Below are 141,001 nucleotides of genomic sequence, written 5' to 3'. Positions count from 1 at the left end.
GAGATCAAAATTTATTCCCAGGATGAGGCCTGCGGGCCCGGCTGAGGCCCTCAGAGATTTTTAAGGGCCTAATTAAGAAAACAGGATGAAAATGGCGAAATAAGAGGGCAATTTACTTCTTGCAGAATGGGGAGATCAAATCAACTTATGAGCAATTAATGTGCACAAGGAGAGAATAAAGGGACGGCGGGATGTGGAAGAGGGGCCTCATTTTAATGACATGCTCTGGTGTTGGCATAGAGGATTACTCTGAAGGTCAGATGGAGATTGAAACGACCTTGCAGGTTCTTAACCCTCCTTCCAATTAACAGAACCAACTCAGAAATGCAAAAGAGCCCGGCTCGGAGCGCTGTCATCCCTTTATGTGCTGCAAAAATAAAATTATAAAGGGGAGAGGGAGGATGAGAGGGGCTTTCCTTGGGTTCCATGGACCAGAGGAGCTGGAGGGGAGGCTCTTAATTACAGCCTGTGAGGCAGCCACGGAAAAATCAGGAAAAATTGGGGGAAAATGAGGAAAAAATCAGGAAAAATCCAGAGAAAAATCAAGAAAAATTGGGGGGAAAAATCGGGAAAAATCCAGAGAAAAATCGGGAAAAATCCAGATAAAATCAGGAAAGATCCAGAGAAAAATCCAGAGATTGAAACGACCTTGCAGGTTCTTAACTCTCCTTCCAATTAACAGAACCAACTCAGAAATGCAAAAGAGCCCTGTCAGCCCTTTATATGCTGGAGGGAAGGGGGAAAAAAATAAAATTATAAAGGGGAGAGGGAGGAGGAGAGGGGCTTTCCTTGGGTTCCATGGACCAGAGGAGGCTCGTAATTACAGCCTGTGAGGCAGATCAGGAAAAATCAGGAAAAATTGGGGAAAAATCAGGAAAAATTCGGGGGGAAATCTGGAAAAAATCAGGAAAAATCCAGATAAAATCAGGAAAGATCCAGAGAGATCGAGGAGTTGGAAAGATGAGTTCAACTCTCCTTTTAGGACTGGGCCAAACTGGAGGGCTGTAGACCTTACGATGATGGGAAAGGGGGGATAATTTAGAGGGGAATGGGATGGAGGAGATGGGTTTTGGGTTCCATGGACCAGAGGAGGCTCTTAATTACAGCCCGTGAGGCAGCCACAGAAAAATCAGGAAAAATCAGGAAAAATTGGGGAAAAATCAGGAAAAATTCGGGGGGAAATCTGGAAAAAATCAGGAAAAATCCAGAGAGAAGGGAGAGGGGGAGAGATGGAGGGGCTGGGGGATGAGTCAGGTCTGCGGGCTGCATGTTGGGATGGACTGGGACCAACTGGGAGGGAGTGGGATGGACTGGGAATGAGACTACGATGGATTGGGAGGGACTGGGATGGACTTTGAGGGATTGGGAAGCACTGGGACGGACTGGGAGGGATTGGGATGGACTGGGATGGATTGGGATGGACTGGGACAGACTGGGAGGCACTGGGATGGACTGGAACTGGGATGAACTGGGAGGGATTGGGACGGATTGGGATGGACTGGGAGGGACTGGGATGGGTTGGGATGGACTGGGAGGCACTGGGCCAGACTGGGAGGGATTGGGATGGACTGGAAGGGACTGGGATGGACTGGGAGGGATTGGGATGGACTGGGATGGACTGGGAGGCACTGGGCCAGACTGGGAGAGACTGGGACGGACTGGGAGGCATTGGGATGGATTGGGATAGACTGGGAGGGACTGGGACAGACGGACAGAGCCGAGGGATGGGCACAGCACGGCAGGGTCCTGCTGCCACCCTGCCCCTGGCATTTTCCCAATTTCGGGGCGGCTCCCTCGGGAAGGAGCGGGGATGGGGACCCCGGGAAGGGCACAGGGGACCCGGGAGGGGCTGGGGGGACCCCGGGAGGGGCAGCGGGGCCGGGGGGCTCGGGATGCCCGGCGAGGCTGCAGCGGGGCTGAGCAGCCACAAGAGAGAGCCCGAAGGTTGCGGAGCAGCCGGGGCCGGGCTCGGGAACGGGAACGGGAACGGGAAAGGCGATCCCGGCACCTGGACACCGGGATTTGGCATCTCTGCCCCTAAATCCATCCATCCACAGGTGAGACCGCACCTGCAGAGCTGCCCCAGCCCGGGCTCCCACCTGGAGCTCACCCGGAGGAGGAACCGGGGATGCTCCAGGGCTGGAGCCCCTCTGGAGCCAGGGGGGACACGGGGATGCTCACCTGGATGGAAGAAGGATCCAGGGACACCTGGGATGCTCACCTGGATGGGAGAGGGATCCAGGGACACCTGGGATGCTCACCTGGACATGAGAGGGATCCAGGGACACCTGGGGATGCTCACCTGGATGGGAGAGGGATCCAGGGACACCTGGGATGCTCACCTGGATGGGAGAGGGATCCAGGGACACCTGGGGATGCTCACCTGGATGGGAGAGGGATCCAGGGACACCTGGGGGGGCTCACCTGGACATGAGAGGGATCCAGGGACACCTGGGGATGCTCACCTGGACATGAGAGGGATCCAGGGACACCTGGGATGCTCACCTGGATGGGAGAAGGATCCAGGGACACCTGGGGGGGCTCACCTGGATAGGAGAGGGATCCAGGGACACCTGGGATGCTCACCTGGATGGGAGAGGGATCCAGGGACACCTGGGGATGCTCACCTGGACATGAGAGGGATCCAGGGACACCTGGGGATGCTCACCTGGACATGAGAGGGATCCAGGGACACCTGGGGATGCTCACCTGGATGGGAGAGGGATCCAGGGACACCTGGGTTGGAACTGGATGAGTTTTAAGGTCACTTCCAACCCAAACCCTTTTGGGATTCTGTGTGGGAAGTGCCCCCTGCAAACCCCAGCTCTCCCTGGTAACGGATGCTGGAATTTGCTGGGAGTTTTTCCTGTGGGGCTGGGAAAATAAAGAGAGTTTCTAACACCTCAGGAGCCATTTCAGCAACACCAAACCCGAGAGAAGGGGATGGATTTTGCAGGTGCCTTGGCTCCCAGAAAGCAGAGCAAGGAAATCTCTGCAATAAAAATTTATTTATTTATTTTTGCAATAAAGAGGGGAGAGGCTGCAAAACCTCTGATGCCTGTCCAGAAACTGATTCCAAAGAGAAGGGGCTGCGTGGGTGAGTCTGGCTAGGGAGGGTCTGTTTGGCCCTGCTGCTTTTCCATCAGCAGCTTTTGAGGGATTGGGGAGCCCTTGGGATTTTTTTTTTTGGGCAGCCCTGAATCCCAGATCTGGGATTTTTCTCCCAGCTGGGTGACCCTGGAAATGCGAGATTCCTCATCTCACTGCGCCCCAAATCCTGGCCATCAGCTCCCTCTGTCTGAATCCCAATCCTGGGATTTTCCTCCCAGTTCAGAACATGGAATTCCTCATCTCACTGCACCCCAAATCTTTGACCTCAACTCCCTCTACCTGAATCCCCATCCTGGGATTTTCCTCCACCTGAAAATATGGAATTCCTTATCCCACTGCGCCCCAAATCCTGGCTATCAGCTCCCTCTGCCTGAATCCCCATCCTGAGATTTTCCTGACATTTGGGAATCTGGAATTCCTCATCCCACTGCACCCCAAATCCTGGCTATCAGCTCCTGCTGCCTTGGAGCCGCTCTGAATCCCAATCCAGGATTTTCCTCTCATCTGGAAATCTGGAATTCCTCAACCTAAACCCCTTCAGGCTGCGCCCCAAATCCTGGCTATCAGCTCCCTTTGCCCTGGAGCCACCCTGAATCCCAGTTCTGGGATTTTCCTCCCAGTTCAGAATATGGAATTCCTCATCCCACTGCACCCCAACTCCTGGCCATCAGCTCCCTCTGCCTGAATCCTCATCCTGGCATTTTCCTGCCATCTGGGAATGTGGAATTCCTCATCTCACTGCACCCCAAATCCTGGCTATCATCTCCCTCTGTCTGAATCCCCATTCTGGGATTTTCCTCCCAGCTGGGTGACCCTGGATTTATGGAATTCCTCATCCCACTGCACCCCAAATCCTGGCCATCAGCTCCCTCTGCCTGAATCCCCATCCTGGCATTTTCCTGCCATTGGGAATGTGGAATTCCTCATCCCACTGCACCCCAAATCCTGGCCATCAGCTCCCTCTGCCAGAATCCCAGTTCTGGCATTTTCCTGCCATTGGGAATGTGGAATTCCTCATCTCACTGCACCCCAAATCCTGGCTATCATCTCCCTCTGTCTGAATCCCCATTCTGGGATTTTCCTCCCAGATGGGTGACCCTGGATTTATGGAATTCCTCATCCCACTGCACCCCAAATCCTGGCCATCAGCTCCCTCTGCCTGAATCCCCATCCTGGCATTTTCCTGCCATCTGGGAATGTGGAATTCCCACCCCAGCCCCTCCAGGGCCCTGCTCTGTTTGTCCATCTCCCACACCACCCTGGAGCTCTTTTCCCCTCTTCCCCCTTTAATCAGCTCCCAGTTTTCATTTCGTGCCTTTCTCTCTCTCCTTTTTTTCTTTTTTTTTCTTTTTTTTTTTTTCTGAGGGGGCAGTGAAATTTATACAATATTTAAGCAGCATAGTGGAGTCCTGGAAGATATTATTAATGTAAAAGGGACAGGCTGGAAATGCACTTGAACCTGGTTACAATTAGAGGGTGATTTTTCTAAAGGTCAATGAATTCAGATAATATCCACAGGGGGGAAAAGAAATTTAATACCTTTTTAGTGAATTAATTAATTATAATATTATATCAGCTTGGGGTTCTTTTCCAGAATGATTAAGGGAACGATCTGTCTTAGGAGAGGCTGGGGGGAAGTCAGGGAGAGAAGGAGAGACTGACAGAGAGAGGGGGGAGGCTTTAATGGCAGAATAATGGAGCTTTTTCTTCCCTTTCAAAACTTCCTGGGTTTGCAGGACACGATCCCACCCTGCTGGGTGCGGATCCCTCCCTTCCAGCCTCTCCAAGGGCTCCTGCAGGGAATATTCTGAGTTTTCCTCTCCTTTCTGGAGGGATTATTCTGAGTTTTCACCTCCCTTTTGGAGGGATTATTCTGAGTTTTCCTCTCCTCCTTTCTGGAGGGAATATTCTGAGTTTTCACCTCCCTTTTGGAGAGATAATTCTGAATTTTCATCTCCCTTCTGGAGGGATTATTCTGAGTTTTCACCTCCATTTTGGAGAGAGAATTCTGAGTTTTCACCTCCCTTCTGGAGCAATTGTTCTGATTTTTTCTCTTCCTTTTGGAGAGATAATTTTGAGTTTTCACCTCCTTTCTGGAGGGATTATTCTGAGTTTTCACTTGTCTTCTGGATGGATAATTCTGAGTTTTCACCTTCCCAAAGCTCCTCAGCATCTCCAAGACTGGACATAGTGCCAACCTCCAAAGCAATTCCACCCCTGGTGCCACCAATGGGGTTGTGGCCAGCTGGGAGGGCACAGAGATTCTGGAGGGATTATTCTGAGTTTTCCTCTCCTTCTTTCTGGAGGGATTATTCTGAGATTTCACCTCCCTTTTGGAGGGATTATTCTGAGTTTTCACCTCCCTTTTGAAGAGAATTCTGAGTTTTCACCTCCCGTCTGGAGCGATTATTCTGAGTTTTTCTCTCCCTTTTGGAGAGATAATTTTGAGTTTTCACTGCCTTTCTGGAGGGATTATTCTGAGTTTTCACCTTCCCAAAGCTCCTCAGCATCTCCAAGGCTGGATGTGGTGCCAACCTCCAAAGCAATCCCACCCCTGGTGCCACCAATGGGGTTGTGGCCAGCTGGGATGGCACAGAGATTCTGGAGGAATATTCTGAGTTTTCACCTCCATTCTGGAGGAATATTCTGAGTTTCACCTCCATTCTGGAGGGATTATTCTGAGTTTTCACCTCCCTTTTGGAGGGAATATTCTGAGTTTTCCTCTCCTTCTTTCTGGGGGATTATTCTGAGTTTCAACCTCCATTTTGGAGAGATAATTCTGAGTTTTCACCTCCCTTCTGGAGGGATTATTCTGAGTTTTCACCTCCCTCCTGCAGGGATTATTCTGAGTTTTCCTCTCCCTTCTGAAGGGATTATTCTGAGTTTTCACCTCCATTCTGGAGGGATTATTCTGAATTTTCACCTTCCCAAAGCTCCTCAGCATCTCCAAGACTGGACATAGTGCCAACCTCCAAAGCAATTCCACCCCTGGTGCCACCAATGGGGTTGTGGCCAGCTGGGAGGGCACAGAGATTCTGGAGGGAATATTCTGAATTTTCACCTCCCTTTTGGAGCAATTATTGTGTGTTTTCACCTCCATTCTGGAGGGATTATTCTGAGTTTTCACCTCCCTTCTGAAGGGATTATTCTGAGTTTTCACCTCCATTCTGGATGGATTATTCTGAGTTTTCCCCTTCATTCTGGAGGGATTATTCTGAATTTTCGCTCCTCAGCATCTCCAAGGCTGGACGTGGTGCCAACCTCCAAAGCAATCCCAGCCCTGGTGCCACCAGCCCGGTGCCCAGAGGGGTTGTGGCCACCTGGGAGGGCACAGAGTCCCCAAAAGCCACCAAAATCCGCGGCCTGGCTTTGCTGCAGCCTGGGCAGCCCCGAGCCCTCAGCGCTGTTGGTTTATCTGCAGCCCAGGCTGAGGCTGGAATTTACACTCCCTGCTAATCCAGGGAAATTAATTACAGCCTTGTACATTAAAAATTAACATAACCTTTCTGGATAGATGTTCTATGGCACAGGAGAGGGCCGGAGACCCCCAGAGCTCCTGCAATTGGAGCTGCTTTGCCTCTCACCCTTCCCCTGCCCTGGTTTTTAGGATGTGGACGTTGGAACTCGTTCATCACCAGCCTGGAGCTGGTGAAGTTCCAGGGGTTTGGGATTGTCTGTGCTGCTGGCAGAGCTTGCAGGGAAGGGGAAACTGGGGGGTCTCCTCTTGCCTGCCTTGGGGGGTTAAAGCAGCACTTTATTTTAATTTATTTTATTTTACTTTACTTTATTTTACATTTTATTTTATTTTATTTTTATTTTTATTTTTATTTTTATTTTACTTTACTTTATTTTATTTTATTTTATTAAAATAAAATTTTATTAAAAAGCTTTATTAAATTAATTATTAAATTATTTTCATATACTTTAAAATATATAAAATATATACTTTTATGCCATATACTTTTATACAGTATACTTTTATAAAATGTACACTTTTTATACTTTTAATATATTTCAAAATACTTTATTAAATTGAATATTAAAATACTTTATTGAAATAATATTTTATGTTATTTTACTTGATTTTACTTTCATTTTATTTTATTTTGCTTTAATTTAATTTAATTTTTTTATTTTGCTTTATTTTTATTTTACTTTCATTTTCATTTTATTTTACTTTATTTTTATTTTATTTCACTATTTTATTTTATTTTTATTTTGCTTTATTTTTATTTTATTTTTAATTCTATTTTAATTCTATTTAATTTAATTTAATTTAATTTAATTTTATTTTATTTTATTTTATTTTATTTTATTTTATTTTATTTTATTTTAATGTGGGAATTCCAGCCCATTCCCACCATTCTGCTGAGCTGCAGGGACCCCAGTGCAGAAAGGGGGATGATGGAGGGTTTGGGGTGCTGCTCTCAGTAAGAAGTGGGAACCCCCAGAGCAGTGAGATGAACCTTCATCCCTGAGCCTTCATCCCTGTCTTCATCCCTGAGCCTTCATCCCTGAGCCTTCATCCTTGAGCCTTCATCCCTGAGCCTTCATCCCTGAGCCTTCATCCCTGAGCCTTCATCCCTGAGCCTTCATCCCTGAGCCTTCATCCCTGAGCCTTCATCCCTGAGCCTTCATCCCTGAGCCTTCATCCCTGAGCCTTCATCCCTGAGCCTTCATCCTTGAGCCTTCATCCCTCAATTTTCATCCCTCAGTCTTCATCCCTGAACCTTCATCCCTGAGCCTTCATCCCTGAGCCTTCATCCCTCAATTTTCATCCCTGAGCCTTCATCCCTCAATTTTCATCCCTCAGTCTTCACCCCTGAGCCTTCATCCTTGAGCCTTCATCCCCAAGCCTTCCTCCCTCAATTTTCATCCCTCAGTCTTCATCCCTGAGCCTTCATCCCTCAGCCTTAATCCCTCAATTTTCATCCCTCTCTTCATCCCTGACCTTTCATCCCTCCTCCCTGAGCCTTCATCCCTCCTCCTCTTCCAAGAGCACAGAGAACTTCCCAGCCCTTTGGCTGCACCTCCTCTCCCCTCCTTCCCCATTTCTCCTCAAACCTCCCCATTTTTCACCAAACCAACCCTTCCCTCCCCCTCCAACCCTCAGCCTTCATCCCTCAGCCTCCATCCCTCCTCCTCCTCCAAGAGGATTTGAGAACTTCCCTCTGAATTTCTGCTCAAACCCCCCCGTTTTTCACCAAACCAACCCTTTCATCCCCCTTCCCTCCCCCTCCAACCCTCAGCCTTCATCCCTCATTCTTCATCCCTCAGCCTTCATCCCTCATTCTTCATCCTTCATCCCTCCTCCTCCTCCTCCAAGAGGATTTGAGAACTTCCCTCTGAATTTCTGCTCAAACCCCCCCGTTTTTCACCAAACCAACCCTTTCATCCCCCTTCCCTCCCCCTGCAGCCCCTCCACCTCCCTCAGACTGCCGGCAGAGCGCCAGCCCCGCTCCCATTGTGCTATCTTTGGGTCCTAAATTAAAATTTATGACATCTTGAAATGAGCAGTGAGGGTAATTTTGCTTCTGAGCGAAGATGCTAATGAGTCCCCTTAATGGCGTGAATAAGGAGTTGACGGGTCGTGTGTCACTCGTGCTGGTGGTGTAATGGCCGCGGTAAGTGGCTGTAATTACACCCTGTCTCGCTCTATTTTGGCAGCCGTGGTGGGAGAGCAGCGCCTCAGCCGCGGCCAAGGCAGGGGGAGGGAGAAAGGGAAAACGGGGAGAGAAAATCCCGGTTCCTCACGGGCGTTCTCTGCGCTCCCCCGGCTCCTCATCCCCTCCAAAGCCCCTCCTGGCTGGGCCAGGTTTGGCTCCTGTAGGATGGGTGATGGTTGAGGATGCTCTGCTCCATCCAGGGTAGGAGGGAAAATAAGGAAAATTAGGAAAAAAAGGACAAAAAAAAAAAATCCTGGTTCCTCCTGGGCATCCTCTGTGCTCCTCATTCAGACTCCTCATCCCCTCCTGTGGGACTGAGCATTGGCTTGGCCAGGTTTGGCTCCTATAGGATGGGTGATGGTTGAGGATGAGCTGCTCCATCCAGGGTAGGAGGGAAAATAAGGAAAATTAGGAAAAAAAGGAAAAAAAAAAATCCTGGTTCCTCCTGGGCATCCTCTGTGCTCCTCATCCAGGCTCCTCATCCCCTCCTGTGGGATTTTAGAGCATTGGCTTGGCCAGGTTTGGCTCCTATAGGATGGATGATGGTTGAGGATGAGCTGCTCCATCCAGGGTAGGAGGGAAAAGGGAAAATAATGAGGAAAATGAGGAAAATGAGGAAAAGAAATCCCAGTTCCTCCTGGGTGTTCCCTGTGGTGCCCAGGCCCCTCATCCCCTCCTGTGGGACTCCAGAGTGGTGACTGTGCCAGATTCCAGGTGGGATGGTCGTGGCTGTTTGATGCTCAGCTGCTCCATCCAAGGCAGGGGAGAGGGAAAAAAAGGAAAACAGGGAAAAAAATCCCGGTTCCTCATGGGCGTTCTCTGCGCTCCCCGGCTCCTCATCCCTCCAAGCCCTCCTGGCTGGGCCAGGTTTGGCTCCTATAGGATGGGTGATGGTTGAGGATGAGCTGCTCCACCCAGGGTAGGAGGGAAAATAAGGAAAATTAGGAAAAAAAAGGAAAAAAAAATCCTGGTTCCTCCTGGGCATCCTCTGTGCTCCTCATCCCAGGCTCCTCATCCCCTCCTGTGGGATTTTAGAGCATTGGCGTGGCCAGGTTTGGCTCCTGTAGGATGGGTGATGGTTGAGGATGAGCTGCTCCATCCAGGGTAGGAGGGAAAAGGGAAAATGAGGAAAATGAGGAAAATAAGAAATCCCAGTTCCTCCCGGGTGTTCCCTGTGGTGCCCAAGCTCTTCATCCCCCTCCTGTGAGGCTTTGGAGCAGTGGCTGTGCCAGATTCCAGGTGGGATGGTTGTGGCTGTTTGATGCTCAGCTGCTCCATCCAAGGCAGGGGAGAGGAAAAAGGAAAATTAAGAAAAAAATATCCGGTTCCTCCTGGGCATCCTCTGTGCTCCTCATCCAGACTCCTCATCCCCTCCTGTGGGATTTTGGAGCAGTGGTTTTGCCAGGTTTGGCTCCTATAGGATGGATGATGGTTGACGATGCTCTGCTCCATCCAGGGTAGGAGGGAAAAGGGAAAATAAGGAAAATTAGGAAAAAAAGGAAAAAAAAATCCTGGCTCCTCCTGGGCATCGTCTGTGCTCCCCAGACTCCTCATCCCCTCCTGTGGGATTCCAGAGTGGTGGCTGTGCCAGATTCCAGGTGGGATGGTCGTGGCTGTTTGATGCTCAGCTGCTCCATCCAAGGCAGGGGAGAGGGGAAAAGGGAAAATTAAGAAAAAAATATCCGAGTTCCTTCTGGGCATCCTCTGTGCTCCCCAGGCTTCTCATCCCCTCTGGAGCGGTGGCTTTGCCAGGTTTGACTCTTGTAGGATGGGTAATGGTTGAGGATGAGCTGCTCCATCCGGGGCAGGGAGAAAAAGGGAAATGGGAATAAAAATCCCAGTTCCTCCTGGGCATCCTCTGTGCTCCTCATCCAGACTCCTCATCCCTTCCTGTGGGACTTTGGAGCAGTGGTTTAGCCAGGTTTGGCTCCAGTAGGACCCTGGATATATTGCCTTCATTACAAGGCCATATCTAAATTAACTTTCTGACCCAACAGGCTGATGCCACGGAGTTTATTTTGCTTTTCTGAACCTGTCACCTTCACTTATTTCTGCTGCAACGTGGATCCTTCTGCCCAATAATGTCTGATCACATCTGTCTCTATTATAACATCTAAACTCTCAGTTTATTCTCTACAATCACATTACTGCACCATGAATCCCTTTTTCATCTTATCCAACGCAGTTTCTTACTCACTTCAGGCATATTCTTACTTACAACTATAGAAAGATAAATGTATGATTTCTCTGTCATGTCTGTGTGATTTCAATGAAATAATTTCAATGATTTCTCTGTCATGTCTGTGCGATTTCAATGTCTGTGTACCTTCCTTCACACCAATTTAAACTTCTTCCAAGGCTGCAAAACAAACTCTCTCAAAAAACATTCTTCACATGTGAAGATTTCTGCCTCACAGGATGCTCCACACCCCTCTGGCACATCCCTTGATATTCCCTTGATTTTTTCCTTGATTTTCCCCTCGATATCCCTTCAATTTTCCCTCAATTTTCCCCTCAATTTCCCCTTGATAATCCCTTGATCTTCCCCTGATTTTCCCCTCGATTTCCTCTTGATTTCCCCTTGATATTCCCTTCATTTTCCCCTGATTTTCCCTTCGATATCCCTTCAGTTTTCCCTCAATTTTCCCTCTATTTTCCCCTCAATTTCCCCTTGATATTCCCTTGATTTTCCCCTGATTTTCCCCTCGATTTCCCCTTGATTTTTGCCTTGATTTCCCCCTCGATATCCCTTCAATTTTCCCTCAATTTTCCCTCTATTTCCCCTTGATTTCCCCTTGATTTCCCTTTGATTTTTTCCTTGATTTTCCCCTCTATATCCCTTCAAATTTCCCTCAATTTTCCCCTTGATTTTCCCTCAATTTTCCCCTCGATTTCCACTTGAATTTCCCCTTGATTTTCCCCTCGATTTCCTCCTGATTTCCCCTTGATATTCCCTTGATTTTCGCTTGATTTTCCCCTCGATATCCCTTCAGTTTTCCCTCAATTTTCCCTCTATTTTCCCCTCGATTTCCCCTCGATTTTCCCTTGATTTTTTCCTTGATTTTCCCCTTGACATTCCCTTGATTTTTCCCCTTGATTTCCCCTTGATATTCCCCTGATTTTCCCCTCGATTTCCTCTTGATTTTCCCTTGATTTTTGCCTTGATTTCCCCCTCGATATCCCTTCAATTTTCCCTCATATTTCCCTCTATTTCCCCTTGATTTCCCCTTGATTTTCCCTTGATTTTTCCTTGATTTTTCCCTTGATATTCCCTTGATTTTCCCCTCATTTTCCTCTTGATTTTCCCCTGATTTTCCCCTCGATTTCCTCTTGATTTTCCCTTCTATATCCCTTCAAATTTCCCTCAATTCTCCCCTTGATTTCCCCTCAATATTCCCCTTGATTTCCCCTCGATTTCCCCTTGATTTCCTCTTGATTTCCCCTTGATTTTTTCCTTGATTTTCCCTTGATTTTCCCCTCGATTTCCCCTTGATTTTTTCCTTGATTTTCCCCTCGATATCCCTTCAATTTTCCCTCAATTTTCCCTCGATTTTCCCACGATTTTCCCCTTGGATTTTTTCCCGAGGACCCTCCCATCACCTGGGCACACCAACACCTCCATGCCAGCCCTGCCCCGTGCCCAGGTGCCCGCAGAGCCAGCCCAGGTGTGTGACAGGACACACGTGGCAGCTTGGAAGGGACAATATCAATAAAGTTCGGCATTTCTGTTCCCAGGCCCGCCGGGATCGTGACCATTGAAATATTGAAGTACTCGCATATAAACGGCGCTTTCAAGTATTTTTGACAAGGGTACTAATTAAATCTTAATTGACACTGCACTAATTAGCTTCTTAATTACATGGAACCACATAATTAGCAGCACACTCTGTGCTAATTGTTAATTAGGAAAACCAGGCTTCCCCCCCCCATCCCTCCCCTCCTGTTGTCGTTTTTAACTAAAGAGGCTCTGGTGGGAGGAGGAGGAGGATGAGGAGGGGTTTGTGCTGCCAGCACGTGGCGCGGGGATGGTTTTGGGCTCCAGGTGGGATTCGGGATGGGGATGGGATGCAGGCACACCTGTGAGAGAGATGGGAGCTCCCCTTGGTGATGAAAAATCCCAAAATCTGCTCCAGCATCTCCCTCCCCACCCCACCGTACCCATCCTCACAGGGGAACAAGCCTGGACTTTTCCAGCTCTCTCCCTCTCTGTTTCTTTTTAATGTATTTTTTTATAAATTTTTTTAATTGTGCAGTTTTCCAGGGAATTTTAAAAAATAAAAAAGTGGCCCAACACCTGCTGCAGAGCCTGACTCTCCCAAGAGCCTGGAGGAATGGGATGTGCAGCTGGGATTGCAGCCCCGTGTTTGTGGGGAAAGAAAATATCTGTATTTTCATCAGGGGGAAAAGAGGAGGGAAAGGAAAGGGGAGAGGAAAAAAAAAAAAAGAAGAAGAAGAGGTGAGAAAATTGTGCTCATTTGACAAATCTTTCTAATTAGGGGCCAATTATGTCCTCAGATTCCTAATTGGGATTCCGGCAGGTTTTCAGGCTTGTAGGGTAATTACAGGCTCGTAATTCTATTAAGATGGAAATTTGGGAGAAATACCTTATCATAACATTTAGATTTTGCCATCTGTGTTGACGGGGCTGCAGCTCGGGTGGGAAGGGGCTGCTTCCCTGCCAGGGTGAGCCTGATCCTGATCCTTGTCCTGGTCCTGATCCCAATCCTCATCCTGGTCCTGATCCTCATCCTGATCCTCATCATGATCTTCATCGTGATCTTCATCCTGATCCTGATCCTCATCCTGATCCTCATCACGATCTTCATCCTGATCCTCATCCTGGTCCTGATCCTCATCCCAATCCTCATCCTGGTCCTGATCCTCATCCTGATCCTCATCGTGATCTTCATCCTGATCCTGATCCTTGTTCTGGTCCTGATCCATGTCCTGATCCTCATCATGATCTTCATCCTGATCCTGATCCTGGTCCTCATCAAGATCCTTGTCCTGATCCTCGTTCTGATCCTCGTTCGGATCCTCATCCTCATCCTCATCCTCATTCTCATCCTCATCCTTGTGCTGATCCTCATCCTGATCCTCATCATGATCTTCATCCTGATCCTGATCCTGATCCTGATCCTCATCAAGATCCATGTCCTGATCCTCGTTCGGATCCTTATCCTGATCCTCATTCTGGTCTTGATCCTCATCCTCATCCTCATCCTTGTGCTGATCCTTGTCCTGATCCTCATCATGATCTTCATTCTGATTCTTGTCCTGGTCCTGATCCTCAGCCAGATCCTCATCCCAATCCTCATCCTGGTCCCAATCCTCATCCCAGTCTTCATCCTGATCCTCATAGTGATCTTCATCCTGATCCTGATCCTCATTCCAATTCCAAGCCTCATCTTCATTTCATCCTGATCCTCATCCCAATCCTGATCCTCATCCTTATTTCATCCTGATCCTCATCCCATCCTGATCCTGATCCCAATCCCAATCCTGATCCTCATCCTCATCCCAATCCTGATCCTGATCCTCATCCTCATTTCATCCTGATCCTCATCCTCATTCCATCCCGATCCTGATCCCAATCCTGCTCCTGATCCTCATCCCACTCCTCAGCCAGTGCCGTTGGCCCCCATGGGCAGAGGGGAAAACGGGGATGGGGGACCTGAGCCTGGTCCCAGATCTGCTGTGTCCCCAGCATGCTGGGACCCTGGATCCAGGGGGACATTCCCGGGATCCTGCAGGGTTGGACACCCCCAGGTCCATCCCTGCCCCCTCCATCCCAACTCCAATCCCAGTCCTGTGGTGTTTCCAGCCGGGAATATCCAACAGTGAATTTAAAAGGAAGGAAGAAACAGCTCCCTCATCTTCCTCAGCTTTCCCTTGTCACCTGTGCTTGTCCCATGCCTGGATGTGTTGGGACACTCCTGTCCCCATTCCCCCCATGAACAACTCTACAATTTGGGGTTCCCCAAACCCCTAAAGCTCATTTTTATTTTTATTCCCCAACTCTTGGCTAATGAAACCAGCTGTGGGTAATTATTTTAATCTGCATTCCTGGGCGGGAATGCGGCTTCTCCTTCTGGATCCGCAAATTTAGAATTTTAAAAAAAAGGGAAAAGAATTAAAAAAAAAAAAAAAAAAGGAGCAAAACCCTTTTTTTCCATGAGAGTCTGGCTGCCTTTGATCTTTTGTGTGAAGCCTCTTATCAGGAGCAGAGTAGGTTTACACTGGAAGATACAGGGATAATACTGCACGGAGATAAGCTGCAGCCCCAGCTCTCCTTTGTGTGGCAAATTAGGACTGGCAAAATGTTTACTGGGAGAGCCTGGCAGAGAAGGAGTCCCCAGCTCAGCTGAGAGGAAAAGAATAAATTTAAATTTAATATTAAATTAATATTTATTATTAATATATTTATTTAATATGAATAATAATAATAATTGCTTTTCGCAGGGTAATTAAAGAGTGGGGGCTCAGCCCCATGATGGGGTGGGAGCAAAGGGTTGGTTTGTTGGATTTTTGGGGTTGGATGGGACTGCCAGGACCCCACACAGGAAATTCCCTGATCCAGATGTTCAGATATTCAACCACTGGATTATTTTATTGGGATGAGAGTGGAAATGGCAGCACTGGGGTTAAAGGAGTGACCCTGGGATGCTTTTGTCACAAATTTCTGTTCTTGGGGTGTCACAAATTTCAGCTTTGGGGCGTCACAAATTTCAGCTTTGGGGCGTCACAAATTTCAGCTTTGGGGTGGATCAGAAATCAGAGCATCCCAGAGGCTCAGGAGCATCATTTGGAGGTGAGGGAGAAGATCTGGATGGGGAAAATTGCTGGGAAACTCCTTGGATTTTTGGGGAAGGATGGGACTGGTCCCTGCCACACCCACACAGGAAATTCCCTGATCCAGAGGTGTCAGATATTCAACCACTGGATTATTTTATCGGGATAAGCCTGGAAATGTCAGCACTGGGGTTAAAGGAATGACCCTGGGGTGCTTTTGGGGGTCACAAATTCCAGTTTTGGGGTGGACCAGGAGCCAGAACATCCCAGAGGCTCAAGAGCATCATTCAGAAGGGAGCAAAGAGACCAAGATGGGGAAAAACCACTGGGAAAACTCTGCTGGATTTCTCCTCCTGAAGGAATCCCCCAACTCTTACAGGTGCCAGGAGGAATTTCCCAACTTTTCCAGCCCCCCAGACACCCCTTGGCTGCTGGGCAAGGACATTTCTCCCTCCCAGGGCCCATCCCTGGAGCAGCCCCCACCTAATCTCTCTCCTATTAATCCAGCTTTTTTATTATTATTATTATTGTTATTATTATTAAACATCTCTCTTCTCCCAAATCATCTCGGAGCCGCGGCGAGGTCCCCGGTAATAGCTCCATAAATTTCAGCCATAAAAAGTAATGGAGGGAGACAAATGAGATAATTAGGAATAAATCTTGGCGAGGTCTCTATTCATCAACATCCCCCAGAACTGGCCAATATTCCAAATCATTAGCAAAGCCCGTAATTAACAAAGAGCCGAGGCTTCCAGCGTTAATAAAGCTCGCTCAAGTCGAGATTATCAGGTAGCAGCTGACGAATCAGCCCTGGTAATATTATGGCCTTTGTTAAGGATCTTCTTGCTTTTTTTTTTAAAGCTAAAAACCCCGTGTCTTTTTTTATTTTCCCCCCCTCTCTTCTGCTAAATTTTAATTAGATTTTTTTTTTTTTTTTTTTTTGCATCTGTAGAGGGCAAGGGAGGGGACAAAGGGACGGGGATTTTTATTTTTTCTTTTATACTTTTTATGATGGCAAAAGAAGAACCTGATAGGTTGTTTTTTTTTATTAAATTTTATATTTTTTTCCCCTCCATTTCTCACTACTTTTATTCATTCCTCCACATTCCACTGCAGGGAGTTCTCCAGGCTGGTACCAATTAAGAGCCAACTTTTATTGATTCTTTCCCCTAAAAACCTCAGGGTTTTTTTGGAATATTTGAGGTGCCAGCTCAGCTCTGTGAACCTGCCACCCCCAGCACCTCGTTTGGGCTAAAAGCAGAAGGAATCAGCCAAAAACCAAGTGCAGGGATTATTTTCCCACCCTGAATTAGGAATTTTGAGGGTTTCTGAGGAGTTTTTCTGTCCCTTACCCACCTGGACAATGTGGGCACCACAAACTCAACCCCCCCATGTCCCTCATCCTCCCCAGCTGGCACGGAGTGTTCAGATAATTAAAATTTAACTCATTTAATTAAAAATGAAGCACTTAAAAATAACTTTTAAATTGTTTTAGAGCTGCAAGGCTGCTCAACCCACTTCAAACCCCAGGGAACCTCAGTTTGGGGGGTCTCTCTGCCCCAATTTCAGCCTCTTTAAACTCTCTTAAAATAATTAATTTTATTATAAGCTAAAAACTGCTTTAAATCAAGCTGGATGAAATCTTTGCTCGTGCCAGGGGTGTCTCCAGACGAGGTGCAGCCCCTTGGCTCTTCTGGAATGAAAATGTGACCCTCGTGTCTTCATTTTCCTTGATGCTTTTTCTTGATTTCTCCTCGATTTTCCCTTGATTTTCCCCTTTGATTTCCCCTCAGTTTTCCCCTCGAATTTTCTCTCAATTTTTCCCTCGATTTTCCCTCTATTTTTCCTTGATTTTCCCCTTGATTTCCCCTCGGATTTCACCTCAGATTTTCCCTTGATTTCCCCTCAATTTTCCCTCCATTTTCTCTTGATTTCCCCTCAATTTTCCCTCGATTTGCCCTTAGTTTTTCCTCGATTTTTTCCTTGATTTTCCCCTTGACATTCCCCTTGATTTTTCCCTTGATTTCCCCTCGGATTTCCCCTCGGATTTTCCCTTGATTTCCTCTCAATTTTCCCCTCAATTTTCCCTCGATCTCCCCTTGAAATTCCCTTGATTTTCCCCTTGGATTTCCCCTTGATTTTCCCTTTATTTTTTTCCCCTCGATTTCCCCTTGATTTTCCCGTGATTTCCCCTTGACTTTTTCCTCGATTTTTCCTTGATTTCTCCTCAATTTTCCCCTCAATTTTCCCCTCGGTTTCCCTTCGATTTTCCCTCAATTTCCCCTCGATTTCCCCTTTACATTCCCCTTGATTTTTCCTTTGACTTCCCCTCGATTTTCCCTCGATTTTCCCCTTCATTTTCCCTCGATTTTTTTTTCCTTGATTTTCCCCTGATTTTTCCCTCGATTATTTTTCCCCCTTGATTATTCCGAGGACCCTTCCATCACCTGCTCCCAGTCCGCGAGCTCTGGTGGCACTGGTGGGACTGGTCCCGGCTTCACTAGAGGGCAGCATCCAGCCTGGAATGAACCGGGAATGCACCTGGAATTCGGGAATTATTCGGGAATTATTCGGGAATTTTTGGGGAATTATTCGGGAATTATTCGGGAATTTTTTGGGATTTTTTTGGGAATTTTTTGGGAATGATTCGGGAATGATTCGGGAATTATTTGGGAATTCGGGATCTGCCCCGGGAGTTTGGGATTTGGGGCGGATCTGGGGAGATTTGGGTTCCTGCAGGAGCCGCTTGATCCCAAAATCGGGGTGGGATTTGGGGAATTTGGGTTCCTGCAGGAATTTGGGTTCCCAAAATCTGGGTGGGATTTGGAGAATTTGGGTTCCTGCAGAAATTTGGGTTCCTGCAGGAGCTGCTTGTTCCCAAAATCTGGGTGGATTTTGGGAGAGATTTGGGAAATTTGGGTTCCTGCAGGAATTTAGGTTGGATCTTCCCACCTGGCACAGGGCATGACCAGGGAGGTTTGGGAAGCTCCAAAAGGGAAAAAAAGTGGTTGAGAAAAGCACAAATATTGATTTTTCTACACTCACCCAGTGGCATTTCAAATATAAATATAAATATAAATATAAATATAAATATAAATATAAATATAAATATAAATATAAATATAAATATAAATATAAATGTAAATGTAAATATAAATATAAATATAAATATAAATATAAATATAAATATAAATATAAATATAAATATAAATATAAATATAAATATAAATATAAATATAAAATCGATCAAATATATACACATCTTATATGTATCATACATATAATATATATATGTATAATATATACATAAATATATATTAAATATATTAAATATGTATAAATAGGTATGTGTATATACAAAATATATTTAAAAGATCTATAAAATACATATGCATGTGTATAATGTGTGTATATATAATATCACTGGGTGACCATAGAAAAATTGATATTTGTGCAAAATATATATATATGAGCCTATCTATATATAAATGTAAATACATATTTAATTTTTAATATATTATACATGTAAATATTTAATAATGATAGTATATTTATAGATCATAATATATTTTAATATAATTCTATTATATATTTTAATATATTTATTTTTATATCCTTTTATATCATATATTTTAGAGAATATATTTCAATATAATGTTTTATAGAATCTACTTTACCTTACCATTTTTATTTTAATTAAAATACATTATAGATATAAATTATTAAAATATTAAATATAAATACATTAAAATATATTTTGCTTTGAAATGTGTGATTTTCAAATATCATATTCTGGTGTAATGTTTTAATATGATATTGAAATATGATATTTTTAAAAAATCTATTAAATATTTTTACCATATCATTTTTCACCCCATAACTCAGTTTAACCCACGCAGGGCTAAATCCAGCACCGAATTTTCCTCTCCTCCAAAAATTCCCCTGAATTCCTTTCAAACATTGGCACCTCCAGCTCTCAGATATTCCTGAATTCCAGCCCCTCTCTGGTTTCCAAAAGAAAACAACCGGGCAGGAAATCATTATTTGGGTTTGGGAGGCTCCTCTTCCTGAGGGGCTGCCTGGAAAAATCACTGGAAAAGCTGGAAAAGCCTCTGGAAAAGATGGAAAATGTGGAAAAGGCTATGGAAAAGGTGGAAAGGCTCTGGAAAATGTGGAAAAGGGATTGGAAAAGCTGGAAAAGGTGGGAAACCTGTGGAAAAGGTGGGAAAGCCTCTGGAAAAGGAGGAAAACATTTGGAAAAGGTGGGAAAGGCTTTGAAAAAGATGGAAATGGCTCTGAAATAGGTGGAAAAAACTCTGGAAAAGGTGGAAAAGATGGAAAAGCTCCTGGAAAAGATGGAATATGTGGAAAAGGCTTTGGAAAAGGTGGAAAGGCTCTGGAAAATGTGGAAACAGGATTGGAGAAGCTGGAAAAGGTGGGAAAACCTCTGGAAAAACTGGACAAGACTCTGGGGAAGGTGGGAAAGGCTTTGGAAAAGTTGGAAAAGCCTCTGGAAAAGCTGGAAAGGCTCTGGAGAAGGTGGGAAAGGCTTTGGAAAAGGTGGAAAAACTGGAAAAGCTCGGGAAAATATATAAAAGGCTCTGGAAAAGCACTTTCTGGATTTCTTGTCCAGAGGATGCTCCACGTTCCTGGCAGGTTCTGGAAAGGCTCAGGAAAAGCTGGAAAGTCTCTGGAAAAGGCTTTGGAAAAGGTGGAAAGCCTCTGGAAAAGATGGAAAGGCTTTGGAGAAGCTGGAAAGGTTCTGGAAAAGCTGGAAAGGCTCTGGAAAAGGTAGAAAAGGCTCAGGAAAAGCTGGAGAAGGGTTTGGAAAAGCTGGAATATGTCTGGAAAAGCGCTGGGTTTTCCATGCAGAGGATGCTCACGTTTCTGGCAGGTTCTGGAAAGGCTGAGGAAAGGCTCAGGAAAAGCTCTGGAAAAGGCAGAAAAGGCTCAGGAAAAGCTGGAGAAGGGTTTGGAAAAGCTGGAATATGTCTGGAAAAGCGCTGGGTTTTCCGTGCAGAGGATGCTCACGTTTCTGGCAGATTCTGGAAAGGCTCAGGAAAAGCTTTGGAAAAGGTAGAAAAGGCTCAGGAAAAGCTGGAGAAGGGTTTGGAAAAGCTGGAAAAGGCTCTGGAAAAGCGCTGGATTTTCCATGCAGAGGATGCTCACGTTCTGGAAAGGCTGGGAAAGGCTCAGGAAAAGCTCTGGAAAAGGCAGAAAAGGCTCAGGAAAAGCTGGAGAAGGGTTTGGAAAAGCTGGAATATGTCTGGAAAAGCACTGGGGTTTCCGTGCAGAGGATGCTCATGTTTCTGGCAGGTTCTGGAAAGGCTCAGGAAAAGCTTTGGAAAAGGTAGAAAAGCTCAGGAAAAGCTGGAGAAGGGTTTGGAAAAGCTGGAAAAGGCTCTGGAGAAGCCAGAAGGGCTCTGGAGAAGCTGGAATGTCTCTGGAAAAGCCCTGGATTTTCCATGCAGAGGATGCTCACGTTTCTGGCAGATTCTGGAAAGGCTCAGGAAAAGCTCTGGAAATGGCAGAAAAGGCTCAGGAAAAGCTGGAGAAGGGTTTGGAAAAGCTGGAATATGTCTGGAAAAGCGCTGGGTTTTCCGTGCAGAGGATGCTCACGTTTCTGGCAGGGCCAGGAGGGGCTGTGGGACGCGGGCAGTGGGAAAAGTGACGCTGCTGGGGCTGGGGAGGGCTGAGAGCAGCGGAGGAGCCGGCGGCCCCCAAACGTTAATTCCTTCCAGCTGCTGTCAGGCTGGCAGGTTCTCAAAGGAAGTTTAATAGACTGCAGTCGTCTCCCCTCGGCCCCGTCCCCCCATCCTGCCAGAATCTGGGATTACATGAGCTGCTCTGCCTTCCAAAAAACCCAGGTTTATTTTATTTTATTTTATTTTATTATTTTGTTCCCCCCCCCTTTGGCTCTGGGAGTGTTTTCTTTTCTGTGTGAGTGTGCGCGCACGCACGTGTGCTGTCTTCCAGCTGAAGCTGCCCCTTGGATTGCAGGGATTTTGGGGGAATTTTGGGGTGGCACAGAGCAGGAGTGGGGGTTGGAATGAGGAGGAGGAGGAGGGTGAGGAGGAGGAAGAGGAGGAAGAGGAGGAAAAGGCTCCCTGGGCCTCCTTGCTGGAGCGCTCCCCAGCCCCGCCGTGTGAACGGGGAAGGAAACAGGATGGAGAAAGTATTTGGAGTGGAAAATAAAAATGCTCTCCTGCTTTATTGATCGTGATTGAGGACAGAAATAGCCCAGGCTGCTGACAGCCCTCCCCACCGAGGCAGCAGCCAAACGTGGGGCTCATCCAGGGAAAAACCGGGAGGGGTCTGGGGAGCTCAGGGCAGGTTTGGATCTCAGGGGCTCCTGCAGGATTTCCAAACCTCCCCTTGTCCCTTTTCCAGGGGCTGAGCAGCCCCTGGAATCCATCAGCAATTAAACAACGAGCTCCCATCATTAAGATTCCCATTCCCTCCAATGTCCCAGGAATGATCAATCCCCAGCAAGGATGGTAGGAAAAGGAAACCCCTGTGCCCAGCTGGCATCGGGCACTGCCCACCCCAGGGAGCACTGGGGGCACCCTGAACCAAAATACTGATTTAGGTGACTTAAAAATCATGAATTTTAATGGATTTTAGCCAATTTCATTGAATTGTTTCACTTAAAACATCAAACTCAGGGGCAGCCAGGTTGGGGAAGGTGGGCAGGGAAACCCAGGGTGCCCAGGAAAGCCCAGCAGGATCAACACAGTGTGGGCACGGTGCTCCAACTCTGAGAAAACCATAAAAACCAAGTGCTGGCAGGAGAATAATTAGTTAAAACCAAGCACATCTGTTGTTAATTAATTCCCAGGCAGGAGGGTTTAACTCTTGCCCTGCCCAGCGTTTTGCAACCTGCACGGCCCGTGCCAACTTGCGTCCAGGGGAAGGGTTGAAATCAGGGTTTAAAGTTTTCAAGTTTGCTCTGGTTCATCATTCCCTGCTCTGGGTCACCAATCCCTGCTCTGATCCATCATTCCCACATCCCAGGACCACCCCAGGGAATTCCAGGAGCTCCTGGGGTGTGAGCAGAGCAGCCAGCACTGCCCAGGGCAGGGAATGCACCTCAGATTTGGGGTGGGGGCTGAAATAAATTTGTCTTTGCCCCTTCCAACCTCCAGCCCTGAGGAGCAAGGTGGGAACAACTCTCTGAGGTGGGGTTTGCAGAGGGCAGAGATCTGGGCAGCCCTGTGCTGATTATTGCTCTTTTATTTGCATTTTCTCCAAGGCAGCCGTCGCGGAAGCACGAACATCTCACCCATGGAGGAAAACACACCAGGATCCCATCCCTGCTCTGGATGGGGACCTGCTCCTTTGGGAGCAGCACTGAAGGGCTGAGGAGGAGCAGAAGGGGGGCTCAGGGTATGTGTGACCCCCACCCCACCCAGCCAGCCCTCAGAACCCTCCTGCACTGGGGGAATCTGTTCCCCATTAAGCGGCTGCGGCTGGTGGGAGCAGCCCTGGCAGCTCCACGCTCCCTAATTAGCAGCAGACACGAGGCCAGGCTGGGGAAGGCCAGAACCTCCGTGCCAAGGATGCAAAGGGTTTGGAGCAGAGCCCGTGGAACAGCTCTGAGCGACCCTGCCAGTGCCACATGGGGCCCTGATCCCGTTTGTGCCAGGCTGGGCAGGGATGTGCATCCCACCCCTCACGGCTTCACCCCAAACCCAGCACCCCCAGCCCTCCCGGCGGGGTGTGGGGTGGAGGAAGGCTGCCCGCACCATCCTCTGTGCCTCCTCCGTGCACTTGCACCACGCTGGGCTCTTGCTCACCACTAAAAATAGGATTCCCGGCTGAGCTACAGTGCTGGAGGGCAGCGAGCCCAGATCCCCAGGCAGCCACTGTCACTGTGACCAACTGACCCATTTGGCCCCGGTTTTTGAGTGATTTTCCCTCCTCGTTCAGCCTCAGCCCAGGCAGCAGCTGAGCTGGGCCAGCTGGGCCCTTCCAAGGGCAGCGAGACCCCAGAGTGGGGTTGTGGTCCCTCGCATGGGTGGGGGTCCCAGCCAGGGCAGGAGTGGCCAAAACCACCCCAATTCCAAGGGCAGCAAACTCACCAGCCCCAGCCCTTCCATAGGAATTTGCATAATTTATTTTCTCCTTTGGGTAATTCGTGCTCTGGGGCTGGTGAAGCAGGTGACATCCCAGGGATGGTGGGACAAGAGCCAGGGTTTGTCCCAGGGGGGGCCAGGACACTCCAGGACCTCAACCTGCTGTTCCCTGGAGCCAAGGACACAAAGTCCTCTTGCATTTTCCTTCCCAGCCAACAGGAGCACCCTGGGGGCTTTCACTGACCTGTCCCATGTCCCCAAAGCCAGCTGGGAGCAGGATGGGCTGCAGGGACAGGGGACACGGAGCCTCTGTCTCCAGGGAGTGCCCTGCAGAGCACGTGCTGGGCCAGCTGCCAGTCAGAAATGAAGAAAGACCTTTATTTACAGTAAAAAGGAACCAAAAAAAATCTATAAAATACTGTGACACTTCCCTTCCCGTCTCTCCCCACCACCTGTCCCTGGGATGGTGGCATGGGGACAGCAATGCTGGGGTCATCTGGCACCAATTGAGCCACCATGCCTGGGACACATTGGGGACACAAGGGGGACACACAGAGCTCAATGACAGGAAAAGTTTCTTCCAGGAGGGGCTCAGGCTGTGGGTATTGCACTTGGCAGCCAGGCTGGGCACAGAGGGCAGGGGGCTGACAGGATGTGTCCCCCAGTTTGGGACCCCACAGTGGGCTGGTCCCAGTCCCCAGGGGTCACCCAGCCTTGGTGGTGTCCCTGCTCTGTGCCACCCCCTGTAACCCCCTTGGAGCACTGTCCTGGGGTGGTGGCAGTGGGATGGGCTGTCCCCAGTGTCAGGCTCTGCAGGACAGGCTGTCCCCAAGGCTGGGCCCTAGGGTGGCTCTGCAGGACAGGCTGTCCCCAAGGCCGGGCCTCAGGGTGGCTCTGCGGGACTGTGTGTCCCCAAGGCTGGGCCCTGGGATGACTGGGATGGGCTGTCCCCAAGGCTGGGGTGGTTCTGCAGGACGGGCTGTCCCCAGGGTGGTTCTGCAGGATGGATTGTCCCCAGTGCTGGGCTGGCTCTGTGGGATGGGCTGTCCTCAGTGCTGGGGTGGCTCTGCAGGACAGGCTGTCCCCAAGGCCAGGCCCCAGGGTGGCTCTCTGGGACTGGCTGTCCCCAAGGCCAGAACCTGGGATGGCTCTGCAGGATGGCTGTCCCCAATGCTGGGCTGGCTCTGTGAATGGCTGTCCCCAATGCTGGGTGGCTCTGTGTGACAGTCACTCCTGCTCTCGGCTCAGGTGGCAGGAGGCTCCCACAGCCCCCCAGTGCTGGCAGAGGTAGCGCAGGCCAGGACACCACCAGAGTTCCCGTGGCCCTCTGGGTTCAGCCTGCCCCGGGCAGGACACGCTCCAAGGACGAGGATTCCAGCAGGGGATTCACTTTCCTCCTCCTCCTCTTCCTCCTCCTCTTCCTCAGCAAGGCCTCCTGAGGGCCCGGCCGGAGCCTGACCCACCATGGGAGATCTGGGGGGTCCTGGCGCAGCTCCCCCCGCCCAGAGGGGCCCTCAGGAGGAGAAGCAGAGCCCGCAGCACTCCATGCAGATCTCCAGGCAGTCGGCAGACTCGCAGCAGGCGTCGATGATGCCGCAGTCCATGTCGCAGGGCAGGTCGCAGTCCGCGCACTCGCCCGAGTTGCAGCAGCAGCAGCAGATGCAGGAGTCCTCCGAGGTGCAGGAGCCGCACGTGGCACAGTCCAGCACGATGTTGCACAGGGTCAGGAACTCGCAGAACAGGCAGGAGAGGATGCAGTGCACGCAGCAATCTGGGGAGGAACGCAGGGTGAGACAAGGCCGGGCTGGGGGAGCACCCGAGGGTGGAAATGCTCCCTCAGGAATTCATGGAAGGGAGCGGAAAAGGGGTCGGGAGAGAGTCTCCCTCAACATCCAGCCCTCAAGAGAGACCAATTTTGGAGGACAGGAGATGGCCAGGAGGATCCAGGGGTCCTGCTGAGCTCAGAGGATGCCACCAAGAGATCCCAAGGGATGAGGGACCCAAGGGCTCAGAGGAGGCCACCAAGAGATCCATAGGGATGAGGGACCCAAGGGCTTGGAGAATGCCACCAAGAGATCCCCAGGGATGAGGAGCTTGGAGGGTGCCACCAAGAGATCCCAAGGGATGAGGGGCCCGAGAGCTGGGAAAGTGCCACCAAGAGATCCCAATGGATGAGGACCCCAGGGCCTTAGAGTACGCCACCCAAGAGATCCCAAGGGATGAGGGGCCTGAGGACTTGGAAGATGCCACCCAAGAGATCCATAGAGATGATGAGTCCAGGGCTTGGAGGGTGCCACCAAGAGATCCCAAGGGATGAGGGGCTTGGAGGATTCCACCCAGAGATCTCAAGGGATGAGGGTCCAAGGACTTGGAAGATGCCACCCAAGAGATCCCAAAGGATGATGAGCCCAGGGCTAGGACGATGCCACCCAAGAGATCCCAAGGGATAAGGGGCCTGAAGAGTTGGAAGATCCCACCCAAGAGATCCACAGGGATGAGGAGCCCAGGACTCAGAGGGTGCCACCAAGAGATCCCAAGGGATGAGGAACCCAAGGAGAACATCTGGAAAGAGCCCTCAGGGTTCAGCAGTACCTTCCTGCGCCTCAATGGGGATGTGGGAGGAGGGTGACTTGGAGCTGCCCTTGCTCTTCTTGCTGCCCTGGCTGTTGATGGAGTGGTGTGGCTGCAGCTTTCGGGGTGGTTTCTGCGTGCTGGGCACAGCCCGGCAGATCCCGTTCCCCGCGTCCCCGTTGGGCAGCAGCTGCGTGCAGGGACCAGGGGACTGCAGGGGTGGCCCCACCTGGGGCTGGCCTGGAAGGGAAAAGCAGAATGTTACCGCCCCTGCCCTCTCCACAGGGAGAAATGTGTGCCCAGACCCCGGGGAAACGGGAATCTGGTCCCCAGATGGACATGGGGTGAGCTGGAGGGTGGATGGTCCAAGGGGATGGGTGGCACAGACATATTTTATGAAAAATATTTTCCTTAGGATTTTTTCTTCTGAGAAGCTGAGAAACCTCAGGAACAAAATGTAAACAATGGTTATCTGCTGCTGTGGGATGCAACAGGTGCATCTTTGATTAATCTCTTTTAATTAATGGCCAATCACAGCCCAGTTGTCTCAGACTCTGGTCGATCACAAGATTTTATTATAATTCCTTCCTTTTTATTCCTTGCAAGCCTTCTGATGGAATCCTTTCTTCTATTCTTTTAGTATAGTTTTACTATATAATTTTTTAATATAATATATATAATAAAACAATAAATTCTTTAATATAATATATATAATAAAACAATCAATTCTTTTAATATAATATATATAATAAAATAATGAATAAAATAAAAATAAAATTTTAATATAATATATATCATAAAATAATAAATCTGAAACATGGAGTCAAGATTCTCATCTCTTCCCTCATCCTGGGATCCCTGCAAACACCACCAGAGCCGGTCTCAAGCTATGTCAGGGTAGGTATAGGTTGGATATTAGGAAAAAGTTTTTTACCCAAAGAATAATAAAATATTGGAATACTCTTCCCAGGGAGGTGGTGGAATCACCATCTCAGGATGTGCTTAAAAAAAGACTGGACGTGGTACTTGGTGCTATAGGTGAGGTGTTGGGGCAGAGGTTGGACTCGATGATCTGAGAGGTCTCTTCCAGCCTCATTATTCTGTGATTCTGTGAGGGAGATGGAACAGGAGATGTGGAAAAGGCAGCTGGAAGGAAGGAGACAAAGGCTGCTGAGAGAGGAAGGGATGGAAAACCACCAAGAAATGCAGATTTGTCATGAAGGATGGGCTGAAACTCTTCAGAGGACCTGAAGGAGGAGATGTCCCTGCAGGGCCAGGAGGGATGAAGCCACCAAGAGCTCCTGAGTGTCCCCAGAGCCACAGGAGCTGAGGAACCACAGCAGAGCCAGCCTGCTCCTCTCCCCAGCCCTGCAGGAACCGGCCGCTTCCTTGAGGTCTCTGCAACCTCTGGCTGAACTCCTCTGCAGGAGGAGGAAAATAACTCAGTTCTGTGGCTGTGCCTCCCTCCAGCCTCTCCTGCTGCAGCCCAGCGTCCTGCCAGAGCCACAGGGGCGGCTCAGCCCTCGCTCCTGCCCACGCTGCCTCCTCATCCTCACCTGGGGGAGCACTGGGAACCAGCACAAGGTTCCAGCAGCCATCATCCTCCTCAGCAAGGCCACAAATAAAATAAAATAAAATAAAATAAAATAAAATAAAATAAAATAAAATAAAATAAAATAAAATAAACAAAACAAACAAACTAAACTAAAATATAAAAATTTAAATATAAAATATAAAAAATAAAAAATAAAAAATAAAATATAAAATATAAATATAAAATATAAAATAGAAAATAGAAAATAGAAAATAGAAAATGAAATAAAATAATAAAATAAAATAATTTAAAAAATAAGAATAAAAAATAAAATAATGAAATGAAACAATAAAATAAAATAATAAAATAAAAATAAAAATAAAAATAAAAATAAAAATAAAAATAAAAATAAAAATAAAAATAAAAATAAATAAAAAATAAAAATAAATAAAATAAAACCCTGTCTGGTGGTGCTCCGGCCAAACTTTGCTTTTCCTCTCCCAGGGCAGTAAACAAGGGATGATTCAGGGCAGAGGCTCGAGGGCAAAGGCACCTCCTGGCACCAGGGAACAGGAGCTGCTTTCTGTGCAGGGCACAGGCGGCCCCTGTCCTGCAGCCACCAAAATAAAACAGATGGAAGGTGAAAATAAAGTGGGCGGAAGGTGAAAATAAAATAGATGGAAGGTGAAAGACGCAAGGGGATGGTCCCAGTGCTTGGTCTGACCAGGCTGAGCTGGGCTTGGGCTGCACAGGGAGGTGAAAGTGGAGCTTGGTGTTTGACATCCACTGGGAAAGGAATTTCAAATAACCAGAGGTGAGCGGGAAGAGTGGGCTGAGAGAGAGCAGAGAGCGGGGAGACACAAAACAGGTCTTGGATAAAACTGGGATTGTCTCCCCTTCCTAAAAACCTCATGTGTGACCGTGTTCACAGGGGTCTTATGTTGAGGGAAGAGACGAGGATCTGACTCCCTGTTTCAGAAGGCTTGATTTATTATTTTATGATATATATTACATTAAAACTGTACTAAAAGAATAGAAGAAAAGGTTTCATCAGAAGGCTGGCTAAGAATAGAAAAGAATGATCACAAAGGTTTGTGGCTCGGGCTCTGTGTCTGAGCCAGCTGACTGTGATTGGCCATTAATTAGAAACAACCACGTGAGGCCAATCACAGATTGCTGTTGCATTCCACAGCAGCAGAAAATCATTGCTTACATTTTGTTCCTGAGGCCTCTCAGCTTCTCAGGAGGAAAAATCCCAAGGAAAGGATTTTCCATAAAAGATGTCTGCGACACTCATGGAGTGTTCACTCATTATGTGCCCTCACCCTGCGCCCTCTCCTGCCTCGTGTGTGGCACCGAGGTGCCCCGGGCTGTGCCAGGAAGGGGCTGAGCCTGCAGGGACCCAGCAGCAGCAGCAGCAGCAGCAGCTCAGCAGGCTGGGACAGCAGCTGGGTTCTCTGGGACTGCAGCAGCATGCACTTGGCGCTCCCCATTTCGCTGCATTCCTCAGATTAAACTGTTTGTAAATCAAAATCACGCTCTGGCTCCGGCCAGGGGCAGCCAAAGGCAGCCAGGAATCCCCCCTCAAGGTTAGGGAAAATAGTTCCCATTTTTTTTTAGGACAGCCTTTAAGAAACAAGGCCAAAGCTCTGCTAGAAGAGGCACCTTCAGCTCCCCAGTCATGCAGGAGTGGGGGACCAGGCCTGGAAAAGAGGATTTTGGGGGAAACTGCCTGTCTGCAGCTCTTCAATAACCAAAAACCTGCTGGATGTTTGTAACCTGTAACCTGAACCCCACAACTTTGGGTTTCCCATGGAGGTGATGCTCTGGATGCCCCCAGGCTGTCCCAGGGCAGCATCACCAGGGTCCCTGAGCCACTGCCAGGGCTTGGAATGTTGTGGCCACCTGGGTTTGCTGTTCCTGCCTGAAGCTCAACACACAGCATGCCAAGTCTGCAATCCCAGTGTCCCAAAATGCTGCAAAACTGGATTTGAGCACAGAGCTGAGCCTCAAAGGGGCCAATCCTGGCACTGGTGGGCAAGGACATCACCCTGCACCCTCCAGCCTTTTCTGCCTGGTTCCTCCTGAGCTTGCACGAGCCAGGCTGGCACAGGAATGCTCCCATCCCATGGGACAGCCTAAATGTGATCCCCAGGGCTTGCCAAAATGGGAATAACCCCAAAAACCAATGGTGACCCCCCAGGAGCAGCACAGCGAGCAGTGGGGAGAGCAGAGGTGACACTGCTCACCAGGAGGAGGGTGCCCCAATCCCCCCCAGCCCTGGGGGGCTGGGCTGGGCTGGGGAGGGGGCCGTGCAGGGCTGAGCTGTGACTCAGGCGTGCAGAATGTCTGTGGGCAGCCGGCCCAGCTCGCAGATGCTGCGCGAGGGCTCGGCCGCGGGAACCGGGAGCTCTGCTGGGCTCTCCCTGTGAGCTCTGCTCCCCTCACTGAGCTCTGCTCTCCTCACTGAGCTCTGCTCTCCCTGTGAGCTCTGCTCTCCTTGTGAGCTCTGCTCCCCTCACTGAGCTCTGCTCCCCTCACTGAGCTCTGCTCCCCTCACTGAGCTCTGCTCTCCTCACTGAGCTCTGCTCTCCTCACTGAGCTCTGCTCTCCTCACTGAGCTCTGCTCTCCCTGTGAGCTCTGCTCTCCTCACTGAGCTCTGCTCTCCTCACTGAGCTCTGCTCTCCCTGTGAGCTCTGCTCTCCTCACTGAGCTCTGCTCTCCCTGTGAGCTCTGCTCCCCTCACTGAGCTCTGCTCTCCTCACTGAGCTCTGCTCTCCCTGTGAGCTCTGCTCTCCTCACTGAGCTCTGCTCTCCTCACTGAGCTCTGCTCTCCTCATTGAGCTCTGCTCCCCTCACTGAGCTCTGCTCCCCTCACTGAGCTCTGCTCTCCTCACTGAGCTCTGCTCCCCTCACTGAGCTCTGCTCCCCTCACTGAGCTCTGCTCTCCCTGTGAGCTCTGCTCTCCTCACTGAGCTCTGCTCTCCCTGTGAGCTCTGCTCTCCTCCTGAGTTGCCTGCATTGTCACTCTCTCCCTTCCCTGGCCTGCTCTCCTGAGGGGTCTGCCTTCCCAGGCCTGCCTCATCCCTCTCCCCTTCCCCCTTGGAAAGGGACTGGAACTTCCATCCATCTTCCTCCACCATTTAAGGAAGGGACTGGAAGCTTCCATCACTTTCTACCCCTTGAAGGGGAGGAGCTTCATCCACTTTCTAACCACACCCTTGGACAGGGACTAGGGAGCTTCCATCCACTCTACACCCTTTGAAAAGGAACTGGGAAGCTTCCATCCACTTTCCACCCCTTGGAAATGGAGCTTCCATCCAATTCCTGCCCGTTGAAAAGGGACTGGGGAGCTTCCACCCACTTGGGATTTTGGGGGATGCTCCTTTCCCAGGCAGGCTGACCCCCCTTCCCACCACAGCCCCCCAGAGAACCCCAACCCTTCCCAAGCAGCTCCAGCTGCTCCGGGAGCCACCCCAGATGCCGCCCTTCCCTTGCACCTCTCCAGGTGACTCAGGCTCGGTTCAGGCTTTGATGTGGAGAGGATCAAAGCGAGGAGGAGCCGGGTTCCCACCTCTGCCCTGCTTTGTGATGAGTCCCGAGGGCAACACTCACATGTCACAGCTTCAGGAGCGCCGCAGAGCTCGGCCCGGGGGCTTTTTGTCAGCACTGCCGGGGGTTTGTCACCTTCCAGGGCTTTCGGGGGTTTGTCACCTTCCAGGGCTTTCGGGGGTTTGTCACCTTCCAGGGCTTTCTCCTTCTTCAGGGATTTGTCACCTTCCAGGGCTTTCTCCTTTTTTGGCACTGCAGGGCGAGCGGGGGACCGGGGACCCCTCGGGGCAGGGAGGGAGGGCTCAGGCACCTCTGCAAGAGAAACGGGGTTAGAGCTGAAAACGGGGTTAGAGCCGAGCCCCTGGGTCAGACAAACTCCCAAACACTGCCCACAGATTGGGGCAGGAGGTTTGGGCTCCCCTGTGTCACACGCTGCAGGATGTCACCAAGGACAGCAAGGGAACACAAGGATGACCTGAGGGATGACTGAGGATGCCAGCAAGGATGAACCAAGGGATGAACCAAGGGATGTCACCAGGATGTACCAGGGGGAACCCCAGGATGTCACAAGGTGAACTCAGTGCTACCAAGGGATGAACCAGGATGAACAAAGGATGAACCCAGGATGAATGAGGGATGACCAAGGGATGACCCAAGGGAACCAAGGGAGGAAGCCAAGGGATGAACCCCAGGCATGTCACCAAGGGGTGAACCCAGGGATGCCACCCAAGGATGAATCCAAGGGATGAACCCAGGGATGAACCCAAAGGATGAACCCAGGGATGAACCTGAGGGATGTCACCAAGGAATGTCACCAAGGGATGTCACCAAGGGATGAACCCAAGGGATGAATCCGAGGGATGTCACCAAGGAGTGAACCCAGGGATGCCACCCAAGGATGAATCCAAGGGATGAACCCAAGAGATGAGCCCAAGGGATGAACCCAAGGTGACAGAGATGAGACCAAGGGATGAACCCAGGATGATCAAGGGATGAACCAGGAGGAACCAAGGGATGACCCCAGGATGTCACCAAGGGTGACAGGTGCCAGGATGAACCCAGGGATGAACCCAAGATGAACCAGGATGAACTGGGATGTCACCAAGGATGAACCCAGGGATGAACCCAAGGGATGAACAGGGATGATCAGTGTTCACCAGGGATGAACCCTAGGGATGCAGCCAAGAGATGAACCCAAGGGATGCCACCAAGGGATGCACCCAAGGGATGCCAGGATGCCACCTGAGGGATGCCACCCAGGGTTTGGGCAGCCCGGGACGGGCACCAGGGCTGCACCACCCCCCAGCTGCTCCCCCCGCTGCAGCACCATCCCAAAATGCCTCCCAAGCTCTCACATTCCTTCTCCAGAAAGCCAAGGGATCTGGTTACACTCGGCAGCCAGCGCTGGGTTTTTCATCCCCCTTCCCATGAAAGAGGCACTGTCTGCCCTGCCGGGGCTGGCTGCCACCTCCCTCATCCTCTGCACTCTGGGGCAGCACCAACCCCTGCAGGAGCCCTCCGTGGGGCAGCAAAACCCTGCAAGGAGCTGAGTTATCCCCCAACGGGAGAAATCCCTGTGCCAAACACCCCCGGGCAGAAAGGCAGGAGGGGGCAGGACCACCTTTAGTGCTGCTGAATTCCCACGGGGAATTTGGGGTGCCAGGGGTGCCCAGGGCTGTGCCACACTGCCCCAGCCCCCCCTGCCCACCCAGCCCTCTGCCCATCCCTCAGAATAGCAAAGTCTTGCACAACAGGGGCTGGAACACACTTTATATAAAACTAAATTATAGGCTGGGCAGAAGGAGGGAGAGCACAGAGCCATAATTGCCCTGGCTGGAACAGGAGCCCTGCAAGCAGCCAGGGAGGGCAGGGGAGGGGGAAAAGAGGCCTGGGATGGTTCATTATCCTCCCTAAAACCAGAGTCCCACACACCAGAGCTGAGGGGGAAAGAGGGCAATTACAGATAATTAAATATCAATGTTATTAAAAGGAGAAAACGAGGGAGGGTTCCAGCTGCACCCCGGCATCAGCAGGAGCAGGATTCCACCTGATGGATGAGGGTGGGAAATGGATCACGAGGAAATGGATCATGTGGGAAATGGATCAGTGGATCACGACTGTGGGAAATGGATCACGAGGATGATTTCCCTGGCCAGGAAGGGGCTGGGGGTGCAGGAGTTTTGGGGAAAAGCAAGAGGTGTCCCATGCCAAGGATGCCAGAGATGAGGAGCTCTGAGTGGAGGCAGAGCTGAAGCTCCCACAGAGCTCCCCGAGCTCTGGTTCCTGCTGTGGGATGTGCTGAGTGTGTTCAGCGCTTAAAACCCCTCAGGAAACAGCCCCATCACCCCCAGATCCCCTTTCCTGAGGGAAAAAGGGCTGGAAAATCAGGAGCAGCAGCAGGAGAAGGGGCAGGCACAGGGAGAGCTCAGCAGATCCCTGTCCCTGCCCCTCTGTGCTGCCTCCAGAGCATCCCCTGGCCCCTCTGTGTCACAGACATCTTTTATGGAAAATCCTTTCCTTGGGATTGTTTCTCCTGAGAAGCTGAGAGGCCTCAGGAACAAAATGCACACAATGGTTATCTGCTGCTGTGGAATGCAACAGGTGCATCTGGGATTGGTCTCATGTGGTTGTTTCTAATTAATGGCCAATCAATTAATGGCTCGGACTCTCTGTCCGAGCCACAAACCTTTGTTATCATTCTTTGCTATTCTATTCTTTGCTATTCTATTCTTCATCCTTCTGATGAAATCCTTTCTTCTATTCTTTTAGTATAGTTTTAATGTAATATATATAATAATAAATCATGCCTTCTGAAACATAGAGTCAGATCCTCGTCTCTTCCTTCAACCTGAGACCCCTGTGGGCACTGTCACACCTCTGTGCCCGTTCCTGGGGACAAGGCCAGGCTGGGTGGATCCACAGCGATATCCAGGCTGTGCTCCAGCTGGGATGGAGCCCAGGCTCGTCCCTGCTGTGCCCACTCCACGCTTGTAATTACCCTGCACAAGCGCTCACACACAACCACAGGCAGGCAGGGAGGAAGGTGGCAATTAAATTAACTCCCCCGGGAACAAGCTGGCCAGGAGAGGGACAGAAATAGCCAGGAATGGAGTTTGGGTGAGCTGATCCTTCACACAGCCTCACATCCCACGGGCTGGATGTGGGGATGGGGCTGAGCCCCAGCTGCCCCTGGAATGGGGTGGGGAAGGACCCAGGGAGGGCTGGGAGAAGGTGGGAATGTGTGGGGTCAGCACAGAGCCCACAGCTCCCTGTCCACTGGGATCCATGGGGGAATGTTCAGGGAAAAGGAGAGGGAATGATCAGGGAAAGGCAGAGGGAATGGGAAGCGCAGGGGGAATGTTCAGGAAAATGAAAAGGGAATATTCAGGGAAATGCAGGGGGAATGGGAAATGCAGGGGGAATGCCAAGGGAAAAGGAGAGGGAATGATCAGGGAAGGGCAGAGGGAATGGGAAATGCAGAGGAAATGTTCAGGAAAATGAAGAGGGAATATTCAGGGAATGCCCAGGGAAAAGGAGAGGGAATATTCAGGGAAATGCAGAGGGAATGCTCTGGGAAGAGCACAGGGAATGCCTTGGGAAATGCAGAGTCAATGCAGAGAGAATGCCCTGGGAAGGGCACAGGGAATGCCTTGGGAAATGCCCTGGGAATGTTCTGGGAAATGCAGAGGCAATGCCCAGGGAAATGCAGAGAGAATGCCCTGGGAAGTGCAGGGGAAATGCTCTGGGAGGGGCACAAGGAATGTCCTGGGAAGTGCAGAGAATGCCCAGGGAAATGCCCTGGGAATGCTCTGGGAAATTCAGAGGCAATGCCCAGGGAAATGCAGAGAATGCCCAGGGAAATGCAGAGGACATGCAGAGAGAATAACCTGGGAAATGCAGAGAATGCCCAGGGAAATGTAGAAGCAATGCCCTGGGAAATGCACAGACAATGCCCTGGGAAATGCACAGACAATGCCCTGGGAAATGCACAGGCAATGCTCTGGGAAATGCAGAGGGAATGCAGAGAGGATATCCTGGGAAATGCAGAGAATGCCCAGGGAAGGGCACAGGGAATGCCCAGGGAAATGTAGAAGCAATGCCCTGGGGAATTCAGAGGCAATGCCCTGGGAAATGCCCTGGAAAATGCACAGACAATGCCCTGGGAAATGCACAGACAATGCCCTGGGAAATGCAGGAGCAATGCCCTGGGAAATGCAGAGGCAATTCCCTGGGAAATGCTGCAGCAGCAGCTCCCCAACGCCCCCAAGCAGGGGCAGCAGCTCTGCAGGCACAGGAGGAGCTGAGCAGAGCCTTCCATCACTGGCACAGCTCATCCCACAGCTCTGTCTCCTTTAAATTCCCCAATCCCTGCCCTGCTGATCCCCCCGGACCCCTCCTCCCTGCTGCCCCCAGAACAGGACCAGCTTTGACCCAAATCCATCAGATTTAAACCCAACTGTGAGCCTGGGCCAAGCCCTGAGGCCAGCCAGCCCTTGGGATGGGACATCTCTCACTTCTCCCCAAAATTCCTGCACCTCAAACCCTTCCTGGGCAGGGCAAATCCTGCTCAGAGCCTGGGACGAGCAGCACAAGGGAGATGTGGGAGAGCAGCCCAGAGCTCTGGATTTTGGGAGCAGAGGTAACGAGGCATTCCAAAAACAATAACTTCAATAAATCACAGCACTGCCCCAAGGTACCAGAGATCAGCAAAGTGATAAATGTGGGGCTGATTTCTCCTGCCAAGCCCAGGACATGCACATGGAGCCGATTTTCCGATTATTCTCCCCGATCCCAAAGTCCAAATCCATCGGTCATGGGAGTCCTGAGACATCAGGGAGCCCCAAAATCCATCAGGAGGGTGGGAAAACAGCACAGGAGAGAGGAGAGGTGCAAATAACTGGAAGTTCATGGCTGGAAATGCGAAATTCCTGCAAATTCCCAAGTTCCAACATCCCTCTGGGGGATGCAGGAGCTTCTGTGGAAAAGATCTTTGTGCTCCCAGTGGGAATTCCTGATGGGCTGAGCTCAGCAATCCCAAAGAGCTGGACAAACAAAAGGCAGGAGCCACGGCACAGCAAAATCTGTGGGTTCCCTTCTCCCTTCCTGCGCTGCCCACACCCCCAGAGGCAAAGCTGGAGCTGTGCTTTGGGGTGCAAACTCAAATTCAATCCCAGTCTGGGGGTTTTCCTGTTGTTTTCCCATTGTTTTCCCCCATTCTCTGTCCCCACAGTGTGTTTGGGATGGTTTCTGTTGGTTTGGGATGGTTTCTGTTGGTTTGGGATGGTTTCTGTTGGTTTGGGATGGTTTCTGTTGGTTTTGGGATGGGGATTCATGCTGAGGATGAGGAAAGGAACCTGCTCCTTCCCAGCTTTGTGTCCTGGGAAGTTTTGCTGTCTCTTCAAAATTCCTCCTTCCCTTGCAGCTCCACACTGGAATGGTGCCTTCATACCAATAAAATGTAAATATATTTACATTAAATCAGTTTTTGCTGCATAAGGAATAATTCCTCCCAAATTGCTGCCCAAGATCCAGCCCAGCTTTGCTTCCCACCTGGAAACCCTTTGGCCTCACCTGGGCAAAGCTTTGGATAAACAGCAACAGTGAGGAATGCAGTCCAAAAAACCAAGTGGTTTCTGTGAGAAGTGACTTCCTAAATGCACAAAAAGCAAAACAAAGCACACAAAAAAAAAATACCCACAAAAACCCCAAATAGCTCAGCAAGGCTGGGAGTTGTTGTTATTTGTTATTTATAGGATTTGGGTGGGAAGGGAGGGAGGGATTTTGGGGCCAGACAGGCCAGGACCAGCCAGGTCCATCCATTCCATCCCTGCTGGAGTTTGGCCTGGGTGACAAAACCCCAATTCCAGGTTGGTGTCCCCACAAACCCCATCCCTGCAAGGTCCTCGTGGCACCAACCAGCTCCTGCCAAACCAAATTAATGAGAGAAACGTTCCTACAAGGGGTTTCAGGAAGGACAAAACATCAATTCCCTGCAAGAAGCACCTCTGACACTGCAGCAATTTGGGAGGAATTATTCCTTATGCAGCAAAAATCAATTTAATGTAAATAAATTTACATTTTACAGGTATTAGGGCACCATTCCAGTGTGGAGCTGCAAGGGAAGGAGGAATTTTTAAGCCTGGAGTGGAAAACAGGGAGAACAAAACTTCCCAAAGCTGGGAAGGAGCAGGTTCCTTTCCTCATCTCCCAGCACCAATCCTCATTCCCAAAACCAACACAAACCATCCCAAACCAACATAAACCATCCCAAAACCAGCATAAACCATCCCAAACACGCAGTGGGGACAGAGAATGGGGGAAAACAATGGGAAAACAACAGGAAAAAGCCCCAGACTGGGACTGAATTTGAGTTTGGACCCCAAAGCACAGCTCCAGCTTTGCCTCTTCCCACACTGCAGCAATTTGGGAGGAATTATTCCTTTTGCACAAAAATCAATTTAATGTAAATATATTTACATTTTGTTGGTATTAGGGCACCATTCCAGCGTGGAGCTGCAGGGGAAGGAGGAATTTTTAAGCCTGGAGTGGAAATCAGGGAGAACAAAACTTCACAAAGCTGGGAAGGAGCAGGTTCCTTTCCTCATCTCCCAGCAAGAATCCTCACCCCAAAACCAAAATAAACCATCCCAAAACCAACAAAAACCATCCCAAACACACAGGGAATGGGGGAAAACAATGGGAAAACAACGACTGGGATTGAATTTGAATTTGAGGAGCACCTGGGGCAGGATAACGCCCCCCCAAAAAATGGAAAATCTGGGAAATCAAGGGAGGAAATCCTGGGTGTCCCTAAGGAAAAGCAATTATCCCTGGAGCCTGGAAAGCAGCAGAGGTGAGGCCTCATCAGATCCAGGGAGATTCTGGGAATTACAGAGCAGGGAGAAATGAAAGAAAAAAAGAAACCAGCACAGGTCCTGCCAGGGGAAAAAAAAAAAAATTGTTTCTTGCCCAATTTAAGTCCTTTAAAAAATAAAAGTTAATTGAGGAGGGGATGAAGGGGAGCTGCTCAATAATCTGCATTTCTCCAGCACAGATTGAAACCAGGGCCCAGCACACCTTCCCTGAGCTCCAGGGATTTTCCTTTAAAATCTGCTTTAATTATGGGGAAACTGAGGCAGGAAAATGGGATTTTCCCCCCCCCAAAAAAAAAACCTGTGGAGATGGAGCACAGAATTCTCTGCAGGCTGGGGTTTCTTCTATGCGCAGATCCCAAAAATTCCCCATTTTTTGGGGCACGGGAAGGGATTTTGGGGCTTTCCTGGTGCCCATCCCAAAGGAGGGAAACTCCAGGCATGGAAAAATCTGGGAAAAATCACCAGAAGTGCAGCAAACACCCCGAGGAGGGTTTGGGTTTCTGCAGCTTTCCAAGGAAATTCAATCAGGATTTGGAGCAGCAGCAGGGGCAGCACAGCCCCAAGGCCCAGCTTTGTTTTGCTCAAACCCAGAAACTTCGAAATAAGCCAGAAATCTGCTTTTTCTTCTTTTTTTTTTTTTTCTCCTCATGTTTCATTTCTTTTTCTTGGTAAGTTTCGCATTGCTCAAAGAACAAACACCAGCGGAGCGTTTTCGGGAGCTGACAAGAAAAAAAACTTGGAAAGAAAAACCAGAAATGTTGCAAAAACTTCTTTCTGTGGGGTAAAAAAAATACATTTTTGTTCCTTTCAGGGCTTTTTTCGGGAGGGGCTCTTTGCACTCTGTGTGCAACTCTGCAATCCTGCATTTAAATCAGTGCTGAGACAAGGAAAAAAACCCATTTATTTTGATTTTGGAAGGGTTTTTTCTTGGTTCTGAGTGAGGTGGCCTCGATTTCTGCTGAGAATTCCCTGCTTGGGGCAGCCCAGGGCTGTTTTGGGGCTGAATTTTTCATGTTTGGGGCTGAAAGTTTTGTGTTTGGGGCTGAATATTTATTTGGTGTTTGGGGCTGTATATTTCAGGTTTGGGGCCGAATATTTCATGTCTGGGTCCGAATATTTCACATTTGGCGTTGAATTTTTCATGTTTGGGGCCAAATATTTCATGTCTGGGGCCGAATATTTCACATTTGGTGTTGAATTTTTCATGTTTGGGGCCAAATATTTGTGTTTGGGGCTGAATATTTATTTGGTGTTTGGGGCCAAATATTTCATGTTTGGGGCCAAATATTTCATGTTTGGGGCCAAGTATTTCATGTTTGGGGCTGAATATTTCATGTTTGGGGCTGAATATTTATTTTGTGTTTGGGGCTGAATATTTCAGGTTTGGGGCCGAATATTTCACATTTGGCGTTGAATTTTTCATGTTTGGGGCCAAATATTTCGTGTTTGGGGCCGAATATTTCATGTTTGGGGTTGAATTTTTCATGTTTGGGGCTGAATGTTTCACGTTTGGGGCTGAATATTTCATGTTTGGGGCTGAATATTTCATGTTTGGGGCTGAATATTTCGTGTTTGGGGCTGAATATTTCACATTTGGGGCCGAATATTTCATGTTTGGGGCCGAATATTTCATGTTTGGGGCTGAATGTTTCAAATTTGGGGTTGAATTTTTCATGTTTAGGGCCGAATATTTCACATTTGGGGCTGAATTTTTTATGTTTGGGGCTGAATATTTCACATTTGGGGTTGAATTTTTCATGTTTGGGGCCAAATATTTCATGTTTGGGGTTGAATTTTTCATGTTCGGGGCTGAATATTTTGTGTTTGGGGGTGGGCAAGTCTCCTCCTACACCTCAGGGCAAAATCCTTGGGGAACAGACAGAAAAAAATAAGGAAATGAAAGGAAATGTGTGTGTGCCAAAGCCTGAGCTGGGACAGCTGGGACACAGGCAGGGATTGGGGACATGGATGGGGACACGAGGGTGGCAAATGTCCCCTCCGGGAAGGGAAAAGGGAGGTGGGAATGAGCAAATTTGGCTCATTTCAAACCCAGGTTTTGCTTCTGGAGGTGGATTTGTCTTCATCTTCACATGGAGAACGAGGAGGAGATGGAGAAGGAGAAGGAGAGAGGAGATGAGAGGAGATGGAGAGGATGAAGGAGATGGAGATGGAGAGAGGGGAGATAGAGGAGATGAGTGAGATGGAGATGAGAGGAGATGGAGATGGAATGAGAGGAGAGGAGAGAGAGGAAAGGAGAAGGAGAAGGAGAAGGAGAAGGAGAAGGAGAAGGAGAAGGAGAAGGAGATGGAGATGGAGATGGAGAAGGAGATGGAGATGGAGATGGAGATGGAGAAGGAGGAGAAGGAGAAAAAAGGAGAAAGAGAAGAAGGAGGAAGAGGAGGAGGAAGAAGGAGAAGGAGACAGAGAAGAAGGAGAAGGAGGAGAAGGAGAAGAAGGAGGAAGAGGAAGAAGAGGAGGAGGAAGAAGAGGAAAGATCCTCTCTTGCTTCCCACTGTCCCCGCTCCTCCTCCCTGAAGGAAGAATCATCTCACCAGGCAAAAAACTCTTTGTTTTTTCTCCTGTTTTCTGCTAATTCCTCTAAAAAAAATAATCACCAGGACAGACAGACAGACAGACAGACAGACTCTTCTCTCCCAAACTACCTGTGGCTATTTCAGGCCGTGCCCCCGTCCCTGCTGGGTGGGAGGAGCTGTGGTGGCACCCAGCCCATCTCTGGAGACGCCAGGGAATGAAATTTCGGGATAAAACCTCCATGGCTGGTTTGTAAAACTTGGGAAAGGGAATGCAGGGGAGAATTCCCAGGCTCTGAGCTGCGTGACAGAGCTGCTGGCTCCGGCCCAGGGCAGCAGGGCTGTGCTCCTGAGTGTCACAGGGACGGACGGACAGACAGACAGACAGACAGACAGCCCGGGACACGCTCGTCCCCAAAACCACACGGGGAGGGAGGAGGGAGAGTCAGGATTTGGGATGGGGAGCACAGAGCTGGGTCTGAGGAGGAGCACGGTGGGATGAAGGCTCTGGAGGAGGAGCACGGTGGGATGAAGGCTCTGGAGGAGGAACGGGGTGGGATGAAGGCTCTGGAGGAGGAGCAGGGTGGGATGAAGGCTCTGGAGGAGGAGCAGGGTGGGATGAAGGCTCTGGAGGAGGAGCAGGGTGGGATGAAGGCTCTGGAGGAGGAGCAGGTGGGATGAAGGCTCTGAGGAGGAGCAGGGTGGGATGAAGGACTCTGGGAGGCTGCAGGTTGGATAGCTCTGGAGGAGAGGGTGGATGAAGGCTTAGGAGGAGGGGGTTGGGATGAAGGTCTGGAGGAAGACGATGGATAAGTTGAGAGGACAGGGTGGGATGTAGGCTCTGGAGAGGACACGTTGGGTAAGGCTCTGGATGGCTGAAAGTTGGGATGAAGGGAAGCTTGGGCCGGCTCTGCTCAGTTCACACTCAGCTCTGGGGCAGGTGAGGAAGAGGAGGAGGGGGTTTGGGATGGTTTGGGATGGAGGCGAGGCCACTTCAACGTGGGAAAATGGAACTGGGCACTGATGGATGTGCCTTAAACTCGGAACAACAAATTGGGCACTCATGGATGCCCCTGAAATATTGGAAAACTGAACTGGGCACTGATGGATGTCCCTTAAATTTGGGAACACCAAATTGGGCACTCACAGATGCCCCTCCAAGATGGGAACACTGAATTGGGCACTCATGGATGCCCCAGAAATTTGGGAACACCAAACTGGGCACTCAGGGATGGCCCTCCAAGATGGGAAAACTAAACTGGGCACTGATGGATGTCCCTTAAATTTGGGAACAACAAACTGGGCACTCACAGATGCCTCTTAAAATTTGGAAGACCAAACTGGGCACTCACAGATGCCCCTCCAAGATGGGAACACTGAATTGGGCACTGATGGATGTCCCTGAAATTTTGGAACAACAAATTGGGCACTCAGGGATGCCCCTGAAATATAGGAAAACTGAACTGGCCACTGATGGATGTCCCTTAAATTTGGGAACAACAAACTGGACACTCGGGGATGCCCTTCCAACAGGGACAAGAAGTCCCAACAGGGACACATCAAACTGGGCACACACAGATGCCCCTCCAAGATGGGAAAACCAAACTGGGCACCGATGGATCAACTTAAATTGGAGCATCACTACAGATGCCCTCCAAGATGGGAAACCAAATTGGGCACTCATGGATGTCCCTAAATTTGGAACACCAAACTGGGCACTCATGGGGCCCCTCAAATGGGAAAACCAAACTGGGCACCAATGAATGTCCCTGAAATTTGGGAACACACACCAACTGCCTCAAGATGGGAAACCAAACTGGCACTCATGGGTGTCCCTTAAATTTGGGAACACCAAACTGGGCACTCTCTGATGTCCCCAGTGAGGTCCCATTGCTCCTGCTGATGCCACCAGCACCCCTGGGAGCTGAACCTCTCTCTACCCACCCACAGCTCTGGTGTGGCCACAGGAAAGGCAGAAAAGCTCCAAAATCATCTCCCCCAAAGCATTTCACAGATTTTGAAGCCGTATTTTGAACCCAGCTGCTGGTACAGGAGCTCAGCAGAGCTGGGGCTGGGGACAAACCCCTTGCAAAAATCTCTTTGCGTTCCCAGCTCATCATTTCCCACCTGGAAAAGGAAGGAAATGCAGGGAAATCAGCCCCAGGGAATGCAGCTGCTGCATTGGGAATGAGTTTGGAGCAGAGCTCGTCCAGCTGCAGGGGGAACAGAGCAGGAGGGTGAATTCTCCAGAGCCAGCAGGGGCTGGTCCAGCTGTGCTGATCCCGCTCTGCTCACCAAATTTTGGGGATTTTGGGAGCTGTTCCCAGGCTGGATTCGGCCCTTTTTGTGTCTGACCTGACAGAGCACGGTGTGCTGCTGCAGCCTCATGCTCAGGGGGGGTTTTAGTCCCTCCCTGGGGTTTTTAATGCAGTTTTTAGTGCAGTTTTAATGCAGTTTTTAGTACAGTTTTAATGCAGTTTTTCATGCATGTGAAGCCTGGCAGGGCCAGAGGGGCTCTGGGGGGCTCAGCTGTGAGGATTCCCCCAGATTTGCACCCATTTCTGATGGCTGTAACGCGCCCAGAGCAGCCCCCATCCCTCGGGGGGTTTCACTCACATCCCCCTCCCCGGGCCTGGCACCGGGACAGAAACTGAGGCAGAGTTTGGGATTGAAATCCCGGCGGGGCCCGGCAGCTGCTGAGCTCACACACAAACACAGCACGGGAAACACGGCCGGGGCACAACTGCACGCTCACATGTTCACAATCCTGCAAAAACACACACAGACACCCACCAGAGCACGGCCAGGGGCACAAACACACACTCACATGTTCACAATCGTGCATAAACACACACTCACATGTTCACAATCGTGCACAAACACACACCCAAATGTTCACAATCACACACAAACACACACCCAAATGTTCACAATCACACACAAACACACACCAAACACGGCCAGGGCACAAACACACACTCACATGTTCACAATCACACACAAACACACACCCAAACACAGCCAGGGGCACAAACACACACACACACATGTTCACAATCACACACAAACACATCCAAACACGGCCAGGGGCACAAACACACACTCACATGTTCACAATCACACACAAACACACACCCAAACACGGCCAGGGGCACAAACACACACCCACATGTTCACAATCACACACAAACACACCCAAACTCACACCCAAACACGACCAGGGCACCAGCACAGCCTCACATGTTCACAATCACACACAAACACACACCCAAACACAGCCAGGGGCACAAACACACACTCACATGTTCACAATCACACACAAACACAGCCAGGGGCACAAACACACACACACACATGTTCACAATCACACACAAACACACACACCAAACACGACCAGGGCACCAGCACAGCCTCACATGTTCACAATCACACACAAACACACACACACTCAAATGTTCACAATCGTGCATAAACACACACTCAGATGTTCACAATCACCCCCAAATACTGCCGGGGCACCAACACACACCCAGATGTTCACAATCACACACAAACACCCCCAAACTCACACCCAAACACTGCCAAGGGCACAAACACACACTCAAATATTCACAATTGTGCACAAACACACACTCAGATGTTCACAATCACACACAAACACCCCCAAACTCACACCCAAACACTGCCGGGGGCACCAGCACACGCTCAGATGTTCACAGTGCTGCACAAACACACACTCAGATGTTCACAATCGTGCACGCTCCCCGTGGCCAGCAGAGCATCCCCACAGCCCCAAAGTGCAGCCAATCCCCCATAAACGCACCCTGGGAGCCCCTGCACACACCCTGCCCGTGATCCCAAACCTTCCCTGTGATCCCAAAACCTTCCCCTGGATCCCAAAACCTTCTCCATGATTCCAAAATCTTTCCCGGGATCCCACAGCCTTCCCTGGTATCCCAAAACTTTGCATGGGATCCAAAACCTTGCATGCAATCCCAAAACCTTCCCTGCAACCCCAGAGCCTTGCAAGCGATCCCAAAAACTTTGCAAAGGATCCCAGAACCTTGCAAGCGATCCCAAAACCTTCCCTGTGATCCCAAAAATTTCCCCAGGTACACACAGCCTTCCCTGGGATCCCACAACCTTCCCCGTGATCCCCAGACCTTGTATGCGATCCCAAAATCTTCCCTGAGATCTCAAAACTTCCTGGATCCACACCTTTCCTGTGATCCCAAAATCTTCCCTGTGATCTCAAAAACTTCCCTGGGATCCCACAGCCTTTTCCTGTGATCCCAAAACCTTCCCTGAGATCTCAAAACCTTCTCCAGGATCCCACAGCCTTCCTCGCGATGCTAAAACCTCGCATGGGACCCCAAAACTTTTCCCTGGGACTCCAAAAACCTTCCCGCGTTCCCAAAACCTTCTCCGTGGTCCCAAAACCTTTCCCCGGATCCCAAAACTTTGCATGGGATCCTACAGCTTTCCCTGGGATCCCACAGCTTTGCACGGGATCCCCAAACTTTGCAAGCGATCCCAAAACCTTCCCTGGGATCCCAAAACATTCTCTAGAATCCCAAAACTTTGCAAGCGATCCCAAAACCTTCTCCGGGATCCCAAAACCTTCGCGGTGAGCACACAGCGCTCACTCCCCTCCAGCCACTCCCCCCTCTTTGTGTCCCCCCTTTGTCCCCCCATATCCCCCCTTTGTCCCCCGTACCTGGCGGCGGCCCCGGTTCGGTTCGGGCCCGCTCCGGGCGCTCGGGCCGGGGGCTGCCGGGCCGGGACATGGCTGCGGGAGGGTCGGCGGGGCTCGGAGCGGGGCCCGGCCCGTCCCGGTGCGCTCCCGGTGCTCGGTCCCGCTCACCTGGGGCCCCGCGGGGCTCCGCGCCCGCCCCCGCGCCCGCCCCGCATCCCCCGGCCCCGCCGCTGGGCTGGGCTCCGCTCCGGGGCTTTGTCCGCGCCAGCCCCTTCCAAAAATAAAATTAAAAAAAAAAATAAAAAAGAAAAAAAATCGAATTAAATTAAAAAAAAAATGAGGTTGGGAGCGCGGACCCGCGGCCAAGCCGCGCTCCGGGAGCTGCTGCCGGAGGCTGGAGCGGAGCCGGGAGCGGGGAGAGGCGGAGGAGGCTCCAGGGCCGGCCTCGGGTTTGGGATTGCACAGCTGGGCTGAGCCCTCGGCTGGGGCTGAGGGAAACGGCGGGGGGAGAGCGGGGCTGAGCCGGGTTTGGACCCTTGGGTGGGTGGTGGACCCCTCAGATGGGTGGTGGAGCCCCTTGGGTGGGTGTTGGAGCCCCCCCCAAGTGGGTGTTAGGACCCCCAGGTGGGTATCACAACCCTGGGTGGACATTTAGAATCCCTTGGGTGGGTGTTTTGACCCCCAGATAGGTGTTGGAGCCCTCCTGGGTGGGTGTTGGAACCCCTTGGGTGAGTATTGGGATCCCTTGGGTGGGCGTTGGAGCCCCCTGGGTTGGTGTTGGGACCCCTTTGGTGGCTGTTTCGACCCCTTGGGTGGGTGTTGGAGCCCCCCAGATGAGTGTTAGAGCCCCTTGGGTGGATGTCTGGACCCCCTTGGGTGGGTATTTGGAGCCCCCCAGGTGTGTGCTCAGCCCGTCCACTTTCCCCCAGGCACGAAACCCAAGCGAGACCTTTATTCCCTGACTCCTTGGCGTGCCCAGGGAACTCCTCTGCTTCCCCCACCCCTCCCTGCCTCAGTTTCCCCAGCTGGAAAATGAGGTTTGGCTCCCTGGGGCGATGCTGGGATGGGAGGTGACGGCGTCACAGTGTCACAGTGTCACTGGGAACACCGAGCAGCTCGGGCTGGAGCAGCAGCAGCAGCAGATCCCAACCCAGCCTGGAATTCACTTTTCGCCCCGGGGCCGTGTCCCCGCAGGGCCCCACGAGGATTTGTCCCCGTGCCGAGCGTCACGAGGAGCCGTGGGATGTTTGCGGAGCTGTTTTCGATCCCACTGCTGCTTTTTCCAGGCCTCATCCTGCACTGCGAATCCCTCAGTGATCACACCCAGCACTCTCAGGGTCCCAGTGAATCCCACAGTGATCACACCCAGCCTCAGTCTGTGCTCTCAGGGTCCCACGAATCCCTCAATGATCACACCAGGCCTCATCCTGCACTGTGAATCCCTCAGTGATCACACCAGGCCTCATCCTGCGCTCCCAGTGAATCCCTCTGCAATCACACCCGGCCTCATCCCGCGCTCCCCCCGGTCCGGCTGTGCTCCGAGGAAGGCTCTGGCTGTGGGATCTGGCCGGCTTTGTGCAAACAAGGCCGTTCCTGTAGGTGTGTGACTGCACTGACCCACATTCACAAACCCTGGCACCCCGCGCCGCTCCCGGCTCCGCCGCCGCCAAAATAAACCCAAAATAAACCCAGCCCAGCTCTCGCAGCTCCCGGTGCTCCTCGGGGGGAGCAGGGGCTGGGCTCCACCTCCCCTGGATCTACACCCCCAAAACGCCTGGATCTACATCCCCAAACCCCTGGATCTACATCCCAAAATCTCTGGATCTGCATCCCCAAGCTCCTCTGGATTTGTGCCCCAAACCTCCCAGATCTGTGCCCCAAACCTCCCTGGATCTACACCCCAAAACCCCCAGGCCCGCTCCCAAAACCCCCAGATCTGCACTCCATAATGCCCAAATCTACACCCCAAAACCCCAGATCCACACCCCAAACCCCCAGATCTGCATTCCATAGCGCCCAGATCTACACCCCAAAACCTCTGGATCTGTGCACCCAAAACTCTCCAGATCTGCATCCTAAACCCCCCTGATTTACACCCCAAAAACCCCAAGATCTGCACCCCAAAATCCCAGATCTGCACCCCAAACCCCCCTGACTTACACCCCAAAAACCCCAAGATCTGCCCCCCAAATCCCCCGATCTACATCCCCAAAATCCCAAGATCTTCACCCCAAACACTTCAGATCTGCACCCCAAACTCCCCTGATTTACACCCCCAAAATCCCAGATCTGCACCCCAAACCCTGTGGGTTCCCCATGCCCCAGACTGGAGGCGTTGGGAGATTTAAACCTCCCTGACCTTCCTGTCTCCGGCGAGGATTTAGCACTAAAACCTCGACTTTTCTGTTCAAAGAAGGTTTTGCAACATTCCCGGCATCCATCCCTGGGCAGAGGCTTGGAAAATAAAATAAATAAACAAGAGAAAAACGCGTGTGATCCTGGAAAACAAGGAATGAAAGAGTGTGGCGGGATGGGGCTGGGACAGAGCCGGGCTGTGTTTTTTTGGGGTCTGAGCCATCACCCCCTGATTTGTGGAGCAGAATTTCCCTGTCCCTGTGCACACACAAAGTCTCTAAACAAAATAAGCTCCTCAAGGCTCTTCTGCTCTGCCTGCCTGCCTGGGTCTGCAGTGAATGACCCCAGTGTTTTACATGTGCTGCTGAGAAGATTTTGATGAGTCACGAGCTATTTCTGTAAATAATTAAAAAAAAAAAAGAAGGAAATGGACATTCAATATTAAAAAAAAAATGGGGCCCCATGAACGTTCATCTTCAGAAGATGAAAAAAATTAAAAACTTCCCCAAAACTTCGCTCTGTGCGGAAACCCGGGAAGGAGCACAGAGCGAAGTTTTGGGGAAGTTTTTAATTTTTCTGCACCCCAAAACCTCCAGATCCGCACCCCATCACCCCCAGATCTGCTCCCCAAAACCCCCAGATCCACACCCCAAAATCCCCAGATCTGCACTCCACAATGCCCGGGATGAGCAGAGGTTTTTGGAGAGGTTGGGGTGGCAGAAGTGGGAGCTGACGCCCATCCAGGTGTCCAATCCCATCCAGGGCCTGCTCCCACCTTTTCCTGGGCTTTTCCTTCCCACAATTTTTCCTCTCCTCATTTTCTGAGCCCCCAAAGCAGGGGGGTTCACAGTAATCCCACTGGGATGAGTGGCCCGAGTGTTTTGGGGTCCCTTCAGCCCTGATCCCAGCCACAGAGACCCCCAAAACACCAGGGAAATCTTGGAGCAGGAACCCTTTGGAAATTTTCCTTCCTGATATTCCAATTTCTTAGTGCTCATTTAGGTAAAAACCAAACCCAAAACCCCCAAAGTTCTCCCTCCTTTTTTTTGGTTCTTTTGAGGTCTTTGGGAGCTTTGCTGGCTCTGGGTTATCCAAGGCAGTGACTTCCCCCAGTTGTGCTTCAGGGGTGACCAAAAATCCCAAAGATTTGGGGTAAAACATCGGGGTGGGCAAAAATCCCAAAGATTCGGGGTAGGTAAAGCATCGGGGTGGGTAAAAATCCCAAAGATTTGGGGTAAAACATCGGGGTGAGCAAAAATCCCAAATATTTGGGGTAAAGCATCAGGGTGAGCAAAAATCCCAAAGATTTGGGGTAAAGCATCAGAGTGTGCAAAAATCTAAGATTTGGGGTAAAGGATTGGGGTGTGCAAAAATCCCAAATATTATTTAGGGTAAAGGATTGGGGTGTGCAAAAATCCCAAAGATTTGGGGTAAAGCATCAGGGTGGGTAAAAATCTCAAAGATTTGGTGTAAAGCATAGAGGGGGGGTAAAATTCCCAAAGATTTGGGGCAAAGGATTGGGGTGAGCAAAAATCCCAAATATTTAGGGTAAAACATTGGGGTGAGCAAAAATCCCAAAGATTTGGGGTAAAGGATCAGAGTGTGCAAAAATCTAAGATTTGGGGTAAAGGATTGGGGTGTGCAAAAATCCCAAAGATTTGGGGTAAAGGATTGGGGTGTGCAAAAATCCCAAATATTTAGGGTAAAACATTGGGGTGAGCAAAAATCCCAAAGATTTGGGGTAAAACATTGGGGTGAGCAAAAATCCCAAAGATTTGGGGTGTGCAAAAATCCCAAAGATTTGGGGTAAAGCATCAGGGTGGGTAAAAATCTCAAAGATTTGGTGTAAAGGATTGGGGGGGGTAAAACTCCCAAAGATTTGGGGTGAGCAAAAATCCCAAAGATTTGGGGTGAAGGATTAAGCAAAGCGAGGCCCAGCAGCAGCACGATAGGTAATTTCTTTTATTGCATTTTATAATGCCATTGTCCATACAGATTACATGCAGCTAGACCTACTGTACAAGGGTTTACCGTCTGCCCACGCAGACACACGGAGAGCTCGGAGTACAAATACACAGCCGGGATTTTCCTTTTATACAGCACGAGGAGCCTCGGGGTCGCTTTTTACACACCCGCCCTCCCCGGGACCTCACCCCACCTGCCCAGCATCGCCTTCCCACCCAGCGCCGCGAAAACCGGGGAAAAAACGGGGAAAAATAAGAAAAAAGTGGGAAAAATTAGGAATAAAATAGGAAAAAAAGAAGGGGGGAAAAAGGGAAAAAATTGGAATAAAATAGGAATAAAAGAGGAAAAAATAGGAAAAAATAGGAAAAAAACCAGGAATAAAATAGGAAAAAAAGAGGAAAAAATAAGAAAAAATTGGGAAAAATTAGGAATAAAATAGGAAAAAAAGAGGGGGAAAAAAGGAAAAAAAAAGGGAAAAAATTGGAATAAAAGAGGAATAAAAGAGGAAAAAATTAGGAAAAAATAGGAAAAAATAGGAATAAAATAGGAAAAAAGAGGAAAAAATAGGAAAAAAATAGGAAAAAAGAGAAAAAAGAGGAAAAATAGGGAAAACATAGGAAAAAAAGGAAAGAAGAGGAAAAAATAGGAAAAATAGGAAAAAATAGGAAAAAATAGGAAAAAATAGGAAAAAATAGGAAAAAAATAGGAAAAAATAGGAAAAAATAGGAAAAAAATAGGAAAAAATAGGAAAAAAATAGGAAAAAAACCCAAAAAAATAGGAAAAAAGAAGAAAAAATAGGAAAAAAATAGGAAAAAATAGGAAGAAAAGAGGAAAAAATTAAGAAAAAAAGGTGGTGGCAATGCTGGCGCTTCCCAGATGTCCCCAGGGGAGATGTCCCCAATCTGTCGCAGCTCCAGCCCTCCCAGCCCAGCCCCTGGCTCTGGAATGTCCCGACCTTCCCCAACGCTTCCAGGATAAAAACCGAGACCCAGGGAGATGCTGCGGGGCACTGAGGTTGGCCAGGGGTGTAAACAAAGCAAAGAAAACCCTTTGGTTTGGTGCAGGTTCAGCAGCTCCTCCTTCCCTCCCAGCGCTGGGTTCTGACCCCCCCGTCCCCAGGTGTGGGGAGAAGAAATCATTGAGGAATTAATAAAATAAAATAAAAAAAAAAACACAATAAAACAAAGACAAAACCATGGAAAATGAATAATTCCTTCCGTGGGAGATACCAGAAAAATGCCTTTAGGTCCAGGGAGGTGCCCTCAGCTGCCCCCAAGGGTGGAGAGAAACAGAAAATAAATCACAAAAATACAGAATAACCCCCCCCTAAAAAAAAAAAAAAAAAAAGAACAATTTGTGTTGGTAGGTTGACAGCCAGAATATCTCTATCTCAATATATACAGACACACAATTCCGTTTGGTCCTTGATCCTCCCTCCCTCCCTCCCTCCCCAGCAGCGTTTTGAGGTAAAACTCGCAGAATTCCGGAAAATTCCAACCAAAAATGAAGCAGAGGGGTGGGAAGGGAGGAGGCAGCGAGGCAGGAGGGGACTCTCAGTACCTGGGCTCAGGTGGAGCCTGCAGAGCTGGCCGGGCTGGGTGGGGGTAAGAGAAGAAATTCAATTTACCCCTGAGTATCAAACCAGGCACGTTTCCCTTTGGAATCGTGGAATTCCCAGGGTGGGGCGGAAAAAAAGCATCACCTGGAGCCACTGGGCTTTTCCAAACCTGTGCATTGTGTTTTAAGGAAAAAAAAAAAAAAATCCTCTTTTATATGGATAGATTTATTTTTTTATATATAATATATAGGGAGTGCTTTTGGATGGGGCTGAGGAGCGTCGGGAATTGTCAGAGCAAAGGGGAAGGAGCCCCTGGGTTTGGGGGGGATTTGGGCTGAATCCATGGGGATCTGCAGGCCTTGGGATGCATTTTGGGGGTGTTTGTACCTCTGGAAAAATTAAAAAAAAATAAAAATCACACCCCAAGGAGGTGAAAAAAAAAAAAAAGAGAGAGGAGGAAGGTGAAGGAAAAGAGTGAGAAATGGGAAAAAAGGGGAGCAGCTACAGAACCCCCCCAAAAATCAGCTGAACAGCCGGCAAAGAGGGATAAAAATTCCCAAAATCCCAAAAGGCTGGATGGGGACAGAGGTTCCCTGCGGAGGGTATTGAGGGGTGGCCCAGCATCCCAAAGTCTGGAAGGTCCTTCCTGCTCCTTCCCGGGAATAAAGCAGCAAAAGGTGAGAAAAACCCCCATGGCAGCTGTAAACTTGTCCAAACGGTGATTTAAATTAAAGAGTGGGGGAAAAATGAAGAAAAAAGGGGAAAAAATGAAGAAAAAAGGGGAAAAAATGGGGGAAAAAAAGGAAAGGAAAGTAGGAAGAAAAATAGAGGGAAAAGGAAAAAAATAGGGAGAAGAAAAAAAGAAGAAAAAAGAAGAAAAAAGAAGAAAAAAGAAGAAAAAAGAAGAAAAAAGAAGAAAAAAGAAGAAAAAAGAGAAAGAAGAAAAAGAAAGAAAAAAGAAGAAAAAAGAGAAAAAAGAGAAAAGGAAATGGAAAGAGCAAAGAGGGGGAAACAGGAATAAAGATGAGGGCAAAAAGAAAAGAGGAAAATAAGGGGAATAAAGGAAAAATAGAAAAGGAATAAAAGACAAAGGGGGAATAAGGGGAATAAAGAAAAAGGAAGAAAAAAGGAGAAGAGAAAAGGGAGAGAAAAAAGGAAAAGAAACCTAAATAAAAAAGAGCAAAAGAGGAAAAAGTAAAGTAGATGGGGGAAATGCCTCGCAGCTCCTTGGGCAGGAATGGGATGGAATGGGATGGAATGGGATGGGCACAGCAAAAGGGGCTCTTTGGTGCCCCCCAGCCCGGGCAGGGTCTTTGGTGCCCGGCAGAGCTCGGGAAGGGGCCGGGCACGGGGAATGCACCGGGAATGAACCGGGAATGGGCTGGGAATGAACCGGGAGTGAGCCGGGGATGAGCCGGGAGTGAGCTGGGAATGAACCGGGGATGAGCCGGGAATGAACCGGGAGTGAGCTGGGAATGAGCCGGGGATGAGCCGGGAACGGTCCGAGGATGCTCGGGAAGGAAAGCCTGTCCCGGAGCCGGGGATGCTCCGGGAATGAGCCTGGAATGAGCCTGGAATGAGCCGGGAACACTCCGGGAATGAGCCGGGAACGCTCCGGGAATGAGCCGGGAACGCTCCGGGAAGGAAGGAAGGAGCGAAGGAAGCGCAGTCGCGGCGCTCGCACGGCAGCCGCGGGCACGGGTGACACCTAGAGGGGTGTCGGGGGGAACGGGGAAACGCCGGGATCCGGGCACGGGAGAGACCCCCGGGCACCGCCCCAGCGAGTGGGACACACAGGGGGACACACAGGGACACCCCAGTCCCTGCAGCCGGCTGGGCATGGAGGATGCGCCGGGCAAGGAAAAGGATGAGGGGGAAAGGAAAAGGATGAGGGGAAAAGGATGAAGGGAAAAGGAAAAGGATGAAAGGAAAAGGATGAGGGGAAAAGGAAAAGGATGAGGGGAAAAGGAAAAGGATGAAAGGAAAAGGATGAAGGGGAAAGGAAAAGGATGAGGGGAAAAGGAAAAGGATGAAGGGAAAAGGAAAAGGATGAAAGGAAAAGGATGAGGGGAAAAGGAAAAGGATGAAGGGAAAAGGAAAAGGAAAAGGATGAAAGGAGAAGGATGAGGGGAAAAGGAAAAGGATGAGGGGAAAAGGAAAAGGATGAAGGGAAAAGGAAAAGGATGAAGGGGAAAGGAAAAGGATGAGGGATGTCCAGGCTCACCCCACAGCTCCAGGAGCCCCTCGGGGGGATGTCCTGGTTTGAAAACCAAGTGAGGAATTTTTGGGACGCTCTGGTCACAGCATTTGGGTGCTGTTTGACCACAGCATCCCAAAAAACCCTCACTTCCTCTTCAAACCAGGACAGGGGGTGACAGAGGTGGCACACGGGGACAGGCTCCGGGTGTGGCACTTCCAGCCCCAAACGCGGCTCCCGTGATGCCAACGGTGACACAACCCCCAGGAATGTCACATCCCAGGAAAACGGGACAAAGAGGGATGGAGGAGACCTTGGGGTCACTTTGGAGAGCCCAGAAAACCCAGAGCAGCTCCAGGTCCATCACAGCAGATCCTGCTGGGTGCCAGGACAGCCAGAGCCAGCCTGGCTGTGCCAGGGAAGGGGAGGATTCCAGGGAAGGGGAGAATTCCAGGGAAAGGGAGGATTCCAGGGAAAGGTGAGGATTCCAAGGAAGGGGATGCTCCCCAAAGCCACCACGGGACACTGGGAATGCCACACTGCCTCCCTGGCACTGGGTGCCCACATCACCACCCCAGAAAGAAAGAGCAGGGAGAAGAGGGGCGTTTGGTTGTGTTGTTCTCGTTATTATTAATTTTTTCGTGGTTTTTGTTTTTTTTTTTTTTGGCATGAATACCATCTGTTCACCTGAACTACGGACCTTCTGTCTCTAAGAAATCTTTTGGTATCTTCCCATCTGGACGCAAACAAAAGGATGAGGAAAAGAAAAGATGAAAAGCAGAATTTCCTCCCCCCACACCCCACCAGCAGCAGCAGGATTTGGCCACCACAGGGATCCTCCAGGGCCACCTTTGGTGACCCCCAGGTCCCCTGCAGGTGCTCAGCTGTGGGGATGGTGCCCCTTTGCTCCCCTGGCCCAGCTTTGGGGGTGCAATGGGGGGCACTGGGAGTGCCTGGAGTGACGTGGGAGCAGTGGCCATCCCTGCTGGCTGCGAGGTGGCAGCACTGTGGCTGATGGCCAGCAGGAAGGAGGGAGCTGTGACCGTGCTGCCAGCACTGCTGGGGATGGTCAGCACTGATGGTCAGTGCTGCTGGGAATGGTCAGTGCTGCTGGGAATGGTCAGCAGTGATGGTCAGTGCTGCTGGGAATGGTCAGTGCTCCTGGGGATGGTCAGCAGTGATGGTCAGCACTGACAGGGTGGTCAGCATTGCTGGGAATGGTCAGCAGTGATGGTCAGTGCTGCTGGGGTGGTCAGCATTGCTGGGAATGGTCAGTGCTGCTGGGAATGGTCAGCAGTGATGGTCAGTGCTCCTGGGGATGGTCAGCACTGCTGGGAATGGTCAGCAGTGATGGGAATGGTCAGCACTGATGGTCAGAACTGCTGGGGATGGTCAGCACTGATGGTCAGTGCTCCTGGGGACGGTCAGTACTGCTGGTCAGCACTGATGGGAATGGTCAGCAGTGATGGGAATGGTCAGCACTGATGGTCAGAACTGCTGGGGATGGTCAGCACTGATGGGAATGGTCAGCACTGCTGGTCAGCACTGATGGTCAGTGCTCCTGGGGATGGTCAGCACTGACAGGGTGGTCAGCAGTGATGGGAATGGTCAGCACTGCTGGTCAGCACTATTGGGGTGGTCAGCACTGATGGGAATGGTCAGCACTGATAGGAATGGTCAGCACTATTGGGGTGGTCAGCAATGATGGGAATGGTCAGCACTGCTGGTCAGCACTGCTGGTCAGCACTATTGGGGTGGTCAGCACGGCTGTGGCCAGCAGCCCCCCTCCAGCTGGGGCTCAGGGAGGGTGGCCAAGCCTGGAGGCTGCTCTGCTTGCCCCGCAGAGGTGACAAAGGGACACGGTCCCAGCACCGCGCTGCTCGGTGTCCATCCCAGCTCCGTGCCAAACCCCACACCCTGCACGGGACTCAGCCCCGTTTCTGCTGTTTCTTCCCCCAAAGCTGGGTGGAGGCAGCACGTGGGCAGGGTCCACGATCCCTCCGTAGTGCAAAGCCCACTGGGGGACACAGAGGTGACAGCAGGGCCCTGCCACGGCTCCCCAGGGCTCAGGGGACAGAGGTGCCTTCCGTGCAGGAAGGAAGGAAGGAGGGACCATTCTGGACAGGAACAACCAACCCACCATCCTCATCCACCAGTCACTAACCAAGGCAGGAGGGCAGGAAAAGTCCAGCTCTTGGGGTTTTGCTTCCATGTCGTGGTGGGGCCAGTCTGTCCCCAGGCAGTGGCAGCGTGAGGGACACGCCAGCAGCAACAGGTCGGTGCCATTGTCATTGTCATCGTCCCAAGGAAAACCCTTTTGCTTTGTGGAAGTGCCTTGAAAGAACCAGGACAGCGCCAAGGTCACCTTGGGGAGGTGGGAGCGTGGCGTGGTCTCCGTCCAGGAGGGTGGGAAGGGTCTGCCCCGGGCTGGGGGAGGAGGAAGGAGTCCTTAGGACAAGTCCTCCACCGGCAGCTCCTCCTCCAGGTCCCTGTCGTCGGCGATCGTCACATTCTGGTTGGTGGTGGCCATCAGTGACACGGGTCTGCTGTCCTCCTCGGCCTCAGCTGGCTCCTCCTTCACGTGCACGGGGTGGCTGTGGGGAACAGGAGCCTTCAGCCTCGGGATGTGGATGCCACAACCCAAAACTCCCCAGATTTTTGGTTCAGAACCTCCCTCACCCTGGGAGCAGAAGCCAAAACCCTCCTAAACTCTGAGAGCCGCCCACAATCAGCTCCTGGTGGCTGCGGGGAGGGGGAGCCTTCAGCCTCAGGGAGCTGATCTCATAACCCACAACTCCCTGAAATTCTTGGTCCAGAACCTCCCTCACCCTGGGGATGGGAGCCCAAACCCCCTTTGCTCTGAGAGCTGCCCACAAGCAGCTCCTGGTGGCTTTGGGGAAGGGGAGCCTTCAGCCTCAGGGAGCTGATCCCATCACCCAAAACTCCCTGAATTATTTGATACAGAACACCCTTGCCTTGGGGATAGGAGCCAAAACCCCCTTTGCTCTGCTGGGAATGGGAGCTCACAAGCATCTCCTGGTGGCTGTGGGGAGGAGGAGCCTTCAGCCTCAGGGATTGTGTCCTACCACCCAAAACTCCCCAAAGTTTTTGGTCCAGAACCTCCCTCACCCTGGGAGCAGAAGCCAAAACCCTCCTAACTCTGAGAGCTGCCCACAAGCAGCTCCTGGTGGCTTTGGGAAGAGGGAACCTTCAGCCTTAGGGAGCTGATCTCAAAACCAAAAACTCTCTGAGTTTTTTGGTCCAGAACCCCCTTGCCTTGGGGACGGGAGCCCAAACCCCCTTACCCTGTGGGGACGGGAGCCCAAACCCCCTCACCCTGGTGCCAGGAGCCCAAACCCCCTCACCCTGTGGGGACGGGAGCCCAAAGCCCCTCACCCTGTGGGGACAGGAGCCCAAACCCCCTCACCCTGTGGGGACGGGAGCCCAAACCCCCTCACCCTGTGGGGACGGGAGCCCAAACCCCCTCACCCTGTGGGGACAGGAGCCCAAACCCCCTCACCCTGTGGGGACGGGAGCCCAAACCCCCTCACCCTGTGGGGACAGGAGCCCAAACCCCCTCACCCTGTGGGGACAGGAGCCCAAACCCCCCCACCCTGGTGCCGGGGGCTGCCAGTGCCCCACGTGCCAGCCTCCCTGGGCACCCCCGTGCCCGGGCAGGGCCAGGCTGACCTGTACTGCTGCGGGGACAGGCGGGGGCTGTTGCTGCCGTTGCTGTTGACCTGCTCCACGGTGCTGCTGACGTCGTCGTGGCCCACGTGCAGCATGGCACTGGCCGAGCTGGTGTTGATCATGGTGGGGCTGTTGAGCAGGGGGAAGCTGCTCTCTGCCAGTGCAGCCTGGGACAGGGAGCATAAGGGATGTGGAATTTAGGTTGGAAGGGTCTTAAATCACATCTCATCCCACCCCCTGTTGTGGGCAGGGACACCTTCCACTGTCCCAGGTTGTTCCAGCCTGGCCTTGGACACTGCCAGGGATGGAGTCTGTGCCAGGGCCTGCCTGCCCTCACAGGGAATGATCTCTTCCATACATCAAACCTAAATTTCCCCTCTTTCAACTTGAACCCAATCCCTTGCCCCTCATTTCCTGATGAGATGCAAGACCCCAGTGGAGAACAGGGCTGTGGAGGGTTGAGAGTGTCCCCATGTCCTTGTCGGGGCCAGGGCTGGGTCCTTACCTGGTAACTTGCATTAAGTGCTCCATAACCGAGTCCTGAAATCATATTTTTGACTAAGGTGGGACTCCTGCAGGAAACAGAGAGAAAACAGAGGGATGATGCAGGGCTGAGCATTCCCAGCCTGGGCACGGGGCTGGTGGCAGCTCTGGGGCTGTGTCCCACGGGGGAAGGAGCACCCACCCTGTCATCTTTGGTGGCCTTCTCTTTTGGTACTCGTGCTCGTCCACGGTCCACACGGCGCCCTTGACGTTCTCCACGCGCACGAAGCACTTGTGCAGGCTCAGGTTGTGGCGCACGGCGTTCTGCGGGCACACGGGCACGGCCTCAGCGCCACAGCCTTGCCAGCCTCCCCCTGCCCAGCCCCACACCTCCCGGGGGCGTCCTGCCCCCCAAAACCCCGCTGGGTGCTCCCTGACCCCACTGGCACCGCGTGGTCACGACCTGGCTTGGAGGATGCTGAGGAAGGTGGGGACAGGGTGGGACAAGGGACAGCAGCTCCACTGCAGCTCTGGTGATGCTCAGCAAAGCCAGCTCCTCTTTCCTTTCCTTTTTCTTTCTCCCCCCTCCACCCCTCCCCTGTCGTTTTGGTCCTTTCCCTCCCTTTCTTCTTTACATCGACCATCTTTACATTTCTAAATGTAAAATAAAGAGACACACACGTAGGCAGACAGCGCAGCCCCGAGAGATACCAGCTCCCTTTTCCCCTTCCAACTCCCTGCCATTTGCTACTGCCCCTATTTCATTACCAATTTTAATTTGCCTCTAATTAAATCCTGTGTATTTTTCCGACTCACTTGCTAATCCATGAGGGAGGCAGGAGGCTGGAGTGGAATCTCTCCGAGCTATAATTACAAAGGGCCTAATCACGCCGGGGCTCTGCCTTTGAATAAATTTCCTTGCATTAAGGTTCTCAGATTCTCTGCCTTGCAAATGAGAATGACCCCAATTTCAGGAAGTTGGCCTCGGAGGGGTTTTTTTTTCTCTCCTTTTTTTTTTTTTATTTCGAGTCCTGATTCGTGATGAGAGACTAATTCGTTACGCTAAAACATTAACAGCAATTTAAAAGGTCGAACGGGGGCTGTATAAACAAAGGAGCCTGGCCAGCACAACAAGGCAAAAGGAGACACAAGGACTGAGCACCCCCCGTGCCTTCGAGTGCCAGAGTGCCCAGAACTCAGCAATGGCACCAGCATCGCCCCTTTGGATTGGAATTTGAGGAGAAAACAAAGCTGGGATCGTCCCTTGTCATCCATTTGTCCGTCCATCCCTTCATGGATCCATCCATGGATCCATCCATGGATCCATCCATGGATCCATCTATCCATGGATTCACATCCATCCATCCATCCTCCTCATCCATCCATCCATCCATCCATCCCTTCATGGATCCATCCATGGATCCATCCATCCGTGGATCCATCCATGGATCCATCCATCCGTGGATCCATCCATGGATCCATCTATCCATGGATTCACATCCATCCATCCATCCATCCATCCATCCATCCATGGATCCATCCATCCATCCATGGATCCATCTATCCATGGATTCCCATCCATCCATGGATCCATCTATCCATGGATTCCCATCCATCCATCCATCCATCTATCCATGGATTCACATCTATCCATCCATCCATCCATGGATCCATCCACCCACCCAGCAGGGACAGGCTCCTCTCCCCCTTTGGGGACACTTTGTGAGCATCTCCCAGGGTCCCTGGGGAGGGAGCTCCAGGCCCAGCCAGGGCTGCCTGATGGGATTTTGGGGGAACCCCTGGGTCACCCCTGATTCAGCTCCTCAGGGGACACTTGGTGTGGCTGAGGCCAGGCCCTGTGTCCCAGCCTTGTGCCACTGCCACCCAAAGGGACGTGCTCCATTTGGGCCATGCCCTGGCACAGGGCTGTGGCACCCCTTGGCACACATGGCATCACCCAGAGGGACACCCCTGGAATTCCAAGAGGGACCTCAGGGAGCAGGACAAGCCCTCGTCCCCCACTCTGTGCTCACCCCAGGACCGTCCTGTCACTGTCACTGTCCCTGTGAGCACACTCAGGATTGTCCCTCCCTGCCAGGCAGGGTCCTGCCCACACTCCCTCCTTCCTTTTGCCCAAACAAATCCCTGGATTTGCCAATCTCCAGCAAACTGCAGCCAGGAGTGTGGCAAAGCCAGAACCCCCCCTGCCCAGTGTCCCCTTTTTGCCCTGGTGACACCCCCTGCTCTGAGGCACGGTGAGGATGGGCCTGGGAAGGCTCAGGGGGGGATAAAATAAAATAAATTATAAAATAAAATAAATTATAAAATAAAATAAAATAAAATAAAAATAAATAAAAAATAAAGTAAAATAAAATAAAATATAAAATAAAAGAAAAGAAATAAAGTAAAATAAAATAAAATATAAAAGAAAAGAAATAAAGTAAAATAAATTAAATAAAATAAATGAAATAAAATAAAATAAAATAAAATAAAATAACTAAAATAAAATTAAATAAAATAACTAAAATAAAATAAATGAAATAAAGTGAAATAAAGTAAAATAAATAAAATAACATAAAATAAAATGAAATAAAGTAAAATAAAATAAAATAAAATAAATAAAATAAAATAAAATAAAATAAAATAAAATAAAATAAAATAAAATAAAATAAAATGTGATCCGGCACCCCTGGAGCCTGGCATGCCCCATCCCTGTGCTGCTCCCAGGTCACACAGGAGGTGCCAGGCCAGCCCCTGGTTTGGGGACAGAGGGGACGTGTCCCCTGCCTCAGCCTGAGGCGGTTTTGTGTTTCCAGGCAGTGTTTGCTCAGAGCCAGGCCCAGCTGCTCTGTTTGCTTCTCATCTCTCTCCTCTAATGATGTTTGCTCTGCACCCTCCGCCCGCTCCCTGGGCCCTGCTGGGGTCTCCCCGTGGCTTCCCCACCTTGGTCCCCAGCACTCCTGTCCCATCCCAGGGGGCAGCTGCAGGAAAGGAGGGAAAAACCCCAGAAAAGTGGTTTTCAAGGAGAGGAAATATGTTATTTTTTCCAGAAGAAGCCTGGCCTTGGGCACTGCAAGTTGTGAAGGGAATTGTCCTTCCTCCCCCCAAGCTCTTTTTAATCCCTTTTTGGGGGCAGAACAGCAAAAAATAAAGAATAAAAAAAAGAGAAGCAGAAAACTGAGGGATGCCCTTCTCCAGCTCTGCCCTTGTTAACACAGGTTATGTGGAAACTGCAAAAGAAACTCAAAATATTTATTCCCTTCAGCAACAAAAAGGCAGGAAAAAGGCAATTTCACCTCATTGCAGAGGGGGAAACTGAGGCTCTGGGGGCAGTGATGCCACAGAGGGCTCTGCCCCATTGCTGCCACCCTGTCCCCATTCCAGGGCTTTGCCAAAATCCCTGGTTTCCACCCAAAAGCTTCCCATGGAAGCAAAGCCTGGCTCTGCAGCAGCGACACACGGGGGCCCTGAGCTCCTGGAGAATGGATTCCTCCTCCTCAAGCCTCTCCAAAAGCTCCATCTCACTTGCACCTTGCTGATTTTAATTATTTTTATTTAAACTAGCAGGTTTCCCTGTGCCACTTCACTCCTTGCTGCCCTGAGCAGGAGGGAGCTGAAGCTGCCTCTCAGTAAATATGGGCAGCAGGAAACAATAAATAAATAAATCTCCCCTCCTGGTTGAGGCAAGAAGTGAATCACAGAATCACAGAACTGCTCCTTCCACACCCCCTGCTCCCCTCAGGTGGCTTTTCTCAGCTTTAATTTCTAAAAAAAAACAAAGAGGGAGCAGCCCCAGCACTCGTGTGCTGCCCCAAAATTCACTCCAGCGGTGAATTCACCCCAAAATTCACGCCAATTTTGGGGAGAATTCACTCCCCAAACCAGCAGTGTCACCTGCCCCCAGGTTATCATTAACCTCATTTGCTGTTTCCAGTCTCTCTCTCCCTCCTGCCTCTGCCCTTGTTCTCCACAGAAAATCCCTGGATTTCACCACACAGCCCTTTGCTGTACCCACTGCAGGGATGATGCATCCCCACAGCCCAGCGAGGCGTTTTGGGGGGCAAAAAAAAGGAGGATTTGGTCCTAAAATAATTTATTACAGCATTTTAGAGCTGGGCAATGAATTCCTTTTAGCACAGGAGCATCTCCTGCAGCAGCCAGGCCTGAGTGGGACGGGGTGAGGAAAGGGGGGAATGGGGTGAGCCCGGGGTGGGTTGAGATGAAGTCTGAGTGGGATGGGGTGAGCCTGAGGGAAATGGGGTGAGCCCAGGGTGGATTGGGGAGAGCCCAGGGTGGGTTGGGGAGAGCCCAAGGTGGGTTGGGGTGAGCCCAGAGTGGGTTGAGGTGAGGTTTGGGTGGGTTGGGGTGAGCCAGGATAGGATGGAGTGAGCCTGGGCTGAGATGGGGTGTGCTCAGAATGGGTTGGGGTGAGCCTGGGGGAAATGGGGTGAGCCCAGGCTGGGCTGGGGAGAAACCAGGGTGGGCTGAGGTGAAGCCTGAGTGGGCTGGGGTGAGCCCAAGGTGGGATGGGCTGAGCCAGGATAGGATGGAGTGAGCCTGAGCTGGGATGGGGTGAGCCTGGAGTTAATGGGGTGAGCCTGGGATTAATGGGGTGAGCCCACACTGGGCTGGGGAGAAGCCAGGGTGGGCTGGGGTGAGCCCAGGGTGGGCTGGGGTGAAGTTTAGGTAGGTTGGGGTGAGCCCAAGGTAGGATGGGGTGAGCCAGCATAGGATGGAGTGAGCCTGGGCTGAGATGGGCTGAGCCCAGAGAGGGTTGGGGTGAGCCTGGGGTTAATGGGGTGAGCCTGGGGTTAATGGGGTGAGCCCAGGCTGGGTCAGGGAGAGCCCAGGGTGCCAGGCAGAGCTGCTCTCACCTTCCAGGTGGCCGTGTTCCTCCGGAAGTAGGCGAACATCCGCGTGAACCAGTTATAGATTTCATTCAACGTTAGCTGCCTGTCGGGGGTCTCCAGGATGGCCTGGGCAGCCAGAGAGGGGACAAGGCTGTCACTTGTGGGGTTGGACACCCATCCCAAGGGGTTCAGCAGGTGGGGAGGGGGCTGAGGGAGGGCTTTGGGGTGCAGAGCGGGTCCCTGTGGCTCTCACCTGCCGGATGAGCGAGGCGTACGTGAAGGGCGGCCGGACGTCGGCGTTTTTGTAAAACTCGTGGTTCTGTGCAAGCTCTGCAAGGACACAACAAACAGAGGGGAGGGTTGGAGTGAAGGGACCCTCTGAGCCCCTCAGGAGGGCGCTGAGCCCCAGCCCAGAGCTCACCTGAAGAGATTGGGGTGCAGAACTTGTCCGAGTTCCTCCTGCGGATGGGCCCCACGTTGTGTAAAGTGGAAGAGCTGATGACGGAGGGGCCCTGCCGCAGGGGGGTGATGGGCGCCGTGGCCGAGGTGGGGGGATGAGGTAAACCGTCAGGAAACGTGTCAGAAGTGCTCTTGGAGAGGCTGGCGCTGGAGACCAGGTTCAGCTGCACGGACAGGCAGGGAGGGAAGGGGTTGGGAAGGCTGGGAGAGCATCGGGAACGGCGGCGGCGGTGCCAGAGGAGGTGGGGAGGGGATGGCAGGGGGGGCTTGGTGGGCTTGGAAAGGGTGGGATGGACCCAGGGGATGGGGATGGACCCATGGGACTGGGATCAATCTGTGGGATTGGGGTGAATTCGTGGGATGGGGATGGACCCATGGGATGGGAATTAACTCATGGGATGGGGATGAATTTGTGGGATGGGAATTAACCCATGGGATGGGGATGAATTTTTGGGATGGGGATGAATCTGTGGGATGGGAATTAACCCATGGGATGGGGATGAATTTTTGGGATGGGGGTGAATTCGTGGCATGGGAATTAACCCATGGGATAGGGGTGAATTTGTGGGATGGGGGTGCAAGAGTGGGATGGGATAAACCTGTGGAATGGGGGTGACTCCCTGGGATGGGAATTAACCCATGGGACAGGGATGAACCCATGGGATGAAACCATGGGATGGGGATGAATTTATGCAATGTGGATGAATTCATGGGATGGGAATTAACCCATGGGACGGGGATGAACCCATGGAATGAGGATGAACCCATGGGATGGGGATGAACCCATGGGATGGGGATGAACCCATGGGATGGGGATGAACCCATGGAATGAGGATGAACCCACGGAATGAGGATGAACCCATGGGATGGGGATGAATTAATGGGAAGGGGATGAACCCATGGGATGGGGATGCACCCACTCCATGTCAGAGCTGGTGGAGCAGCTGCATTTCCCAGAGGGTGGCCAGGGCACATCCATCCCCCAGAGCCCAGCCAGGTGAGCGTGCACAGGGCAGGGAGGGGACAGCAGCCATCGGGGAGGGGACAAAGAGGGCAGGAAGGGACTCACGCTTACAGGCTGGCTGAAAGGCTTTGGCTCTGAAGGTCTCATGTGGAGATGGGCCATCATTGCTTGGAGGCGCTCGCTCTCCTTGGCCAGCTGGGGGAGGCAGGAAGCAGGACAGGGATGGTCACACAGTGCCAAAGTCACCATGGAGGAGCTGCCATGAGCCCCCCAAACCTGATCTGGACATGCAGCAACCCCCAGGGTGTCCCCCAGGTGCCACCTCCCGAGAGCCCCAGTGGGGCTGAGGCCTGTGGGGGCTGCTGCAGCCACCATGGAGGGCACAGGGGCCACTCCAGCTCTGTGTGTGCACTGGGGAAAGATCCACAGAGCCATTCCCAGAGCCCCCAAGCTGCCACCCACCAGCAGGGCCACCCACAGCAGCCCTGGGTGCTCTTGTCCCCGTGCCTGTGTCACTGTCCTGTCCCCTCTGCAGCTCCCTGTCCATCGGTCCATCCATCCCCCAGCCTTCCCACATCGCTGTAATTGCTCTCCCTGCCTGTTTACTCCCTGCACTGAGCAGAGGCTGAAATATTCACTGTGGCACCAGGAGAGATTTTGAGCCGGGCGCAGGCGATGGGATCTGACACCCCACTCCCCTCCCGTCACCTTCCCTTTCCACGGGGACCCCTCAAGCTCAGGGGGAGTCCCCACGCTCCAGCCAGGCCCCCTGGCAGAGCTGGGCGAGGAAGGGGTTAAAAGCAGGAGTTTGCAGCAAGTTTGGAGCAGCTCGGTGCTTTCTGTGCCGCGGCGCTCATTAGAGCTGACAGCTCTCCCCTCGTGATGCAGCCGGCACAGCGGGAGCTCCGCGCTCCAAACTTTCTAATTGGTGGCTCCGTGGCAGGTTCCTCTCTGCACACACAGCTCTGCTCTCGCCCTTCAGCTTCCTTTTTTTTTTTTCCTTTCTATATTATTATTATTTTTTCCCTCCTCCCTTTTTCCTTTCCCTCCCCTCTTTAAGCCCCAGTAATTGCTTTCAAGCTTTGGCGAGGCGTGGGGAGCGGGATGGATGGCAGGGATGGCCTGGGAGGACACAACCTCCACTGCCACCCAGGTCTGGCTGTGTCCCCCCATCCCACATGACCCTGTCAGGACCCTAATTCTGGGTGGGGGGGGTCCCAAGGGTGCTGCAGATCTTGTCGTGATGTGACCCCTGTGGTGTCACACACACCACGCTGAGCCCCTGCCACCCCAAGCATTGTCCCACCATGGGGGTGACCCCCATGCCCCATCCCACAACCCCTAATTCTGGGTGGGGGGGTCCCAAAGGTGCTGCAGATCTTGTCCTGCTGTGTCCTGTCACCAGTGTGACCCCTGTGCTGTCACACACAGCCGCTCCTACCAGTCCAAGCATTGTCCCACCATGGGGGTGACCCACCTGCCCCATCCCATTTATCCAAGCCCCCCATTTTCTCCCCCCCTTTTCCCTGTAAGGACCCTAATTCAATGTGGGGGGGTCCCAACGTGCTGCACATCTTGTCCTGCTGTCAGTGTGACCCCTGTGTTGTCACACACAGCCACCCCTGCCAGCCCAAGCATTGTCCCACCATGGGGGTGACCCCCCTGCCCCATCCCATTTTCCAAGCCCCCCATTTTCTCCCCCTTTTTCCCTCCCTCCCTTCTCCATTAACAGAATTATTTCAGAGCATGCTGGGGGCTCAGAGAGGCTGGCAAAGGCACTATTTAAAGAATTGCCTGGCCAAAAATAGCAGCCCAAAGTTGGGCTCCAAAGACCACAAAAAATAAGTGGCCTGGTTTTCAAGCAGCCCCGTGGCTCCCAGGGAGGTGGCACAGCCCATGTGGGGACAAACCCTCCCATTTTCCACATCTGTGGCATCTCCTGTTACCCACAGGAACACTTTGGGATGAGACAGGAACGAGTTTGAGGGCTTGAATTTCACCTGGATGCAGGGAAAGTGTTTGGGAAGAGTGTTTAAAACAAGTCCCCACTTGGGTGGTTACAATCCCCAACCCTGTCACCCTCTCCTGAGGGGAGCACAGGGTGACAGAGAGGTGGCACAGCTCATGTGGGGACAAACCCTCCCATTTTCCACATCTGTGGCATCTCCTTTTACCCACAGGAACACTTTGGGATGAGAGGGGAACGAGTTTGAGGGCTTGATTTCCACCTGGATGCAGGATTCCTATCTGGGAAGGGTGTTAAAAACAAGCTACAGTCCCCAATGCTGTCACCCTGTACTGAGGGGAGCATAGGGTGACAGAGAGGTGGCACAGCCCATGTGGGGACAAACCCTCCCATTTTCCACATCTGTTACCCAAAGGACACTTTGGGATGAGAGGAAAATGAGTTTTAGGGCTTGAATTTCACCTGGAGGCAGGATTCCTCTTTGGGAAGGGTGTTAAAAACAAGTTATAGTCCCTAACCCTGTCACCCTCTCCTGAGGGGAGCACAGGGTGACAGAGAGGTGGCTTTTTGTCCCTGTTTCCATGGGGACACCCACCTGTATCTCCAGCTGCTGTACCACTTGCATCTGGACTCGACACTGGGCCGTGCTCCGGTCATCAAGTGCATGTTCTGTGTTGAGGTGTCTGTGAGGAGAACACGGAGGTTTGGCTGGGCCTGGGCATGCCCAACGCTCAGCCCCCTCTGCTGGGGCCACACCTGGGATCGGCCCTGACCTGCAAATGGCTCAGGGATGCTCCAAAGCGGGGAAACTGAGGCACGGAGGTGACTGAGCAAAGCAGGCTGTGGCAGCAGCCCAACCAAACCCGGGCTGGAGGATGCTCAGCCCGACCCCAGGCAGCCCCAGGGGGTGCAGGAGCAGCCTCGGGCACAGGGGAAGGCCCGTGGAGGTTCCTGGAGCAGGCAGGAGGTGCCAGCAGGACCTGAGGAGCAGGTTCCCATGGCAGGGTGCCTTCCACGCTCTGAGGAAAGCCCTGAGGGCACGAGGTGCCATTTCCAGGCTGCTCCCCTTCCTGCCTCGTGTTTATGAGGTGCTTTCTTTAGGAAGCACCAGCACCTTTGGTCCTCGCTGCCCTCCCTCCTCCTCCTCAGGGAGGGGAAGGCTCCTGGTGACAGAGTGACAGAGCCAGGGACAACCTGGCATCACCTCACCCCCAAACCCACCAAAGCAGCAGCCTGGGGACACAGCCAGCCCTGGGGATGTCACAAGGCCAGGTCCTGTCCTTGCTGGGGTGGGCACAAACCTGGGGGGGGCTCACTGGAGGAGCAGGATGGTTTGGAGAGGGATTCTGGAGAAATGCCACCCTGGGAACACCCCAAAAGGTGATGCTGGGGGGTCCCAGGGGCCGTGTGCCAGATGTTCCCCAGGATTAAAGCTGAGACACCCCAGAGAAGGCGCCTCAGCCTCCCAGGCTGGCTCTGGAGCACAGAGGAGTCTCACCCTGCTGCCTGTGGGAGCCTCCCAGCCCCAGCGTGCACAGACACGTCAGGGAGCCAGGCCCTGCTGCCAAACCCATCCCTGAGCAAAGCCCCCAGAGCCCCAGCCCTGCCCCTCTGCCTGCCTGGCACTGCCAGGGCACGGCTGCTTCTGCAGGGCAACAAAGCCAGGTGGGGATGGAGCCAATTCCCACTGACCCCAACCCAGCACAGCTCCAAGGCCTCGCTGCCCCTCCAGCTCAGCACAGCTGCCCATGGAGGGGATGCCCAGGGGATGCCCATGGGATACCCAGACTCAAGGCAGGCTCCAGCTCCAGTTGGGCTCGGCCTTTGGGAGCTGCAAATTTTCTGTCTGTCTGTCCCACATCCCAGAACGTGCCCATGTTGGCAAGGAGGGGACAGAAACCCCTTCCCAGTGCTGCTGGGAGGCTGCCCAGGTGCCCATGGTGGCAAAGAGGGACGGAGCCCCTTCCCTCGTGCCCATGTTGGCAAGGAGGGGACCCTGCCTGGCACAGCACAGCTCTGCCAGCCCCCTGACCCAGCTCTGGGCATTCCCTGCCAACTCCAGCTCCAGCTCCCAACCCGGAGCTTGCTCATCTGGCCCGTGCCACTGGAACATGCCCTGCCAGGCAGGAGGAGATGCCTTATCTGGGTTCACCCCATGACTCAGAGGCACAGGAAGGAGGACACAGGAGGCTGAATCATCCTTCACTCATCCCCCGGCTGCCTTCACACCTCCTCATCCTCCTGGGCAAGGCCTCTGCTGGCTTGGCACAGTCCAAGGGATGTTCCCACCCAGAGCCAGCCCTCAGAGGGTGGCACAGGACAGAGGGTGAGTGTGGAAAGCCCCAAATCCTGCCCGCTGCAGAGCGCGGTGCTCGGCGAGGAGCAGACAGCCGGGGAGGCGGGGGAAGGAGCCCCGTCAGCTCCTTCTGATGTCTTTGCTAAAAATCCCGGCTACAAAGAGATCTAATTGCAAATGAACTAATTAAGTAAACCTCTGACGAAGCGTGAAAACAATTTGTTTGACCCTGACGCTAGCAGAGGGCTCTCAGACAGCAGAGTTAATCAGTCAGCGCCGGAGCCCACAAGCGGTGTCAGCGGTGCCATCTGCCATCTGCTGCCTCCCCCCGTGTCCCCAGCAGGGCTGCCAGCCCCCCTCGCCTGCTGCCGGGCTCTGGCCTCCTCCACATCATTCACTCATCCCATGGCTTGGCTTGGAAGGGCTCATAAAGCTCATCCCACTGCACCTTTGCCACGGGCAGGGTCACCTTCCACTCCCAGCCAGCCCGGCCTTGGATATTTCCAAGGATGGGGCAACACCAGCAGCAATTCCTGCTGGGTTTTCTCCTTCTCCATGAGGTCACCTAGCTCAGGGTACACACTTTGGGATGCCTGGATCAACTCCCAAGATCTTCCCCTCCATGGAATGGAGGAATGCAGGGACAGAATCATCCTCTTTGGGATGCCTGATCTGACTTCTCCTCCTCCATGAGCACACCTAGCTCAGGGTGCACATTTTAGGATGCCTGTTCTCCTGTTTTCTCCTTTTCCATGTGGTCACCTAGCTCAGTATACACACTCTGGGATGCATGGATCAACTCCCAAGACCTTCCCCTCCATCAATTCCATCCCTGATGGAATGCAGGGACAGAATCATCCTCTTTGGGATGCCTGGTCTCCTGTTTTCTCCTTCTCCACGAGGTCACCCAGCTCAGGGTGCACATTTTATGATGCATGGATCAACTCCCAAGATCTTCCCCTCCACCAGGTGCATTTTATCCCAGCTGGGACAGAAAAACCTGCCCCAAAAGGTGACACTTACTTGACAAACTGCCCCAAGTCCTCACAGAGGGTTTCGCAGCCAGGCCACTTGCACTCTCCGTGGCCGTAGAGCGGGTGGGAGCCGGGGGTCTCTTCGTGGGAAGAGCTGCACAAGAGGGAAAGGGGCCTTCAGGTGGGGCAGCTGGGATGCTCCAGCATTCCCAGGGCACCCATGGGACACCCCACAGTGACAGCTCCCTGTCCTCTGTGGGTGCAGCAAAACAGTGCCAGGCCTTTTTTATGGGGTGGGCAGAACCCCCCATCCCTCCCAGCCCTGTGGGTGATGGATGCCAGCCCCTTCCACCTGCCCAGGAATAAAAACACAAAGTGCCAGGGCCCGACCCGGCTCTACCTGTCCCTTCTGGGCGTGTGCATGGTGCTCTGTCCATTGGGCAGAGGGTGGTGGGAAATGGGAGGCGAGACCTTGGCGGCCGAAAACGAGGTAGAGTTGGAGGTGTTGGTGGTGAGGTCAAGACCTTCCTGCTTAATGCTGTCCTCCACGGGCTGGGTGGCCGTGACCTCCTTCCAGAGCTGCTGGAGGTCTGAGGGACAAACAGCTGAGGCACAGGAGAGAGTGAGCAATGTCAGCAGGGACGTGAGACAGCACCCAGCGCTTCCTTCCTGCTCCCTGACTCCCCAAATCTCACCCAGCACTGGGCGAGCATCACCTGGAGCTGGGCACAGCAAGGGGAGGCTGCAGAGCCCCACTGGGAAACACAGATCAAGGCACCTGCAGCACTCACAGAGCTGTTCTCAGAAGGGAGAAGAGCCTGATTTCCCAAATCCTGGCACCCTCCTGCCAGAGGAAGAGACAACCTAAATCCTGACACTCCTCTGCTAGAGGAAAAGGTGTCCCAAATCCTGGCATCCTTCTGCCAGAGGAAGAGGTACCCCAAATCCCAACACTCCTCTGGCAGAGGAAGAGATGTCCCAAATCCTGTCCCAAAACCTGACACTCCTCTACCAGAGGAAGAGAGGTACCCCAAATCCTGACAATCCTCTGCCAGAGGAAAAGGTGTCCCAAATCCTGGCACCCCCTTGCCAGGGTACCTCAAATTCTGACACTCCTCTGCCAGAGGAAGAGGTACCCCAAATCCTGTCCCAAATCCTGGCACACCCCTGCCAGAGGAAAACGTACCCCAAATCTTGCCATTCCTGTGCTAGAGAAGAGGTGCCCCAACCCTGCACCCCTCCGGAACCCACACCCCAACCCCGCACATCTCCAACTACTGACACCACCACCCCCCAAACTTTGGGGGCACCACAAAACCCAACACCAGCGCCCCCTCCCCAGATCTGGGCAAGCTCCAGCCCAGGGACCCCCCCAGGCCGTGGTGCTTACCTTGGGGCAGGCTCTGCAGGGGCACCGTGCCCTGCCCCGGTGGGAGGCTCACCAGGCCCTGGCGCTGCAGGTTTAACAGGTGCTGCTGCTGGAGCTGCTGCATCTGCAGGAGCTGCTGCTGGAAGGCCAGCTGCTTGTTCCCCAACGGCTGCTGAGACAAAAGGAGGGACAAATCCGAGCTTTATTCGCGGCCTGGCAGGGCAGGAGGGGGTTGGAGGTGGCGGCGAGGGGCGCTGGCAGCGAGGGGTGGCAGCGCTGGGGACGCCGAGCCCGGCCGTGCCTCCATCCTGCTGCGGGGCCTGCTCGGCTCAGAGGCTTTGATCTATCGGAAGAGGAGGGGAAGGAAAGGGAAAAGGGGAAGGGAAAAATAAAGCGCTGGAAGGAAAGGGAGAGAGAGGAGCTGGGGGTTTGCTCGGAGGAACGCACAAAGCTCGGCTGGGGGGTCCCCAAGGGGGGAGGCTCAGCTGTGGGGTTGGTGTAAAAAAAGGGGGGGGGGCACAGCAGGCAACAGGCACAGAACCCTCCTGTAAGGCAGAAATTTAGCCCTGCTTGTCAAAAATGACTGTTATGAGCCCTTTCTTGGTGAGGGGCTGGAACTGGTGCAGGGAAGGGGGCGCCCGGTGCCAGTGCTGGTGTCCCCACCCCGGCCACAGCCACCCCCTAAGGAGGTGACCCTCCCTCACCCCCCAGAGCTGGCCAGGCTCTGACCAGCAGCGCTGGCCCTAAACTAGTTAGGCAGGATGGGTCCCTGGGGAGGCGCCGAGAAATCCATGAGAATTAAGTGAAGGGGAGAGAATTCAATTAGGGCTGGGGACAGGCAGCTGCTAATCCGAGCTGGCCGGGAGAGGGGAGCTGCCCCGGGGCTGCCCGGCCTCATTAGTGGGGCAGGCGGCTCCGTGACCCCGTGAACCCCCCCAAACCCCCCTGCCTGGGCAGACGGTGCCGGCGGGGAGCCAGGCTGGGGCACGTCCCCCCCTCGCTGCACTCTGCACCCCCCAAAGCAGCATTTCCATGTCCGTGCTCTGACTGAGCAGCACAGAGAGCTCTGCAGGCAGGATTGGCCTTGTTTTGTGAGCACCAGGGGATTCAGGCCCCCCAGGCACTGGGAATTCCAGGGAACTGGTGATCCCTGAGGCTGCATCAGCAGGGAGCAGCAGCCAGACTCTGTGGCAATCCCTGACTGAATTTGGGGCCATTCCAGTCCCTGAGTTTGGGGCCATCCCAATCCCTGAGTGAGTTTGGGGCCATCCCAGTCCCTGACTGAATTTGGGGCCATCCCAGTCCCTGAGTGAGTTTGGGGCCATCCCAATCCCTGAGTGAGTTTGGGGCCATCCCAATCCCTGAGTGAGTTTGGGGCCATCCCAGTCCCTGAGTGAGTTTGGGGCCATCCCAGTCCCTGAGTTTGGGGCCATCCCAGTCCCTGAGTGAGTTTGGGGTCACACCCAGGGTCTCACTGCATGCAGGTGGATCCCTGTGGATGTTGTTGATGCTCAGCCTGGGATTTGTGAATCCAAGGCTGAGCCAAACCCCTCTCTGCAGCATCAGGCACCACCACCAGTCCTGTCTAGGGCACAGACTGAGTTTAATCCCAGTTTCTCAGCCTCAGGGAGATGTGTGGGCTCTCCCTGTCCTCTCCACCTCTTGGCCACGGTGGAATTGCCTCCCCAGAGTCAGACCTGGATCCTCCCTGGCTCTGTCTCAGCCCTGCACCTCTGAGGCTTAAAGATCAAGGCACAAATCAAAGCAATTCCTGCTCAGTGAAGAGAAATCCCCGACTGCTGAGCCACGAGGGCTGCAGGCCATGGGATCAGCAGGATGGAGGGAAGAGGGCAGGGCCAGGCTGCAGCCTGTGAGCTTTAACAGCTTCTCTGTGCCCCCAGGGTGTCCCCTCCTGGCGAGGGGAGCTCTGCCACCGTGCGGGATGGACACACTGTGCTTGTCTTGCTTAGGAACAGCAGCTGGGAGGGAAAAGGATGGGATGGGACAGCGCAGGATTCTCCTCCTCTTCCCGGCTCCACCACCGCCCTCCCCGAGGGCCCCGGGGCAAGCCCGAGCTCTGCTCCAGCACAGCCTCATCCACGTCACTTCCAGGCTGAGCTGCTGCGAGGGGATGAGGTCAGGAGGATCCCTGGGCACGCTGCCTGCATCCCACAGCCCAGCCAGGCTCTCCTGACCTGGCCTGGCTGGATTCAGACCCCTGAGCCACTCCTGGCTCTGGCAGGGACGCTGTTGAACCTGGTGATGTGAAGGTTGAACCTTCACGTGCCTCAAATTCACATCCCTCCAGCTTCCACAGAGCAGGAACAGGAGGAGCAGCCCCAGGAACACAGATCCAAGCCAAACCAAGGGCTGATCCAAGGGGAAGCCAATCTGCCACCCCTAGGGAACACCACAGACCCCTAAAGCCCTGAGCGATGGGTGAAGGGATGCAGAGCCACCCACCAGCCCATGGACTCCAAGCCAAGCTTTCCCTGGAGAAACCAGGCTGGGGAGAGCCTGGGTGACAGCCCCAGCACTCCCAAACACCTCACACTCTGCTGATCCTCACTACTCCCATTTCCCATTGGAAAAGTCATTCCTAGAGGAGCTGGGGCCAAATCCTGGGCTTGGCTCCCCCAGCTCATTCCCAGCTCATCCCCAGCCCTTTCCCAGCACATTTCTGGCTTGGGGCTGAGGGTCTGCAGCATCCCTGAGGTTTGGTTCCCCCAGCTCATTCCCAGCCCATTCCCAGCCCTTTCCTAGTTCATTCCCAGCCCTTTCTCAGTGCATTTCTGGCTTGGGGCTGAGGGTCTGCAGCATCACCAGGCTTGGTTCCCCCAGCTCATTCCCAGCCCTTTCCCAGCCCTTTTCCAACACATTCCTGGCGTGGGGCTGGGGGTCTGCAGCATCACTGAGGTTTGGCTCCCCCAGCTCATTCCCAGCCCATTCCCAGCTCATTCCCAGCCCATTCCCAGCTCATTCCCGGTTTGGGGCTGGGGGTCTGCAGCATCACCAGGCTTGGTTCCCCCAGCTCATTCCCAGCCCATTCCCAGCTCATCCCCAGCTCATTCAAATCCAAGTCTTAGCTCTCCCAGCCCATTCCTGGCGTGGGGCTGGGGGTCTGCAGCACCACTGAGGTTTGGCTCCCCCAGCTCATTCCCAGCCATTCGAATCCAAGGCCTGTCTCTCCCAGCCCTTTCCCAGCTCATTCCCAGCCCATTCCCGGCGTGGGGTGGGGGTCTGCAGCATCCCCGTGCATTAGCCGCAGCTGAGCGGGTGCAGCCAGCGGGGCAGGAGGCGCCGTCACTTTGATTTATGAGCACATCAGGAGGAGTTTGCGCCGTGACACGCGGGACTGACAGCAGCACTTCATTAAGCTGACACCGGGGTTAGGAGGCAGCAGCTCCCCCTCCCCGCCCTGCCTGCCTCAGCACAGGGACAACCCCTGCCCTCGGCAGCTCTGGGGACACACTGGGAGCTTCCCGGGGGATTTGGGGGTCTCTGCACCCCGTGGCTCCTCCAAGCATCCTGGGAGGAGCAGGATGGGAGACATGAGCTCAGCTCCTTGTTCATCCCACACTCCAGGATGCTGCTGGAGCCTGAGGGGTGGCCCTCACACCCCAGCACAGGAAAATGCTGTAGGAAGGGCTGGGATGTGCCACAGCTCAGCCCCATCCTGGTGGGATGCATGGATTCATGGATCAGCTGCCTTGCTGTGGCCCTTCCTCATGGCCCCAGCGTGGCACAGCACCCATGGACACGGAGCATCCTTAGGGACAGGATGCTGCTGACAGGCTCTTTCCACACGTTTCATTCCTCTTGTCTGTCCTTCCCTTCTCTGGGGCACTCCCCAGGGAATATCAGAGCTGCTCCTCTTGGAGATTCTGCCCCTGCTCTTGGGGAGAATAGAGCTGTTCCTCCCAGAGATTCTGCCCCTGATCGTGATGAGACCAGAGCTGTTCCTCCCAGAGATTCTGCCCCTGCTCCCAGGGATATCAGAGCTGTTCCTCCTGGAAATTCTGCCCCTGCTCTTGGGGAGAATAGAGCTGTTCCTCCCAGAGATTCTGCCCCTGATCGTGATGAGACCAGAGCTGCTCCCCTCAAGAGATTCTGCCCTTGCTTCTGGGGAGAATAGAGCTGTTCCTCCCAGAGATTCTGCCCCTGATCGTGATGAGACCAGAGCTGCTCCCCTCAGAGATTCTGCCCCTGCTCCTGGGACATCAGAGCTGTTCCTCCCAGAGATTCTGCCCCTGCTCCCAGGGACATCAGAGCTGTTCCTCCTGGAAATTCTGCCCCTGCTCCTGGGGATATCAGAGCTGCTCCTCCCAGAGATTCTGCCCCTGATCGTGGTGAGACCAGAGCTGCTCCCCTCAGAGATTCTGCCCCTGCTCCTGGGGATATCAGAGCTGCTCTCCCTGGAGATGCTGCCCCTGCTCCCAGCTCCTTCCTGGTGTCTCTCCCACCTGCAGATCCCACTCTGAGCTGCTGACTCACAGAGAGGAGCCCCTGGAATCAGGCAGAGGGCAAGCAGAAGGTGTTTGGTTTACAAATCCTGCAGCAGGACCGGAATTAAATCCAGCCATGGGTTTCCAGGGAAGATCCAAGGGCGGCTCTGTGGAGGCCTCCCAGACACTCCAGCTCTTCCCTGAGTGTCAGGGATGCCACAGCATCACCATTCCCAGCAGGCAAACATCAACACAGACTTTAGGAACACCACCCACCCAAATTTTTGGGGTGAAACCAAAGCTTATCCAAGGATTTTGAGGAAGGGAAACACTGACATGCCCTTGCTGAGATCCCCTCAGTGCTTTTCCCAGCAGGAAAGCTGGACACACACCCCTCCAGCAGCATCCAACACCCCTTCCCCCCACGCTACACCCTTTCTTGTTGGATAAATTTCCCATCTCCTCTGTACCATTTAATTAAAAGTTAACACGAGCTTTTTAAAGCAGAGCCCGCTAAGCAAGCGCTTTGTTAGAGCTTAATTATATCCCTGCTCGGTGCTGCAAGAGAACATCACCAGGGCCAGCAGGAAAGTCCTTGAGGAAGCTCACATTTACACCTCCCCCATTTCCCCGAGCACCAGCAGCTCCTGGAGATGGTTCTGATAACCCTGACCTGGAAATTCACAGTGAGAGCCTGGAGAAGGGGACCCTGAGCCACTGCAGCCCCCCTGATGCCAGCGTGGCTTTGCCAATTGTGCCACCCCAACACACAGCCTGGGCCTTAAATCTTCTCTCCCTGCCAAAAAATTGAGTTTCAAGTGCTGGGTGTGCACCAGGGTGCTGGATTTTGGGAGGAGTGATGGCCACAAAGAGCCCCAGTGTTGCAGGGACGTGGAGGGAGTGGCTCAGGAACAGGTCTCTTGTCACTTGGAGCCCATGGAAGGACACTCAGGGGAGGGGCAGCAACGCCAGAGGTGAATTCTGCAAGATTGCAGAATTCTCCATGTGAAATTGCAGAATTCTCCACAGCAAAAAACCCCATGTGAAGCATTTTGGCAAGAGAGAGGGGCAAGTAAAAAAAAAAGAGGAAGAACAGCAACTCCCAGTGACTGGACTGGGAGACATCAGAGCAGCACGTCCCATGTCCCATTGCCATGGGCTCCCTGGGGGTTGCCCCACACCTTATTCTGTGCTGGTGCCCTCCAGGTGAGCTCACCTCTTTGGGTTGCTGCTTTCCGGCTTGCTGCTGGGTCAGCAGCTGCAGGTGAAGCTGCTCCTGCTGCTTCTTGTAGTATTCCTGCAGCTGGGGAGGGGAGAGAGCAACGGGATCAGCAGGGGAACCTGCCTGTGCCCACCTCACCACCCCGTGCCACCTCACCATCCTGTGCCCACCTCACCACCCCGTGCCACCTCACCATCCTGTGCCCACCTCACCACCCTGTGCCACCTCACCACCCTGTGCCACCTCACCATCCCGTGCCCACCTCACCACCCCGTGCCCACCTCACCACCCCGTGCCACCTCACCACCCCGTGCCCACCTCACCACCCCGTGCCCACCTCACCACCCTGTGCCACCTCACCACCCCGTGCCCACCTCACCACCCTGTGCCACCTCACCACCCTGTGCCCACCTCACCACCCCGTGCCCACCTCACCACCCCGTGCCACCTCACCACCCTGTGCCACCTCACCATCCTGTGCCACCTCACCACCCTGTGCCACCTCACCACCCCGTGCCCACCTCACCACCCCGTGCCCACCTCACCATCCCGTGCCCACCTCACCATCCTGTGCCCACCTCACCATCCTGTGCCACCTCACCATCCTGTGCCACCTCACCACCCCGTGCCCACCTCACCACCCGTGCCCTACCTCACACCTGCACACTCCTGTGCCACCTCACCACCTGTGCCATCTCACCACTCCTGTGCCCACCTCACCACCCGTGCCACCTCACCACCCGTGCCCACCTCACCACCCGTGCCCACCTCACCACCCGTGCCCACCTCACCATCCCGTGCCCACCTCACCACCGTGCCCACCTCACCACCCTGTGCCCCTCCACCACCCCGTGCCACCTCACCACCTGTGCCACCTCACCATCCTGTCCCACCTCACCACCCCATGCCCACCTCACCACCTGTGCCACCTCACCATCCTGTGCCACCTCACACTCCTGTGCCCACCTCACCACCTGTGCCACCTCACCATCCTGTGCCCACCTCACCACCCTGTGCCCACCTCACCATCCTGTGCCCACCTCACCACCCTGTGCCCACCTCACCATCCTGTGCCACCTCACCACCCCGTGCCCACCTCACCACCCCAGTGCCAAGGCTTTGCCACAGCCACTCCAGCTCCTGGCACTGTCACCAGGGCTCCCTGTGTCACCCGGTGCAGGGCAGGAGGGAAAGCAGCAGAGGAACCCTGGGCATGCATTGCCAAGGGCTCTGGGTGCCCATGGCCCCTGAACCCCCCCTCAAACACCCCCCAATGCCCACCCTGATGTTTATTTTAATGCCAAGCTCGACAGAAAAGCAGGCTGGGGTGTTCTGGCACATCACAGAGCACCTCAGGGTGGGGAAACCTCAGTTTTGGTGTGGTGGGACCCCAAAACACCCCTGACAAGTGCTGTGAGAGTCCCAGCTGGGGAGGACCAGGAGCAGCCACAACCCCTGGCCTGTGAGAGCTGGGGGCAGTCAAAACAGCCCCTCAAATCAGAGCAGAGCTGTTTAAACCCCCCTGGATCCCCAGGGAGCCACCAGAGAGGGTCCCAGTGCCCACAGGCAGCGCTGGGACCTGCCAGCATCGCCACCAGCTCCCACCCTGGCCCCTGAATAAACTGTGGGTGATGGATTTGCTGCGTGCAGGGAGGGGGAGGAAGGCACGGGGAGGTCAGTGAGACCCCCCCAGCCCCTTCAGGGGCTCAGGAATGTCCCTGGGGGTGCTGGGATGCCTTTATCAGCCCCAGGGCTGTTTGTGTCTGAGAACAGGTTTGGAGGGGCTGGGTGTTTACCCCCGAGCCAGCCCGAGCCAGGGAGCTGCAGAGTGGCCGGGCTGGGAGCAGGAACATTGGGTCAGGGGTGAGAGGTGTGATGTTTGGTTTGCTGCCGGTGGAGAATGTGAGCTATTCCGGCCTGGGTTGTTTAATTTGCAGTCAAACGTGTTTCTTTATCCGGCTCCAAAGAGGCTTGTGGAAGGACCCACCCAGGGTAGTGTTTACCCTTTGTTCTTTCCCCGGGGCCAACCTTGAATCCTTATCGGGCTGTTTGGAGTAAACAGGTACTGGAGGCAGGAGGAAGGGTGTGGAGGATGCTTGTGGGGTTTCTCCCTCTCTCCCTCCTTCCCGCTGCCGGGAGCTGTTTACCCAAGCAGACAGATTTTGTTTCAGAGTGGAAATCTGCTTTTTTTTTTTCCTTCTCCTCCTTTTTCTTCCCTCCCCATCTGACTAAAATCTCTGGAAAGGCCGAGCAGGGCCATGAGAAACAAAGCTCAGCTCTGGAGCTGGACACAGGCACCCAGCAGTGGCCACGGGGGCTCTGCTTGGGGCACACTGAACCAAGGGCAGCCACCCTGACCCCGGCTTCTCCCAGGAGCTGGGCAGCTCCAAATCAGCCCTTGAGCAGGAATTTTGCAGGTTTTGAGACCCTGGCTCAGGATGGCAGCACTGTCAGCACCTGCAGCTCTTTCCATCCCTGGATGTGCTGGGAATCCTAAAGGAAAGGTGTGGAAAGCAGAAGGAGGAAAGGACCCATTTTTGTGCCTCCAACCAACCCCAGCATTCCCAGAGCCCGGTGGGAATTGCCTGGCTGGATTCAGTGTTACCTGTTGCAGCATTATTGCCTGCTGCTGCTGCAGGAGGGCCTGGAGCTGGGGTGGGGACAGGATCTGCTGCATCTGCTGCGGCGTGATCATCTGTGGGGACATCATGGCCACGGACACGGGGACCTGTGACAGCAAGGACACGTCACCACTCCCAACCCCGACCTCCCCAAACACCAACAGTGCCTCTCCCAGAGCATCCTCCATGTCCCCCATGTCTCTGTCACCTCTGGATGTCCCATGGTGCTGCTGGCACCAAAGGAAGCTTCCTGAACCACGAGAGCTCTGAACAGGCTGAGAGCTCTTCTTTAAATGCAATTTAGCTGGGGGAACTGGGCATCAAACCACAGCTCCCTCCCCTGCTGGGAGCACGGGAAGGGTGGAGGGAAACGCCAGGGAAGTGGGAAGATACTGATCACCCAAATAACTCTGCAGAGCAGAGCACTGAGGAAGAGGTTACGGGGTTCTCCAGGCACTTCAAAGCTTTACCTCCAGCTGACACCAGTAACTCCTGTAATTCCTGTGCCAAGAGGAGGGAGGGCCGAGGGAACCTGCCAGCCCCTGCCTTTGGTTATCAAAACACGGCTCCACACCCCGGGCAAAGCTGCTGGGAAGGTGTCAGTGATGGATCCCAGCCCTGCTGGGTCCTGCCCAGGTGGAGCAATGCCCGGATGGAGCCATCAGGAGCTGCCTTGTCCTGGCCTCCCACCAATCCCACCAGCCCAAAGCCCTTCCCGAGGCTCTGGGCAGGGTTAGGGCTTCGTTGTAATTGAATGACCCTCCTGGATGCCTCATATTCTTGGGAAAGCAAATAAGAATTGCTGGTCAGGAGCCACCAGCAGCCACGAGCTCTTCCAGGGGATCCCAGGAAGAAGCAGCAGCTCCTTGGCATGTGGGATGGGGCAGAGCACGAGCCAGGATCCAGCTGCATGCCAAGGAGCCAGTTCTGACCCAAACTAAACAGCTCCTCAGGATCTCAGGACCTCAAAGAGCAGAGAAACCCAGCAAAATCCCATGGAGAGCCTGGTTCCTGCCAGCCCTCCCAGTGATGCCAGCCTGGAGCCCTTGCAGCCACTCCAGCAGGGATGGCACCACAGGGTGGCCCCGTGCAGTCCCTCCCATCTGTGATGGGTGTCCAGGTGACCTTCAAGGGAGATTGCAAAGCCTTATCTATTTACTCAGGCATTCTGCTGCAGGGAGGCGTCGGGCACGGGCGAGCTCTGTTTGTCACCAGCGTTTCCCCCTCCAGCCGAGCTATCAATTAACTCCTCTGACTTCCACCCAAGGGCTGGAGCTCAGCACCCTGCAAGGCTCCACACCCACCAGAGAGCCCTGAGCACCAGCACCCAGTGCAGAGCTGCTGTTTGGGCACCCAGGTGCTCGCAGCCAGCTGTGCCAAGCTCTCTGGAGGGGTGGAAGCATGAGCTGAAGAGGCACAGAGGTAGAAGAGAGCCTGGAGCACATGAGAGCCAGATGCTCCGCCAGCGTGCAAGCCTGCCGGGGTGAGCTGAGAATTTCCCTCTGTCAATTCATCAACTCCAGCACCCACCAGAGAGCCCAAGCACCAGCACCCAGTGCAGAGCTGCTGTCTGGGCACCCAGGTGCTCACAGCCAGCTGTGCCAAGCCCCGGGTGAACATCTGGGAAGCTGGCAAGGAGAGCGAGATGCGCGCCCAGGAGCGCCGCTAATTTCCCTCTGCCAATTCATCAGCCAGCAACGTGCTCGGAATGAGAGCCCCTAATTAATTGCTCCTCCACATCCCCCCCCAGGCCCGGGCGGGCTCCCCGCCCCCTCCCGCGGCCCCTCGAACACGTTTGCTGGCATTTTCAAATCGGAGGCATCCTAATTACCGGAGAGTTATAACACCTTCCATTTCTCGCCCAGCGGACTGACACCCTGTCAAGAGCAAAGAGAATTGCCAGAGGTTTTGACAACACTAATTGCCCCTATAATCTAAAAACACAAAGGAGAGGCGATTAGTCGAGAGGGCCCCAGCTCTCGATCCGACACGAGGTTTTCACAATGTTACAAGAAAACAAAAGTGACGCTTTTTAGAGTTTGATGGCTGCTAACAAAAGCAGAATTATATTTTCATACAACCTTTGTCTGCATTAAATGGCTTTTTTTTTTTCCTTCCCCCCCGCTCGGATGCGGAGCTGACACGGAGAAATGGTGGCGGATCCGTGTGGGGGTGAGGTGGGGATGGGGTGAACTTGAGAGGGGCATCTGAGCTCTGCTGCTTCCTTGGCTGCTGTGAAGAATTTCCCCACAGCGTGGAAAACGTTCCTCTCCCAGTTAAGGTTTCCAGGGAAAGCAGCAACTTTTAGTAAAAGAGGAAATTCCCACTTACTGTCGGTTTTGCTCCCATTCATCCCACGCCTCAGTGCTGGGAATGTTCCAGCACTGCCTTGACCCCAGTGTGGGCCAGCAAACCCCAGTGCTGGGGGGTTTCTGTCCCAAGCTCTGGTGACACTGCCAGCTGCCTCTGGTGGGGACAGGGAAAGCTGCTGCTCTGGCAAAACAAGATGGGAATGGAAATGGGGATGGAAATGTCCATCCCAACCTGGCCAAAAGCCCCACAGGGATGGGACACCCCTTCACCTGCACCCATGGCCCTCAGTGACAAGATTCCCTGTGGCAGGATGTGAGTCCAGCCTGGCATCCCTGGATATAACAGTGGGATTTGGGCAGCAACTGCCTCAAAAACTGGGATACATGAGAGCTGAAGGGTGCCAGGCAGAGCAGCACAGGGGCTGTGAGAGGTGAGTGCCACCCAGCTGAGGGGTGAGTGCCACCCAGCTGCCACCAGCCCAGGACACCAGAGCAGCACAGGGGCTGTGAAGGGTGAGTGCCACCCAGCTGAGGGGTGAGTGCCACCCAGCTGCCACCAGCCCAGGACAGCACAGCAGCACAGGGGCTGTGAGGGGTGAGTGCCACCCAGATGAGGGGTGAGTGCCACCCAGCTGCCACCAGCCCAGGACACCAGAGCAGCACAGGGGCTGTGAGGGGTGAGTGCCACCCAGCTGCCACCATCCCAGGACAGCAGAGCAGCACAGGGGCTGTGAGGGGTGAGTGCCACCCAGATAAGGGGTGAGTGCCACCCAGCTGCCACCATCCCAGGACACCAGAGCAGCACAGGGGCTGTGAGAGGTGAGTGCCACCCAGATGAGGGGTGAGTGCCACCCAGCTGCCCCCACCCCCAGGCACAGGAGCAGCACAGGGGCTGTGAGAGGTGAGTGCCACCCAGCTGAGGGGTGAGTGCCACCCAGCTGCCACCAGCCCAGGACACCAGAGCAGCACAGGGGCTGTGAGGGGTGAGTGCCACCCAGATGAGGGGTGAGTGCCACCCAGCTGCCACCAGCCCAGGACACCAGAGCAGCACAGGGGCTGTGAGGGGTGAGTGCCACCCAGATGAGGGGTGAGTGCCACCCAGCTGCCCCCACCCCCAGGCACAGGAGCAGCCAGGAAATGTCCCTGCAGCCAGCACATCCCTGGGGAAGCAGGTCCCGGCAGCAGCAGCAGTGGCTGGGGACCAGCCCGACGCGTCACGAGCTGGCATCTGCCAGACACCGAGTCAGGAAGGGTTTGACTCACGCCTTGGCCGGCTGCCACCCCGCAGAAAGTGCTTACTAACAGCTCTGGCTGCTCCCAGAAACAGCCGGCGCTGCTCGGGCCGGCCAGCAGCATCTCCAGGGGCTGCTTTTCCAGGCGGGCCCGGCTGGAATCCCCGTGCCAGAGGCAGTGGGTGGAAAAGCAGGCAGGTATTCCAGGGAATATTCCCTCCCTGAGCCAAAGCCAGCTGAGGGAAGCAGGACTTGGCCGTGTGGAACGAGGCAGGATGGGGAGCGAGGCTGTTGAGAAATTTTTCCTGGATTTTTTTGGGTTGTTTTTACGGGAAGCGGGTTGAACTCGCAGGCACAAGGCAGAGCGGGGGAAGCCACAGCCCGGCAGCCTTGGCTTGCAGTGCCACGGTGCTGTCATCAGAGGGACAGTGCCCTCCTGACCCTGGGGACAGCTGCCTTGGCACGGCCTGGGGACATCCATCAGCATCCAAACATCCCTGCTCTGCTGTCACCCGGGCTGGGAGGTCACTGCAGGAGCCACCGTGTCCCCAAGGGCCAACGCATCACTGCCACTACGGGAAGGGGCAGCTCCTGCTCCACGCCTCAACCACACAGCCCAGACCTCGGCCCCCCATCCCTGCTGGCTCTGGGATCACAGGGATGAGCACCCCTCTCTCTCTCCTGGTTTTCCACAGAGCTCAGGGATGCACATCCCTGCTCTGATCCAATCTTGGGGTTTAACTCCCAGTTAGAAACAGCAGGGAACATGTTTGTGCTGTTTTTTCTAATTTTAACCACTCTTTTCAAATCCAAACCAAACAGAAACAAATTGAGGAGACTGGGAACAGAAGGGAGGGAACAACCACCAAAAGCAGCTTCAAGTTGTGCTGTTTTAAGGGCAGGGGATGAGCAAATCCCACCCCAGAGCACCCAATTCTCACAGGACCAGAGCAACCCAACCTTCCTGGCACATCCTGGCCTCCCTTCCTGCACTCAGCATCCCTGGGTGAGCTCCAAGATCCAGCTGGCTCAGACAGTCTGGGAGTGCTCCCAGTGCCAGGCAGTGATGCCACTGACACTGAGGTGACCCCAGCCATGGCTTATAAACCCTGACGGGTGGCACAGGGCCACCCAAACGCTGCTGTGCCACCGCCAGACCTCACCAGGCTGGCATGAGACAATGCACTGAAATCTGCCCAGGGTCAGAGGAGAAATGAAGCTCAGCCCCACGTGCCAGGCTGGGTTTTGAGGCTGTGGGTGGTTTTAGGAGCAATTTTAGGAACACTCTGAACAGCCCCAGCACCAAGTGAGTGCCCTGGGTGGGGTGGCAGCAGGGTGAGCAGGTGGGGGGACACCAGCGAGGAGGACACCAGGCCCTGATGTTCAGCTTCCTGTGAAGAAAAGGAGGAATCAATGCCCGGCATGTTCAGCCCAATGCGTATCCTCGTTAGAGCATCCTCATTAGCACATCCTCGTTAGCGCAGCCTTCCTGCTGGGGAGGCCCCAATCACACCTGGCTGGGCTCCAGTCCCCGCTTGGGGACAGTGGCAGCACAAGTGACAGCACGGAGCCCCCTCCTCAGCCAGCCCTGTCCCCCAGCACCACCAGGGCAGGGTCCCTACATCCCCTCCGTGAGCACGGGCTGCTGGCACAGCTCTCACACCGATGATTCTACAGGGATTAAAGTGACTTTGCTCCTCTGTGAACCCAAAACGCCAATCCCAGAGCGGGATGGTGGCAGTGGCACCGGGCTGGCAGAGCTGGGGGCTTTGGGATGGAGCAGGGACAGACAGGGATGCTCCAAGTTCAAATGGAAAAACCTCGGTGCGAGCCCAGACGGACGGACAGGCTGCTGCTGCTGCTGGATTTTTTTTTTTTTCCCAGAGAGGGAACGCAGAAGGGCTGGTATTGATCTGTCTTCATTACCCATTTCACTCAAGTTTCAAATCAACAAAATACACTTTTCCGCTCTGCTGCCCTCCCCGCTGCAGCAGACAAAAGAAAAGCAATTTCCCGCAGTTTGCTCCAAACTCCTCTCTCCTCCCTTCCCCGGGTGCCCTCCAGCCCCTCTCTCTTCCCAGCCACTTGATCCCAGCAGAGGCAGCTCTGAGGGCACTCAAAGAGGGCACCCCATCATTCCCAGGTGCCTCCAAGCCAGCACTGGGGTGCTGCTTTTCCAGCACCTTCTGGGTTTTCCTGGATCCCAGGGGGATCTGCTGCTCCCACCATCCCAGGATGACAATGCCCTGCAACACCAAAAGCTCCCAAAAGCAACATTTTGTCAGTGCCCACCAAGTTTTCAAGAGTTTTAAAGTTGTAAAGAAATAAACTTAGTTTTAAATGTTTTAGAACACCCAGAGATGGGGTTTTGGTTTTTTTTTTCCCCTTTCCTGCAGCTGTAACTGGAGCGACAACATGAGACTGTCCACACACACCTCATGGCATCTGTGGGAAGAGGGTCCCTACTCCAAAACAAACCCCAATCCAAGATGCTGCTGAGCCCAGCAGCTCCCTGCTTGTTTTTAAGCTCAGGCTGTCAGGAATGTCATTAATCCTGCTGGCTTGGTGCCCCAAAACTGTCCCGTCCCCATCAGCGGGGTGACAAGGAGAGTGCATAGTGTGGGCAAGCACGGGGGTCTCCCTGCCAGCACTGGGACCCTCCTGCTCATTCCCCCAGGACTGGGGGCCAGGAACCATCTGGCACAGAGCTGAGGGGAGACAAAATTCCCCATGCATGTGGAAATCCCTTCCCAAACTTGTGGGGCTGCCCATCCACAGGCAGCAACCCCAAGGACACCCCAATTCTCAAACATCCCCACCCTGCTTCGCTTCCTGCTGCCTCCAAGCCAAGGAGGGCTGTGCTGGGACCCAGCCTTCCTCCTCCTCCTCCTCCTCCTCTTGCAGCCGTCCTGGCCAGTCTCATCCACACCACGGTGCCTTAGATAAACTTCCTTTCAAAGGAGTCTGCTTAATCCCCTATCTCCCCTCGGTCAGATCCCGCTCCAGCTGCCGGCGGGGCCGCGGGGGGAGGCACTGCCGGGCGCTGCTGAGTTATGAGCTATTTCTGACTCACGTCTACAACTTTCACAAGTCCTTTTTGCAACACGGAGAGAGAAAAAAGGGAGGAGGGGAGGGAGGGAGGGAGAAGAAGGAGATCCAGTTTGCTCCGGCGAAAGCCGCTGGCCAGATGGGCAGCAGGGAGGGGAGGCTGGGGAGCAGCGCGGGATGTTCGGCTGCATCCAGCCGGGAATAGCAGGGAGAGCAAGGAGGGATAAGGAGCAGCAGCAGGAGGAGGAGGAGGAGGAGTGCAGGGACACACACCCACGGAGGGGAGCGAGGCGCCGGTTACCGGAATCTGACTTCACCCTCGCCGCCTTTGTCCTCTGCAGACATTTTCCATGCAGTGACTGCATTTCCTTCCTGCCGGCACCGCTGGAAAAAGCCGCCTGTTTGTGCCGTAGGAGCCCTGACTAATTCCCACTGCTCCCACCCAGCTGCTGTTTCCCAGCCCGGGGGGTTCTGGGCTCTCCTGACCCCTTGGCAGCTCTGGGATTTGCTGCTGGATGGCTCAGCCATGCCCTGGCACAGAGGATCCAGGGATTGCCCATCCCAGCCTGGCTCCTGCTGCCACCCGGCTCAGCCTGGCACAGGCAGGACCTCCAGCTCCGAGAGCGCTTGTGCTAATTACTTTCCTTTGTTAATTAAACCCACGTGGCTCTAATAAGGTAACCTGCTGTTCTCCGATAAATTTAATTAGCCTGAAGGGAGAGCCCCTCCGCACAGCTATTTAAATTGTCACTTCCCATCGCCTGGGCCTTGCTTCTCCCTGCCTCTCCCTCTCTCCAGATTTCACCCCTCTCCTGCCCATTTTCTGCCCTTTTCCTCTGGCAGAGAAGGGGAGCAAAGGGAGGTGCCCCATCCCTACAGGAGCAGGATGTGCCGACCCAAAGCCCATTTTCCTGCCAGTGCCACAAATCCCCATATCCCAGCTGGGCCTCTGTCCCATCCTGGAGGACCTGCCCTGGCTCCAGCCCAAAAGATTGTTCCCTTTTCCAGCCCTGTGCCACCCTCACAGCACCCAGCATCAATCCTGGGATGCTCCAACCCTGGGAAACTCTGTCTCCAAAACACTGCCCCAAAAAGTGGTGACACACAGTGACCTCCCCTCCCCAGCCATTCCCACACACAGATAAACCTCCCAAGAAACTTCTGGAGGTTCCCAGAGGATTAAACTCCTGGAGTGCTCCAGCCATGAGGTGACAGGGGTTTGTGCTGTCCCCAGGAGGGGGTGACAGGGGACATTGGGGCTCACCTGCACCGCTGGCTGCTTGCCCTCGTTGCTGCTGGGGGAGCTGAGCCCCGTGGCCTGCTGCAGCAGGAACTGCCGAGCCACCTGCAGAGCCTGCAAGAGAGACACAGGGGTGGGCATGAGCAAGGCTCCCTCCTCCTCCTCCTCCTCCTCCTCCAGCTCTGGCTCCTTCTCCATGGATTTCCCTCACGGGATGGGTTTGATGCACAGAGAGGGCAGCGCTCCCCAGTGCTCCCTCCTGCCACACCAGTACATCCCATTAGAGACCAGCACCTTCCCAGTTCCCATGGGGAACCTCTCCCAAAAATCCCCACCAGTACATCCCATTAGAGACCAGCACCTTCCCAGTTCCCATGGGGAACCTCTCCCAAAAATCCCCACCAGTACATCCCATTAGAGACCAGCACCTTCCCAGTTCCCATGGGAAACCTCTCCCAAAAATCCCCACCAGTACATCCCATTAGAGACCAGCACCTTCCCAGTTCCCATGGGGAACCTCTCCCAAAAATCCCCACCAGTACATCCCATTAGAGACCAGCACCTTCCCAGTTCCCATGGGGACAAACAATCCTGTCCTCTCCCAAAAATCCCCACCAGTACATCCCATTAGAGACCAGCACCTTCCCAGTTCCCATGGGGACAGTCAATTCTGTCCTCTCCCAAAAACCCCCACCAGTCCATCCCATTAGAGACCAGCACCTTCCCAGTTCCAAAGGGGACAAACAATCCTGCCCTCTCCCAAAAATCCCCACCAGTACATCCCATTAGAGACCAGCACCTTCCCAGTTCCCATGGGGAACCTCTCCCAAAAATCCCCACCAGTACATCCCATTAGAGACCAGCACTCTCCCAGTTCCCAAGGGGACAAACAATCCTGTCCTCTCCCAAAAATCCCCACCAGCTCCAGCATTCCCACCTCACAAGGATCATTCCCAAACCCCAGCTCTGACACAGCCACTCAGAGATCTGTCCCCTGGTTGATTTATTTCACAGCCACCAGCACCACAGCTGTCCTCTGTGCCCAAAGCCACCGTGGGTATTTAATTTTATTAACTGGATTTTGTGGCAGAAAGTTCCAGCCAGGTTTAGGTGAAGCCAAGTGCAGGATTCCAGCCTGAATCAATTCAGGAATTTGTCTGAGTGATGGTGATCCAAGAGGTGCCCAGCAACCCACACAAGTGACCACCTTGAAACCTGATTGTTTTTAGGGGGCTTTGCCTAGAAAAAGTGATGAGTTCTTCAAGTTTTTACAGGGAATCTCACAAAAATCCCACTGGGAATCCCACAAAAATAGTGAAAAAACACTAGAAATAGGTAAAATGCACTTGTGAAAAACACAGGTAGGTACAAGAGAGCCATGCCCATCACCGTGGGCAGCTGGAGAAAATGAGAAATTAGGAAAATCCTGTGAAGACATGAGGAGAGGAGCAAGCGTGAGCTGAGAAAAAGAGCTTGGGAGCCAGGAAAAGGAGTAAAGCTCTGAGGAAAACAACCCAGTGCTCCCAGACCTGTTTGCTCCTTATTTCTGCTTTACAAGGATTCTTTTCCTTCCTTGTGGGGTTTTTTTGGGCACGTTTTTGAAAAATCTCCCTCCTTCTTTCCCCCACAAATCCACTCACAGCTCAGCACATGCCTCACCTGTTGATCCAAACCAAGGAGCACCCACAAAACCCTAACCCAGAGCCCTTCCTCAAATGGAGCGCCCATGAAAAGTCATTCCCTGCATTTTAGGTCCCATTTCAGGTCCTCCCTGTGCTCCTGTGCACAAGGGAACTCTTGGGATGAGCACAGGGTGCCCCAGCTGTGCCACATCTTTGGGTGGAAAATCCACCTGACCCACTCTGTGCTGCTGGACAGGCACTACAAGGACATGTGGAAAATGAGAGGGAATTTCCAGTTGGAGGCTGAGAGCAGAGGGTTTAACACACCCAGGTTTACTTTATAAAAAAATTACAATTTCATAGCAGGAGACTCAAACCAAACACTCCAGACACAGCACTGGGCACCCTTGGCCTGTGTTTGTCATCATCCCACGAACTAGAGAGCCCCAAGAAAATCAAAACTTGAGGGATTTTATAAGTAAATGGATCCTAATTTCCTATTCCTGTGGTGAATTTACCAGAGTTGTGTCCTAGGATTGTGCACCCAGAGCTGCCCCATGGCCACTGAGCAATAACTCCCAAACTTCCTTTATCCAAACAAGTCAAAACTCAGATCCTGGAGGACAAACACCACAAATCACCGCTGGGAATCACTGATGGAAAAATCCCATGGTCCTGATCCTGAAGCTGCCTCAGCCCCAATGTTTTCTTTTTTCTCCAGGGCATTTTATTTTCCCTGTTATTACCAGAGATAGATGTACATCGGTAATGCGAGCACAAAAACCCTGTGACAGTTATGACAGCTCAAGGTCTGATATTTTAATTACTTTTAGAAATGAAAACAGTAATTCCAGTTAAAAGCCAAGGTGGAGGAATCCACTTGATGGCAGCTCAGGCCCGAGGCTCCCACCAGGATGGGTGCTGGAGCTGCATCCCACATCCCCACAGCAAATCCCCGAGCTTTAGCTGCTTTTCCAAGTGTCTTTTAGCACAGTTTTCCATGGATTTGGCTTTTCCATGTGCAATTCCTGCCATTTTTGCAAGCACCACCTCACAGAGGAGACCCAGTGAGGGCAGGGCCCTGCCCCGGCCTAGCAAAAATCAGCGCAGCAAGGATGAAAAATAAAGGGAGAAAAGCCTCAGGAACAGAACTCCAGCACACAAAAAGTGCTGCACAAAACTTCTCCAGCACACAAAAAGTGCTGCACAGGATTTCTCCTGAAATTTCTCTTCCCAAAGTTCAAATTTCTCTTCCCAAGGCCTGGCTGGCCCGGGGTGGCGGCTCGGCCCCACCGCGCCGCCTCTCAGGGGGGAATTTAATTCACTTCCCGCTGGCTCCCTCACTTTGGTGTGCTCTGAAGCACGAAATTACAAAGATTTACAGGGAAAAAAAACCCGACATGGCCTCACAATTGCACACAGGGGCCTCTCTGGCGAGCGCCCGGAGCTGCCCCCTCCCTCCATTGCCTCTGTCCCCTCTCCATCCTGAGCTGGGCTCAGCTGCAGACAGGGATGGAACCTGCTGCAGTATCCCTCAAACAGAGATGGAACCTGCTGCAGGTCCTTTAAACAGGGATAAAACCTGCTGCAATATCCCTCAAACAGGGATGGAACCTGCTGCAGGTCCCTCAAACAGGGATGGAACCTGCTGCAGGTCCCTCAGACAGGGATAAAACCTGCTACAAGGTCCCTCAGACAGGGATGGAAACCTGGACAGAGCATGTGGAGCACCCAGGATGGAATTTCAGGAGGCAGAGCCACCTGTCAGCTGCATTTGTTGCCCAAACAAGGCTGGAGGAGCAGCCTTGATGCTAAAGATGAAGATTTCCATCAGTCAGAGCCTTTCCATGGGGCTGAGGAGGTGGGAAGCAGAAGGGAGAGTTTCTCTGTGGGAGTAGATGGGATTTTACCTCTGTGAACCAGAGGGAAAATGATTTATAAATAAAAATCAACACATATCCAGGGTGTTATCCTGGTGTTATCCATCAGCACACCAGCCAGAATTTGGAATGAATTCCTTGTGTCAAACTCCCTCTGATCACCAAATGACCAGAAAACAAAACAAAAAACAAAAAACAAACAAAAACAAATAAAAAAACCACAAACAAAACAAAAAAATCAAAAAACCGACCCAAAAAAACACCAAAAAAAACCCCAAAACCCAAAAACAAAACAAAAAAAAACCAAAAAACCCAAACCTGGCTCCAGCCCTGGAATAGGCCAGGGAGAGCTGCCTCACACCACACCTTGGATTAATGTGGGATTAATCCTCATCCTTGCCTTTTCCTCCTCAAAACCTGCCCCAGCAGAGCCTCTCCGAGGCCTAATTGGGAAGAAATGGGTCAAGAGCTCAAAAAAAAAAGTTTGGACAGCATGGAGACATCCATGGTCATTAGAAAAGGAGGAGCCACAGCCTCCCCCCAAAGAAAATCAACACAAAATAATCCCAGGACAAAGGAAAATCTTGCTTGGGGTATTTGGAAGTGCCTCAATTACCAGATATTTCACTTCATGAGGATGGAGTTTTTAATTCCAGCTGGGAAGAGCTGCCCAAAACCATCTGAGGGATTTTCCACCTGGATCAGAGCTTTATATGGTGTTTTACCTTCCAAAAAGAATAAAAACACCTGAAAATTTCCATTAAAGCAAGAACTTTGCATGGAATGAAGGAAGAAGGGGATTTTTATCTTCCCTTTTCCCTCTGATCCTTTTGGGTGGAGAGTGGAGAGAGGTTGGGAAGGGATGAAAAAAATTGGTAAAAAAAAAAAAAAGGAAGATTTTTTACACTAACCTCATAAAAATGACATCGTCACATTCCAGAATTAGAGCCATTAAAACAACACACAGGGATATTTTTAGCTGGATATTAACAGTAAATGATGCCATATTGAGGAGCACTTCCACCAGCCCAGCCCTGGCCTCGCTTAACCAGAACCAAATGGCTCCAAGAGATCCAAATGAACAAAAAATGACACAATTCCTCACAGGAAAATGAAAAAAAAAAATTCCCTTTTTACACCCAGCTCTGTGTCTGTGGCCCAGCCCCAGCTGTTCTGCCCTGTTCCAATGCTCCTGGATTTTATTCCTCTGCTCCTGACTCCTCAGTCCTCACAGGCAAGAGGTTAAACCCAGCCCCAGTAATTAAGAGGACAAGGAACACCTTCCTGACAATCCCATCCTGTGGAAAAAAAGGGGAAAAAAGGAGGGAAAATGAGGGAAATGGGGGAGAAGGGGGGAAAAGGCAGAAAAATTGGAGAAAAAGGAGGGGAAAAAGGGGAGAAAAAGGGGAAAAAATGGGAAAAAAAATAGGGGAAAAGGAGGAAAAAAGGAGGGAAAAGGAGGGAAAAAAGGAGGGAAAAGGAGGGAAAAAAAGAAAAAACTGCTCCTGCATTTGTCCTCAGTGAAATATTAAATATGAATCAGGGAAGTGAAGAGAGAGATGAGTTTCGCTTAAGTGCTCCGGCCTCGTTTTTATCTTAAATACCCTAATAATAGAGGATTACACAATATATTTGAGATGTGATCACATGTTTTATGGAATGGTATCTCTCCCAGGGCAGCAAAGTGCCTCTCCTCCCCCTCCACACCCTTCCCCAACTCCCAAAAAAGTCCCGTTTGCTCCTTCTCCAAAACAAGTCTTATTTTTGTTTATTCTTCCCTGTTTCTTTGACGTCTGTCTGCAGCAAGCTGCAATTTTTTGGGTATTTTTTGCACCATAAAACAACACCAGAGCAACTGGATTTTCCAGCTGGCTCCTTTTCCATGGATTTAGAGCTGCAAGGAGCTCCTGTGGGGTGCCAGACTCAGGGATTGTCCCCTTGCTTGTCCCAGGACATCGCTGCTCCACGAGGTTTACACAATTTGCATTATCCATGCGGAAATCTGCCGTGTCTGCAAGGATTTTTTCCATCCTTTCCCTCCATTCCCTGCACCCCAAACCTGCAGTGACCCCATCTCTCTGCACCCCATGGATTCAAACACCAGCTGCTGGCTAAAAGCTGGAATTCTTTGCAGCAATTCAGCAAAAAAACCACCCAGGAAAACCCCAAATTGTGGCTGAGCAGTGCTTTATGCCCACTCCTAAAAATCCAGAGGATCCCCCATCATAGGGATGTGCCAGCCCCATTACCCCATGTCTCTTTTACTTTCTCCTTTCCTTTTCCTTTCCCCTTTCCTTTCCTTTCCCCTTTCCTTTCCTTTCCCCTTTCCTTTCCTTTCCCCTTTCCTTTCCTTTCCCCTTTCCTTTCCTTTCCCCTTTCCTTTCCTTTCCTCTTCCTCCTTTCCTTTCCCTTTCCTTTCCCTTTCCTTTCCCTTTCCTTTCCCCTTTCCTTTCCCCTTTCCTTTCCTTTCCTTTCCCTTTCCTTTCCTTTCCTTTCCTTTCCTTTCCTTTCCTTTCTCCCTTTCCTTTCCCCTTTCCTTTCCCCTTTCCTTTCCCCTTTCCTTTCCCCTTTCCTTTCCCTTTCCTTTCCCCTTTCCTTTCCCCTTTCCTTTCCCCTTTCCTTTCCCCTTTCCTTTCCCCTTCCCTTTCCTTTCCCCTTTCCTTTCCCCTTTCCTTTCCCTTTCCTTTCCCCTTTCCTTTCCTTTCCTTTCCCCTTTCCTCTCCCCTTTCCTTTCCTTTCCTCTCCCCTTTCCTCTCCCCTTTCCTTTCCTTTCCTCTCCCCTTTCCTCTCCCCTTTCCTTTCCCCTTTCCTTTCCCTTTCCTTCCCCTTTCCTTTCCCCTTTCCTTTCCCCTTTCCTTTCCCCTTTTCCTTCCCTTTCCTTTCCCCTTTCCTTTCCCCTTTCCTTTCCCCTTTCCTTTCCCCTTTCCTTTCCCCTTTCCTTTCCCCTTTCCTTTCCCCTTTCCTTTCCCCTTTCCTTTCCCCTTTCCTTTCCCCTTTCCTTTCCCCTTTCCTTTCCCCTTTCCTTTCCCCTTTTCTTTCCCCTTTCCTTTCCCCTTTCCTTTCCCCTTTCCTTTCCCCTTTCCTTTCCCCTTTCCTTTCCCCTTTCCTTTCCCCTTTCCTTTCCCCTTTCCTTTCCTTTCCTTTCCTTTCCTTTCCTTTCCTTTCCTTTCCTTTCCTTTCCTTTCCTTTCCTTTCCTTTCCTTTCCTTTCCTTTCCTTTCCTTTCCTTTCCTTTCCTTTCCTTTCCTTTCCTTTCCTTTCCTTTCCTTCTTCCTTCTCCTTCTCCCTTTTCCTTCTCCCTTTTTCCTTCTCCTTTCCCAGGAAAAAGGGAAGGGAAGGAAAGCTGGCAGATCCCTTTGGGAGGTCCCTCCCCGTTCCCACAGCAACAGCCGGGACAGGGGAGGGGTGCCGGGCCAGGGGCTGCCCCCGGTGCCCCCGGGTGACCTCTCCCCTCGGCCAGCCCCTGCACAAAGCTGCCGGGAGCTATTGAGGCTTTTCAGCCCCGTCCTGAGCATTGAAATGCAGGGATTTAACCTCCCCGGGCTGGGGAGAGGGAGGGAGAGGAGGAGGAGGAGGGAGGAAGGGGAGGAAGGAGAGGGGATGCCCTTTCCACCCTGCTCTCCCCTTCCAGGATCTCTGGGAAGTGGCGTGGATTGGGAGGGATGGATGGATGGATGGATGGATGGATGGATGGATGGATGGATGGATGGATGGATGGAGGGATGTTGAGAGCTGGGTGACCCCACCTCAGCAATCCTTGCTCCAGGGACACCCCAAAACAAGATCCCTGAGCACCCCACAAACACCCCCATGGCCTCAACATCCCACCCACCTCCAGGCAGCACCCTTGGAGAGCAGCTTTAACCCAAAAATTCCCTGCCAAGACCTGTCTGGCCTGACACTTGTAAAAACAGCGAGGTGACAGGCACTGGAAAAGGCCAAAAATGGAATGTGGGCACAGAAATCCCCACAGACACAGAGCTTTGGGCTCACCAGGATGAAACTCCCACCCCTGCAGGCTTCCCAAGGTTTCTTGGAGGGATTTCACAAAGCTCAGTGAGAATCAGGATGGAGTGCTGCCATTGCAGGGTGAGGGAGTGAGCACACGGAGCAGCCCAGCCATCCAAAAACCCGGGAGAACGCTGGGTGCTCCCAGGGATGGAGCAAAACCTCCATCAAGCACCTAATTGTCCAAAACTCCGCTGTGGGGACATTTATTCCTGACCCCAGCTGGTGCTCAGCCTGCTCCCTGAAGCAGGAAGATGGATAATCCTCGGGATGGGTTCTCCCCCTTCCTTCCCCAGGTGCTGTCGCTGGAGGTGTCACTTGGTGTTTTTGGGAAAAAAAAAAAAATCCAAGTGACACCAAACTCTCTGCTTTAATAATCCTACATACCAGCCAGCTTCCCACCAGGAGAAACAACACAGGGGTGAACTGAAACATCAGCATGAACCAGGAGAATCCACAAGGACGAAAATCCCGATTTTCTGGAGGAGATCCCCCCTTTCACAGCCACGATTTGATCTTTTTGGCTGGGGGGGACACACGGATCTCCCGTTATCCGCTGGAATTCCAGGAGGGAGAGCAGGGAGCTCCTCAGAGGGGCACTGGCAGCAGCATTACACGCATGATTACCCTTTGGATGCGGGGAACAGGGGCTTAGCGGCGTGCGGAACGCCTGTTATCCAGGTAATGGATTTACAGCACTCCCTACTAAAGTATCAGACACAGCAATTTTTTACAGCTTTCACGCTGGAATTTATGGCTCAGGGAGGCGATCTCCGTACGAGGAGAGGGATCATTGCCTTATTTAGTAGCTGAGCAGGGAAATTGATGCTTTTTTGCCAAAGTTTGTTTGGAAAGGTAAGCTGCAGGCACGTCCTCAGGGCTGAGAGGGGACACGTGTGTGGCAGGGGCTACCCCAGGGGCACATCCAGAGCTGCTGCACACACATGTCACTGTCACACGTGTCCTGTGGGTGAGGTTCAATGTCCAGGAGTGCTGGGAATGGGAAAGCAGATCCTGGAAAACCAAAATCCGCTCAGGCAGGACCCGCTCCTGGTGTTACAGCCAAGGTTTTTGGTGACTCAGCCCCGCGGATTGATGGGGGGCAGAGCAGGCAGGAAAAAACCAGCAGGTTTGGATGGATGGGCTCTGCTTCCCAAGGAATGTAGGACAAGGACAAACCCTTAATTTTTGGGGCAGCTCAACCACAAATGGCCAAACCTGGTACAACCCAACCCCAAGCACAAATCACGGCAAAACCCGATGTCGTCCCCAAACCACATCCTTGCAGAACCCCGCTGCCTGTGCAAGCAGGGGCACCTCCACCACGAATGGCCAAACCTGATTTCTGGGGCACCTCAACCACGAATTTTTGGGGCAGCTCAACCACAAATGACCAAACCTGGTGCAACCCAACTCCGAGCACAAATCACTGCAAAACCCGATGTCATCCCCAAACCGCATCCTTGCAGAACCCCGCTGCCTGTGCAAGCGGGGCTTGAAGGAACAGGTCAGCCTGCATTACCTGCTGCTGCTGGAAGTGCAGGAGCTCCACGGGGCTCATCTCTCCGTTGGCCTCGGCTCCGGCGGCTCCGTCGCGGCCGCCGCCCCCGGGGCCGCCCCCGCTGCCGCCCCCGCCGCCGGCATCGGGCTGATTGCTCAGGCTGCTCACCCCGTTCTGCGCCGAGGGCGTGGAGCGGATCGTCTCCGAGGCAGATTCAACCATCATGACTCGCTAGCAGGACCTGGAGAGGGGAGAGAAGAGCCTGAGAACGGGGGCTGAGATCCCGGTGGGATGGGTGTCAAATTGTGTTGGGTTTTAGTTGTGTTCGGTTCGCACCCCAAAAAATAAACGTGGAGCTGCTGCAAACACGGTGCATGTCCCTAGGCAAAGCAAGTGCAACCCAGTCCTTAGGAAAATCCACGATTCCAGCTTTCCCTGAGCCTGGTGCAAGGCACTGAGCTCCAGGAATCCGTTTGTTTTCCTCAAATCCCAAAATATTTCATGGTGAGAGCACACCTGAAGCCCCAGCAAGACACAGAGCTCCAGGAATCTGTTTTCCCCAAATTTCATGGTAAGAGCACACCCGAAGCCGCAGCGAGACACAGAGAGCCTGCACCTCATATTCCACCCTGAAAATCCTAACAAAGTCACAACATTCCCTCCAAGTGCTTCATCTCCCAGCAAACCACCACTTCCCAGCTGGAAAAACCACCTGGCAGGAGGTGCCAGGCTGAGGAAACCCAGAGGAACGGCACAGCAGGGATGTGGGAACGAGAGCCCAGCAAAATCAAGACTGGAAAATCCTTCCCTTCTCCCAGTTTTTGCTCAGTGGGCTCGGGTGAGTGGCAGGTTGGTGGTTGTGAAGCTGAGGGTGCCTTTTTCTAGGAGAAACTCCTGGATTTGGGCTGGCACTGGAGGAAACGGGACCAGCACACCCAGCACTGCTCTCTGCCACATCCATCCCTGACACACTAAACCGGCAGCACAGAATCCACCCAGCAGTGAGGGTCTCTCCCTCCTTCCCAACACTTGTTTTCCTCCATGGAAAAGCAGTTTTGTTTCCACACCCCTCCATCCCACCAGCACGGGCTCAGCGCTCACCCACCGCCGCTCGCGGAGTTTGGAACAAGACGGGAACAAAACCAGAGGGATGGGATGAAAAAAACACCACCCCCCTTTCTCTTTCCACCCTCTTTTCTTCCCTATTTCCCCCCTCCACACCCCAAAAGGCAGCGAGACAAACCAGGAACAACATAATTGCTGAAATGTGGCGTGTAATAATCGCTATTCAGGGGCTGATCATTCATATTAAACAGGGAGCAGCGAGCTGCTCATTTGCATGTTGGAGATTATCTGCATTTCAAAAGTCATTTCCGCAGGGGATATGAGTGACATCCATTCCCAAGGGGAGCTCCTGGCTCCCTCCCACTGTCCCAGGGCTCTGGGGGTGACACACCGGTGGCTGTGGGACAGCTCAAGGTTAAGGGGATTATTGAGATTCGGGTTTGGTTGGAGCAGCTTCACAACGATGGGAAGCCGCTCCAACCTTAGCAGCAAAAATCTGGAATAAACCCCCTCACTTTTTCCTTAAAACTACATTATTTCCTTCCCCACTTTGAATTTCAAGGATTTCAAGTTCAGAAATAGGAAATTATTGCTGTTCCTATTCCCGTTTTCCCTCTGAAATCCACGAGGCCCCACGGGGAACGCTTCATGTCCGACCCTCAAACGGCATCACCAGGGTCAGAAACTCATCAGGATTCCAGCAGGGATTTGACTTTTACATGGAGAACAGGAATATCCAGAGTTACAACAGGAAGTATTAAAAAAGGGGAAAAAAAAAAAAAAGAAATAAAGACAGTTTTGGAAAGGATATAAAACTTTCCTGGCTTCGGGCATAAACTGGAGTTTAACTGTTGGGAATTAGGAGGAAATCTCTGCTGGTGGAGGAGCCGTGGGCTCGCTCTGGTGGTTCCAGCCCCTGCCAGAGGCGGGATGCTGGAGCAGATTCCTGCAGCCAGGGTGATTCCCGGAGCTGGGGGCACCGGGCCAGCTGAGCTCCCTCTCCAAGTCCTGTAAAACTCCACTTCCCGTTCCCAAACCCCTCTGGGATGCTGCAGTGTCTGGGATCCCAACAACGCTGCGAGGGAAGTCATAAAAGAAAGTCATCATCATAATAATGGCAATATTTCCATTCCTATAAAAAGTTTCGCAAAACCTTAAAAGAAAAAGCAAAACTAAAAACGAAGCCGGTGTCTGCGAGGTTATAAAGTGGATTTAAATTAGGAACAAGCACTTTTCCAGCCAGGACGGATCTGGGATGAGTGGGAAGAGCAGAGCTGGGCTGAGCGATGCCAGAGCACACGTGCAGCCCTGCACAGAGCCGGGGGGGATCCGCAGCATCCCCGCTGCTGCTGCTCATCCCTCGCAGTTCAAACACCAGCAGTGTTGCAGGGATTCTCCTCCTCGGCGTGCAGAGGGGCTCGGCAGGATCACACCTTCCCCCAGGCACAGCGGCAGGGACGGAGCCCAGACAGTCAGCGGGAAGATCCAACAACACCCACATCCAGAGGGAAAGGGTGGGTTTGCTTAAAAGGGGAGGGAGGAGCCCCCTCCAACGGCAACAGCAACAGAAGCTGCACAAATGGATCGTTAATTACCATTAATTACCATTTCAGACTCGCTGAACCACCGCTCCGCGTTTTTTGTTCCCCCCTTTTATCCAACCACGCACCTTCCGCAGGACAAAGGGAAGGAAACGGAGAATTACAAACGGAGCAACGAATCCCCCTGCCTTCGGCAGGACCATATGGCAACGAGGGTGTATTAATTACCGCGGCTTTTAATTAACAATTGCTTCATCTGAGCAGTAACATTTCCTTGACATCCCCCGACTCGCCGCTAACCTGCGCGGAGCACGCTCCATCCCAGCCATCAATCCCGCTTTATTGACATCCATCCCTCCCGCAAACAGGCACGATCCCAGCGTTTTCCAATTAACACCTCCGCACTCTCTAATTAGCGCAATTAACGGGCTGATGGATGCCCGGAGCTTCCCTGGGAGGGAGGGGCTGGGGATGCGGCTCCCACCGTGTGTGCCACAATTCCCATGGGAACACCATGAGTGTGCCATGCCAGGAGCCTGGCACTGCCACCGAGCCCTCCAGAAGGGAAGGATGAACTTGGAGGTGACCAAAACCACGGGCTCAAAGCAATGGATGTGGGATTTTAGGAGCAGCAAGAGCAGGTGAAGCAGTGATTTCCCCCCCTAAAAAAACTCACAAGGAATTTTGGCCCATCCAGACCTGATCCAAGCGATGCCACTGCTCCACCTGTTCCAAGGTCAGAAAATTCAGTGGCACTTCCCAGCCTCCAGGACCTGCTGGAACAGCTCAGCCACACCACGAGCTCCTCAGAAACCACTGCCCCAACACCAATTTCAGCAGCTTTCCCTATTTTTCATTATCCTCGACAGCTCCGTAATTTTGGGCTGCCCTTCGTGGGCCATGCACGGACCCAGTGTCACCTCCACCCTGCTGTCCCTGTCCTTGAGCCTCCATCCCCACCACTGTGGGTTACCCTGCCCTGAGTGTCCCCAGCCACAAACTCCAAGAGCTCCTAAACCATTACCCACGAGGGAGGGATGAGGATTTAATACCACTGGGAAAACTTTGTACGAGCTGGGGCAGCACAGGTGACACACAAACTGACACTGAGAGGTTCCAGAGGCTGTTTCCACCCTTCCCACCACATCCCAGTCCCAAAGCAGGATTTCAGAGTTATCCCAGTCCCAAAGCAGTATTTCAGAGCCTTCCTCCCTTCTCCAGCCTGGACAGGACACGGAGGGGAGCAGGCCCTGGGTACCGGAGGATCCCAAAGGAGCACAGACCCAGCAAACCCCCCAAAGCCCTCAGAAATCTGCAGGATGCTCCTCTGCACAGCTGGAAGGAGAAGAGGACTCAGGAAAGCTGGATCCAAGGCCCTGGATCTGCTCCCAGCTACAGAAAGTTGAGCAACCTGCCCGTCCTGCTCCGGCACCGCCAGGCTTTAGGAAGCGGCTGCTAATCCTAAAAGGCTTCGCTGGAAGAGAAGCAGCAGCCCAGGATTGCTCCAAGAGTGGCTTTTTACCCTTTAATTAACACATAAACACATGGAAATGTGGAAAGGGGATTAAAATAAAAGTCTGGGGGAGCTGAGAGGAATCCGGAGCATTACTGTAAATTAGAAGATATTTAAGGAACCAGGGACCGGCTAAGCCCAGGCACTGCTTTAATGGGATCTCACCTCTGGGCACTTTCATCTCCCACTTTCATCTCGCTCCCAGCAACTTCTTTGGGAAGAGCCAACCTCTGGTGCTTCACCTTCACCCCGTGGCTCTCCTCACCTGTCTCGGTGCCAGCTCAGCCCAGCTACACTCGTGGGCACCAGGGATGGGCAGGCAGTGAGGAGCCTTCGCTGAGAACCACAGCGAGGTTCTCCTGCCCCCCAAAAATGGGGGATCCTTGGATCAGAGAGCTGGAGAGCACCTGGAATTGTGAGGACTCCAATGTGGGAAACCCTGGGATGGTTCCTGTGCTCCTGGCAAGCCCCACCTGCCTCTCCAGAACCTGTCACCTCCGGAGCATCCTTTGCTCTCCAGAGCTGCCCCAAGTGCAGCCAACCCCACAGGAGATCCCACACATTCCCAGAGACACCAATACCTGCCTGGCACCTCTCCCACTCCCTTCCAAGCTTCCAGGAACACGAAACCCCTGCCAGAGTGGGTGTGGGACTGGCTGGAGGTGGCCAGGCCGGTGTTGGCACCGCGGGGCTGCTGCTCCATCCTGGAGCACGTGCCCGGCTGCCCCATCCTGCTCCATCCCTGCTTCCCTCGCTGTGCTCTTGAAAAGATTAAAAAAAAAAAGGAACCCCACTCCATCTCATTAAGAAAGTAAACACAAGAGCCGTCTAAGTGTCTAATTAAGCTTCTAATTAGTCCCTGCTTGTTACTAATGCAAATTAGATTACGCCGCTTAACTACAGCATGTCCACAACACCCTTGTTAATTGCGGCCTTTTGAAATTAAATTACTCCCTAATTAGCATATCAAAGCCATTGATTCGGAGCCAGGAAAGATGAGGGCAGGAGGAAGCCTAACGCCAAGTTTTGTTAATCAGGGACGTCTAATTAAATAGTGACGTGGAGCACGGGGCTCCCACCTCGCTGCTCCGGAGCCACCACACGTGGGGACCCGGGGACAGCCCCTCGGTGGGTGCTGGTGGTCTCTGGATCACTGCTGGGGTGATGGAGCAGCCTGTGGGCCAGCATGAAGGTTCATCACCTGTGTCCCATCAGGTGGGGATGCAGGTTTGGTATCCACATCCCACTGAGCCATGATGAAAGTTTGGTACCCATATCCCATTAGATTGGGATACAGGTTTGGTATCCATGTCCCAGTGGGTCAGGATGAAGGTTTGGTATCCATATCCCATTAGATTGGGATACAGGTTTGGTATCCATGTCCCAGTGGGTCAGGATGAAGGTTTGGTACCCATGTCCCATTAGATTGGGATGCAGATCTGGTCCCAGTGGGCCAGGATGCAGATCGACCACCTGTGTCCCATCAGGTGGGGATGCAGGTTTGGTACCTGTGTCCCACTGAGCCAGGATGAAGGTTTGGTACCCATGTCCGTTAGACTGGGATGCAGGTCTGGTATCCACATCCCAGTGGGTCAGGATGAAGGTTTGGTACCCAAACCCCATCAGGTTGGGATGCAGATCCAGAACTTGTGTCCCAATGGGTCAGGATGCAGGTCTGGTACCCCTGCCCCATCAGGTGGGGTTGTAAATCCAACAATTGTGTCCCATTAGCTCAGGATGCAGATCCAGCACCTGTGTCCCATCAGGTGGGGATGCAGGTCTGGTATCCACGTCCCAATGTGTCAAGATGAAGGTCTGGTACCAAAGCCCCATTAGGTTGGGATGCAGGTCCAATGCCTGTGTCCCATCAGGTCAGGATGCAGATCCAGAACCTGCTTCCCACCAGGCTGGGCTGCAGGTTTGGTACCCATGTCCTGGTGGGTTGGGATGCAGAACCAGAACCTGCGTCCCAATGGGTCAGGTTTGGTACCAGTGCCCCATCAGGTGTGGCTGAAGGTCCAACACCTGTGTCCCATCAGGATGGAATGCAGAACCAGTTTCTGTGTCCCAGTGGGACAGGATAAAGGTTTGGTACCTGTGTCCCATCAGTTTGGGATGAGGACCAGCACCTGTGTCCCATCATGCCATGATACAGGCCTGGCACCTGTGTCCCATCAGTCTGGGATGCAGGCCCAGTGCCCAAATCCAGCAGGATTCCCACTGGACTTCCCAAAATCCAGCAAGACCCCATGAAGCCACATCAGCCACCACAGTGCCAGGTCCAGCCCTGCATCCCCTCATTTCTCATCCCCCTAAAAACTTGCTTTCCTTCAGCCCAACACAATCCAAATGGGAATTTAAAGATCCCAAAACTCCCTTCTGTGCACATGGATCAGGGCCACCCTCTCCCCAGCCCCAAAATCCTTGGTGACCCCACAGAGGAGCAGGAGAGGCCCTCAGTGAGGACAGGCAGGGCTGGGAGAGCCTCTCACCTGTCACATCCCAAACCCACAAGAAGTGAGGGGACAGTGCAGGGCACAGGGGAGGTGACACCGGGGTCCTGACACCGAACCACCCCTTAGGGCACCGGGCTGGGGGGACACATCCCCTCACCATCCCTGAGGAGCCCTTGGATGGGGCACCCCCACCAAATCCCACATCATTCCCTCAAAGAAACCCCAAATCACCAAAACCACCTCTCTGCTCTCACCTGGGTGATCCCCCAACACCTCCAACCCCGAATTCCCACCTGGACATCAATAACAGAGCCACCAGGGAGGAGACTGCATCCAAAGGCAGAACCACTCCAAGGAGAGTGAAAGTGAAGCCTAATTTTGAAGTTATTTCAATAACTTCCTGAATGACCCAGTTCTTCCCATTTTATAACTTTTCCTAGATTTTTTTTGTGTGGTTTTTTTCTCTCTTTTTTTTTTTTTTTTTTTGTTTAAAGAGGTGGGAAGGGAAAAAAAATAAAGGGACGAAGATTGGAAAAGTTTAATAGAGGGAGAAAAAGTCTATTAAAAAAAAAAAAAATAAGGCAGGCAGCCCGTCTCAGGGGAAGAGCTGAAATATTAAAGAAAGGAAAATCGCTTCTCCGGCTGCCGAGCCAGGGCAGGAGAATGGAGCAGCTGGAAGAGAAGGAACGGGGCACTTTTAATTGAAAAAAAGGAGATTCAAATGAAATATCCAATATCCCCCGTTAAAGAAAGGAAGAAAGACGGACCTTGGCCGCCGAGAAATTGCTGAAAGCCCAAACTTTTCTTTCTCAGAAGTTATAGGAAAGAGGGATGAGAGAAAGGAAGGGAAAAAAGGGTCTTTCATCCGAGAGGAACTCGGGGGGAATGGAGGATGAGGGCGGGGAGAGACAGAGAGAGCGAGAGCAAGTTTTATTCATTTATTTTATTTTATGAGATGAGTAAAAATAATATATTTAAAATAAAAAAAAAAAAAAAAGAAGAGAGAAAAGGCCGAGTTTTATAATGTCCCAGTGTTTGGAAGCAGCGGAAGGGAGCGGAGAGGGGGGAAAGCAACTAAGAACAGAAGGGCCGGCTCCAACCACCCGCCGCACGAGCCTCTCTCCCAACGAGATTCAATTAATTGATAACAAGAGGCATCAAATTAATTTTTCAAGGATGTTAGATTTTGATGAAGGAAAAAATCTCTCTGATTTTAATCGGGGCGGCGTTTAAAAGGCATAAATGAATATCCCTTTCTAATCATCTGAGGCGCCGAGGAAGCACCAAGCGGTTAACGTGGAAATTCAAATCGTTTAATTGGGGAGGGTGGGGGAAGAGGGGAGGTGGCCATGGTGGGGGAAGGGGGCCCGGGGTTTTCTTTTTAAAGAGCTTTATGAAGAAATTATTTTTTTTTAAAAAATTATATTTCTTTCAAGCTCTCCCCCACTCCCCGTCCTTCTCCCAGCCCCGGAACGCAGCCGCACTTGGAAAAACCCATCTCAGAGCTCTTTTGCTTTTCAATAGAGACTGTTTCCCAGCACAATCTAATTAACAAAAATGATAATGAAGACGGCGGGGAAAAAATTTCAGAGGGAACAAAATAAAAAAAAAAAACCCTCAAAACTCCCAGGGAAAAAAAAATCCCAAACCCACAGGATAAAGTGAGATTCCCACCATGCTCAACTCCCATCCAACGCTCTGTGCTTCCACATGGGATGATGGTTTTAGGATTTGGGATGAGGTTTTCAGCACAATCCCCCCAAAATCCAATTTAAATAATTACCAGCAGCTCCCATTGCTGGTGTGGGACAGAGCTGTAACCAACACAGCATCACCCACACCAGTTTCCCAAAGGTTTTTCCAGCATCTCCCCGTAAATCCCAGCTCGGTTCAAGCCTCTCCCACACGCCCAGTGCCCGGCTCACACTTTTTTTGTAAAATTCACACACTGGGGACACATCCCCGTGGTGCAAATCCCAGCTGGAATTCCTGCTGCAGACACCAGAGCCCCCATCCCACCCGGAAAGCTCCGGCCAAAATCTCCTCTGTTCCCAGCCAGGATGGTCCCACACCTGCCTCCCACAGCCTGGGACACCTGAGGAAGAGGAGGCATCCTCCTCTTGGATGGAGGCTCCAGGACAGTGCTCTGTGGCAGTGAGGAAGAGCAGGGACGCAGGAAAATGTCCTGACTCCATCCCTGCGAAGGCGAAAGCTCCCGGAAAAGGGCAGCGATGGGGGAAGCTCTTAAATCAAAATAAACCCCAAACTCCAGGGGCTCCCCACTCCCCATCCCATCAGGAGAGGTTGAAAACGGCAAGGATGGAGCCAGGGAGGAAGAAATGCCCTGGAGCAGGTGAGGGACACTCTGGAATGGAGTGAGGAAAAATGCCAGGGCTCGGGCTCGGCCTCTCACATCCTACCCCAGGGAAATTTTCCAGCTGAGTTTGTGGGGAGTCAGACTGGAAGTTGCTAAAAGTCTCTCCTGGCCTTCAAATAATCCAGAGGGGAGGAAAAAACAGGCATGGTACCTATGGAGCAGGAGGGAGGAACTCGGATGCCACAAGTTTTCCCACACTCCGTCGTGTCTGCGCAAAAATTCATCCGGTAAAGGCTCTGGGTAATGCACTCCCCGATGCTTTCCACGGCAAATCCCATTCCTATGCAGGAAGAGGTCTGGTTTCCACCCAGAAATTATGCTGCTCATGAGGAGGGAGAAGGAAAAAAGCAGTGGGGGCAAGAACTGTCCTTGGGCATTTTCAAACTCCTGGTCTGAAGTCCATTTTTTCTTCGCATCCCAATTGGAGGCAGCGTGACCCGAGGCCGGCTCCGTCTCTCAGCCCTGCCAGAGCCCGGCTCCACACTTCCCAACAGCTTCCCTGATTTTATTCCTGCACAGCCTGGCTTCTCCACGGCCAGCCTCAGCATCTCCTGGTTTCTCTGGGCACCTGCCACCGCCACGGAGCAAACCCAGCCCCGCAGACGAACGCGGCTCCGGAACAACCCCGCAGATTTCTCCACTAAAATGTGGGAAGCAGCGTGTTCAGCAGGGCTGTGCTGGGATCCGGGAATGCTGCTGGGTGCCCACGGAGAGGAGTGGGTGCTGCATTTGATATCTGAGGTGTTGGGAAAAGAGCAGGAGAAGCAGGAGCATCCCTTGGCTGCGGGAAGCGCTTTTCACCAGGACCCTGTGCTGAAATCAGGAGGTCACTGTGGTGCCCTTCTTGGTGTCATCTGGATGAGCCATGTGCAGCCACCACATCCTCTTCCCAGGAATGTCTTCTTCCTAAGAATATCCTCTTTTTAGGATGTCCTCTTTTCAGGAATATCCCCCTCTGTGGCTCTTCATGGGGAATCCGGGAGGCGCCGCCCGGCCCAGCACAGATGGATCCCCAGGGATGGCAGCAAATCTCTGCCACGGCTCCAGCGCCCCTCTGGATGCCAGCCTGGCACACAGGGAAGGGCTCTGGTCCCACAGCATCGCTCCAGGGTCACACTCAGCATTCCCAGGTTGTGCTGATCCATCCAGGCTCCTGAGCATCCCCAGAGCTCAGCGACAGCGGCGTCTTCAAACGCAGCACGTCCTGCTGGACTAGGGGGAATCCATGTCCTCAATCCCTGCTTGTCCTCCTGGCAATGGCGAGATCCTGAAGCCCAATTTTAGGGTGTCCTGGCCCCCAGGTGGCTGCTGCTGCTCCAGCTCAGTGGCCAAGGAAAGCCCAGCACCTTCCCAATGCCGTTGGACACAGCACCGTGCAAATCCCAGGGATTATTCCCAGGAATCGGGCTCCCTCCACCCCTCCTAAAAATAACCATCATCCTTTAAAAATATTAAATAATGATTCACCAACTGCTGTCACCCTCCTGCAGTCCTGTGGGCACCTTGGGGTGCTGGGGCAAGGAGAGGTTCGAGGTTCCCAGTGCCCACCTGGCTCCCAACGTGTCCCCTGCCTGAGCAGGACTCACCACCAGACAACTGGAAGCTGCTGTTTTAGGGGAGATCCCAAAAACATCCCAGAGCTGAGGCCTTGGGCATGGGGGCACAGGTGAGGGTGCCCACCCAGGGCTGGGTGCCCACCCTCTGGGTGTCACCTTTGTCCCCTCTGGGTGTCACCTTTGTCCCAAGGCAGCCACAGCACAGCCCTCGAGTCCCCGCTCCTCCACAATCCGCTCACATCCTCTGCCCACATCTCCCGTGGGCACACAGAACTGTCCCCAAGCTGTCCCTGGGTGTCCCCAGAGCACTGACATCACCCACTGCAGGCCATGGTGTCACAGGGGCTGTCACACGCAGGGTACCAAGCCAGGGGATGTCTCCTGTTGTCCCCAGACCAAAAATCATCACATCGTGGTGAGGGAAGGTGACAACACCGGGATACAGAATCAGACAAACTGTGGGGGAATCAGACAACAGCTGGGGACACCAAATCCCTCAGGACATGAGCCACATCCCTGTGTCCCCCATGTCCTCCCCAGCCCCAGCACAGTCCTGCCCCCTGCCAGGAGTTTTCAACCCCCTATTATTATTCTAAACCTCCAGATAAACCCAGCAATTTGTGCTCAGTTCCCACAGCGCTTGGGAAGGACCCAGGCTGCAGTGGAAGGAGCTGTTTGTCCTCTCTGAGGGGACAGGAGTCTGTCCTTCCATCCTCTTCCCAGAGGGACGGGCACAGCCCTGTCTCCATCCCAAATTTACAGCTGGAATTCAGCAGCATCTCCTGCTCCCAATGCATCTCCTGCTCCAGCACGGTGGGGACACGAGGGAGCAGCCAGCACCGACCCTCCCAGACCCAGCAGCAACCCCCAAACCACCCCCTCACCTGCCAAACCCCTTCCCACTGCATCCCCACTCTTCCTCAGGGAGGATTTTAAACCCCCAGCCCCACAGAGCAGGGGGTCACCCCAGCATTCCTGATTCCAAGCGGTGCCGGTGTCGGAGCTGCTGGAAAACCTGTGGGATGAGGGATGAGGAGGGGTTTGGTCCATGGGCTGCTCCCACAGCTCCAAAGTCTGACCCAGATTTGGAGCCACGGCTCCACTTCCCAGGGAAAATGGAATTTGTTCAGTGGGAGCCCACCAGAACCAAGGGAAAGATTTCAAGGGATTTGGGAATGGCCCTGCCCTGTATTCTTTTATGAATTAAACCTGGGTGAAAAGGAGAAGTGGGAATAGCCCAGACAGAGCTGTGGCTGCATCCAGAGGGTCCTGAGCATCCCTCAGGATGCAGAGCCCAGCCCTGAGATCTATCCCATGGGAAAGGGCTGAGCTGGGCCCTGCAGCCCCCGGCACCTCTGGGTCTGACTTTGGGAGAGTGAAATCCCAGTTCCAGCCCAAATCCCACTGCTGTCACTTTGGGAAAAGGGGATGGAGTGAAGGTTGTGCTGAGCCACGGGAGCAGAGCTCAGCCAGAATTCCCTTCCCAGGGTTTCTCTGACTCACTCGTGCTCTGACCTCTCCCAGGATGGATTTTTGGACATTTCCCTTCACTTGTTTCTCTCGAGAGCAAATTGAGGGAGTCTCTCTTCCCCAACATGCACAAAAAGCCAAAATTACAGAGATCTGCCCCGATTCTTCCTCTCCTTCACCTCCATGGGAGAACAAGGGCTCTGCTGCCAAACCAGACCCCCTACAAACCCCGAGTGCCTTGGGGACAGAGGGACAGGAATGGGCCCTGCCAGAGAGGCAGAACTGAGGATGAGAACCCCAGAGCACGAGTTCCAAGAGGCTGAGCCAAGCTGGGAGCAATGGGATGAACAGGAGCATCACCCTCCTCCTCCTCATTCCCCAGCTTTACCCACCCAGCAGGTGACAAGAGCCCCTTTTGTGCTCCAAATTAAGAATTCTTGCTGATTTTGAGGGTTTGCTTATTAATGGAGAACATCTGTGGCAGCCTGGCTCCCCAAACCCTGCAGGGGCTGAGCACAGGGCAGGGCAGCAGGGGATGGGGATGGGGATGGGGGACCCTGTCCTGCCCACAAACCCAACCCCATCCCCATCCCAGCAGGACAAAAATCCACCCAGGAAGCTGCAGGGAAAGCAGGTTGGGGTGTAAAGGAGAAATGTAAATTTTCAGGAAATAATCCCAGAGAACGGCAAAGCGGGAGACTTTATAATCCCACCTGAATCCACCTCGCTAAAAACCCAGGGCTTTGCAGCTCTGCCCGGCCCAGCATTTTGTTCATTTCCGAAATTAACATTTCCTGCCTCAAAACTTACAGGACGCTTCTCTCCATGCCTTTATTTGCTGCTCCTCTGTTTTTAACAGGCCTGGTGATGCCGTGCTTCTCTTCCCCATCCAAGCTCAGTGAATTTCCCTCCCACTGCTGGGACAAGGGACACAGAGGGGACACAGGAGAGCTTCTTCTCCCTGTCCAGAATTGTCTCTGCCCAATATCCTGCCCAGATCAGCCCAAAACTCTGGATTCTCAACAAGGAATTTCAGCTCTGCCAGGGTATTTCCTCCACAAGTTGTGGCTCCTCCAACCCCCCTGTGCCCACCCTGAGCCCCAAAAGCTTTTCCTGAGGCTGCAGTGGGGCACTGTCCCTGCACCTGGGATGTCCCCTGCCATTCCCTACCAGGCATTCCCTTCTCCAGGAGCTGAGGAAGCCCCAGGTCCCTGCAGGCCGTGGGGTCCCCCCTGCTCCAGGAGCACAAGCTGGGGTGCCCCGTGCTGGAACCCCCATGCCAAGGGATGTGCCATGAGCCCCGTGCCACCTCCAGGAGCTCTCCCTGGGCCGTGGAGCACCAGCAGAAGGGCAAATCCCCACTCCCAAGCATGGCAGGCACCCGGGAGAGGCAGGAATGTGAATCCAAGGGGTCTCCAGATGGAAGGAACTGTTGAGAATCCGGGATCACAGCTCATCCCTGGCTCCACAGCACAACCCTGGCCTTGTATTCTGTATTTAACCTCCAATCTTGAGCCCTTTTCCACTGTTCCCTCTTTTCCAAGGCATCTTTTCCCAGTCCATGGTGATCCCATCCACATGCAGCTCCCAGACTCAGCATAAACAGCAGAGAGAAAATCACTCACCTAAAATCTACAGGTTGTGGAACAAAGCAGGGCTCGGAGAAAGCGAGGGAAGGGTTTGGGATCAGAGCTGACAGACCCCAGGGGAAGCTGGCAGTGGGATGCTCAGCCAGGAACCTGGAATGGCATTGATTTTGTGCCTTTATCAGCCCTGGAGCAGGGAAATCCTTGTGGATAAGCCCAGCTCTGGCCAAGGGCTGCTCCAAGGAGCCGATCCTGAGCCCCTGCTCCGGGTGAGCGGCTCCTCCTGGCCATGGCTCCATGTGGGAACAACGGGAGCAGCATCTCCATGAGCTGCCCAACACACCCTGACGGCACCTGAGCACAAACCCGTCCCACTGGGCCTTCCTCCTCTTCCTTTTCCTCCTCCTCCTGCTCCAGCCGGGGCCGTCCCGGTGCTCCCCAGCCCCATCTGCCCATTGCAGCTCCGGAGGATTTTTCCCAATGAGGCAGAAAAAATCACTTCCAAATCACCTCCAAATCACCCCCCACCGTGGGATTTTTTTTCCTCCTCTACCCCCTTAAATTATTTTGTGCACTTTCCCACCGTTTTTAAACGAATCTTCCATCAAACCATTTTATTACCCCGACTTCTCCCTCTGACAAACCCAGCGCGGAGCCCTGAGCAGAGCAAGGTGAGATTTCCTCCACATCCACCCTCTGCTCCTTTATCCTCCCAGGTAAAAAAAAAAAAAAACCCTGGTTTTGCTGCCAGCCTGGCTCCACAATGCAGGAGGAGGCACAGCTTCCCCAGGAACGCGCTGCCAACAGCTGCTGCCAACCTGCCAGGGCACGGAGCCGCCGCCAAGTGTCACCGGGGCTGGCAACGCCACAGCGCTCCACCCCAGAGAGAGACCTGGGCACAACAGGCTGCAAACACCGCCTGGCTTCTCCTTAAAAACCAAATAAACCCCGGGAGAAAGGATCCAGACTCACACCGGGCTCCTTTCCCTGCGCATGCCGGTGCCAACCCCGTGCCCGTGGCGCAGGAATCCCTCAATGACTTCCCTGCAGCTCCAGCACGATCCCTGAGAAATAAATCGTGGCTTTGGATCTCTCCTTGTCTCCTCTGATTCTCCTGCCTCTCCCCTCTCCCTTCTCCCTGATGCCATTCCACTTCCAAGCGCGTTTTTGTCACGGGCGGCCGGATCACCACAACACATTTCGTGCTGAGCCGTGCCAAGAGCCGTTTAAATTAGGAAAAGTTTGTAAAAAACAAAAACAAACCCTCGAGCGGCGTCTTGGCTGGATTTCATCTCCCAAACACTTGGAGAGGGGGGGGAGGAAAGAGAAAAAAAAAAAAAAAAAAAAAAAAGAAGAAAAAAGATTAGGAAGTTTTTTCAAGCTGTGCCCGGCCCCATCTTGATCTACAAGTTCTGTTTGACTTGAAAAGGTGCAGCACAAGGAGGTTTGGTAAGAGATAAAATGGGTGCAAGTCCTTGCCCTGAGCTGGCCCAGGAGCCAGTGCTGCTGGTCACAGCCCCACTCAGGGGGCTCTGGGGACACCCCAAGTGTCACCAGCTCCGTGCAGGGCCACGTCCCAGCCCCTGGGGTTGTTTCAGAGCCAGCTGCTCCCCCTGAGTTTCAATCAGGTGCACCCACGAGAATTTTTACACCTTCCGAGGCAAACACATGGAAATTCCAGGCTCGGAGTGGTTTTATTTGCTCTCTTTTTCCTTCCCTCTCGTGCTACCAGAGCTCACCCCTGTGTGGGGAGATGCCCATGGAGCAGGACCGAGCTCCCCACCCTGCAGAATCCCCCTGTCTGAGCTGCAGGAGCTGCAAGGCAGAGAGGAAGGGACAGAACCAGAGGAAGGGACAGAACCAGAGGAAGGGACAGAACCAGAGAGGAAGGGACAGAAACACAGAGGAAGGGACAGAACCAGAGAGGAAGGGACAGAAACACAGAGGAAGGGACAGAAACAGAGAGGAAGGGACAGGAAATTTCAAGTTCCCACTTGCAGAAGCGGCAGGTGACACCGAGACGGCAGCGGGGTCATTTCGGGAGCAGAGCCAAACCCCAGGGTGGCACTGGAGGAGGAGGTGGGATCCCTCCCCACACCCAAAAATGGGGAACAACCCCTGGAGACCCCAAACCCACCTTGCCAGCCCCATCCCAGCGCTCTGCTGGGCTTCAAACCCACGGGGATGAAGGGGAAATAAACCCATCACAGCCCTTCCCGAAATAAGAGAATTTCCCCAAATCCTTCATGCTCCCAGAGCCCACAGTGAGGGGGAAGGCAAGGAGCCATAAATGTGTATGAGTTATAAACCCAGGGACCTCCAGGCTTCTCCTCCCGCCTTTCCCCGGTGGGAAGAATGAGCCTGTTCCCGTTGCCCCCCACCTTGCTGCCACAAAGGCAATCCCAGCCCCACAACTCTCCCCCTCCGGCCCCGCTCCCCGCCGGACCGACAAGAAAGGAGAAAAAAAAGGATGGAAGGGGGGGTGGAAAAAAAAAAAAATATCAAAGGAGAGAAAACGCTGAAAGGCAGAGCCCCCCGGCCCCTCCCCAGCCCCACAGCGAGACACAAACATCAGCAGACTCAAAGCATCCCCCGAGCCAGCGGCGGAAAAGAAAAGCTGCCGGGCTCTCCGGGCAGCAACTTCACAACTGAGTGCACTCGCATTCCTGCCGGGTTATTAGGAGAGAAAGGCCGAGGGCCCGAGGAGATATTTTAGTGTCACTTGGTTTTATACATTGCACTGATTTTTTTTGTTGTTGTTGTTGTTGTTTTTTTCCGAATGCTCCCTGCTCTTCCCTTTCCAAATGGGATGCAAAACCTGCAGCTGCCTGGTTTCCAGGCAGGACAGCGGGGCTGCACGCGGATTTTAGAGATATTTTGGATATTATCTGTTTCTCCAGCCCCTTCCCCACTTCCCCCAGCAGCAACTTTAATCCGTTTTATTCCACCTCGCTCCGTTTGCTCAGCCTTTCCCCCCTCACCTCCTCCTTCCCTGACCCCGCTGGGCGACACATCCCGGGGTGCAGGGGATGGAGGGGGGCATTTTCCACACTGATCCCGTTCTCCTGCACTTTTCCCCCCATCAAATCCAACTTTGGTGCCACTTTGGATTTTATATTTCACCTGCCCGCGATGCTCGATCCGGCCGGGAACGGACGCACCCCATCCCCACATTGAGAATCCCGTTAAAAAAGGGGCTTTGGGATGGGGGAGATCCACAAAAAAAACCACTCCTAGCAAATAATAAATTAAAATTATACATGAAAACAAACGGGGAGCAGCTCAAAGCAGCAGCTCCCAGCGTTATTTCTGGGAGATGCCGGGAGCAGAGGGCTCCGGGATCTTCTCCACTGCCCCCAACCCCACACCACAAAGGGCAGGAGAAGCCGGAGCCTCCCAGGGCTCCACAGCCCTGACAAAGCTCCCTGCTTTGGCACAGGGAATTCTGCCCCTTCTCCCCCACATTTTCCCCTTTCCCAGTTTGATTTAAGCAACCTGAAAGAGAAAAAAAAAATTAAATAAAAAGGGGGAGAGCAGAGTAATTTTTCCAAACCTGATTATTTCCTCCACCCACCCGCTCCTGGAGCTTGTTAGATTTATTTCTGATGGACTTTAAGGTGGGGCGGCAATTAAAAAAAAAAAATTAAAATCCTTAATTTAGAGTTAAGATTCTGGAAAACCCTGAGACTTTGCTGTGTTTTAATCGAGGATATGGGGAGGCATGAAAGGGAACACATCCCTGCCGACACCCGGGACCGGGTCACGCCGCCTGCCTGAGACACATGTTGGGTTGATTTAACATCAAATCCCTGCTCTCCACGGAACGTATTCCCCGTGTAAATTTTTAACACACCAGCAGAAATTTGTAAAAGTAAATCCTCCTTCTGGTTTGGGTTAAAAACAACCCAACCTTTTCATACAGAAACTAATAACAATTTTATTGTCTGCCCCACAGCTTTACGACGCTCGCGGAGAAGTGAGGTCTTAATCCGATGGAAGTTGGGGTGGAGGGTGGGAAAAGGAAAATCTTGGGGTATCAAGGGATGGGGAGGGAAGAGCTGCCTGAAGCTGAGGAGAGATCCCAGGCAGGAATTCGGACATCAATTCCTCCAGGACTACATTAAGGGCAGCAGAAAAGAAAAAAATAATAATCTCAGCGCAAGTTTTCCGAGCGGGCACTTCCCAACCGCGACTCCCGGCAAAGTGGGGTTGGTGAATTATTCCCACTTTCTCCTCTGCACATTTTTTCATTTGTATTAAAAAGTGCACAGGACGGTGAGAGGGGGAAACACACGGCCCTTGGCATGTTAGCGTTTTAAACGGGGAAAGAGAAACCAGCATCGCTCCCGAACGGAAAAAGAAAACCCAATTACGCTCCACTTGTTCTCTCCCATCCACACCTCCGAACGCGCCTGCCAACTCAAACCAGATTTCCTACACCCAAAGAAACATCCAGAGCCATCCTCGGCACCTCCCGAAGTGCCCTTTCCTCCCGGAGAGGGGGAGAGGGCAGAGCAGACAGAGGCGCGTTTGTTTATCCCACGGAGGAGCGGGGAAGAATAGAAAAATCCCTGAACTTTGCCAGCGCCGGGAGAGCATCGCAACGACGGCGGACACCGCGCTGGGAAGGGGATGTTGCCGGAGGCTGATCCAGGGCTCCTGGTGAGCCAGCACACGCTGCCTGCCCGGGAATTTCGGAACTCCCAGAAGACGATGCTCCGTAATAAAAACTCTTCCCGAGCACGTTATCACTGCCGCTATCACCGGCAGCGTCCCCGCTGAGCCCCCGCGGCGCCGGGCATCGTGTCCTGGTTAGAGAGACCCCTCCCAAAATCCTTGGAAAAGCCTCCCCAGCCTCTCTCCCCGTCCGAACAAAGGCGCACGGAACCCCCGCAAACTTTACAAGCGGGTGAAAGGCAGGCGCGGGTGAGCCGCGGGGCAGGCGGCTGCCGTCAGCCCCTCCGGAATCCAAACCTGCGGGGCTTTCTCGGGAATATTCTCCAGCTCCATCCGAAGCCGTGCCTCGTCCTCCTCTCCCTCACCTTGCGGTCTGGGTTAGGGTTTGGACGCTGGATTTTTTCCCAGGGCGCTGCGGGAGCGACGGCCGGGCAGGCTGCAGGTTGTCGGGGACGGCGGCGGCTGCTGCTTCTCGCAGGAATTGCAAAACTTGGGGCAGACTTACGGATTTCTCTCCGAGGAGGGAATCACACACCCCCCGGGCCCAAGCGGCAGCGGGTCGAGGCTGAGTTAAAATGTGATGGAGGAGGGGGGGGGGAAAGGGGGGAAAAACCCACCGGAGCCCCTCCAGCAGCCGGAATTCAACCAAAACTGCCGGAGAGAAAGGAAAAGATGGGGAGGAAATGGGAAGCACCAACAAAGGGAGCGCTGGGGCGGCTGCAGGGCAGGGGCGGCCGGGCCCCCCCCCCCCCACAGCCCGGTGCGCTGCCCCCTCGGGGGGTGCGGGACCCCCGAAGCGGAGGCGGGTCCGGATCCGGCACCGGCAGCGCGGCTGTGCCGGCGGCAGCGCAACTTTCCCGGGCCCCGACCCCTCCTTACCGAGGGGGCTGCGACCCCCCCCTTCCCCTCCCGGTTACCGAACGCCCAAAACGCCTCGGGGGCGGCGGCGACCCCCGCGCCCGCCCGGAGCGGGGCAGCCCCGCACGCACCGGGACCCCCGCACGCACCGCGACCCCCGCGCCGCTCGGGGAGCACCGGGACCCCCCCGGGGAACGCTCGGTGCCCGCCGAGCCCCGGCTCCCCCAGCGCCGGCCCCGCTCCCTTTGTCCGGGCGCCGTAACAAAACTTCCGAGCGCGGCGCGGCCGAGCGCGGGGCACGGCCCGCCCGGGGGGCAGCGAGGGGACACCGGGGAGGGGGGACACCACCAGCCCGAGCCCCCCGCACCTGCCGGGGGGTCGCACCCCGGGGGGACACCCACAGTCGGGATGGGATGGGATGGGATGGGACGGGACCCCGCGCCGCTCGCACCCACCTGGTCGCGCCGCTCGCCGGGCTCCGGGGCGGGCATGAGCCGCGCCGCCGCCGCTGCTGCTGCTTCCCCCGCCAGCCCAGCGCAGCCCTCCCCGCACCGGCACCTTCCCCAAACTTGGACGGGGCGGGCGCGGCGGGGCCGGGGCTCAGAGGCGGCGCGGCATGGCCGGGCCGGGGGGCTCCGTGCCGCGGAGCTCCGAGCGGGGCTGGGCGCGGGCAGCCGGGGCCGGCCGGGCCGTGGCCGCGCTCTCAGGTCCGGCTCGGCGCGGCGGCGGCGCGGGCGCGGCGGCGGCGCGGGGCGGGCGCCGGCCGCCCTACCATAGTTCCTCTAAAGCAGGTGCAGCCGCTTTCCCCGCCCGAGCGTCCCCCCCCGCGCCCCCCGCTCGCTCGCCCGGAGTTGTTTTGGTTTTTTTTGGGTTTTTGGGGGGGGTCTCCCCTCGCTGGTTGGAGCACACCCTCCTCCCTTCCCCCCACCCCCAGCCCGGTGTTCTTTGGGCCCCCCCGCGTTTTGCTCATTAATGCCTGCGCTAATTGGTTTCTGCCGCGGTCGGTCCCCGGCGCGCAGCGAAGCTGTGGGGTTGGGGAAAGGGGGGAGCGGCGGGGAAACTGAGGCACGGGGGGATTGGGGATGCGGGCCGGGGCGCTCCGGGTGGGGAAAGAGCGCTCGGAACACCGAGTTCAACGCGCGGGGCAGAGGCAGGACAGGGGCGCTGAGCTCCATTTACAGATGGGAACAGCGAGAGGCTGAGCTGGTGACCCCAACACCTCCAAATCCGCCCTGTGACACCCCCGTGACACCCCCGTGACACCCCAACATCCCATCCCACAGCAGGGACAGAATCCCCAGAGCCCCTGGGGGAACAGAGCTGTGTCAGGGTGCAGCACCCAAAGCAGCACCAGGCTGCTGGACCCAAACCAACACCCCGATATTGCACCCAAACATCTGCAGAGAGGCCCCAAAACTCCCAGACCCAATCCAGCAGCCGGGTGCTGCTCCCAAACCCTCTCCCAGCGCTGAGGACACGGGTCAGGGTGGCACAGCTGGAGCAGGGCAGGGATCAGCGTCCCAGCCTTGCCACTGCCTCAGTTTGCGGCTGAATTCCCACCTGTCAGGCGCCGGCACACTGGGGATGGATGATCCCACTCCCACAGGCAGAGGTCTTCCAAAGCCAGTTACGTCCTGATGGCACCAAAGAGCGGCCACTCTGTTCTCTTTTTTAAAATTCAAAAGTGGCTCTTTTGAAATTTCCATTTTAAGAGGTGAAATTGGAATGAAAAGTATTTCAACCCACCTGGATTTTTCTTCCCCCTATAATTTAATTTTTTTACAGGAAGACTGTTTATGGTTGGTTTGGGTTGGGTTTTTTTTTTTTAATAATCTATTATTGAATGAAAAGTTTAGGGATTTCTGTGAGATGGGAAAGCTGGTTTTCTACAAGGATATTCTGATGGCTCTAGGAAATATCCCTGGATGTGCCTCCCATCCCATTCCTTCCACATTCCATCCCATCCCATCAATCCCATCCCATCAATCCCATCCCATCCCATCCCATCCCATCAATCCCATCCCATCCCATCCCATCCCATCCCATCCCATCCCATCCCATCCCATCCCATCCCATCCCATCACATCCCATCCCATCCCATCCCATCCCATCCCATCCCATCCATCCCATCCCATCCCATCCCATCCCATCCCATCCCATCCTGCTCCAGCTCCATCCAGCCTGGCCTTGAGCACTCCCAGGGATGGAGCAGCCACTTCCTTCACTCCAGGCCTTGTCCAAATCCCTTTCCAGCTCTCCTGGAGCACCTTCAGGCACGAGGAACCTTCCCTTGTCCAGGCTGAGCATTCCCAGCTCTCCCAGCATGGCAGGGCAGATGCAGCCCTTGGATCAATCCTTGGTGGTTCAATCCACTCCGTGCTCAGGGCTCAGAGTTGTGGGACACCCCACCCCATTTTAGGGGGTCCCCAGATGGGAATGCAGCATCTTCAACCCCCCCAGTCCAGCCCAGATCCCTCCTGACACACTCCAAACCCTGGGAGTGCTGGAAGCTCCGAGATCTTTGTGATTTCTCCCCCCACACTCAGTGCACGACAAACACAATGCCCACTTTTATTCCATCCCAAAGTGGCACTTTTCTGGGTGAAAAACCAGCTCTGAGTGACGAGCCTGGCCCAAGCTGTGCCTGCCTTCTTTTCCCTTTGTAGACATCAAACATCATCAGAGAGGGAAGGAGCTGCACGTGGGCAGCCTTCCACTGAGGGCAGCCTGTGAATCCACACTGGCCCCAAATCCCTCTTTGTGCCAGCCTGGAAATGGGGCAGAGCAGGGAGGAGGGGTCTGGGAGAGGAGACACAGCTGGGTCAGGGTCAGACAGGGCTGGTTCAGCTCCTTCCCTGCTGGGGTTTGGTCTCTGAGGGATCACTTGGCTGCTGGGAAAGCAGTGGGGACATCAGGGACGAGGAGATTCCCAGAAAGGAGAGCAGCAGTGCTGAGCTCCCAAAGGATAAAACACAGAGGAAAAGGGAAAAAAAAACCTTCCTTTGGTTCACCTCGGGCTTGGATCAGCTCCAGAGGGCCCAACAGAAGCAGGAGGATTTGGAGCTCTGGGATGAAACATTTTGTGTGGATGTAAGGTCAGAGCAGGGTGAGGGATCAGCCCCAAACCCAGAGCCCTTCTGCTCTTCCAGGAAAACTCCACCTTCCTCCTCTTCCCAGCTCATCCTCACTCTCAGCATCTGCAATCCACTCCCAAACTCCCAGCTGGGGGAAGTTCTTCCTTGTAAACTTGGGCTTTCTCTCCCCCAGGGACTGTCTGATCTCATAACCAGGATTTTGAAAACCTTTAAAACCTGAACATTTTCAGCCAAAGGATGGTGATCCCGTGTTTGCCTGGAATGGGAACAATCCCAGTTTGCTGGGAGGCTGACAGAAAGCTGAAATCTTCCATGGAAAAGATGAATTTGGGTTTGTCCTGAATCCCACCTAAGGACAAGCAACTCTGAATCACCTCACCTGAAGCATCCTCATCCCTCCAGGAAAGTTCTCTCCAAGATGAACCCAAAGCCTGTTTGCCACTGGTTCTGAACTGGCATTTCTGGCAAACAGGTAGTGGAGAAATCTCCTTTGGTTTCTCTTTTTTATTCTGTGGGAAGAGCAACTTCAGAAACAAAATCTGAGCTTTCTGAATGTGCTCACTTGAAAAATCTGTGTTTGGTGATGGGAGCAAGTCCCCCTGAACTCCTCTGCTTCCTGCCTCATCCTGGATTCTCTCTCTCCTGCTTCCAAGGCAAAATAAAGATAAAAAGCACCTGGAAATATGAAGAAAAAGAGAATTAGGGATGGGAAAAAGGAAAGAATAAGGGAAGAATGTAATTTTTCCCTTCCAGAGCAGTGTTTTGGGGCATTGTGCATTGACACAGCTAAACTCCAAACCCCATCCTTTCCACGGAGGAAATTCCAACAGATAAGCAGCAAATCTGATTTTTCCACCCCAATTACAGCATCAATTTTCACCCCAGCACCCCGTGATACCCAGAAATGCTCCCATCCCTGCTCCTCTCCTTCCTGAGCATCCCAGGGTCCATCCCGGGGTCCATCCCAGGGTCCATCCCGGGGTCCATCCCAGGGTCCATCCCAGGGTCCATCCCAGAGTCCATCCCAGGGTCCATCCCAGGGTCCATCCCAGAGTCCATCCCAGGGTCCATCCCAGGGTCCATCCCGGGGTCCATCCCAGAGTCCATCCCGGGGTCCATCCCAGGGTCCATCCCGGGGTCCATCCCGGGGTCCATCCCAGGGTCCATCCCAGGGTCCATCCCGGGGTCCATCCCAGGGTCCATCCCGGGGTCCATCCCAGGGTCCATCCCCAGGGTCCATCCAGGGTCCATCCCGGGTCCATCCCGGGTCACCCGGGGTCCATCCCGGGGTCCATCCCAGGGTCCATCCCAGGGTCCATCCCAGGGTCCATCCCGGGGTCCATCCCAGGGTCCATCCCAGGGTCCATCCCAGCCCCTCCAGGGCATCGAGCAGAGCAGGGAGCAGGACCAGCCCTTCCCTGGGAACCCCACGGCTCTGGGGGCTGCACCCCCAGCCAGCCCAGCGCTGGGGAGGCCGGGGGGTCCCACAGAGCCCCCCGAGGGTCGGTGCGGGCAGGGCCGGGCTCCAGGAGCCGAGCGCACGGAGCAATCCGGCTCTGCAGCAGCTCTTGGAGCCCGCCGGGCTCTTGCGTAAGGGCAGGGGATGATGCAGGAGTTCCTGTAAGCGATGAGAGGCTCCTGGCTGCCCGGGAAAGCCGCAGGCTGCTGCCTGTCCCGGGGCTGGCGCTGCTCCCCTGCCCCAGCCGGCGGGATCACGGCACCCTTGGGCAGAAACCCCCCGAGCAAGGGGATCCCAACAGTGCCAGAGCTGCACAGAGCAAGGAGATCATCAGCAATTCGGGCTCAGCTCAGAGCTCAGGGTGGGTTTTGAGGGAGCTTTCACCTCCTCACACCCCTGGCTGGTGGCTGTGCCGTGCCTCAGTTTCCCCCATTGAGGGTTGGACTCAGCCAGGTTTTAGGGAGCTGGAGGGGATGGGAAAGGGAGGGAAACCCCCAGAGCCTGGGAGTGCTGTCCCCACACAGGGACACGGGGATGTCTGGGCAGTTTGGGGGTGCCCAGACCGTCCCCACCGCCCCTCTGTGCCTGCAGAGCCCCATCCCAGGGGAGCAAGGAGCTGCGAGCAGCAATCGCCCAGCCTGGCTGGAATTCCCTGAGCCCTGCCAAGCCCAGCTGTGCCACCAGCACCTGGGCACACAGGGCAGCAGGCTCCCTGTCCCTGCCAGCACGTGCCGTGCTTTGCCTGCTGGATTTCCTCACTTCTTCTCTTTTTTTATCATTTCCCAGCTTTTCCAAGAATGTTACTCATCCGGATGAGAGCTTCCAGCATTCAGCTCCCTGGTTTGGGTGAGTTGTTCCCTCCTGGAGCAGCACTCAGATCCTGGGTTTGCCTGAGTTGTTCCCTGTATTTTCCTGAGTTCTTCCCTCCAGGAGCAGCGCTCAGCTCCTGTATTTTCCTGGGCTGTTCCCTCCTAGAGCAGGATTCCTCTCCTTGGTTTGCCTGAGTTATTCCCTCCTGGAGCAGCACTCAGCTCCCTGGTTTGCCTGAGGTGTTCCCTGTATTTTCCTGAGTTGTTCCTTTATGGAGCAGCACTCATCTCTGTATTTTCCTGTGTTTTTCCCTCCTGGAGCAGCACTCAGCTCCCTGGTTTGCCTGAGTTGTTCCCTGTATTTTCCTGAGTTGTTCCTTTATGGAGCAGCACTCATCTCCTGTATTTTCCTGACTTGTTCCCTCCTGGAGCAGCACCCATCTCCCTGGTTTACCTGAGTTGTTCCTTTATGGAGCAGCACTCATTTCTCTGTATTTTCCTTTTTCTCCCCTCCTGCTCCTTCAGGAGATGCTCACCCACACATGGTGGCTGCTGTCACAGTGCCGGTCGGGAATTACTCACGGTGTAAAGTTGGAGGAAGGAGGGAGGAGAGGCCACATTCGCTGCTTTGTCTGCAGTTGGTCATTTCTCACCCTTTGATAGAATTTTTTTTCCTCTCCTCTCTTTCTTCTCCTGCCAATGTTCTCCATCCTGGCTCCCTCAGCTCCCTCCTGCTCGCTCCTATGTTGGGTTGGAGAATCTGCAGCTCTGTGAGGTGAAAAATGTCCTTTGCTGTCCCATGGTCCCCTCACACCTGGCTGGGAGTCCCTCCCCTTGGGAACGCCCTTTTCCCACTCTGCCACTTCCACACTTGCCCATTTCTGCTCATTCTTGGCCCAACTTTCCCATATCTCTGTCACAATGTCCCCACATGGCACCAACCCAGCCCACCCTGCATCCCCCCTCAGACCTGGTGTGTGATGCCTCAGGTGGGTTAGAAAAGGGGCAAAACCACCCAGAAAACCCCAAATCTTCACTCCCAGAAAACCCCAAATCTTCACTTCACCCTTGCCCATTTCTGCTCATTCTTGGCCCAACTTTTCCCCATCTGTGTCACAATGTCCCCACATGTCACCAAGCCTACCCGTCATCCCCTCTCAGACCTGGTGTGTGACACCTCAGGTGGGTTAGAAAAGGGGCAAAACCACCCAGAAAACCCCAAATCCTCTCTCCAGAGGGAAGGGTGGCTGTGGGAATTCCTGTCCTGCTGCTCCTTGGGAAGACTCAACAGAAAAGCATTCGGGACACTCGCTCCTTCCCCTTCTCCACGCACACCCCAGCAGATCAATGAATATTTTAACAAAGAAATATTTCATTAAAAGAGTTGATTGCTTAATGAACTGTCCCTGTGAGCCATCAAAATGCAATGGGCTTTTTTTTTTTTTTTTCCCTGCCTTTAACGAAGGCAAAGATTCATATCACGAAGAAGTGGCTTATCAAATTACCGTAATAGCCTGAGTAGAGCCAGCCTGGGCAGGGTGAGGGGAGCCCAGGGGGACAAATGGGACTCACCAAGCAAGGTGGGACCAGGGTGTCCCTAAAAACAGTGCTTGGGATAGGGGGAAGAAGGTTTTCATCCCTTTGGGCTGCCAGGGTTTGAAGGGAAAGAGAATTCTCCATCCCTTTTTATTGCCAACTCAAGAACGTTGTGATAAAGGGATATAAAGGGAGTTTCTGTCATCTGAGGCCATGGATTGCACCAGGGCTCCTTCCTCCTCTGCCTGGCTCTTGGAATCACAAACCAGGGCATGGTTTGGCTTGGAAGGGACCTCAAAGTTGCTCCAGTTCCAAACCCTTTGGGTGATTAGAACAGAAAAGCACCCAAAACTGTAATCAGTGTTTGTTATCAGCCCTGGGCGCTGTGGTGTGCTCTGAGGAGCCACCACTGCTGTTCCCCAGAGCTGCCAGGCAGGACAGGGGCTCGTCCTGCTCCCTTTGGGGGTTCAATGACAATGTCCCTGCACACCCCAGGTTCCCTGCAGGCTCCTCCTGCCAGGGGCTGGGCACGGCTGGAGGGATCTGGCCATTAACAGGCGGGAAATGAACAATAACCTGACAAGAAACGACCAATTTTCCATCAATTAGAGCGAAGCCTCTTTTTGTCTTTCAGTAAAATTAAGTTTTGCTGACTGGTGATTACTTTGGTCTGATGACAATTCATTAACATTTACACGGGGAGGATGCTAATGGCCGGGAGGGGAGAGGGAAGGGCTGCTGCACTTTGGGCAGGAATGAGGGCTTGGAGAAGCTCTGGAGGTCAGGACAGGCCAGGGAAGCAGGGCAGCAGGAAGCCCTCCCGCCCCTCTCTGCAGGAACACAAAAAGGGCTTTGTTTGGGGCTGGAATTCTGCTCCTTGTGCTGCTTTTCCCCCTCTGGGGCTCTGGGTTTGAGGGCACTGCAGCGTCCCTGGGGCCAGCACCAGGCCAGGGTCCCTCTGAGCCAGCGTGGGGACAATGTGGGCAGGGCTGGGCAATGACAAAACCAGGCAGGGAAGTGACCACCAGCACCTCCAACCACCCAAACCAGGCACAATCAGCCCCAATTTCTGTTAGAGAGTGAAACGGGAATAGGTGCTGAGTGTGAATATTTGTGTGTATAGGGATATGTGTGTGTGCAAGGCACGGGAGCCTTCAAAAATCAAATTATTCCCTGGATCAGAGCTGCCTGTGCTGCTGCATCAGGCCTGTCCTTTTCTGAGAATCCATCTCCAAATCAAAGGGCAGGAGTTTCTCAGGTTTTTCTCAGGAGTTTCTCAGCCCAAATTTCTGCTAGAGAGTGAAACAGGAATTGGTGCTGAGCGTGAATATTTGTGTGTACACAGACGTGTGTGTGTGTGCAAGGCACAAAAACCTTCAAAAATCAAATTATTCCTTGGATCAGAGCTGCTGCATCAAGCCTCTCGTTATCCAAGGATTCATCCCCAAATCAAGGGCAGAAAGTTTTTAGGTTTCTCCTCCTCTTGCCCAGGCACATTCAGCGCAAATTTCTGTTAGAGAGTGAAACAGGAGTTGGTGCTGAGTGTGAATATCTGTGTGTACACAGACGTGTGTGTGTGTGTGCAAGGCACGAAAACCTTCAAAAATCAAATTATTCCTTGGATCAGAGCTGCTGCATCAAGCCTGTCCTTATCCAAGAATCCATCCCCAAATCAAGGGCAGAAATTTTTTAGGTTTCTGCTCCTCTTGCCCAGGCACAATCAGCCCAAATTTCTGTTAGAGAGTGAAACGGGAATAGGTGCTGAGTGTGAATATTTGTGTGTATAGGGATATGTGTGTGTGCAAGGCACGAAAATCTTCAAAAATCAAATTATTCCTTGGATCAGAGCTGCTGCATCAAGCCTGTCCTTATCCAAGAATCCATTCCCAAATCAAGGGCAGAAATTTTTTAGGTTTCTGCTCCCCTTGCATGTTGGTTGGACACCTCCACACCTGAGCAGGTTTGGGGGAAAAACCACAAACCCTCCTTTCCCCTTAAATAAAACCTTCCTGGGATGTTCCCAACCCCAAAACTTCCCCTTTTATTGATTTATTTGCACAGTGATTCCCAGTCTGGCAGGGAAGGAGCTGCCTCTGATCCCTTCCTCTGGAATGGGGCAGGGATTGCTCATCCCAGGGCGATTGGGAAAGCTCAGGGAGCGTTTCCTGTAAGAGGCCTTGGATTCTGGCATGGGGAATGTGTTGAATCAGAGGCACAGCACAGCCCTCCAAGCTCCTGGGACATTTCCCCAAATCCCCATCCTGCATTTAGTAAGGGGGAAAAAATTGGTCAAAATTGTCAGGTTCTCACCAGGTTTTTCTGTTTCTTCCCCTGAGTTCAGGAAGGGGAAAGTTGGATTTTTATTTTTTTTTTACTAGGATGGGTGAAATTTGGATTATTTTACCAAGATGGGTAACACAGGGATTCAGGAAGGGTAAAATTTGGATTTTTTTACCAGAATGGGTAACGCTCCTGTGACATTTCCCCAAATCCCCACCCTGCATTTAGTAAGGGGAAAAAATGGTGAAGATGGTCAGGTTCTCACCAGGTTTTTCTGTTTCTTCCCCCAAGTTCAGGAAGGGTGAAATTTGGATTTTTTACCAGGATGGGGTAAAGCAGGCATTCAGGAAGAGTGAAATTTGGATTTTTTACACAGCGATGGTAACACAGCGATTCAGGAAGGGTGAAATTTGGATATTTTACACAGGGATGTTGGCTCCCTGAGCTGTTCTGTCACTCCATTTATAACTTTATTTGGGAGGGGATTTCCACAAAACCCCATAAAATACTGGGGTTTCCCATCAAAAAGCTTTTCAAGTTCTTTCATGACCTTTGTTCAACAACGACCTAATTTCACTCCAACTCTGGCACAGCCTGTTCCTGAGCTGGGAGGAGAAGTGCCATTCAAAATTGGGTCAGTTTTCGTTAAAAACCCTTCCGTTCACTGATAGTTTTTCGTGTGTCAGAAGGACTGGGATGGGCTCCAGACGCCGGCTGCCCTTCTTCGCTGGAGAAATGGGTTCATCTTCCTGGGAAATCGCTGCTCAAGGACTTTTGGGCTCTTTTTCTCCTCCCAAAATTTGGGATGGATGCAGGATTTTGGTGGTGCCCCTTCCTGAGGCTCCTGGCTGGGTGTTGGGTGTGAGAATTGAGCTGGGATGGGGCTGATTGAGGCTGGGCCGTGCTGTGCCCGTGTCACCTGTGTCACCTGTGTCACCTGTGTCACCTGTGTCACCTGCCCTGGGGTGCAGCTCTGAGCTGGCCATGGAATCCCAGCTCCATCCAGGAGGATGAAAAGATGGGGGTGATGAGGAGGGTGGGAGATCCCATGGCCTGACCTAATTCAGAGCCTAATCCAAAGCCTGTCCTAATCAGGGGAATCTGAACCTTCCAGTCTGATCCCCCCAGGAAGGAAATGGAAGGAAAGGAAGGAAGGAAGGAAGGGAGGAAGGAAGGAAGTGGTGGAAGTGGCGGAAGTGGCGGAAGTGGCGGAAGTGGCGGAAGGAAGGAAGGAAGGAAGGAAGTGGCGGAAGGAAGGAAGGAAGTGGCGGAAGGAAGTGGCGGAAGGAAGTGGCGGAAGGAAGTGGCGGAAGGAAGTGGCGGAAGGAAGTGGCGGAAGGAAGTGGCGGAAGGAAGTGGCGGAAGGAAGGAAGGAAGGAAGGAAGGAAGGAAGGAAGGAAGGAAGGAAGGAAGGAAGGAAGGAAGGAAGGAAGGATTGGGGATGGAGCACGGATGGGAAGAGATTGTGGCCTCGGCTCTGCTCCCACAGTGCCAAAATTCCCTGTTTGGAGCACGGATCCGCTCGGACACTGAGAATGAATCCCCTGAGAGCCTCGGGATGGTTGAAAACCGGCGGCAAAACCGGCAGGAACCGGGCGAGGCGGGGAGGGAGGCGAAGCCAAGAACCGGCGCCCCGAGCTTCTCAAATGTGCAAATTATGCAGCCATTTCACGGGACACTTAGGAGTCAATTTGCAACGCGGCTCAGGGGGGAAATTGGGCACATAATTCCCCTGAACAATAACCGGAGCGGCCGCTTAATTTAACTCCGCGCCTGGACCTCGTTAACGCGTGCCGAGGGGAGGATGCTGCGGGCGCCGCGGCCACGTGCGCGCCTCCCTCCTCTTCCTCCTCATCCTCCCGCATCCCTCCTCATCCTCCTGCATCCCTCCTCATCCTCCCGCATCCCTCCTCATCCTCCTCATCCTCCCGCATTCCTCTTCATCCTTCTGCATCCCTCCTCATCCTCCCGCGTCCCTCCTCATCCTCCCGCATCCCTCCTCATCCTCCTCATCCTCCCGCGTCCCTCCTCATCCTCCCGCATCCCTCCTCATCCTCTTCATCCTCCTCATCCCTCCTCATCCTCCTGCATCCTCCCGCATCCCTCCTCATCCTCCTCATTCTCCTCATCCTCCCGCGTCCTCCTCATCCTCCCGCGTCCCTCCTCATCCTCCCGCATCCCTCCTCATCCTCTTCATCCTCCTCATCCCTGCTCATCCTCCCGCATGCCGCGGGCTCGGCAGGTCCCAGCCCGGCTCGCACACGCTCCGGCAGCCCCGGCACAGTGGCAGCAGGCTGTTCTCATTACAGCCCAATGAGGCTGTTTACTCACCCAGCTGGAGACAGTTAGAGAGTGATAAATAATGAAAGAGAAAACATGATTTTCCCCTCTGTGGTTTCTATTTGTGTAACCATATGTCACAGCTCAATACGGCCGCGGGTTTCTTTTCTTTTTTTTTTTTTTTTTTCTGCTTTATTCAGGAAAGAGTTGATTTTTTTCCACAGTGCTGCGATTTTTCCCCTCCCAACTTCTCTTTTTTCTTTTCTTTTATTTTTTTTCCCCTTTTCTCTGCAGCAACAGAAGCATTTCTGTTTGTTTTCTTGTGAAACTCGCTCGGACTCCGACTCCTTAAAGTCTGGCTTGTCCCAGGACCCGCGGAGGTTTGATAGGATTGAGCTCAGCTCCTTTTCAAATACCTGTCACGGGGCTGCGGGGAGAAGAACCAGCTGAGAGCAGCGAGCTGAGCATCCCGCTGGCTGGAGGATAAAACCCTCTGGAGCTCTCCCTGGCACGGGAAAGGAGGGTTGGATGAGGGGTAATGGGTTGGTTTTGTACCTTTGAGTGTTTTCTGAAGGTTGCAGGTGGGGAAACTGAGGCACGGTGCTCTCCATTGGGCTCATCCCGGCGCCCGCATTATCCATCCTGGAACGGGGTTTTAAATGGGGAGAGAAGGGTTGGATGAGGGGTAATGGGTTGGTTTTGTATCTTTGAGTGTTTTATGCAGGCAACAGAGCACTGCTGCTGTTCGTAGGTGGGGAAACTGAGGCACGGTGCGCTCCAGAGGGCTCATTCCCATCATCTGCGTTATCCATCCCAGAGCGGGGTTTTAAATGGGGAGAGAAGAGTTGGATGAGGGGTAATGGGTTGGTTTTGTATCTTTGAGTGTTTTCTGAAGGTTGCAGGTGGGGAAACTGAGGCACGGTGCTCTCCATTGGGCTCATCCGGGCACTCTGGAACCTGCATGATCAACCTCAGGGCGTGGTTTTAAATGGGGAGAGAAGGGTTGGATGAGGGGTAATGGGTTGGTTTTGTATCTCTGAGTGTTTTTTGTAGGTAACAGAGCACTGCTGCTGTTCATAGGTGGGGAAACTGAGGCACGGTGCTCTCCAGAGGGCTCATCCCGGCGCCCGCATTATCCATCCTGGAACGGGGTTTTAAATGGGGAGAGAAGAGTTGGATGAGGGGTAACGGGTTGGTTTTGTATCTCTGAGTGTTTTCTGAAGGTTGCAGGGGGGGAAACTGAGGCACGGTGCTCTCGAGAGGGCTCATCCTGGCACCCGCATGATCCATCCCAGAGCGGGGTTTTAAACGGGCAGAGAAGGATCTGAGAGGAGTTTTCCGAGCGCGGCTCCTTCCCCAGGAGCGGCCCTGGCAGCGCCCAGCGCCGGATGGAGCCGGCAGGGCTCGGGGAGCGCATCCCGCCCGTGCCCTGGGGAGGGCAGGTCCCTGCACGGCCCCTCTCCCTCGCCGCAGGTCCCGCACACCTTCCTGCAGCAATTACCGCCCGCTTGGCACCCCCGCGCCGCCGTCTCTTCTCCTGCCATGCCCCCGCCGCTCCTGGCACGCTCCGGGCATGAGTTTCCCCTCGCAGGTGGGTTTTTGTTCGCCCCGGCAAGTTCGCCGGCTTCACAACATCCTCTTCCCGCACGATGCATCCTTCTGGGAGGGCAATTACGGCGGTGACCTCACCCGTGTCTGCGGCATGAGGTCACCAACGCTCGGGGAGCCGCGCCAGCCCCGTCCGAGCTCGGGTGTGCCCTGAGCTCGGCTCATCCCCACAGGCACCGGGCTGGCTCCAGAGCTCCCAGGAAACTCGCAATTAATGGTGGCAAAATGCCCAGGGTGGTGCCAAGCCCCAGCATCCTGACCCTGCTGTGGGTTCGATCTGTGGAGCTCGCCCCAGTGTGGAAATCAGATCCCAACCATTCCATCCTGTCCTTTGGAGAGTTGGAAATCAGCTCCCAACCATCCCACCCTGTCCTCAAGTGTTGGAAATCAGCTCCCAACCATCCCATCCCATCCTTGTGAGCATTGGAACCAGCTCCCAACAATTCCACCCCATTCTTGAGAGTGTTGGAATCAGCTCCCAACAATCCCACCTTGTCCTTTAGCGAGTTGGAAATCAGCTCCCAACCATCCCACCTTGTCCTTTGGAGTGTTGCAAATCAGCTCCCAACCATCCCACCCTGTCCTTTGGAGAGTTGGAAATCAGCTTCCAACCATTCCACCTGTCTTTGGGAGCATTGAAATCAGCTCCTAACCATCCCACCCTGTCCTTTGGAGAGTTGGAAATCAGATCCCAACCATCCCACCCTGTCCTCGAGAGCATTGGAAATCAGCTCCCAACAATTCCACCCCGTTCTTGAGAGCGTTGGAAATCAGCTCCCAACCATCCCACCTTGTCCTCGAGTGCTGGAAATCAGCTCCCAACCATTGCACCTTGTCCTTGAGAGCGTTTTCCAAACGTTCCTGGAGCTCTGGCAGCCTCAGGACCATTCCCTGGGCAGCCTGGGCAGTGCTCAGCATCCTCTGGAGGAAGAACCTTTCCCTGATGTCCATCCTAAACCCACTAAAACAGCTCCAGCCATTCCCTGGTGCTGTCCCTGGTCACTTTTGTCCTGAAATGGCACCGAGTGTCCCTCACACAGAGCTCCTGCAGTGACCCAGCCTTGGTGGCTCCAGGCCCCATCACACAGCAATGTCTGATCCCCACAGCATCCCAAAGCCTTGGCTGTGTTGGAATCACCTCAATTAAACTCAGCAAACACACCTCCTCCCGGGGCTGATTCCTTTTCCAAAGGTAGGGAAACCATTTCTGGGAGGTTTTGTGTGCAGCAATCTCAGCCTGCACGGGCAGAGCCATTCCCACCCCTCCCTGGTGGCCACATCTGCCCTGTGATACCTGCAGGGACAGCTCTGGGGGCAGAACAGCCTTTCTGCACCCTCCAGGTCTCACTGAGGTCCCACTGATGAGGCTGTCGTCCAAAATGTGCCCAAATTCACTGAAATGCTGGAAAAACAGCTGTTCTCCACCCTGCAGCCACCCCATCCCAGTAACACCACCCCAGCTCAGAGTCTGAGCCGTGTGCTGAGTGCTGAACACTTCAACGTTGATGGATTTGTCCTTTTTAAAAGCAATTAACTGAGGAAAATCAGGATCTTCTTGCTTCAGGTTACAAGGAGCTCTCACTGCAGGGCTTGAGCTGCAGACTGGGGAGGAGATGGACCCTGTTGGTTCCCTGACCCCATTCCTGGCACTTCCACAGCCCAAACCCTCTCCTCCCCTCCTGCTCCTGCTCCTCCCTCCCTGCCAGCGCCACCAAATGAGGGCTGGGAATTCCTCACAGGTTAATTGGGGTTATTTCATATTAAAGCCCCTTTTTCCTCAGGAACCAAACCTGCTCAGCCCTGTCCCTCCTGCACAAGAGGAGCTGGGGATGTCCCCAAAGTCACTGTCCTGTCCTTCCTGCCCTTCCTGCACAGGGAGCTGGGGCAAAGCATGCTTCTCCCCTCCATGCACAGAGGAGCTGGGGGTGTCCCCAGGTCACTGTCCTGCCTGTCTGCACAGAGCTGGGATGCCCAAGTCACTGCCTGTCTATCTGAACCCTCCTGCACGATGGAGCTGGATGTCCAGGTCAGGTCCTTGCTGTCCTCTCACTGCAGCGAGCGAGCTGGGAGAATACTGTTGTCCCTGACCCCTCCTGGCACGGGAGCTGGATGCCCAAACACTTCCTGCCTTCCTGTCCTCCTCCATGCACACAGAGGGCTGGGAATGTCCCCAAAGCTTCACTGCTAGCCTGTCCTCCTGCACAAGAGGAGCTGGGGATGTCCCCAAAGTCACTGTCCTGTCCTTCCTGTCCCTCCTGCACAGAGGAGCTGGGGATGTCCCCAAAAGGAGCTGGGGATGTCCCCAGGTCACTGTCCTGCTGTGGGACAGGTGGGTCCCCAAACCCTCCTGCCATGGGCTGATGCCCCCCATGGCACTGAGGGAATCCAAACCCTCTGGAGGGGATGGATCAAAATCCAAAATGGTTTGGATTCAAAGCCCACTGGAAATGCCAGGCTGGCACTGCTGGGGTGTCCTGGCTAGGGGAAAGAGGGGGACAGACCCTCCCTGGGACCTTTTTCCCCCAGCTTGAAGATCCCAGTGATTCTCTGGGTTGAGATTGGGATGTTTTGGGGGGATCCCAGCTCCTTCCCGTGTCTGCAGCAGCTCGTTAAGGCGCCCACTTTTCCTGCCGTAAACCCACAGGCTCATAAAATCCAAATTTTAGCTGATCCCAGATCAGCTGGGAGCTGGATCTGACACAACTGCAGGGAATATCAAACCAGCTCCATCCTGGCAGCCCTTCTACCTGCACATCCCACATTTCCCTTTCCCCTTTTTCCCCCCTTTCCCTTCATTTTCCCCTTTCTCCTTCCCCAGATCTCCAGCCATGGCTGTTGCCAGGACCCATCCAGGTTTTCCATGGATGGTTTTCCATGGTTTTCCAATTGGCTTTTCCCACTCCTGGCAGTGCAAACACCCGGCCCCTTCTGCTCCCCAGCCCCTCCTGGCAGTGCCTGGGTTAACAGGAGGCACTTGGATAGAAAAAAACCCCATTTTTTGTTGTTGTTGTAGCAGGAGATAGGGAGAAGAAAAAGCGCTGGGCTCATTTATCTGGCTCCCAGTGTCGCTAATGCCCTCGGCTCGAGGCCAGCGTGAGAGATTGGGAGGTAAATCGGCCAAGTCATGCTGTACAAACATTTCAAAAAAGAAAGATATTTCCAGGCTCCCTCGCAGGAATCCAGCCCTCCTCCTGCTGGGGGACTGCAGGATCTGGAGCCCACTTCACCTCTGGCTGGGGGTGCTAAAAAAAAGCAGAAATTCACCCAAAAAGCAGTGTTGGAATTTGGCTGGGGATGCCCCAAAATGTTCACCCAAAAAGCAGTGCTGGAATTTAGCTGGGGATGCCCCTGGGTGTCACAGAGCATCCCCAGGGATATTCTTGTCTGGGCACTGGGCACAATTTAAATCCATTATTATTTTTTAATTAATTTATTTCATTTCTTAAAAATAATATTGGATTTAAACTTCCCAGGACTATGTGTTTTCAACAATATACACAGAGATTTTTTTTATTGCTTGCAACATTTTAATGGATGGGCTCCTTTGTTATTTGTTGAAGGCCCATTGAAAAATGTCTTTCCACTCTTGTTCCTGTTTCTGGAGCAGTTCATTAACATCCCCACCTTTCCTGCCATAAACCCACGGACTCAGGCTCGTAAAATCCAAATATCTGCCAGTAAAGAACCTGCACAGGGAATAAAAACCCCGCTCAGTGCCCACATAAAGTCTGTGCCACCTGCGACTGCAGCAGGGAGCCAGGGTGGCACTGCTGGGGTGTCCTGGCTGGGCGAAGGAGGGGGACAGACCTTCCCTGGGACCTTTATTCCCCAGGGAGGAAAAGGGGGGAAAAAAGGGGGAAAAAAAGGGGAAAAATCATTGGAGAATCATTGAAGGTCCCAATGATTCTCTGGGATCTCAGGGGTTGAGTTTGGGATGTTTTTTGGGGGGTACAACACCAGGAGCTGCCAACCCTGTCAGTTCTGCACCAGCAGAGTGGGGAAGGGGCTGCAGAGCCCAGGGTGGGAGTGAGGAGCTGTTCTCCCTCCCGGGGCCCAGGGAATGCTGCTGGGGAGCTGCAGCCGGGCTTGGCTGGGTTTTGGGGAGGTAAAGCCTGCCTGAACATGGAGCTGTGACTCGCAGCCATGGAGCAGCCTGGGTTTTCCAGGTGCCCGGGGGCCTGGGATGGTGTTTGGATCCGGGATTTGAGGCCACCCCGGCTCTGGTGGGCCCTGGGATGGGATGGGATGGGATGGGATGGGAGTGAGAGGGTTCAGCCTTTGGGTTCCTCCCCTTCCCTTCCCCATCTCGGGGGTCAGAGCAGGCAGAGCCCAGCCAGGATTCCTGCAAGGGCAGGGCAGGAGCTGCCCCTGGGTGTGTCACGGAGCGTTCCCAGCCTCCCATTGATCCCTGCTGGGCTGGGAAAAGGCTCCGGTGCTTCATTACCACGCGGACCTGACAGCGAATTTGGCAACACAGAGCCCTGGGGGGACGGGTTTAATCCGTGGGCACCAGCACAGCAGCAGAGCCCTTTCCCCTTCCCACCTTTCAATTTTCCCTTTCCCATTTTCCCTTTCCATTTCCCCTTTCCCCCTTTCCATTTCTCCTTTCCCTTTCCCTTTCCCCTTTCCCTTCCCTTTCCCCTTTCCACCTTTCCATTTGTCCTTTCCCTTTCCCTTTTCCTTTCCCTTTCCTTTTCCTATTCATCATTCCCCTTTCCATTTCCCCTTCCCACTTCCCTTTTCCCTTCTCCTTTCCCTTTTCTGCTTTCCCCTTTCCCTTTCCCCTTTTTCCCCTTTTTCCCCTTTTTCCCTTTTTCCCCCTTTTTCCCCTTTTTCCCCTTTTTCCCCTTTCTTCCCCTTTTTCCTTTCCCCCTCTTTCCCCTTTCCCCCCTTTTTCTCCCTTTCCCTCCCTTTCCCCTTCCTTTTCCCTTCTCCCCTTTCCCCTCTCCACTTCCCATTTCCCCATTTCCCCTTTCCCATTTCCCCTTTCCCTTTCTTCTTTCCATTTCCCCTTCCCCTTTTCCCTTTTCCCTTTCCTCTTCCCCTTTCCCCATTTCTTTCCCCTTCCTCCCCCATTTCTTTCCCCTTTCCCTCCCTCCCTTCCCTCTCCCTGCCCACCCCATCCCTTTCCCTGCCCCCTGGGCTGTCCGGACCCCTCACCCCCCACCTCCCACTCCCCATCGCTGATCACCCCCGGCCCCACAGCCCCATCCCCTCTCCCCAGTCCCTCCGGGACCCCTCTCATTGCTGGAGGGCACGGGCTGAATCACCGAGCAGGGCAGAAATCTCCGAGTCCTCTTTAGGTGTCCCAGGAGGAGGCAGATCTGAGGGAAGGCAGCGCTGGAGATGCCTGCAGCAATGTCAGCGCTAGAACAGCCGGGCTGACAGGATTCAGAGCAGGGATTAAGCTTGGGATCAGGGATGCGGGGGAAATGAAAAAAGGCTCTGGCTTCCAGGCGTGTCTCCGCTGCGTTTGTGCTCGTGTTTGCCGGGCAGGGACGAGCTCTGGGCTTGCAAAGGCTCCCAAAGAGGCCGGGGCTCACCTCGGAGCTCCCTTTCCTGTTTCCCCTTTCTCTTCCTCTTCCCTTTTCCCCCTTTCCCCCTTTCCCCCTTTCCCCCTTTCCCCTTTTCCCCTTTTCCCCCTTTCCCCTTTTCCTTTTCCCCTTTCGCCTTTCCCCTTTCCCTTTTCTTTTTTCCCCTTTCCCCTTTCCCTTCCCTTTCCCTTTCCTTTTCCCATTTCCCTTTCCCTTTCCCCTTCCCATTTCCCCTTTAAATTTCCTTTTCCAGGAGGATGCCGTGGGGATCCTGCTCCTCGCTGGAGCAGCTGGAGCCTGGGCAGACCCAGCCCTGCCCCTTGGGACCATCCCTGGTTCCTCCCTGAACACCTCTCTGCCTTTTCCCAGGAGTTTCCAGAACTCAGTGTTTCCCTTCCTGACCAAGCCATTCCCACTTTGGGGCCAGGACATCCCTGCCTCCCTCCAGGGCTGGGATTCCAAGGTGGACACTGCAAACCCCTTTGCTCCAGGGTGGTTTTAGTGCCCAAGGAAAAGCAGAGCAGCCAAGCTCCAGAGCCTGGATAAAACCAGGATAACGGGAACCTCGAGGAGAGTGAGAAGGGAGCAGGAAAAGCCAGGAGACTGGGAGCTGTGGCAGGCAGGAGCACCTCAGTCCCCGTGGCTGCTTCCAGCGTGTCCCCAAGGCCACTCGTCACCCTGACACAGCTTTCCCCATGTCCCCGTGTCCCCAGAACGGGGCTGCTGTGTTTGCACTGAAGCAATGCCCAATCCCCCTTCCCAAATCCCGCTCTGGGTGTTCCCCCCTCAGCTGCAGCCCCCAAGGGTTGTTGCTGCTGCATTTCTCCTGGGAGAGCTGGGGGGACGGGAGCAGCCCCAGAGGGATGCTGGGGACGGCCAAACCTACCTAAAATTGCTTTTCCTGGCAGAAAACGTCCCACCCTCTTCAGAGCAGGCTGGGTCCTCAGCTGGGCTCGGGGCTGAGCCACACCAGGAGCTGGAGGGGTCCCTGTGCCCCAGCCCCCTCCTCACACTCTGCAGAGGGAAGGGGTTTGGGGTCTCTGTGGGGCAGAGGCGGTGCCTGACCCCAAACTCTCTCCAGAGTGGGGCAGCTTCAATCCCCAGGCTCTGCAGCCTTCAGGCAACGCTTCCAGCCAAAGCAAAGCTGCTCTCTCTTCCCTCCAGCCCATCTCCCTGCCTTCCTGGCCTTTCCCCCCCTCTCTTATCTCCACAGAGCCCATGAACTTTCTCCCCGTGCTGCCCACCCTGCTCGGGGCTCCTCTCCTCTCTGTGTTCCCTGGTTCCATCCCAAGCATCTCTTCCTCTTGAGTGAGCCCAAAAAATAAATCCCTGGAGCTGCTGGAGACATCCTGATGGATGCCACACTCCAGCCTCCTTCTCCTCTCCACCACTCCACCTCTCTCATCCCAAAACTCCCTCTTTTTCCTGGTGGAGATGCAAAGGCACCAAGTTCTCCTCCCCATCCCTCTTTCCCCTTCTCCCCTCCCCTCCATTCATCCAACCCTCTCTTTTCCGTGTGAGATTTTTTTTTCCCTTCCTTCCTACCCCTGTCACCATTTATTATTTTTTTTTTTTTATATTTAAGTTTTTCTTTTAACTTTCAAGGTCACCACGGACAGACAATGCCACCAGTGCCTGTTTGATATGTGAGCGCTATTGGCGTCCATTGCCACGGTTTCCGTGGTAACACAGTAACCATTAATTTTCAATTAAAGTAGACAAAAAGCCCGATGACAGCTCCAGGTCTGCTGAAGATGTCAAGAATCCGTATTAATATACAGCAAGAGAGCATAATTGTGTGTCCATCTTCCCGAGCAACGAAAATGGAGGGATAATTACCAGCTAGAAAGCCACTCTGTAATTTTGTTCTTACTGTCACCACAACCCTACATATTAGCATAAATTAAAAGCAGGGTTTATTGTTACCAAAGTGCATTGATATTTCCAGCCTATTTTCTTCCTTTTAACTGTTTGTTGTTGATGGGTGACTCCTGGACACTGGGGGTGAGCCCACGGGAGCATCCAGGATGTCAGGAAGGAAGGGATGAAGCTCTGGTGGTGCCACCCAGGTGGAAGGAAGGGAAGGGAGAAATCCCAGCTCCATGTGTGGCACTTTTCCATCCTCCTCATCCATCAGGAGCTCCGTGGATCCCAACTGCTCCACGGTGGGGGCTCTGTCCCATCCCACATCACTGGGTTTCACCACAGAGCTGGAAGTGCTGCGAGTGCTCCACGCTCGGTGACAGCCCAGCTGAATTCATGAATTTGAGTGAATGGAAAAAAAGTGGGCTCCTTGTATCATATCCAGGGAAAGCTGTCCTTCAAAGGGGAATTTAGTGTAATTAGCCTTGAGGGAGCGATCCTCAGGCAGTCAGTCACAACACTGACCTGCTGCTGGATCTGACTGGGAGATTAGAGCTCAGCAAAGGGCCTGCTCCTTCCTTCCTTCCTTCCTTCCTTCCTTCCTTCCTTCCTTCCTGCTCAGAATGTCGGCTTGGCATTATCAACACGGTTGGGGCCCTCGGCTGATCAGCATTGGGCTTCCCTTACTCAGTCTTTCGGCCTTCCGTCCGTTTTCCTTCGAGCTCCGTTTTCCCTATCCGGATCATCTTGATCATGACACTGTCAGTACCAGATTTTGGGCTCAGAATTTTGGGGCTCGGGACATTGGGATCAGGGACACAGGATTCAGGCACACGGATTGTGAGGCTCAGCTCAGTTGGTCAGGACATGGGTAGTACATGCGAACATGGGATCAGGAACCAGGTTTGGGATGGCTCAGGATATAGCATGATGGGATCGACAAGGTTTGAGGCGACTAGGGTTTTGGGTCAGACATGGGATCAGGTACATTGGGATCAGGGACGCTGGGATCAGGTACACAGGATTTTGAGGCTCAGAGCAGTTGGACTCCATGGGTATCATTGGATCAGGGACACTGGATCGGACACGATTTTGAGGCTCGGAGCTCAGGTTTTGGACTAGGACACTGGATAGTACATTGGATGGACACTGGAATCAGGTACACAGGATTTTGAGGCTCAGGAGCTCAGGGTTTTGGGACTCGGGGACATTAGGATCAGGTACACAGGATTCCAGGGCCTCGGGGCTGTGGGGCTCAGGTGCTGCCCTTGGTGCCCAGGTAACCCCAGGCTGCTGCACGGCCAAGGGCACCCTGGGCTGAGCTACCGCAGATGTTCCTCCCTCCTTCATCCCATTCCCCGCAGGGCTGGTCCCAGCACAGCCTGCCCGAGGATCCCTCAGAGCCATTTATCTCCCATTTATCTCCCTTTCATCCCCCGTTTAGTGCCTGGCACGGCCATCCCACCTCCCCTGCAGGGAAACACCGCTGCTCCCCCAACCCAACCCACCTCACCCCACAGCCCCGCTGGCTTTGTCCCCATTGGTGACCCAGGGACCCTGTGACACCCAAACCCTTCCAAAACCACCCCAGCCCACGCAGGCAGAGCCAGCAAAGGGTCAAAAAGCTCCCAGCCCTCCTTTCCCCCCCCTGGATATAAATACCAGCCTACCAGTCGACACAGAGTACATACATCTTAAACAAACACTTGGCCGGGCTGTTTATCTCCACAGCCTTTAAACAAACTCTTTCAAAGGTTTCTGCTGATATGAGAGATTTACTGAAAACCATTCGCCCTTCTTAAAAGCCTCTCAGTTTATGCTGCTCTGGGTGAAAGGAACGGTGTTTGAGCCTGGAGTTTTCTGTCTTCTGACCGCATGTTTATCCGAGGGGCCACTGCTGGCTTTGATAGGAGAGCAGCACGGACACAAATCTTTACGAGGGAAAATATAAAATAAACTGCCCAAAGTCGGGGTGTGCGTGTGGCACGGGTGGAGGGGAGCGGGCAGGGAGGAGGAGGAGGAGAAGTTTTGTCCTTGGCAGGGTCACAGAATCCTGGGATCACTGAGGTTGGAGAAGCTCTCCAGGATCAGAGGGTACAAGCTGTGCCTGATCCCCAACCTCGTCACCCCAGAGCTTTCCTTGGACACCTCCAGGGATGGCGACTCCAAACCTTCCTCTTCCAAAGCCTGAGCACCCTTTCCATGGAGAAATCCTTCTTGAAACTCCATGCTCAGCACATCTGAGGATGAGGATGAGGATGAGATGACGATGAGAATGAGGATGACGATGAGGCTCCAGTATTCTGAGTTGCTCTCCCACCACAGACATTATTCTTGTGACATTTTTCATGCACCTGAGCACCCTTTCCATGAAGAAATCCGTCTTGAAACTCCACATCTGTGCAGCACATCAGTGGCTCGAGTATTCTGAGTTGCTGCCCCACCATGGACATTATTCCTGTGACATTTTTCATCCCAGTGACCATTGTGGGGCCACCTGAAATTCTGCATTTTGCTCAGCCCTGCCTGACAGCCAGCTCAGCATCCCATGGACGTGTCACTGTCACTCCAGCTGGGTCACAGAGCAGGTGCCACAAAACACTGGGGAAAAAAAACTGAGGGACGTTGGAGATGCTGCAAGAGCAGCCAGGATGAGTTGAGGATGAGGATGAGGACGAGATAAGGATAAGGATGAGATGAGGATGAGGATGAGGATGAGGATGAGGATGAGGACACACATCCCAGGCACTTTTTCCTGTCTCAGTGCATTTTCAGCCCCATTCACAGGTTGGGAGCCTGAGGCAGAGGAAAATGAAGAGTTCAGGGACATTTTGGGAGGAATTGGAGCAGAGTTTAAGTGCAAGATGATCCCACTTTGGGGAAGCTGTTTCTCACTCCAATATCGGCTGGAAAAATGGGAGAACAGCCTGAAAGAGCCTGTGGAGGAGCTGAGCCATGCAGTGAGGAGAACATCTGCCCTCAGTGCTTGGAAATCACCCCTGGCTCTGCCCAGGGCTCTTTGCCCAGGTTGTGCCCACACAGATCTCTCTTGGCAGCCCTGCCACAATCACCAGGAAAACTTGGAATAAAGACAGTCCCTTCTCCAAACACCCTGAATTTAAAATATTCCTTTCTCCAAGCGGTTTATGCCACTTGTGCAGTGTTTTCCCAGAGCCCTTGAGGTGCTCCCGTGCCGTGCCAAGCAGGAATCTGCTCCCTGCTGCCAGCAGCTCTGCAGCATTACGTGTCACTCCTTGTTTACTGTCCTCCCTGGCTGATGACACACTCAGGCAGGGACCTGTTTGTTGTCACCGTGACACCCACGTCGGTAAACAAGGCGAGTTTACCCAGCCCTCAATCAGGGAGCTGTCGATGGCAGGGCCCTGCTTCCAACAGCACCAAAGCCTCAGGACGCTGAGTTGTGACTTCCAAATCCAATCCCCTTGAGGTCTGATTCCCAAATCCAATCCCCTCCTTGTCCCTCACCCAGCCAAAGGACGAGGGGCTGCTCCTGCATCACCAAAAATCATCAAGATCCGCAATAGGCTCTGCAGGAGGAGTTTGCAACCAGGCCTGGGCTGCTGGAGGTTTTGTTTCCTTTTACTGCCATGTGAATATTTTTCCTCCTCTGGGGCTCCTTGGCTGCCTGATCTCGCAGGGTTTCAGCAGGAACAAAGCCACGGGACAGGTTTCAGAGTAAACAGCAGCCGCCACGAGACTCGTGACACCATTGCAAAAGCCACCCTGGGAGATGTGACCTTGCTGCCCTGCAAAGTGAGAGGCCATAAAGGAAAACCCCAACAGATTCATCCTGCAGAGCCACTGCAGCGTCGTGGCCTGGCTTTGCAGTGCTTGGGAAGGAGCTGGAGGCCCCACATGGGATTTGTGAATGATGGCATTGATGGCACAGCTTTTCCATCCCCTCCCCGGCCCCTCTGCTCCGGGCAGGAGAAGCTCAGAAGCTTCTGGGTCTCTGGTGAGCCCAAGCTCTGGGGTTGTGAGGAGGAGGAGGATGGGGAGGAGAGTTCCCAGATGTGTCAGCACGTGGAAACGGGGCTGTTCAGGCTCCTCTGGGGTTTTGTGTGCTCTGCATTTAGGAGAAACCCGGCCGGAGAGCAAAGGTCGGGGCAGAAATGCCGGTATTTATTTATCCAGGGGAACGCTGAGAGCAACACGAGCAACACGTATTCGGGAGCCTTTCAAAACAGCAGAGCTCAGAGCTGCTAAACCAGTTTGGTGGCGACAGCCCTGCACTCAGGGGGCAGGAGCAGGGACACCTGGAGAGGCAGCTGGAGCCAGAGCAGCACATCCCACCGGGGCACAACATCCCAAATCCATCCTGGGGGCTCCAGGCATCCCCAGGAATCCCCCCCGGCACAGGGAGCACTCCCAACCCTGGGATCCAGGTTTTTCAGAGCTGGGATTCAGGGTGTTTGTTTAATGGGGTGGTTGGTGCTTCCCCATGGGATCCAGGAGCCTCTGCGCCAAACCCTGCCCCAAATCAGTGGCCACTTTTGAGAGCGCATGGCCGTGATGTGGAGCAGCCTCTGTGAGGGTCCCCTGGGTCTGAGAGTGGGTCTGGGTGGCACCAGCCTGATTTTATCCCTGATTTTATCCCTGATTTTATCCTATTTTAGTGCTTTGACAGCAGGAGGGACAAAGCAGGAGCCAGGCACACCCCGGGCTCCCAGAAGTTCCTGGCAGTTCTGAGGGAAGCTGTTCATGACAAAAGGGCATTTTCTGAAGCTCTCTCTGCTGCTGGGTCCTGCAGGAGGATGGGATTTGCACCCACCCCGATGCTCTCCTGACAGTGCTTTGGTCAGCAGGGCTCACCTGGTGACCAAAATGACCTCAGTGGCACCTGGGCATCCTCCTGGGTGCTCTTTCCCCTGGCTCCTGGGACAGCAAAATGCCCACACAATTGGGGATTTTTGGTTTGAGTGAACCAGCTCAAGCTGGGCATGGCAGTGTGACCATAAGCTGCGCTTATAAAAGCTCAGACCAGCTTTCTCTGTCATTTTTGGGGGAAATTTTGCCTAAGAAATAAACGACCAACCCCCTGAATGAATGACCAACACCTCAACACCTCTGAGAGTCTGAGGTCTGGGTCTGAGAGCCGAGCCCAGAGCGGGTCTGGGTGGCACCAGCCTGAAACTCTCCTTGATTTTATCCCATTTTAGTGCTTTGACTGGAGTGCCTAAAAAATGAATGACCAACCCTCTGAATGAATGACCAACACCTCAACACCTCAGCCTAGCCACGGCTTGGAAGAAAAACAGAAATCCAAGCAAAATCTTTGACCCAAGCAGGGCGCAGCGCCCGGGGGCTCAACAACTCATTTTTTGGCTGCCCCCAGCCTCCCCTTTGGGCTGCAACACCCCCAGGGTTGCTGTGAGGGGCAGCCTGTCCCTGTCCCTGTCCCCAGGGGTGGCAGAACGGGGGCAGAGCTGCCGGGCCCCCGAGCACGCAGCGAAGAGAAGCCTTTTTGTTCACATGTGTTGGCTCAGCTCAAATAACTCATCGGGGACCCGGGCTGCAGGCTGGAACGGGAAGAAACTCTCTCCAGATGAAAGGATGTCAGAAAATTGTATTTAGTCAACTGCGTGTGTGTGTTAGAAAGGGGCGGAGGGAGGAAGGGGCCGCGGAGGCTGTTACTGTGACTGACTTTCTGACTTCTTAACTTGTCAGCATATCCTAAAGTTAAAAATGCACATGCACACAGGCCTGCAGCCAAAGAGGCTGTCTAGCCGCAAATCCAGATGTGGGGGCCACTGCTC

The 141,001-nt window shown here is 53.3% G+C and overlaps 2 protein-coding genes across 5 annotated transcripts; both read right to left on the bottom strand.

The window, feature by feature from the left end:
- Positions 1-23,436: 23,436 nt before the first annotated feature.
- MDFI (MyoD family inhibitor) lies at positions 23,437-45,528 on the bottom strand. Its single transcript, XM_064733061.1, has 4 exons — positions 45,426-45,528; positions 31,366-31,614; positions 26,237-26,455; positions 23,437-25,415 (listed from the first exon to the last, which is right to left on the bottom strand). The coding sequence occupies exons 1-4, from the start codon at positions 45,493-45,495 to the stop codon at positions 25,159-25,161; spliced, it is 795 nt and encodes a 264-aa protein (XP_064589131.1). The 5' UTR covers positions 45,496-45,528; the 3' UTR covers positions 23,437-25,158.
- Positions 45,529-54,122: 8,594 nt separating this feature from the next.
- FOXP4 (forkhead box P4) lies at positions 54,123-115,330 on the bottom strand. 4 transcript variants are annotated; one of them, XM_064733101.1, is made up of 17 exons: positions 115,216-115,330; positions 95,683-95,902; positions 86,676-86,765; positions 78,804-78,926; positions 76,193-76,279; positions 70,553-70,703; positions 69,563-69,767; positions 69,212-69,316; positions 66,488-66,575; positions 64,032-64,121; positions 62,925-63,126; positions 62,757-62,833; positions 62,528-62,629; positions 57,856-57,977; positions 57,676-57,742; positions 57,171-57,337; positions 54,123-56,074 (listed from the first exon to the last, which is right to left on the bottom strand). In XM_064733101.1, the coding sequence occupies exons 2-17, from the start codon at positions 95,884-95,886 to the stop codon at positions 55,930-55,932; spliced, it is 2,025 nt and encodes a 674-aa protein (XP_064589171.1). In that variant the 5' UTR covers positions 95,887-95,902; positions 115,216-115,330; the 3' UTR covers positions 54,123-55,929. The 4 variants fall into 4 exon arrangements, with proteins under 4 accessions (XP_064589171.1, XP_064589174.1, XP_064589173.1 ...); XM_064733104.1 differs by having other exon boundaries at positions 64,038-64,121; XM_064733103.1 differs by having other exon boundaries at positions 70,553-70,700.
- Between the last annotated feature and the right edge of the window lie 25,671 nt (positions 115,331-141,001).

This window comes from Zonotrichia leucophrys, chromosome 26, assembly GCF_028769735.1.
Source record: "Zonotrichia leucophrys gambelii isolate GWCS_2022_RI chromosome 26, RI_Zleu_2.0, whole genome shotgun sequence".
NCBI lineage: Eukaryota > Metazoa > Chordata > Aves > Passeriformes > Passerellidae > Zonotrichia > Zonotrichia leucophrys.
This window is presented reverse-complemented; position numbering and strand designations above follow the sequence as displayed.

Bases quoted from the DNA above. Each gene is read 5' to 3' on its own strand.
- MDFI (XM_064733061.1), bottom strand. From the start codon at position 45,495: ATGTCCCGGCCCGGCAGCCCCCGGCCCGAGCGCCCGGAGCGGGCCCGA. The intron at 31,615-45,425 runs GTACGGGGGACA...TTTCTCTTGCAG, and splicing joins CGAACCGGGGCCGCCGCCAG to AGGTGCCTGAGCCCTCCCTC. The intron at 26,456-31,365 runs GTGAGTGTTGCC...TTTCCCTTCCAG, and splicing joins CGCTCCTGAAGCTGTGACAT to GCCAGCCCCAGGTGGGGCCA.
- FOXP4 (XM_064733101.1), bottom strand. From the start codon at position 95,886: ATGATGGTTGAATCTGCCTCGGAGACGATCCGCTCCACGCCCTCGGCG. The intron at 78,927-86,675 runs GTGAGCCCCAAT...TTGCTGTCACAG, and splicing joins GCAAGCAGCCAGCGGTGCAG to GTCCCCGTGTCCGTGGCCAT. The intron at 57,338-57,675 runs GTAAGGACCCAG...TCCCTGTCCCAG, and splicing joins CACTTAATGCAAGTTACCAG to GCTGCACTGGCAGAGAGCAG.